The 144,179-nt window shown below is 32.9% G+C and overlaps 1 protein-coding gene and 1 non-coding gene across 2 annotated transcripts; one reads left to right on the top strand and one right to left on the bottom strand.

Annotated features, from left to right (window-relative positions):
* Nucleotides 1–22,541: 22,541 nt before the first annotated feature.
* Nucleotides 22,542–22,612, bottom strand: LOC118183223 (small nucleolar RNA SNORD36). The gene has a single exon (XR_004757202.1). It is a non-coding gene; the product is annotated as a small nucleolar RNA SNORD36 (small nucleolar RNA).
* Nucleotides 22,613–31,006: 8,394 nt separating this feature from the next.
* LOC118183222 (vacuolar protein sorting-associated protein 4-like) lies at nt 31,007–86,259 on the top strand. Its single transcript, XM_035352692.2, has 13 exons — nt 31,007–31,233; nt 35,592–35,703; nt 46,694–46,838; nt 55,553–55,632; nt 64,581–64,738; nt 64,904–65,022; nt 68,522–68,670; nt 71,469–71,550; nt 76,119–76,250; nt 79,878–79,965; nt 80,825–80,965; nt 84,509–84,619; nt 85,730–86,259. Exons 1-12 carry the CDS (start codon nt 31,219–31,221, stop codon nt 84,608–84,610), a joined length of 1,323 nt encoding a protein of 440 aa, XP_035208583.1. The 5' UTR covers nt 31,007–31,218; the 3' UTR covers nt 84,611–84,619; nt 85,730–86,259.
* Nucleotides 86,260–144,179: the final 57,920 nt, after the last annotated feature.

Raw genomic sequence — 144,179 nt, forward strand, 5'->3', positions numbered from 1 at the left:
TAAGGAGACAAATAGAGTGATCTTCCATTAATTTTTCGATCTGCCGGCCCCTTGAGTTAGTGTCCCTACTTCCCCATAATGTTCTATGGGCACTGAAGTCACCTAAAAGCAATAAAGGTTCTGGGAGCTGCTCTATTATTCTGTCCAACTCTTGCTGATCTATATGCTCATGTGGGGGTAAATAAATGGTGCATACAGAGATTGAAAAACTTAAATTAATCTGAAACGCTCCAGCTTGAAGAGACGTCGTCAAAGGGAGAGCAATGTATGGGTGATTGTGGGAGGTGATAAGACCCACACCACCACAGGCACGATCCCCAGATGGGTTGTCCTTTCTTACTTTTGTATATCTCCGTATCTTAGCATGCCTGCTTGGTTTTAACAAGGTCTCCTGAAGTGCAAGGCAGGCAGGTGGATACATGTTTATTAAATCCTTGATATTATCCAGGTTTTGAAGAAAACCCCGGCTATTCCACGATATAAATGTACCCATTATTGATGCTTGTTTTGGCGGTGTTGACTTTCAAGGCAAAAGGTGCTTCAGAAGGGATAACGCTTCTTCGACGTCCATTTCGTCTGAGTCGTCTAAGCGTCCTGAACTCATGCTTGCGATGGAACTTTGACTGGGATCCTGGGTTTTTGCTTATTTTTCTCTTTCATACCATCTCTATGCTTGTTCTGTTGGACATCCTGTTTTCCTTTGGGTGCTGTCACTGGCATACTACTTTCAACATCAGGTCTTTTCCCTGTGTTTGGTTTCTAGGATCTTCTGTGGTTGTTACTTTTTTCTGTGCAGTTACTGTGGTTTGCATTGATACTGATCAGAATGAATTTGTTGCGGATGCATAAGATTTATTAGGTCTTGGCTGATTAGAGAGAACAAGTCTTGGCTTCTGCAAATGATCTTTTATGTAACTTTAATGTTTTGAACTTTTTTGCCTGCCAATTTTGGACATGATCTTGAAAAAGCTGGATGCTCGCCTTTACAGTTTATACACAAAGGGGCAGCAGAGCAGCCTTCACTAGCATGGCCTACAACGGAACATCGTGCGCACGTGAGGCTATCACAGGAGATTTTTCCATGTCCAAAGCACTGACGTTGAAAGCAACACATTGGATTCGGTATATATGGCCTGACTGAACAGTTTAGGTATCCAGCTTGATGTTTTTAGGCAGGTTAGTGTTATGTGGCTTAACTACAATATCTGCTTGTTCTAATTTAGTTAGTTTCAAAAGATTATTAGATTGCTTTCCGGACACAGTTTCTATCCAAAGGTGTCCTGATCGAAGTCTCTAATATTTTTCAGTTCTCCTAACAGAAGACAAAAGATGTTTATTAGAAAGGGTGACTTTTTTTCTATGTCGCTTCTTAGTCTTTTAGTCACAGTCGGAGTATTGGGTACATTGTTGGAGCAGGAAGGTATCATAGTATTCATATTCAAATTGAGAAAGATTCGGGTCCGACCGCCCCACCCACCATGGAGATGCAGATTTCTACACCAGGGCTAGCCGGACCTATATGCAATCTGAAGTCTCACAGTCGGCTTTCCGAAAAGCAGGTACTCCCGAGAGCTTGTCCCCAAGCCACTGACACAAGGACTAGTGACCAGTCGATTGACACCCGTGAGAACGACAAGGTGCCTGCCATTTAACTGAAGCAGAGGCCAAAGCAGTATCTTGGGGACAGTACCTCACCTTCCAGTGACACGGGTCTTCACACGCACGGCAAACACGTGGGCGGTTTTATCGCCACTGCAACTAGGGACAAGGTTGTTCCGGTTTCTTATTACGAGCCCGAACTTCAGAAGAGAACCACATGGGAGAAGGAAAATGGGAAAGTTGCAGTGAAGAGGTGAGGAGGCAGAAAGGAGGAGAGATCACTGGGGCTCCAGGATTTTGACACCCAATCACCAAGACTGTAATCCCCTGAAAGATCTTCACCTGCTATGCTTTAGCTGGGCATGTTGGAACAGCCTTCACACCTAGGGTGGCCCTACCAAGAGCTATGCTCCCGACGTACTTCGCCCGTTCCGCCCAGTGACACCCACCAGCCACGTTGAGGCAGTATAGCAGGACTTGGGGCAGTAAATAGCAAGGATAAGAGGGAAAAGGCAAATATTCTGCAAATTAAAATCTTAAAATTCAAATTTGGGGGCACTAAAATGCCTGCAGTGGGACACTAGTAGCCAGGGGTTGAAGACCCCTAACTTATTAGAAACATTGGGTGCTCTATTACATTTCAACTTGTACATGAGAAAATATTTAATCATTGGTTTAATTTAATGATCAATTGTTATTCTGTGATTTACCAATGGATACTTTTTATTTTTGAAGTTCTAACTGAAACCACATCCTTTAGAAATTACTGCATTTTCTTGATTTTCATAAAACAAAACTGGCAAGGCAAAGATCTGAAACAAAACACTAGATGAAATTTAAAACTAAATATACTGCTAATTTGGTTTTTAACAGGGAAAATCTAATGACAACTTTTTTAAAAATTTTTACCAATGAAGCTATCAGATTTTAAATGAAACATTCTGTAACTGTCCTAAAAGCACTTATTCATGAATGCAATCGACCAGCACAAGCAATCATAAAAACAAGTGCCATTGGGCCTACAGAATAATTAAGATACAATACTTAAAATTCAAATTCATAAATAGAAAATTATGAAAAATTTCAAAATTAACTCCATGTCAATTATAATGAAGTACTTGCCTAAATCCTGCTAAAACTGATCCTCATCAATTTAGGGCCTTAAACAAATCAAAGAATCTCACTTCAAATACTTCATACGCAATTATCTTACTTTAAAATAAGAAAATTCATACGCAATTATCTTACTTTAGTACAACACTGATAGGAATAATGCAGCAATTATGAAACAATACTCTTTAAATAGTTAATGTTAGAATCATAAAACAAATAATATACACTGCAAAAAAGACAGTTCTATATTTTCTGTTCTACTGGGCCAATTGAAGAAATTTTGAAAGTCTGATTTTAGACATATATCAGATTTATATATACAGTACGAAAACCAAAATTTCGACTGACGCCAAGGCAAATCATTTATCAGTCAAAAGGGGCTTTGTCCCTGAAGGAATATTGTTTTCGTTTTGCATTGAATCACTATATATGTACGTTTCACTTTTCAAACTTACCTCCAATAAATGTACGTATATTTTCCTCAGTGATAAAACAGGATTTAGAGCCATCAAATTTTGAATGGCATAATCCTACTGCAAATATGGGCAACCAAAGTTGGGAATTTGTTTTATTATTTCATATTTTGTAAAACTTTTGTAAAGAAATTTTTTATTAACAAACTTAGCAATTTAAAAGCGGGCCATGCCAGCACTATCCATGGAAGTAAGAAAGGAAGGAGTGGCCAAATCGGCATTAGAAGTGAAGCACTGCTCTGAAGCTTCGGTCACCAGATTGGACTTTTGAGGACCAGATTGAGATACTGAAATTTATCTTCGAAAATAATCCAGATGATGTTCTTAGTGAAATTACGAAACTGATAAAAATTCTCTTGAGAGTTCCCATGACTATATCAGAGGCAGAAGACTGCTTTTCAACATTGAAAACTTTTCTAAGAAGCACTAGGTCTTACGAAAGACTAAATGCACTGGCAGCTTTCAATAAAGAAACATTTTCTCAGTTGTCATCCTGAGATCAAGGAGAAAATTGTTGATATTTTCGTGCAAATTAAAACAAGAATGGATTTCAATTTTAAATGAATAGACAACCATAACAATTTTGGTTAAAGTAATAAAGAAATGTTTAATTTTTTTCTTGTAAGATTTTATGAAGTTTCAAAAAAAAATTTTTTTTTTTTATACATGTCTGTTTCCTTTTACACAATTTTAAAACAAAGGTTAAATTTTTTTGGAACAGCACCCCACTAATTTTAGCCACGAGCCGCCACTGTGCCGAAAAATATAGTGAATCACAGAAATTAAAGATTTCTACATGCCAGAAATGAAAAATAGAAATATGCATGTGCTTCCAAAAAGCATGTACCTGCCTCAAAATACGTAAATATTTATTAATTTATAAATTTATTTAAAATGAAGGATTTATTCATTCATAAATAACTGAAAGTTACTGTGAAAAAATCTATTAAATGTATCTAAATTTATAATGATTATAAATATCATTTAAATATATATTAACCTTAACACTGAATTATAAACATAAATTTACATCCAGTTGACAAATACGCTATAAAACTAAGCACGAATTATTCATACTCGAAAGCAATCTGTTAAAAGGTATTGTAAAGCAATTTAATGTGGTCCGGTACGAACTGCGCGAAGTTTCCTGTCCCTTTTCTGTACCAAGAATACTGGGTGCTACAAAAAGTCATTTATCGCCATTATTGGGACACTTTATATTGAGACAGAAAGCCTCTATTTTCATTTATTAATATTGTAAAAATTGCACGTACAATACAAATATTAATTTAAGTCTGGCATGTGCTAAACTAAAAATGAATTTCTTTTACACTCATTTTTTACTACTCAAGTTTTATGATGCTTAAAAGAATGATGACATTTTATTCTCTGTAATAATTAAAAACTTCCAAGTTGTAGATTTTAGTCGCCGATATATATATCTATATAAATATTAAATTTTAGATAGCAAAATGGTTTTAACTTTCAAATTTATCATTTTAGGTAAACAGTTCTAATTTAATTTAAACAATTCTCTTCATTAAATCTAAAAATTGGATTTCTTAAGTGGTTCTAAATTCACACTGGTATTATTGCTGTAGTAAGCTATTCATTTTTAGTCACTGAAGTTATTTTAAGGTTATTTAACATACTCAAATTCCATATTTTAATATTAGAAATGTTTCAATATTTATTCAGTTTTTCAGTTATTCTACCCAGGAGGGACCCAAGAGCGATGCGCAGTGCAGGGAGAAAGTTATGCCACATACGCATGACGTCATGTAGGTGACAGTGTTAGTTCTTGGCGTTTGTTTACTTTCGTTGCATCAACAGTTTGATTTGATTTGTGTTGTTAATTTGCTATTATACCTAGGCGGAAGTGGCAAATTGTGTTATAGCGTTGTGTCAGAATTATACACGTTAATACGTTTTTTGGCGGAAAACAATTTACAACCAGATAAAATAACTATTTTTTAATGAATTTATGTAGTTTTCATACATAACTGATGTAATTTTACATTTATTTTTCATTTTACTGCTATTTTACATTTAAATTGAAAAATTTCTCATTTTATATCCTTTTTTATCATAATCTTCATTTTGTGTATGAGACTTACATCGTAGTGAGATAAACTCAGTTTACCAATACTGAGTACCTGAATGATTAGTTAATAAATTTGCATATCCAACTTCATTCACGTCTTTTGGTTACTTTCTTTACATCCCAAACGTAATTCTATGTATTGAAGCAGCCTCAGGGTTAAGCTTTGCGAACTAAGTAAACTGATACATGCCTCACCGTGAGGAAAGAACAATTTCTCGACCACACTATGATGCAAACATCGAATGAGTGAGTGACATATTTCCTTCAGTGTTATTTAACTGATGCATTACAGGTATGTGTGATGTAATTTAATTGGTATAACTTACACATGCTTGAACCTGAAGGAAAACAAATCTGTGTATAATGCTAGAATACAAATAGCGAAAGAGTAAGTAAGATATTGTTCAGTGTTATTTAACTGCTGCATATGTTTTAATTTTGATTCTAGATAACTTGTTTTTAATTATAAGAGAAAGAAAAATAATTCAATATTGAACACATATTTCGAGTATAACAAAAATATTTTAAGAAACAACCTGATAAAAATACAGTACATTAGTAATTAAAAATATTTAATTTATGTACAGGCTGAATTGAAATTAAGATGTGGTGGTGTGTTTAATTATGGCAAAGCACACTAGGGCTATCTGCATAATAGGTGTGATGCCTTCGTGGAGGACCTTCTCAGGGAAACTGGCTCGTATACACGTTACACATGAGGAAAACCACGAAAACACCCATGCAGCGAGAGCGTTTGTGGGATTTGGACCGAACTACCAGTGTTCAGCTACTTTACCACTCGGCCGCTGGTGGGCCCATTGTGGAATAAAAATCAAACCATTAGATAGCGAGATCTTAATTGCCTCACATAATTTCTACACCAAATATGATAATCACGAAAATGAAGCTATACGTAGCATAGGAGATTATGACTATGCTGTACGTAGCATAGGAGATTATAACTACACAGTACATAGCATAGGAGATTATGACTACACAGTATAAAGTATGACAGATTAAATTTGTAGAATTTTATGGTATTTAAATATGAATTTGTTAAGTCAAATCTTTTTATATACATTTTTGCTTGAGATATGTAATTTAAACTGAAAATCACGATCATATATTTCTCATGGAATGTCAAAGTTCATTTGTATTAAAAAAGTGCATGAGCAATGAAAATAAATAGAATAATACTTTTTGATTATGTTTTTACCATGGTCTTAGCAGTTATGCCATAATGTGTTCTGTTCAACAAGATTTATTTAGTGCAAACAATACTACGAAAAAATATTGAAAAATACCTTGTTTCACAATATTTATTTCCCTTAATTAACTTAAATATTGTTTTTCGTTTTCTAATGCTTTCTTTTACAAAAAGAATTTAATGTTTACAATTATTTTCAGTATTCGTACGAATTCTGTGCATAAAATAAACATTTTCTTTAACAAAATACTTAATCGGAAAGTATATACCCGGTATTTCCCGTGTATCTACCACATATAAAATGATCATTTTGCTTTAGTTTACATTTTTTCCATTACCAAAATCATGTAGCAGACGCGTCGGCCGATGCATCTTGTCTCCCAGGTGACGTCACTACCAGCAACCAATGGCACGCTTTTTCCGTTCCTGGCCTAACCTTAGTATATTGAAGAACCTTGATTCTACCTGATGTACTTTGGCATGCATTTAATTTCTAGTGCTCAATTAATAAATTCATAATTACAAGTGTCTGCAGAATTTTCATAAAAAGCCATCCACACCTCCAACTCCCTTATATTTAAATCTCGGGACTTTCAATTCCCTTTTAATCCATTCCTTTTTTACATATTATTACACTGCATTCAAGTTTATATGTATGTAGAATTTATATATTTTATATTGTATTTATGGCAATTTATATTTAAATGATAACTTTAATTATTAACTCACTTTAGCATGCATTAACTGCCATCATTTTTAATCAACCTAAAAATACCAGATGACAAATTTTAACTCTTGCTACCGAAAATTTTAAAGCAAGATACACTTGAGCTTATACCTATTAAGTAAACAGTAGACTTAAAAATAATATAGCTAAAAATCAACCAAAACATTGAATTTTATTTTTTACTCTCGTATGCAAAAAACCAAATTCAAATATTTTAATTTTTAAAGTTGCAAGCATTTAAAATATGTAAACTTGATCCTTTAAATTTTGGAGAAAACTTTAAAAATGCATTTGAACAGAATTTATATATTTGCCCAAAAGAAGTGTTTATTTCTAAAAGAAAGGCTAAAATCATCAAGTATTAACAACTATTAATGAATTCAACTTTGGTTATGCAATATATGCTTTACACATTGTAAGGATTATATTAATTTTATTAACAGTTAAATTTTAAGTTCCTTTCTTGCCAAATTCGTAACTTCAACTTGCTACTTCCGGCCATAACGTAGTTTTGAAATCTTGCTGAATATTTAATGAGGAGGAACGGTAATTACGAAGTTACAGGGGGCAGAGAGAATCAGTTTGATTTACGAGAGTGCCTTTTTGGCCACACTCTCAAAACTTATTATGCTCAGCCATATTCAGGCCCTTGCCAAGTTTCGTAGTCAAATAAGTTAAGGGACCAACTCGAATTGAATCTTATTAGCTTCAGCTTTAGTTAATCTTAGTCTCTTAAGTTCAAGCCCAAGTGAGAGCTTTGTACACTCTCAGGCAGTCTTGTTAAATGTTATTGGAATAATAAAGGGTTAGTTAATCTATCTCGTTTCTTGTCACACGAACTTCAGTGATTATTCACTTCAGTTCTTAAGAAGTTTGCTGAAATATCAGCAATATCTTAGAACGCGGTTAGGTTAGTTACATTTAGAGAGCCTCGTAGGTAATAACTTGTATTATTCATTTTTAGTTTCTTATTTTTATTTTACCGCCAGGTCGGCATAGTTTGTGAGCGTCAAGTGCACGCATCTGTAATTTCTAAAGTTGAATAAAAAGGGATTTAAACCTTCCTCAAGACTGTGTACTTTCCAGTTAATAACAGTCACCAGTATTGTTACGTGCAGGTTGGGGCCGCGCAACATTACACTGGCACCCGAACACTTGTTGAACTGAAATGACTGAAAACTGGATAGAAGCTGCTGGACAACAAGAAATGACAAGCCAATTGGAAGGATTTGAATACCTGGTCCAGACGATGGGAGCGTCAATCAAGCCAAACGTCAATTTCAACGGAAACATTTGGTGGCTATATTTCTAGGCCTCTAAAATCATTTCCAGCTCTACCCTGTGCCTGAAAGACAAAAAGTTGCCATTGCCACATCTGCAGTAAGAGGACAAGCCGCACTATGGTGGAAGAATATAAGTAAATTTTGATTAGGGAAATTCGGAGGCCAAACATATACATTTGAAAATTTCAAAAAATCACTATTAAAGGCCTTCCCCCTAGTGAAAGACCGAGCAAGGCTAGAAGCCGAACTACAGTTTTTTTATCAACAGAATATAGAAGAGTTGACAGACTTTATTCTGAGAAAAATTAAGCTGACGGATATGCTGTATGGGAAGAAACCCGACGCAGAGATTATTGAAATAATCTTACCAAGATTGCTACCTGCTGTTCAAAATTACTTCAAAATTAGAAACCCAAGCACATTGCAGGAGCTCTTCGAATTGGCGGTCAAGTTCCAAAATCGCAGAATAGCGGAAAAAGCTAGAGGGGCATCGTATTCTCAAGGTCTTCGTAGGCAATCTTCAAATGAGCAGACCACGAACGCAAATTGCTCTTATGGGGGATAGAGATAACAAGCTAACTCGTCGAAGCTCTAAGGTCAAGGCCCAAAAAGGAAATTTGAAAACAACCGTCCGCATGCCCAGAAGGCAGAAGTTGATAGGAAAGCTTTAAACGAGTAGAGGGGCCTGTAAAAGCCAGGGTCCAGACGCGGGAAGTTTCGAAAAAATCCTAAAAAAGATACTTAAATATGGCCGTCGTAAAAAACTCACTATTGCCGATTATACAAGTCCTGGTTGGCGATATATCAGTAGAAGCCCTCAACGATACAGGAGCAGAAGGTAATTTTACAAGTGATATTTTTTTAAGTTACGATTATTTAAAAATAAAAACAGAAATCATAGCAGCGCAAAGACAAACTTGACAATGTATTGGAAAATTATCTTTAAAAATACAGGTTTAAAACAAAAGCCTTAAAGTATTAATTTTTGTAGTAAAAAAAGTCCACTTATTTTAGGTATGGAATTTTTAAAAGCCATGAAGGCCAAACTCAATTTTCAGGAAAGTTCTATTGTGCTGGAGATGGATCGGAGGGCGGTGGAGCCAGTGAAACAACTGCAAGTCGACCTTAGCCATTCGAATGACCATAAAGCCAAGCCATCCAGCAAGTGGTGAGTACTTTTTCAAACTTGTTTTCAGAACAGCCTGGTAGTTGTCAAATTGTTACGAATGATAGACAGTTAACTGCCGACAAATCCTGTACGACTACTAATCCTTACCGCTATGATAAACAGAAAGAACATATCATCGAAGAACACATTCAGGAAATCTTAAAGAACCAGATAATAATGCCCATAAATAGTGAGTACGCGAGTCCAGTCGTACTATGTAGGAAAAAGAACGAGATTCCTCCTTTGGATAAAAGGGCTTGGAGGTTTGCTATCGATCACAGAAAACTTAATAGTTCTAAAGCCTGTCCTAGGAAAATCGACTTCAATCTCTCTAGATGATATAATTATAATGAGTAGTACGCTGGAACATTAAAGACCTAGAAGTTTTTAAATTATTAAAAGAGGCCAGTCTTACAATTAATGCCTCAAAATGCAAGTTCGCAACTAAAGAACTCAAATATCTGGTTTATAAAATTTCACTAAAGGGTATAGAAACTCAAGATTCAAAAATAAGCCATCAAGAATTTCCCACCTCCCAACACCGCCAAGAAACTCTTCTTTCCTTGGGTTATGTTCTTATTATCGGCCATTCATAAAAGATTTTGCCAATATTGTTGAACCATTATTAGTAATTAAAAGAAAGAAAAGTAAGTTTACGTGGACAGCAGAAGCAAATACTGCATTTGAAAGGTTAAAAGAAGCACTCATCAATGCCCGTTTTGAAATTCCCGGAAGGGGACGAAAACCTGGAAATTGCAGAAGATGCGTCGGCCTATACCGTATTTGCGATTCTCATGCAGAATAGCCATCCTTTGGCACTTTTTAGTAAAATTTTACGCGAAGGAATTATACAGCTACAGAGAGGGAAACATTAGCCGTATTAATGGCTGTACACAAATTTCGAGTTTATTTCGGCAAAGCGCCAGTAACAGTCTTTTCGGATCATGCGGCTGTTGGTAGACTTTACTCGGGGAAAAACCTAACGCCCAGGTTAATAAGATGGGCTTTAAAACTTCAAGAGTATAACCTAATAATTAAATATAAACCGGGTAAGGAAAACAATGTTGCTGACGCACTATCTCGTATAAAACTGGACGATGAAGGCAATGAACTCAACTGCGCTGTGTTGACTTCAAAAATTTTAGATTCTAGAGAATTGAAAGCTGAACTGAAAGCTGATCCTGAATTTGGAAGTACACTGAAGTGCAAAAATTAAGGACGAAGTCGAAAAATTAGCATATCAGCCGAACGAAGAGGCAGAGCGGACAGAAAGACCAATCAGGAGATTAAGTAAGGTGATGTACGGTAGCACATGCGCAGATATGCAGGTAAACGTAATGGGGGAGTGTCTGAGTAGTATAAAGCATGTTGTCGGTGTAAGATCATTTCTGGCAAAGAGATTGCACGCCGTATAGCAGTTAAAATCACACCGAGTTGCTGCCTCAGCGAGAAATGGCGAATAATCAATCTGTTAGACGACATCTGGATGCTTTTAACCAAGGTCAAATCATTGGGAAGTTGGAGGAAGGCCCGCAGTGTGACAGGTGTGGCTGCAGAGTTCGGAATTGCTCACAGCATCGTTTCACGACTTTGGAGACAATTTCAAACTACAGGAACAGCTATCCGGGGGTTTAGTAGCAGTCGTCCACGAGGAACCACACCCGCAGATGATTGGTATATTGCCTTAAAGGCCAGAAGAAACAGGCGGCAGACAGCGGGAGAAATCCCTAGACACACGACACAGGCGACCGATATCGCGTTTTACCGTGGCCAGAAGACTGCACGGTGGTGGACTGTTTGCACGACGCCCTGTACGGTGTGTACCTCTAACGCCTGCCCATCGGAGAAGGCGTTCTCTGTGGTGCCGGGAACACCGGAATTGGAGAGACAATGAATGGGGACGAGTACTCTTTACAGATGAGAGCAGATTCAGTCTGAGTAGCGATTCTCATCGCATACTCATCTGGAGAGACCCTTGTTAGTAATTAAATCTGGACCCTTGTTAGTAATTAAAAGAAAGAAAAGTAAATTCACAGGAACAGCAGAAGCAAATATTGCTTTTGAAAGGTTAAAAAAAGCACTCAATGCCCCTGTTTTGAAATTCCCGGGAGACGAAAACCTGGAAATTGCAGCAGATGCATTGGACTATGCTGTAGGTGCTGTTCTCATGCAAAATGGCTACCCCTTGGCATTTTTTAATAAAATGTTAAACTCTACACAAAGGAATTATACAGCTACATAAAGAGAAACATTAGCTGTATTAATGGTTGTACACAAATTTTGAGTTTATTTCTGCAAAGCGTCAGTAACAGTCTTTTCGGATCATGCGGCTGTTGGTAGACTTTAATCGGGGAAAAACTAACACCCAGGTTAATAAGATGGGCTTTAAAACTTTAAGAATATAATCTCCTAATTAAATATAAACCGGGTAAGGAAAACAATGTAGCTGACGCACTTTCTCGTATAAAACTGGACGATGAAGGAAATGAACTTAAATGCGCTGTGTTGACTTCAAAAATTTTAGATTCTAGAGAATTGAAAGCTGAACTGAAAGCTGATCCTGAATTTGGAAGTACACTGAAGTGCAAAAATTAAGGACGAAGTCGAAAAATTAGCATATCAGCCGAACGAAGAGGCAGAGCGGACAGAAAGACCAATCAGGAGATTAAGTAAGGTGATGTACGGTAGCACATGCGCAGATATGCAGGTAAACGTAATGGGGGAGTGTCTGAGTAGTATAAAGCATGTTGTCGGTGTAAGATCATTTCTGGCAAAGAGATTGCACGCCGTATAGCAGTTAAAATCACACCGAGTTGCTGCCTCAGCGAGAAATGGCGAATAATCAATCTGTTAGACGACATCTGGATGCTTTTAACCAAGGTCAAATCATTGGGAAGTTGGAGGAAGGCCCGCAGTGTGACAGGTGTGGCTGCAGAGTTCGGAATTGCTCACAGCATCGTTTCACGACTTTGGAGACAATTTCAAACTACAGGAACAGCTATCCGGGGGTTTAGTAGCAGTCGTCCACGAGGAACCACACCCGCAGATGATTGGTATATTGCCTTAAAGGCCAGAAGAAACAGGCGGCAGACAGCGGGAGAAATCCCTAGACACACGACACAGGCGACCGATATCGCGTTTTACCGTGGCCAGAAGACTGCACGGTGGTGGACTGTTTGCACGACGCCCTGTACGGTGTGTACCTCTAACGCCTGCCCATCGGAGAAGGCGTTCTCTGTGGTGCCGGGAACACCGGAATTGGAGAGACAATGAATGGGGACGAGTACTCTTTACAGATGAGAGCAGATTCAGTCTGAGTAGCGATTCTCATCGCATACTCATCTGGAGAGACCCTTGTTAGTAATTAAATCTGGACCCTTGTTAGTAATTAAAAGAAAGAAAAGTAAATTCACAGGAACAGCAGAAGCAAATATTGCTTTTGAAAGGTTAAAAAAAGCACTCAATGCCCCTGTTTTGAAATTCCCGGGAGACGAAAACCTGGAAATTGCAGCAGATGCATTGGACTTTGCTGTAGGTGCTGTTCTCATGCAAAATGGCTACCCCTTGGCATTTTTTAATAAAATGTTAAACTCTACACAAAGGAATTATACAGCTACATAAAGAGAAACATTAGCTGTATTAATGGTTGTACACAAATTTTGAGTTTATTTCTGCAAAGCGTCAGTAACAGTCTTTTCGGATCATGCGGCTGTTGGTAGACTTTAATCGGGGAAAAACTAACACCCAGGTTAATAAGATGGGCTTTAAAACTTTAAGAATATAATCTCCTAATTAAATATAAACCGGGTAAGGAAAACAATGTAGCTGACGCACTTTCTCGTATAAAACTGGACGATGAAGGAAATGAACTTAAATGCGCTGTGTTGACTTCAAAAATTTTAGATTCTAGAGATACGATTATCACTGAACTGAAAGCTGATCCTGAATTTGGAAGTATCTATGCATATTTGAAAGACCCCGAAAGCTTTGAGCACACAGATATCGATGCGATAAGAAATAGAGCAGAAAACTATGAAATAATAGATAATTTATTATTTTATACGAAAACAACAAACGAAAATCTCGAGTACAAACCAGTCATCCCAGCCTCGCTTCGATTAAGCATTTTGAAGGAGTTGAACGAATCAAAAACAGCGGGCCACCTAGGGGTCAGAAAGACTTTAAAAAGGGTACGCGAGGCGGTATATTTCCCGCAATTATACAAAATAGTAACTGCATATGTCAGGTCCTGCAATCAATGTCAGTTAATAAATGATATTACAGCCCGGCCGGGTACTTAAATAGCATTTCTGCTACATTTCCGAATGAAATTTTAGGCATAGATCTTCTTGGTCCTTTTCCCCAGAGTAAGTTAAATATAAATTGTTTTCTTTTAGTAATTGTAGATCATTTTTCAAAATGGATAAATTGTTCCTCTTAAACGCACGTCAGCCAAAACAGTCGCAGATGCATTCTTACACAGATACATTTTAAATTATGGTGCACCGATAAAAGTCATTAGCGATAACGGAAAACAATTCATTAGTCAAGTATTTGAAAACATATGCAATGGACTTGGCATACGCCATATCAAAATGGTTCCGTATAGACCACAGGCTAACATAGCAGAAAGAGTTAATAAAAACATTGTAAAAATAATTCACAGTTACGTGAGCACACATCACAAGCGCTGGGATGGCTACATAAATGAATTAGCTTATGCTTTAAGAACGGCACATCATGATACTACAGGAAAAACTCCAGCAGAATTATTTTTAGGCAGAAAGTTAATTACGCCTTTAGATAAATTATTCTTTGTGCAACAAAGAGAGCAGGAGTTTAAACAAAAAGATGTGCAAAAGCTGATTGATCAGGCGCTTAAAAGCTCGGATACGGCAAGAAATAGGCAGAAAATATATTATGATAGAAAACGCCGTGAAGCAGATTTTAAAGTTGGGGATAAAGTATTGAAGCAGAAATTTTCTTTATCAAGTGCCCCAGACAATTTTATGGCAAAGCTAGCTCCAAAGTTTGAAGGCCCCTATGTAATTCAGGAAATCAAAGGGGTAGTATTATATCTTAAGAACGACAGAGGGGAAATCTGTAACACAAGTCCCGACCAGGTGAAAAAATACTATAATCCAAATGATTTTGAAATCCTTAAAAGTTTCTTGCAGGACTCAAGTCTAAATGAAATAGAATGGCCAGAGACTACAACTATTCCACCACCCAAGAAACAGAGAACTGAAGAGAGACCTAGCACTTCTACAACCCGGACGTCGGTATCAAAAAGAAAAAATGACTTTCAAACTCTGGCATTTAAGAAAAACAAAAATACAGATGAACCAGGTAAAGAAACCGTGGTAAAGAGAAAAACACCTACAAAGGATGGCAGGAGAAATTACACATCAAGAACGCGCACACGGCCACAGAGTCAGGTGCCAGCAAGGCCGCCGTTCCGGAAACTGAAACGGCAACAGGAGGCACAAAAATACGGGGAACAGAAGAAATTCAAGGACTCCAGACCGGAGGACGTCAAGACCAGCCGTCCCAGGCAGAAACGCAAAGGCCAACAACCAGATGATTACTCCGTCAAGAGGCCAGCATGTAGAGGACGCAAAAGAAAGAGCAACGTGGACGACACTTGGAGATCAATAAGAAGATTGACATCCATGAAACCTCTAACTTGGGATCAATTTTGCCAAAAACGGATGACAGAGTTTCAAGCATCGAAAACTCAAAGATAAGTTAAAACCTTCTATAATTTTTTTTCTCTTTTGTTCCGAAATGTTATGCATAAGTACGAAGTTCTATGTTTTGACGAAAGTCAATATGTCTCGGTTGAGACTTAGTTTTGTTTTACTTTATTTAGCTAAGGCAAAAGTATTATTTTCTTTAAGTGTAAAAGCTAAAAACAAGCATTTTCTGTTGGTCGAAAGACTAATTCTGTTATGTTAAAGCCAAAATTTGGCCGAAGATAAAAATAACTTCGTATTCTTGTATTAAGAATTTTAGTTTCAGTGCCGCCAGCTTGGCAAAGAATGAGTAAAGTAAAAATTTATTTTCTCTTATTCATTTTATGGTAAATTGTAAAAAGCATATGTATTAAACTTTTGTAAATGTATGTAAATACTTGAAGGTTATGTAAAAGTAGAATTTAGTCTAGAAGCATAAAATTGTAAATGCTAAAAGTGAATGCTTAAAAGCAATGAAGTCAAAATTTAAGTATTAAATTGTAGATAAAGTCATGCTTTAGAGCGAAAGCCTGCATGTTTAAAGGTGAATGAGGGGAAGTTAGAATGAATGTGTTTTGTAGGGTTCTCCACCTACATTTGAATTTTTAAGAATGTTTAAGTAGCTCATCGAGTTGTAGAATGTCGAGTAAGGTGTGTATTTGGTCGCTGAATTCTAACAAATCATTGTGGTTAGGGGAAGTGTTGCAATATTAAACACAAATATTCCCGTTTGACACCACACATGGTGGAGAGCCAGGGTTAAAGTTAAATTCATGTTTGAATACTTGAATGAATGTGAATTAAGAAGTAATTAAGGAAAATAAATTGATCAAGAACAAACTTTATTTAGTGTCAAGAAAGTAAATTATAATGTATTTAGAAAGATACTGATACTTATTCCTTCCAGATGCTGGAAGGAAGAGAACAGATTGATTGCTGAAGTCCAGGAAAGGTTGCTGTGAGAAAGGATAAAATAACTGTCTACAGAAATTTATTCTAACTTATGTGAGAAAACAGTTTTTTTATGTAAATGAAGTTTTTAAACTTTAGTTCAGAATACGGAAACTCTTCAACAGGTCGTTCCTAGGACCTGCTTCCAAGTTTACCAAATTCTGGCAGCAGCAAATATAAGGTTTATTTATTTCAAGTTACATTTATTTTAAGTTTAAACTAATCTTTCCTGTCAAGCCTTACTTTCCCTGGAATTGCCAATGCCAGAGTATGTAAATTTTATTAGAACGCGCAAAGTATTCAAATTGTCAGCGGAAGTAATCAGAGTTAAATAGAAGGGAAACGAGTTCAAAACTGCTTTCTTGCTTCACGAGCGTGGAGGCAGCTAGGTAGAAATTGAAAAAGCTATTTACTATTTCTGCTATAATAAATGTGATTATGATATTATTGATATGGTACTATTCAAGGCAAAGCACATGAGGGTTATCTGCCTGAAGGGAGAAATGCCTTCATGGAGGACTTTCTAATGGAAACTGGCTCGTATACATGTTACACATGGGGAAAACCACGAAAACGACCATGCAGCCAGCCTGTTCGCGGGATTCGAATTTCAGACCGAATTACCAGTGTTCAGCGTCTTTACCGCTGGTGGGTAATATGCGATTATGAAAGCTGTGTAAATGAAGAAAAACTCTTGCACATTCGTCAGGCAGCATACGATGGGCACCTGCTTGAGGAAAAGGATACGTTTGTAGATGACATTCAGGGAAACTGGTTTGATATATTCAACCTAAAGTTCACCAAAATACCGAACACATTCGCCAGAATTCAAACTTAGGCAAAACTACCAGTGTTTAGTTGCAAAAGAGTTAACATAAATAGGCAACATGTTTGAAATTAGTATTTATTGCATCCATCGGTGATATGATTTTCTGATATAATTTAATAGAATATCACTGTAAAAAATGGGAATCTTTTTTTTCTCTTTCCTTTTGTAAGGAGATTTTTTTCCACTTTGTTTTCAACATTTGGTTGAAATGCAAATTAAATAAATATTTACAAATGCAGAATATTGGATAGTTATTGATGATTTCAAGATTCAGTTTCTGAAATCCATTTCATGTGTCATTTCCTTAAAAAGGTGATACTGAAACCAACTTTCAAGAAGTAAAATGATTATTAGAAAAGAGTTTCCGATTTCATTCATTCTTTTATTCCCATTATTAATTTGTCCCGTAGTTCTTAGAACATTCTTCTATCCGTAAGTGATGATTTGCTTTCCGAGAAAATTTTCTGAAAGGAATAAAGTACTTAGTCTTCAAACCATGGGAAAATCTTGCCATCGCCAGTACTTAATTCCCTTCATTTACTGAGATAACCTGCTTTGTTATAAGTATGGTACTTGTTTTCTGATTTTTACTGAATTTGCATGCTCAAAGCTATCTAAATAAAGAAACGCTATTGTGAATATCAGGGTATGAGTACATATATGAAAGGGTTATATATTTTTCAGTATTCCCCTATGAGCTGTTTATTCTTAGGGCAGAAAGAGGAAAAAGCTTGCATACATCGCCATTCCCGGAAACTAGACAGTACCGAAAACTACTAGACAGTCCGATTTACCAGACAATAGAATTTATCCGATTCCTAGTTGTAAAAGCTGACAGTTATAAATTGTTATGTTCATGGCGACCTTCAGAAGGCATGAAATTACTTCAAAAGCTCCGCTGCTATAAAATTTTCAGATTGCAATTTTGTTCCTTTAAAGTTTCGAAAATACCTATTTTTTAAGTATTTTTCTGTACTTATATTAATATTGATACAAATAATATAGAAAGCACCAAACGTAGCTATGATTTATTTCAATTTGTCCTTTTTGTATTTTCTCACATATAGTATTAACACTTTGTCTACACGTTTCTAATGTTTCACCATAGTAAGCCTTCTCTTTCCGAATGTATTCAGATCTTTTCGCTTTCTGCTTCTTTTTTTAATTTAATTTATTTATTTAGTGTTACCATATCCCAAGTTTCACTCTAGCTATTAACTAGAGTAGCTACTAGGTAGCATTCATTATAGTACAAAAACTAATATATCTTGTCAATATCAACACATTTTTATCTTCAATAAAATCCACTAATTCGATTGATGCTGTAAAAATTACAATTTAATACTTTAGCCAATTATTCTGATTATAGTGATTTAAATTCAATTTTAGGCAACATATGCATTCTTTCAGAAAACGCGATATATTGAGCACCGATGTTACAAGTAAATACTGTACATTCAACCGTTTCATAATATGTAAGTGTAGCATAACTTCTTTTCGAGTGCTTGCACTGAGTCTCAAGTAAACTTTAATGGAACTTTATTTCATGAAAATTTAGAAGTATTATAAAAGCCTCAGAATTATTTCCATTGCAAACATTTATGAATTATGCAGAAAAATATATAAGAAAAACATCAATGAGAAACTATTATCGAATATACATTTCATGACAGTAGTAAAACATTTTTTCAGTACCGACGGTATTAAAAAGCTCAATATTGTGATAAGCTAAATAAAATAAAACGGCATTAAAAGTTTAATATTGTGATAAGTAAAAGTATACTAATCTATAACACTCATTTGATATTTTTGCCATTAGAACTATAATGTAATTCTAACCGTTAAAGTAACATTGTATTTGTATTAACTAAAATTATAATTGTAATTTCAATTAAATTTATCAGTACTTGTTGTTTCCTGCACCTTGAGGAAGACGCATTATTATTTTTTTTTCTATTATATAAAATACTGTCCTCAGAAAAAAATGTCTCTAGACATGATTCTGCTCCAAAATTAATGAATGAGGTGAACAGAAATAATCTTGGAACAGCCTTGGGGCAAGTGCTGCGAGTATGCGAAATGCAAGACTGTAATTAAACTTCGAAAATCCTGGAGACTACACTTTCTTAGAATATTGCCATTCGACAAATTATAAGACCTATTTATCTTTAAGCTATCTGTTATTGACTGAGAAAAGCTGGTAATTCATTGTAGTTAAAACTAGAACTAATGCAGTTATAATTGTAATTGTACCGCCCAGATGGTATAGTGGTTAGGGAAGCCTGACTGCGATACCTAAGGGCCTGGGTTCAAATCCCCGGAGAAGGCATGGCTTTTACCTGTTCGTCCTTTCATAGGAGGCGATGGTGGCCCACATATTAGATGCCTCCATAATAAAGTGACTGCAACTTCTGGCCTTGTATAGACTAATGGACTGTGTTGCACTGTAACTGTTCACAATCTGCCATTGGGGAAATAATAATAATTGTAATACAATGATTGTTCGAATTACAATATAACTTCAAAAGCAATTAGATTTTTTGCTCAGCAGAGTAATAAGTCGTCTTTTGAATACTACTAGTTCAAATTGGATGCCCATTTTGGCAAACAATCTTAAATGTTTAGATAGCTCCGTGGATTTCCTTATGTGTAACATGAATACAAATCATTTTATTTTAGAAAGTTCTCTATGAGTACATCATTCTTCTTAAACATTTCGTTGCATTCAATTAAATAAAGATCTTTTCCTGCTTTTATTAACGGGTGATGTGAACATGAGCCAGTTTCCCTTAGAAAGTCCTCCACAGAAGCATCTTTGCAGTCTTTACCGTAATCGAAATATGACAATCACAGGTGCATAAGAAAATTGTTCTTACGTGAAACAATAATGGAAAATAGTTCATGCAAGTACTTTCACTTGTAACTGAATAATGCATTTTAACTATTTATGAAAAATGTGTGTTATGTTTAATAAAAGACCAATTCGTATTTTTTTTTTCCCCAATGGCAGGTAGTAGCCGTTTATAGACATTGATCACTACTAAGGCCGGTCATGTTATTAAGAAGAAAACTAATACCTGGACCACCGTTGCCACCTATGAAGAGGACGAAGAAATTACATTCATGCCCTATCCGGGATTCAAACCCAGGCTCTTCGGTACGGCAACCAGAGTCACGAACCACTTTATTGTTCGAGTGGTAATTCATAATAAATAGATTTAATAAAATGTCTAGTACACACAGCAATTAAGCATACTGATTGCTGATCAGAATCCTTTTTTACCAGCTAAAGCAATAGGTTAGATAAAATTATGAGGCTTAGTTTAGTCCTTGATCTTCCTGAAAAGAGGCCCACCAGCGGCCGAGCAGTGAAGTCACTGAACACTGGTAGTTCGGTCCGAATCTCGCAAACGGGCTGGCTGCATTGGTGTTTTCGTGGTTTTCCCCATGTGTAAAGTGTATATGAGCCAGTTCCCTTAGAAAGTCCTCCACGAAGACATCCCTCATCATAGGCAGATAGCCCTAATGTGCTTTGCCATAATTAAATAAACCAAATCAAACCTTTCTGAAAAGAAACGGATAAATGTAATTTTTATGATTTATTTCTTGTGTAATGTAAACAAGACAAGCTTCCCGTAACAAATCCTTTGCATAAACTCTTTTCTTGCTTTCCCTTAATCTTGTAATTTAAATTCACATGTATATCAAAGATCATTAACATATTTGCTTACTAACGTTATGTGCATTTCGGTCTATATAAAATATTTCCTTTAAATAAACTCCTATTTATGCTGGTACCACAAACTACAATATATGTAAGATGATTCAGAAGACATGACAGAAAATATTAATATTTTTCTTATGTGATTATTCCGTTGTATTATTTAAAAACTCATTATCCAAAATGCAGAAACATTTCGAATATAATATTATTGACTGTAATTTTCAAAAATTATCACGATTTCCTTAGCCTATGTCACTGAAATTATAAGGGGCAGTTGTTTTTCTGATTAAATAGTTACAATCATCTGCTGCGCAATTTTAATTAAGAGGTCATTACAATTGCATTGTAATTTTTATTAGATTATATAATTACAGTTATGCTGTTTATTCAATTAGATTTCACAATTAAAATGCATATGAGTAAATTGTATATGTAACTAAAAATTGTTACATTGTAATTTCAAGATAATTGCATAATATTATTCCAATTACTATTTGTTTTCAATTGCATTCTGCAATTACATTTGCAATTAAGATCATGATTTTCCTGGGCTACGTAACTGCTTTTATCAGAAACAATTGCTATCCTAATTACATTATTATAATTACTTACTGGAGTTACAATGACAGATTACCAACTGCAATTGCAGTTAAAATTACATCGTAATTAGCTGTGATTAGATGCAATAAAATTTTTAATTGTAATTAGATTATATAATTATGTTTGTGATTATCATTGCATTGTAATTGTAACACTTAAGAATTAAAATGCAATTACATACATTATTGTTGCATTTAAAAAGGTACTTTCTAATTGTAATTGCGAAGCTAATTACAATTGCAATATAATTGAAATCACATATTTCAAAATATTGTTGCAGTTTCTCACAATTTTAATTTTAATTCCAATTACATTTTGCCAAACTGCATCTAAAGTTTGGAGAATAATTAGGCTGGAAAATGAAAATTCAATTTACATTTATATATAAACATTTAAGTTTACTATAGCTGGTATAAGCACAGAACAGCTGGATGTTTTGAACCAGCTATTTATTCGAGCTGTTATTCAAAACCTAACAATAAAACCCATTTGCCCCTAGCAAATAGTTTCCTTTCCTCAATTACCTCCCGCAGAGAAAAATTATCACCTGTCAGTTTACATTAAGAGCAGTGAGGGGAAGGCATTCTGAGACAGGCCATATATATGCTGCTTTGCCGTTTCATGCCAAAATTTAGGTTTACGTATATATGCTGCCTTGCCGCCATGAGGACCAAAATATTTGGACACATATATGCTGCCTTGCCGTTATGAGAGCCATTATTTTCGAATGCATACATATGGCCTTGCCGCCTGGAGGGTTAACAAGGACAAACTGTTTTAAAGCTCATCATTTGCAAATAACTGTACATAAATTAAATTTAGAAAATGTATTTGAAAATCACTTTTACCCTAATCTGCCCATGGTAGCATATTTGCTACCTTAAATTTCTTTTTTTTTTTTTTGCCATGTTTGTTTTATTTAACCTAAAATAAATCTTAACTAACAAATATTTTTTGTTCAGAAATTTCTTGTAGTAGGCATTAGAGGGTTCTTTTTTGGCATGAGAAATTTATGTAAAAATAAACAAAATGATCAGAGTTAAAAAGCTCAAAAGATATTCAACATGAAATTTCTGTAGCATTGAACTCATCATATCAAAAAAAAAAAAAATTGCATATACCAGACACATTTATAAAGCCTCAGATATCTAAATGGCAGTAGGAATTTTCATCATAATTAATCAAGAGTAGCAAATTAGACATCATAGGCTTTAAATGTGCAAAAACAGTAAAGTATTATATAAACTAGAAATTAAATATAATTTACAAACATTTTTCTGTATAATGTTTAAATGAAAACACTTGATAATTATTTAATCAGAAGTGACATTTTACACTAAATTGTAACATACAAATGATCACAATAAATTGAATTCATTAGAAGCAGTACACTCAAACCAGTTTTTAGGCGGTATATGAAAATTTCACACAACTGAGAAAGTTACCAATTAAAAAAATCAGTGCTACTTTGGTGGATGGTTTGCATGGATTTCAGCGAGCAATGCGACCTATGCTAAACCCATTGCTAGACAAATTATTTATAACCGATACTTTGTCATTTTATTTAAAAATTGAGTTTTATTATGCATAAATTCAGTGTTTTAAATATTTATTGGCTTTCTAATATTCTGTTGAATATTAAAATTTTGCATTTTCAAAAATGATTTTATTATGTACAATTATTAAAACAATTGTAATTTTATTTGTGATGTAATCATATCCCCGATTGGGTATAGAATATTCGTGCATTAACAAGCTGTAATCGGCTCCCGGATTGGTTACTGACTATTTGCGAGTTAACTATGCCATTTTAAAATTTTATTTTATCTATCGAATTCCTTACATTACACTTTACAAATTTTTTCATTGATTTGTGGTACTTATCAATATACAACAGGTTATATTCAAAAAAAAACTTAAGCATATTTTTCTTTTGCTTTATAATTGTACACAGTATAGTCTTCATTAATTTCGACCTCAAAGCTACAAACTTTCTGCGCATGCATATTTAATGTATAGCAGACAGTTATAAGCTAGACTAATATTATCTACATCAGTGTTGCAGATTACATTATTCCTTAATCTTCTAATTGGATTGAGCTTATTTTTTAGACTATTAGAGCAATTTTATAAAAAGTAAGCTCGCACTTTCGATTATGTCAGTTTCCAAAAGATCTACAAAGCGAAAGCATATTTCGATGGCCAAACAAAAATGGAATTGCTGCAAAGAATGGATAAAGGCATAAAGAAAATGACAGAAAGGTTGGTGAAAACTAAAAAATTTCGATTGACAAGTTAGTAGGTATTCTTGGCACAGCAATTACACAACTTGAACAGCAGAACTTTGTTAACTGAATAAGAAATAATGTCTCTTTATAGAATTAAAGAGGAAGTATTAGCACATAAAACAAAGCAACTTAAACAAATTACATTGAAAGAAGTGTTTAATTAGGTAAACAAATAAATATTAAGCTTTTTTGTAAATTTTAATACCCTTCAGATCATAATTGCTATTTATTTCATAAATTAGTTTCATATTTGAAATTTTATAATTTCTGCATGCCATCTTACCGGATTTAAATTGATCTATAATCCGAAATCACCAAAGTCCGGATTAAAGACTTTGTACTGTACTTCAATTTTTATTAAAAAAATTAATATACTGTTTTAAAAAACTGCCAAAATATTTATTGTCACATGTTTTAATGTTAACCCTAATAAATTATTTATTAGAATATTTTTAGTGATATCTGTAAGAATGTATATACATGCATATTAAAATATGTCAAAAGAAATTAAGCCAATATTATTAAACGTACACAAATACAGGCAGGTAATAAATACCAGGAGAAATTTTACATCAAAACCATGATTTCTCTCGGTAATTTTGTGCCCTTGCCGCTCAGAGGGTTAAATAATTATATCCTAAACTTATTTTAAAGGATTTGAATCTAAGTAATATTTTTATTCTTTTAAACATTGGTATGATGTTTAATTCAATATTCAATTTAATTCTTTTAAAAGTTGATATGATTACTCTTACTCTATATTCAAGTAATATTTAAATGCATTTAAAATGTTGGCATAACGTTATTTTATCTCTATGCATATGTAAGTAATAATTTAACCTTACTTTAATATTTTATACTCACAATAAATGTATTTACATTTGTCTGCCATCTTAAAAAACGACATTTTCAAAAAATAAACCTATTATTCTTAATGATTTTTTTTAAAGCTTCAAATACTTTACTATGCCTAAAATACATAAAAACAGCATTTTTCAATATGGTTGACGACTAAAATCCACACCAACAATTGCCCTAAAGTAAATTGCTAAAAATCTGTACAACCATCTACCAAAGTAGTGGCAACAACAACAAAACAAAAAAAAATTGAAATGAGAGTTACAATCTTATACCTACCTACCAAGAGAAATACAAATGTCTACAGCCGGGTTAAACATTTTACAATCACGACCTCTTAATCACATTTTTCATGACCCCATAATATTTACGAAAATTTTACGATGTCCCAGAAGCATTGCAAAATTCCTCACATGCATGAGTGAAACCGGTTTTTCACTTGTACTGTAATATACTATTGGAGTTTTACATCATTAACTTCCATTTTTAATATTAAGACTTAGAACAACGAAAATTTTAAATAAGTAACAGATGAAATAACAACGTCAAGTACAAAGCATGCAAAATGAACATTCCTATTATAAAAAGAATGGTCAAACTTCGGCTTTTTAAAAATATTTAAAAGCTTTGTTTTTATATTGTTCATTCTTAAGACAAAAGTAACTTTAATTAAAAAACTTGCAATTTATCTCTCCCACCATCAAAGCTCAGAAATTTATCAAATAAATTCATTAATACGTAGAAAGAAATGACAGCATACGTTATCAAAAACTGGGTCAATTTTCAATTACTGCTTCCAAAAGTGGCCAAAAAAGATCATTACCTAAAGCTATGCCTATTTTGATTAAAGAAAAGCTTAATGGGAAGCACTTCCGCAGAAAACATCGCCAACTTTGGCTATAATAGTTCAAACCTGGTAACACACCAGATTTATTCTATTCGCTTGTTCGAAGTTTGCAACTATTCCTCTTGCGTTCATTTTGTTGAATTATCACCGTCGTTCGCATTTGCAGATTTATATTATTCTTCTCTTATTTATTATTTTTCTGAATTTTTTAACAAACAGATCGAAATATATTCGTAGATAGATGCCGGTTCTCGGTTCAGGATGAAAGGAAGAAAATACGGCGGGAGGAGTGAATGCTAATTTATAACACGGCTGTTCATGTTGTGTTCTTAATTATTAACAGCTCTAAGAACCAGCAATTTAAATAACTAAGTAATGCTTTTATTCTTCTTATTGGTTATTGTCATCTAAAATTATAAGAATATTCATTTGCGGTTTTGCAGATGAAGATGATGGTTCGGTAAAACCATCGAAACTAGTCCTGTGAAAATTTTGTAAATTAACGCTGATTTTTGTTGTTTGACTTCTGAATTAGTAAGATAATATATTGTTAATGCTTTTCTAACATTAACCTTTCTTCACTTTTTAGACATATGCTTGAAAAACATCACTGACCAGATTTAAAAATAAGCAATGGTAAACATACCTAAATAAGTATTTTCTTTTTCCAAAGACAAGAATTTAAGCCACCAGCTGCAACTTTAAAAATAAAATTTACATTTTACAGATATGAAAGAAAAACTCATGTAATAGTAATAATACAGAGGCTGGGGGAAATACCTTACAACTACCTACTGCATCAGTACTTCAAAAAAAAAAAAAAAATTTACAACTGCATTAGTACTTAAGTATCAGACAGATTTTAGTGTGAATAACCCAAAAGAATTACTCATGTGGAGCTGTCACTTTACTTTAGCATTTCATCTATGAGAAAGCTATGAAAGCCATCTTTCTTGATGAAATGCAAGGAAATCCAATTTTCCAGATCTAAAAGCCATTTTTACACAGCCTTTAGTAACACAAACTAATACCCCATCTCCACAAAAATCTTCAATTGACCTTACATAAATATCAGATAACAAATTTTGACAAGGAAATTAACTTGAGATAAAAATTAGATTTCCCGAACACAAGATTATAAGATACCAGCTAAAACTGCAAAAGTTTACACTACTGGCAGATCAATTTCTGCACAAGACAAAAGTTTACATTTTACAGACATTAACAGAAACTTTCATGTAATGGTAATCACACACAGGACAGAAGAAAAAAATACAACTGCATGTTTTTTTAAAAAAAGAAAAGGTATGACAAATTTTAATGTGGGTAACCCAGAAGAATTAATCATGTGAAGTTGTCACTTTTCTTTAGCATTTCATGTGTGAGAAAGCTATGAAAGCCATCTGTTTCTTGATGAAATGCAAGTAAATTAATCTTACAGATCTAAAAGTCATTTTTAGACAGGCTTACTAACACAAACATCTTCAATCAACCTTACATAAATCAGATAACAAATTTTGACAAGGAAATTAACTTGAGATAGAGATTAGATTTCTCGAAGACAAAACTACACCTTTCATAAGAATTAAGGCTATGAAAATTTAGGTTTAATCCTAGTATGTGGTACACACGGGATTTGGCAACTTATACGATGAGTAATAAACAGGTCTTTCACAGAATATGTACACACAGATGTTCTTTGAGTCATTTTCGGTGTTGGCAATAATTTTCTAAATTGCACCAAGGTTGCACTGTATACCAGGATTTTACCAAATGGCCACTACACAAAACCAAAATAAGTCGTAGAATTGCACAAACTGTGTCTATGTACACATCAACCTGTTTTCACTTAAAAAATCCTAGAATTGCACACTGCCTTAAATTTGTCCATTACACACATTTTCATTTAAATAAAATAAGGAAGTTTAAACTATCATGGTAACCATAAGACATTTTATAGCCAAAATTTAAAAAAAAATTGTCACTAATCAAAGGGGCATCCAATTCTATACTAGAAAAATGTTATAGCAAGCATTATGCAAACATAAATAACTGGAAATTAAGTTTTTAATATTAGACAACTCGAAAACACATCGTTTTTATTAATTACAAAGACCATGCAAATAATCAACACTAAAGGGAAAATTACACTGAACCTCAAATAGGTCAGGCAACAATGCGTGAAGAATATTAAAAATATCGGGTTTGAAAAATTTAAGCCAAGTCGCTCCAAATATCATTTATGCACAGTTTGTGCTGGCATGCTTAAACATTCTGTCAAATGATTTTGGGCATTTGAAAGACAGCTTTACTTTAAAGCACAAAAATGATAAGTTTGTAAAAAATATATACATAAAGTACAGTATGGAAATTAAACGGAACTATTAAGCTATAAGATTAGAACCATTTTTTTCCAGCTCTGTAGCAAAATGTCACCAAATCATGTACACAGGTTTAGGTACTAAAGTTGCATCATAAGACACTTAAGGTTTGATACCAGAAGTTCAAAACCAAGAAATACAACAATGCTCTGGTGATATTTCATGCTTTAAAATAAGAGCAATTTGCCAGCAATGGAAAAACTGCAGTAAAATTTCTGTAGAAATTCATAATTTTGCTCAAAAGGGAACAATGAGAAAATGCCACTGCTGCTGAAGATTACACAGAGATTCTACAATTTTGATGCCATTCTGGTGAAAAACAATAATTGCAGGAGGACTTTTTTAAAATGCATGCATTTTACTTTAATTATCACATAATCCTTAATTCAAATTTATTTTAAGACTGCTAATTTTTTTATGTTGACAAAGTTTACAAGCTGTTATTTTTTCTTAAAGCACAAAAACCACCAAATTGCACCAGATAAGTAACTTTTCTCTTTTCATCTGTAAAATATCACCTTATACCTAGTTCAGTGCATTACTATGCAACAATTTACCTATCGTCAAATACATGACACCTCAGTATCATAATTGGCATAAAATCAAGAAAGCAAAATGCATTTATACCTTTGAATAAAAATCCAGATTGCTATAAGCATCATCTAACTGGCTGACAGTGTCTTGGTTAGAAGTAAAAAAGCTTCACATAAATGGCATTTGAGATTACAATAAAATTTTTTTACATTGCAGGCTATTTGATTTCTCGTGTTTTAGAAAATTAGTCTAAAAAGGTCTTTTCAGAAGAAACATTGTCAGCTCATTACGAGTCAGAAGACCGTCGTTTCATTTCATCATAAAATGGCTTGAGAAAAATTCCAATCACATGCCGCACAGTAAAATTAATGGTTCTGAAGGTTGGTTCCTTGCTAGCTAAGACATTTATGAAAGGAAACTAGTAAAGCTTTCAGAGTGTCATACCGTTATCCGACATTTGCTAATTAATCATCACAAAGATCAGAAATATGTAACTTTTAATAATTACAAAAATAACCAAGGCACAAAAGAAAATTAAATGAAATATCAATAAAAACAGCCTCATTACTTAATGCACACTTTTATATGAAAAGGTTTTGGAGATGAATATTGTTATCAGCTATTTGCTACGCATCACCAAAATCAGAAACACGGACCAAGCAAATATTCATCATTTAGGTAACAGCAGGGAAAGAAATAAAGACACAAATGCAATACCAATAAAAAGACGAGTGATTCAATATCACACTTTTGACCAAAAAGCTTTTGGAGAGGAATTCTTTTTATCAGACATTTGCTAAGCATCACAAAAATCAGAAACACGGACCAAGCAAATAGTCATCATTTAATAACAAGACTGAAATAATTAAGGGGAGAATGCAATCAATATCAATAAGAACAGCCTCATAAATTAATGCACACTTTTAAATCAAAAGCTTTTGAAGATTAATACTGTTGTCAGACATTTGCTAAGCATCACAAAAATCAGAAACACGGACCAAGCAAATAGTCATCATTTAATAACAAGACTGAAATAATTAAGGGGAGAATGCAATCAATATCAATAAGAACAGCCTCATAAATTAATGCACACTTTTAAATCAAAAGCTTTTGAAGATTAATACTGTTGTCAGACATTTGCTAAGCATCACAAAAATCAGAAACACGGACCAAGCAAATATTCATCATTTAGTTACAGCAGGCACAAATAAATAAGACACAAATGCAAAATTATATATACTTCTGCTCATCATTATGTTGCCAAATCCTGCGTGTACCGTATACAAGGATTAAACTGAAACTTCTACGGCAGCTAAATAAACTCGTTTCAATGCAGATCAAATAAACCATTACATGATACATAACATTTTGAGACTATAATTAAGCCATTGCTGAAATATATTCAGATTGAGAATGAAATCATTTAGATCATGGGATTGGCTCAATAATCATCATTATATTCTTATTTACGTTAACAAGTTTTTGTTTAAGCATAACTCCTAAATACAGGATATAGCTCAGACGTTATCGTAATCATTTTCACATCATACGAACGAGACAAAATCGCATCATTGCTATAGTAAGGATTTGGATTCTAATCTCTATCAAAATGCTTCTCATGGCAATCGCCAAATTTCTTATTAACTTAAAAAAAACTAAAAGAAGTGGCCCACTACTAAAATTAAAAACCATTCTTTGTCTGCGCATTCCTACAAAAGAAATAGGTAGTTTCAACTCCTTAAAAAAGCGGCGAGATTATGAATAATATGATAGCACAGTTTACAATATAGGACACACAATTTTCTACCGAGGCTCTCTACAACGCAGGGCACGTGCTTCCTAAAAAATTTAACATGGTTATGTGACCTAAAATTTACATGAAAGAGTAGAGCATTTTCTTAAATTGAGCAGTCCAAATACTATTCCCAATACTTATTAACAGATACTCTATAGTATAGTGACGATTAAGGAGGATTTAACTTCACAAGATTAGGGTGGCCATATTAAAACAAATTAATCGAAATGGTCATTGTTAATATCCCGGCGCATATTTCGTTAAAATAAAGTAGCGGAGGAATATTTAAAATACATAATACATCCGGACTCAACTGCTATACTTAAATTTAACTTATAGACTACCCAAAGAATTCTTTGCCCTATCAAGGATTGTCATACTAACATACCTCCGATACTTACCAGTCACAGTTGCACGAAAAATTTAATAAATCTGACTTTCCGCCGGCGTATATTTATAACTGTTGCATGACTGCATTGAGATGTTTCGTTGCTGCTTATTAGCATACATTTCTTTTAATGCAGAAAACTTTGTGTATTTTCACTCCCTGAAGAAAATTCTTAAAATAAAAACATTTTTTAAATAAATTATAACTTTTCATGTAGCTCATTTTTAAAAAATAATGCTTACTTATAATAAAAAAAATTACTTCTTCTTGCAGTATTTGTACACATATTACATAAAAAATATATTTACTACGTTTTTTAACTTAAAAAAAACTACATATACTACATTTTTTGTATCTTTTGTCGAAGGTTTTAGTTTAAAGAGTCATATGAATTTTTTCGTGCAATCGCATGTGGTGAACAAGCGAGTGTAATAATAACTATTTTTCACGGCAGATCCTGTACAATGTGTTGCATCTAAATCATATCATAATTGACATATTTATCAGCAACGTTCAAGTTACAGAAATTTGTTCATACAAAAATGTTTACATACTTTGATTAATTATTAAATGCTGTAACTCTTGTCAATTTGAAAGATTTGATTTGTTCCAATATGTCAACACTTCAGGTAGGGAGCTTATATTGTTATATGTAAAATTTGTTACCATTTCAATTGCATTTCGAGTACATTAAGAACAGAAAGAATATATTTGAAAGTATTGATCTGTCTATAATATGTTAAATTTTGAAAAATTCAATCCATGTTAGTTCTGTTTGAATTATTTTGGATCTTTTTTGTAATGCTAAATAACGATTAAATTTAATTCATCGGAACTACAACCATGCAGGAAGGGACAATTTCACGTAAATATACAGATATTTAAATACATTAGTCATATAATAACGGACAACCACGATGCCTGTCATGTATATATGTTACGTTCATGTAATTTAAAGATACTGTACTAATTATAGAGTTTCTCTTTCTTATTCATGTTTGATACTGTGCTTTTAAATAATATGTTATAATTTTGCTTCCTTTTTTCTTCTTTTTTTTTTTTTTTTTTTTTTTTTTTTTTTTTTTTTTTTTTTTTTAATATTTAGCATTCGAAAAGCAAAATATAAGCTAATATTTGAGATAACCATCTTCAGTATGCTCTTTCCAGTTCCTTTTGTATATTTTACAGTAGATGTAGATAGCTGATGTCTAAGAAACAGGGTTGCTGTTCACAAAAAAAATTTTACGTTCATACTTTGTTCAGATAAATATTCTTTTTCCATGATTCGTCATTTTCTCAGATGCAACTATAATTAATATATATATATTTTACATTTATCATTATTCATTATTGTTATTTAAGATTTAAAAAAGATATGTAGGTATTATCCCGTCAAGTATGAAAATTGGTGGAGATTCCACCAAAGTTGCAATCATTTCACCAGAATTCTGAAGGAAATGACACTTCCTTATTTAATAAATAGCAAGTATAAGACCCACTTTTTAAAAAGGCTTTTATTGATTTTTATTATTTTATTAGCCCTTTCGATTTTATTAGAAACTCTTTAGAATGCTATAATGTAGACTTACTGTATGTAATTGTTCCAGTCTGTTGCTGTTTTGTTGGCCGTATCCAGCTTTCAGCTAATCCTAGTATACAGAACACATGGGATTTGGCGACATTAGGTTGAGCAGTAAATGCGTCATTTTGGTGTTGGTGACAGTTTTCAAAATCATGCCAAGTCCATACCATATACTAGGATTTTACCCAACTTTCTTTTCTTCATTCAAGAGATATTTTTTTCTGGCAACTGTAAATAAGCCAGAGTTCTGTCAGTTGAAGCATCTGCTTTTCAAGTGGATATTGTCATTGTAATATGTCATGTTGCGCTGCCATTGCATATATGGCTTTGGAACTACTCTGATATGTGCCCTCAAGTCGCCAAATTTTTTGCCAAACATTATTAGTGAGAAACTTCACGCTGCCATATTGCTATCTAAATTTTTTGTCTACATTTTGAACTTTAAGCCAAAAATGTCTCCAAAAACACGATTTTCACGAATGCAAAAACCACGTTTTGAACACACAATTTAAGCTAAAAATCCAAAACAAAAACAAAAAATTTAGATAGCAAAATCTTAAAGTTTCTAACCAAAATTATTTGACATGAGTCCATGTGCACAGCGATGTGTTTTAACGGCTAATCTTTGGAATATGGTAACAGGTAGTTTGGTGACATTTTGGTAAGGCGATAGAGGTTACTAGTTGGTTGCCAGATTTTCGCCAAAAATTCACGAAGTTACCATAATCCAAAGATTAACCGGTTTAATTAGTAGCCATTATAAGTGTCCTGTTTGTAGAAGGAAATGCGGTTAATCTTTGGATTATGGTAACTTGGCAATTTTTGGTGAAAATTTGGTGACCATCTACTACAGTAACCTGCTAGTTTTTGTTTGGATGCCATTTTGTTTTCACAAAGTAAAGGCTTTTTTTTTTTAACTCAACATTTTTTTCCAACAATTTGCTAGCCAAATTACACTTATGCTAGAACTTTTATGGAACAGACGTGCTTAATCATGACAAAGATTAGGTGTGAAATTGGGAGAAAATGCAGAATCGCAAACTGCTTGTCGCGTTTTTAAGAATTGCACATACACGGTAACCATGTATGTATTGACCTATTTTCACAAAATAGAACATCCCAGAATTGCACAAAAATGGCATTGCACACACTCTTGACTTTATCCATGTACACTGCTAAAGTCCTAGCTAGTAACCTTTATCACCTTACCAAAATGTCGCCAAACTACCTGTTACCATATTCCAAAGATTAGCCGGAAATGCATATGTTTGAACATTGGACAATACCGACACTACTCTCATTTTTGTGAATTTATGTGATGATGCCAGTGTGCACATTCTAGTTCAGATAATTTTAGGAAGTTTTTGGATACTGTTAAGGAATTTTGATTAGAGTAAATTGAAGGGTTCCCTAGGTTGAAGGTTACATATTAATGCAACAACCTTGGTGCAGCTTGGTGATTTTTTACAGATGGAAAGATAAAAGTTACTTATCAGGTGCAAGTTGGTGGTTTTTGTACCTTTTTCCAGAAAGATTTCCAAACTATCAATATTTATCGTACATCAGTAAACATTATCAACATATGAAAAGGAAACATACTTTAGCAATTTAAAATACAAATCTGGATTATTAAATAAGGATTGCATGATGCATTAAGAAAAATAAAACACATTCAAATCTTGATGCATTTTTTTATGCTATTCTTCTTGTTAAGTATACAGTGATCTGTTTCCACTTAAAAAAATATCAAAGAATCCGGAGACTCGGTTTTGTGAAGCCCTTGGCAGGAGCAGCTATCAAGGAAACGTATTTCTTCGTTGTTCCCTTTAGAAGATGTTCTGTATTCTTGCAGAAATTTTACCGCAATTTCTTCCACTGTTGGTAAATTCCACAAGCTCATATTTTAAAACTATGTTTAAGACAAAAAATATCACAATTTGTTTATAAAAACAGTTGGAAGGTTATTTTATATTTCAGGGTGCTCCTTGGATTTCCCAAGTTTGTTTCATTTATTGCCAAATTGTTGTTTCATTTATGGTAACCTGAGTAGTTGAAAATTATGAAAACCCTATTATGACGTGATTGTGGTGAATTTGACTGATAGGAAAATATTTTTAAGGGCATATTTCTGCATTGGATGTCAGGTAGGAAGTACGTAGCTTATTTTGTGCATCACATCGTAAAATGGATAATTGACTGAAAATGAAGGTTTACTTAGTAGTCATTTGTATAAAGGAAATGCGTATGGTCAATCGTAAAGATTGTTCAGATGGTTTAATCACAAGAAAGGTTCATGCAAGAAATGTCACCGACAGTCCGTCACTACAGAGGATATTTTTTATTCTTATTTTTGTGATTTTATACGGCGAGGCCAATATACAGATTCTAGTTCAGGTAATTTTAGAAAGTTTTTGGATGCTGTTAAGGAATTTTCTGTGCCAAAGACTGTAGACAGAGAAATTTCTAATTAAGGTAAGTGGGTATTTCATTTGTGTAGTGCATAGATACGATATGATGTATTTCCTTTTTTATGTTATTTTATTTTTTGGTTTAAAATGCAGTTTATTGAGATTATATATTTTTTGTTTGGCTCTAGTGTAGAATTGGATGCTCCTTCAATTTTTAAGTGAAAATGATCAATATGTACACGGACAAAACCAAGGGCATACGCAGTGACGAATTTGGGCAATTCTCGGATTTTTTTTTTTTTTGAAGTGAAAATGAATCGATGTGTACATGGACATTGAGTTTGTGTAATTCTTTGATTTGTTATTTTGGTTTTGTATAGCAGCCATCTTGAAATTGGGCCTTGCTGGCCAGTCGCCAGTTTTTCCCAAGGCACAGTCTAAAATATATTTTAACCATTTGGAATTTCAAATGCAACAAAAAAGAATGTGAATTTGCGATACAACAAAAAAAGAACGTGTAAGAAAATTCGCACCGTTGCTTTACCAAAGGGTTGTTATGAGAACAGATACTAGAGTTTGGCACATTCAATAAAATTTGGCCACTTCTACTAGTGTGGTTGCATTAATACGTAAGTACCCCAAATCATGCTACTTGATGGAAATATATTTTTGTTCTGTATTATAGTCCTATATGCACTTTATGTGGCTTTACAAGCCTAGTTCTTGTTGCTTATTAAAAAAAAAGTGAGAGAAGAAAAATATTCTAAATTGTAAAATATTCCAGTTGGTTGAATACCAGATAGTTGGGCTTTTACTGTATTTAAATTCTTTGTTTTACAGATAATGATTTTTATTAATGAGGTTTTACAGTTAATTCAGATCGTTGAAATTCATGTCATTAATAGTAATTAAAATTTTATAAACATTTTGTTTCTGTAAAATTTTAGATTTTTTTTAGTTGACTATTATTATCATACTTATTTTATATGCCTTTTAGAAAGCAATTGATTTAGTGACCAGAGCTACTGAAGAAGATAAAAAAAAAAATTATGATGAAGCTTTAAGGCTATATGAACACGGTGTAGAATATTTTCTTCATGCTATCAAATGTAAGTATATAAGCAAATTCAGTTATATGAAACTGAGATTTTGCTTTGTATTTAAAGTATAATGATCTAATTTAATGAAAATAAGAATTTTACTCTTGCATGGCAGTAACATTTTTTTAATGGTTTTAAATTTGTCTTATTTATTCCTATCTAAGATATCACTAACTATAAAATGCAGACCTTAATTTCTTTATCATCACATTGGAAATTATTTCAAGTTTAAGAAATAAAATAAATATAAAATTAAAATTTTTTTTTTAAATCTGAAATCTTCAGATTTTATATTATGCCTAAAGGGACATTTTTTAATGTTTTTCTGTGTTACCTTTATTTATTAAATATCATGTTCTTTTCACTTAAAACATAAAATTCAGTTCAACAGCAGTATTGCAAAAAAATTTTAAAACGAGCATATATTTAGAATTTTCGATACATAGTCTTACGGGCTGGAAATAATTTTTTTTTTCCCCCTCCGTACAGTGATGCCATTCCTCACTTTGAAATCATTAAGTTTGTTAATCAAAAATTCATTAAAGTTTTATAAAATATGAAATACATAGTAAAACAAATTCCAAATTTAGGCTTCCTGATGCCTATATTTGGGTGAAAATGTATGTTATTCAAAATTTGATGGCTCTAGGTACCATTGTTTTATCACAATGTGAGAAACATATATGCATTTATGCAGATTCTTCATCACTTAATTTCCTTAAATATAATACAGGGCTGTAATATTTGGTGGCAACAGTTTGAAAAGTGAAATGACAGTTATAGTGAACCAATGCAAAATGCTAAAACAAAGTTAACAGTCCTTCTGGGCAAATTGCCCCTTTGGACTAAAAATATTAAAATATGCATTATTTTTTTTAAAAAAATATTACAAAATTCTTACAGTATGTATGCAGAAAATAAGCATGCTAATATCTAATAAAAGATAAGCCAAAAATCAAATCTTGTTGATTGTATAGAATTTTAATAATTTCAGAGAAAATGGCTACATAATTCATGTTTTCTAAAAAGCAAAAGTAGCAGTAAAAGTATATTTACGGGTATCTCTTGATGATTTTTGGTTGCACATAGATACCGAATTAGTGCAATTCTTTGATTTGTTATTTTGGCTTGTGTAGAGTCAATTTTTGTGCCAAAAATTGCCGCTACACAAAGCCAAAATAACAAAACAAAGAATTGCATAAATTCGGTATCCATGTACACATCAATCTATTTTCACTTTAAAAAAAATCTCAGAATTGCACAAAAGTGGCATTGTGCACTCCCTTTATCCATGTTAAAAACATCAGAGAATTGAACAAACTAGGCATTACGAACTTCCTTGACTTTGTCCATGTACACATAAAACTATATTCACTTAAAAAGTCGAAGGAGCAGCCAACAAAAAAATATATAATCTCAATAAACTACATTTTAAATCAAACAATGAACTAACATAACATAAAAGAAATTCATCTTTGCACTATACAAAGGAAATATCCACTTTCCTTATTAACGAATTAACACAACTTCAGTCAAACAAAATTCTTATAGCATCCAAAAACTTCCTATAATTGTCTGAACTAGTATCTGTATACTGGCATCGTCACATTAATTCACAAAATAAGAGTAAAAAATATCCTCTGTAACGATGTTTGACCGTACGCATCTCCTTCTTACAAACAGGACACCTAATAATGACTACTCAGTAAACCTTCATTTACACATCAGTGAAGTAATGCTCTTTTCCCCTTTCTTTTCAAATGGTACAGAAACTTCAAATTAATCGTACCACATTTAGCCATTTTACCGTCTAAACCACAAAACAAGCCATATACTTCCTAACCAACACACACACTACAAGCCCTTACGAATTTACTGGAATCATGCAACTGATTACGTCATAATAGGGTTTCCATACCATTCAACTACTCGGGCTACCATAAATGGAACAACAACTTCGCGATGTTACAAGGGGTACCCTTCTCTCTACTCTAACCAAAATAGCCTCTAGAGGTAGCTAAGAATTTGTATTAATATAGTCAATGTCAAATAAATAAATAATTAAAAAAGTGAGAAATATTAAATTTGAATATGTAAGAAAAAAGAAATGAAGAAAATGTAATAGGCTTTCAAAAGGTTTTGTGAAAAAGTAGATTGGAATTATAATCCACATACATCGAAATCTATCAAATTAAGATGCTGATAGTAATTATAATTAAATGTTTCTCATTGCTTTAAAAAACCTTATTTTGTAAGTTTTGTATTCCCTTGATTTTTATAATACTTGATAGATAATGCTATAATTTTTACTTGCTTTTTCTATTATTATCTAATCTTGCATATTTAAATGATGGGTTTCCAACTTGCAGCGTAGAATATTTTATAGAGTAATATATTAAATATTTATTTGTCTCCTTTGAAATTAGAAGAAGTTAAAAAAAAAAAAAAAAAAAAACATTGTCAGTAATTTAAAAGTAATTTTGGTTAGAGTAGACTGAAGGGTACCCCTTGTTTTATCGCAAAGTTGTTGTTCCGTTTATCGCCAATTTTCGCCAAGGGGTACCCGTAAATATATTTTTACCAGATTTTGTTTGCCTCTACTGTAGAATTGGGTGCTCCTTTGACTTTTTAAGTGAAAATATATCGATGTGTACATGGACAAAGTCAAGGGAGTGCACAATGCCAAGTTTGTACAATTCTCTGATATTTTTTTTTTAAGTGAAAAAGAGTAGATGTGTACATGGATAAAGTCAAGGGAGTATGTAATTCTGTGATGTTTTTTAAGTAAAAATAGGTCATGGATACCAAGTTTGTGCAATTCTTGTTATTTTGTCTTTGTGTAGCATCGATTTTTGGAGATAAATCGCCACTGCACAAAGCCAAAATAACAAGTCAAAGAATTGCACAAACTCGGTATCCATGTACCGCCAGTTTTTGCCAAGGGGCACCTGTAAATATAATTTTACCATAATTCCCCCCCCCCTCAAATGGAAATAGTGCCTGTTTGTCAATAATTATGCTTTTTAACATTTTTCTGAATCAGAATCCAGTATTTTACCGAATTTATGAGTTTTTTCTATCAGAATATATTTCAGAAGCAAAGAATAAATTTCTGAATATTTATGCTTTAAAGATATAGTCTAGCCACTTAAATACACAGCGTTAATTTTAGGTAAGCATGATTTGTTTCAAATATTAACCAAAAAAGAAGGCCTATGTGAACTTCTATCTAATCTGAACAACATTATTTCCAAATGTGATAAGAATGAAAAGATTTTTGACAAGCACACATACATTGAAAGAGCCACCAAACTATTAAGGGCTAATTAAGATAAAATAACATGCCGAACAAGTATTATTTAGAAATCAAACAACAAAAATCAGCATTATATTTGCAAATTTTCTCAGGACTAGTTTCGATGGCTTTACCAAACTATCATCCTCAGCTGTCAAAAAGCAAATGAACCAGAAGCTGGCCAGAAAAAGCTGGCCAGGAGTTAAGCTACTATAGCCGTCTATTGATGAAACGAGAACTAATATAAAATTTCCTTAAAGGCTGAAGGCAAAGATGGATTGGAATTAGGGTTTGTTAACTAGAACAGAAAAACTTTTTCTTCTTATCTAGTTCATTTGCGAGCCCACCAGTGGCCGAATGGTAACGTCGCTGAACACTGGTAGTTCGGTCTGAGGTTCGAATCCCGCGAACGGGCTGGCTGCTTGTGTGTTTTCGTGGTTTTCCCCATGTGTAACGTGTATACAAGCCAGTTTCCCTTAAAAAGTCCTCCACGAAGGCATCCCTTCCTTAAGGCAGAAAACCCTCGAGGGCTTTGCCATAATCTAATAAACCAAACCAAACTAGTTCATTTGCACTTTGGCAGCTAAGGATGATGGTTCAGTAAAACGATTGAAGCTAGTCCTGTGAAAATTTGCAAATATAACACTGATTTTGTTGTTTGACTTCTAAATTAATATTTAGGGCTAGTTGATCCCTGAAGATTATATGGCTTCTGACCTCTCAAAAGTTAAAACAGTTATTAGGTCTTCTCATTTAGTCCTGAGAATTTAAAAGGTCACTCATTCCACCTTATTGCTAATTGTGCTAGGTTTTATATGCTTGCCAAATTTGAAATTCCTTTAGTAGGTACAGTATCATGTTATTTTGTCAATTTCCCTCATTAATCGCTAACAGTATTTATACTATAAAAAATTCTTTTGAAGTTGTTATTAAACTTTCTTCCCAGTGTTTATGGTTTCTTTTGACATGAAATCACTCTTTACTATTGTTCCAAGTGAGTAAGCATTTAGTCTTGAAACCAGACTTTGAAATTCCATTTTTCACATATTGGAAGTGAAGAGTTAATTTCTCTGCCTAAAGTTTCTTTGAATCAAACCTGCTTTTGAAAAGTAATGACTGCTGTTAAATTGAAGGATTAGGTATATGAATTGCACTAGTCCACTACATGGCTGACTTTTGTATAGGCGAAGCTTTTTGGAAAACTGTCTTTTCAGTTCTGTATTAGCTATTTTGATGATATTTTTCTCCATTTTGGTGGTACAGTCAAAAGTCGTTAATTCGGACACCTATAATCCGGACCTCAAAGCTAAAAACTTTCTGCGCATGCGCCGCTTTGACACATGCGCATAGGCGTTTATGCGTGCGCGTAAGACCTGTACGACTGCACATATGCGTGTGCGCAAGCGCAGAATACGTTTTCACGTGCACGTTTAATGTATAACGGACGGTATAAGCTAAAATTATCTAATTATCTATTTCAGTTAATGTTGATGATTGCGTTGTTCCTTAATCTTCGAATTGGATGCGGCTTATTATTTTTTGTAGACTGTAAGAGCAATTTTATAAAAGTAAACTTGAACTTTCGATTATGTCAAATAGAATTTCCGATGCTGGAGCTCCCAAAGGATCTACAAAAGAAAGTATGTTTTGATGTCCATCAAACAAAAAGTGGAATTACTGCAAAAAATGGATAAAGACATGAAGAAGGTGACAGAGAGGTTAATGAAAACGAAAAAATTTCGATTGACAAGTTGGTATTCTCGGCACAGCAATTACGAGACTTGAGCAACGGAACTTTGTAACTGAACAAGAAATTTTGTCTGTTTATAGAATTAAAGAGAAAGTATTATCACATAAAACAAAGCAACTTAAACAACTTACATTGAAATGTTTAATAAAGTAAACAAATAAATATTAAGCTTTTTTTTTTTTATAAATTTTGATACCCTTTAGATCAGTGTTTCTCAAACTTATTTCTTCTACCGCCCCCTTTGAAAATCAATTATTTTTCATCGCCTCCCATTTTTTATACACTCTTAAAACTTAAAGACCACAATTTCATTACTTTAATTAATTTAGTTATAGTGTGCTATATAAGTCGGTTCTGGTGCTTAACTCTTTGAAATCCAGACCCTTCGCTAAGCTGTATCCTCAAAATACCAAAACCGCCCGAAACACTTTTCCAATTTCACAGCAATTTCCTCCCCTCCCCATCCATTAACGCAGAAAATAGGTGTGAAGATTTCCAATGACATTCATTGTACTTTCTAACAAAGATTCCATTAGCCTTTGACCCCGTTCTTTATGAAACTATTCTGAAGGTCAGATCAACAAGCCTTTCCGGCTTTGTTATGATCACGATGGAGATTTTGTTTATTTTTGTTATTTTTATAGGAAGGAATAAATTGTTTAAAAATAAATATAATCCTTAAATTTTTAAACTGCTCTTTTATTGCTGTTTAAAGCTTAAAAGCACACTGTACCACAAAAGAATCAACAACGAAATGTCACGATCAAACAAAAGATAAAAAAAACCTCTTAGGACAAGCTGTCTGCAGTAAACTGATACAATGCATTTGGGAAAAGTGCACCTGCTAGTGCATACCTTAGGGGGAGGGAAGAAAAGAAGATTACAATCTCGGCCGTTTTCGGACGGTTCTAGTTGTTTCAATGTAGGGCCGTGTTGGGCGGATTGGATGTGAAGGAGTTAAACTTACATTCTAAACTAGAAATTTTTACCAGTGAGAGCAATTAAAACGCAACTTTATAATGTTAATAATATATTTTAATCAAATTAAAAGAAACAACATAGATAGGTAATCAATGTTAGTTTTTAAACTAATCTAATGGGATGGATGGATTTGATGATTTTTAACAAGTTTGTTGATATCAGGTTTGATTTTACTTAAAAACAGTCGTAAGTCGCCGCGTTTGGTAACTTGCAAATGATTTCTCTTTTTAGTAAGCAGCGTTGTCACAGCACTAAATCCACGTTCACACAAATATGACGATGGGAATGATATCAAAAATTGTTGAAGGATCGACCACTGTCCAGGGTACAACTGCGGAATTGACTTTTGTAGCTAAAATTGTTGGTAGCCATTTTTAAATTTCCTTTTTATTTCCTCGTTCGTTGTCAGTTCTATAAGTTCTTCTTCCAGCTGGGGTGATATTACTATGTTGACTTTTGAAAAAGGATCTAACACCCAGTCTGGTATTTCCAATTTCAAAATGTCCTGGAATCTTTCAATGAAATCACTGAAGATTTTCCAAATGTTGGCAGTAGACGAGCAAGTCGTCGTCGTTGCAGGATACAGATAAATTGGGAAAATTATGGAACTTACGTCTGCCGATATTCTTCTTGTGTAAGAGCAGCTTGGCTACGAAAGCAGCGACGATATTTTTTGTTTTTATTAAGTTCAAGTAATCGCCTTGAAGTTGGAGATTCATATTATTAAACAATGTATAAAGGTCTGTCAGGTATGCGATATCATTCTTTGATGTGATCAGGTTTTCGCACAATGCTGTGTATTTGTTTTCCAAGAACTCTATGACAGAGTCAAACAGATTGTAAAAACGAGTCAGACAATTTTCTTTTGATAGCCAACGCACTTCTGTGTGAAAGATCAATTTGTTGCTTCATCATTAGCAACACAAAGCTGATTAAATAATCTGTCATTTAAAGAGTTGTTTCGGATTTTATTGACTGCTCTGATGACATGTTGCAATGATTGAAACAGTCGTTCACTTAAATTTCTAGCAACTAAATGCTGTCGATGTATAACGCAATGTACAGCAATCACATCAGGAATTTTGTTTTTTAAGTACGACATGAAGCCTTTTTGAGACCCTGGAGCACCATCTGTAGCAGCTGATGTAATATTCTTCAAGGGAATTCCTTTTTCATCACAAAACTTTTTCAGTGTTTTAAATATAGTTTCTCCTTTTGTGTCTATCTCTAAATTTCTAGCAAATAAAAGTTCTTGACATATTTTTTCATCTTTAATGAACCTCATGTAAGACAACAACAATGCTTCATTAGTTGGTAAAGTGGACTCATCCAACTGAATTGAAAATTGACTAGTCTTCAGGTGATTTCACAATGACTCTTCAATGTTTTCAGCCATTTCATCAATTCATCTTTGCACAGAATTATTGCTCAAAGGAATTTTTCGAATTATATCTGCCGCCGGTTTGTGGAGCACAGTAGTTATAACTTCTTTTATCACCGGCAAAATTAACGTTTCTCCGATGGTGTGTGGTTTACCTGTTTGAGCAATTAACAGAGAGATATTGTATGAAGCTCGAAGTCCGTCATCGTCTTGCTTAGCAGCCATCGAAAAAAGTTTCGATACACTTGGCTGAGCATTATGCTTCTTTTCCAGATCTTGAAAATAGGCTACATTTTTGTCCTTCTTATCTGGATGCATTTTATTTAAATGATCTTGAACTCTTGAAGGCTTCATCGCTTCGTTTGAAAATTTGAACAAAGAAGGCACAAAGGCAAAGATGGGTTTGTCGAATTTTCTATTAAACCATATTTAATATATTCTGCACTGTATTGCCATTTCTTCTTTTTTGCTTGCAATATTTTTTTTTTTTTTTTTTTTTTTTTCAAAAATATGTAAATAAAGTGTTGAACTTAAATACTCGTTTAAAGATAGTGCGCGAAACCACTAATGAAAATATAAGAAAAATTACAAGCTTTTATATAGGATTTAAATACAGCTAAATCCGACAGGAATAAGACAAACACGCACAAACTCGTTTATCTCTTTCGACGCTCGATCGTACTGAGCAAGTTAGGACAAGTATCAATGAACCAGCCGATTGCTACCACGTACAGTCCGTTTTCCTATTGCAAAACCGCCACCTGTCGACAATTCTATTCTGAAAAGGGGCGATACTCTGAGATGGACTTTTTCCTCAGACCGGTTTTTCAGAAGCACGGAAGCACACATGTTAAGTAAACATTTCTCTTTTGTCTCAACCCTATTTTGATGAACTCGAAGCAGACCTGACGCATGCGTAAAAGCGCGGAAGGTTTTTCCAAATGAAAATGTCTACGGAGCACAACATCATAAGTGCACCGGCTTCCGCAGTTAGTCTTTTCCCCCGGAATGTTTGCCACATTTGGCGATTCATGCATTTACACAGCCGTATGCTTTTCGTCATTTTACAACGTACGCGCATACGGCGTGCGGGCTATTCTACAAAATCTATGTTAAGTATTTTAAGTTTTTATACCATCATACAGGGTAGAAATATAATCTAAGTATTCGTTATTGTGTAGCAGGTAGGTTTTAATTCTAGTGAAATTTAAAATATAAAGTAAATCAAATTACAAATCTACCATCGCCCCCATTTTTTTTCTGGGCCCCTTAACGCCCCCCTCCAGGTCTCAAACACCCACAAGGGGGCGTTATCACCCACTTTGGGAAAGACTGCTTTAGATCATAATTGTTCTTTATTTCATAAATTACGGTTTCATATTTTTAATTTTAGAATTTCTGCATGCCATCTTACGAGATTTAAACTGATGATCTATAATCCGGAAAAATCCATAATCCGGAATCGCCGAAGTCCCAATGAGTCCGGATTAATGACTTTTGACTGTATTATGGTTGACTTAACCAATATTTCATCTGTTATGAATTTGATTGTTCCAACTATCTTGTTTACTTTTGAAACAATCTAATTTCCTTCCTTTCATTGATAGTCTTAATTATCTGCAATGAATTTGTTTTCAGCAGAATTGCTTACTCTTTTTTTTTTCTCTTTATTCATAACCAATGCTCAGTCATATCACATTATGCTAAAAAAAGAAGGGTCTCTTTTTTTTATTTTGATTTCAAAGCTTGTTCTGAGAATTTAATTACAGTCAAAAGTCGTTAATCCGGACTCGTCGGGACTTCGGCGATTCCGGATTATCGATTTTTCCGGATTATAGATTATCAGTTTAAATCTCGTAAGATGGCATGCAGAAATTCTAAAATTAAAAATATGAAACCTTAATTTATGAAATAAAGAACAATTATAATCTAAAGGGTATCAAAATTTACAAAAAGAAAAAGCTTAATATTTATTTGTTTACTTTATTAAACATTTCTTTCAATGTAAGTTGTTTTAAGTTGCTTTGTTTTATGTGATAATACTTTTTCTTTAATTCTATAAACAGACACGATTTCTTGTTCAGTTACAAAGTTCCGCTGTTCAAGTCCCGTTAATTGTTGTGCCGAGAATACCGACTAACTTGTCAATCGAAATTTTTTCGTTTTCACTAACCTCTCTGTCACATTCTTCATGTCTTTATCCATTTTTTGCAGCAATTCCACTTTTTGTTTGATGGACATCGAAACATACTTTCGTTTTGTACGATCCTTTGGGAGCTCCAGAAACGGAAATTCTATTTGACATAATCGAAAGTTCAAGTTTACTTTTATAAAATTACTCTTACAGTCTGCAAAAAATAATAAACCAGATCCAATTCGAAGATTAAGAAACAACGCAATCATCAACATTAACTGAAATAAATAATTAGATAATTTTAGATCATACCGTCCGTTATACATAAAACGCGCACACGAAAACGTATTCTGCGCTTGCGCAAACGCATATGCGCAGTGGTAAAAGGTCTTACGTGCACGCGTAAACGCCTATGCGCATGTGTCAACGCGGCGCACGCGCAGAAAGTTTTTAGCTTTGAGGTCCAGATTATAGATCATTCCGGATTATGGGTGTCCGAATTAACGACTTTTGACTGTATTTGAAATCATTGCAACTGGTAGAAAATTTTTTCCCAGTCATTGAAAAATTTTTGTCTTGACATCAGAAAAGACATTCCGCTATGAGAAGTAATTTATAATAACCATGTCATCATCTTACTTCTTCTTTCTGGCTGTAACAAAATTGCTCAAATTTTCCAGAAGTTCGATATTAAAATCATTTTCTCACTTGTCAGTAAAATTTATTGTTTGATTCTTAAATATCCCATCTCTAATTTTCATTCTTGAGAAAGTTATAACATATATTGTTATTATGGTTAGATAGATGTTAGACAAAATAAAAGAGCAGTGAAATTTCATGTCAAGAAATGCTAATCTGACGTTAGAAAAATAAAAATGCTTAAGTCTTTGATAATTAACTGTGGTTAGATATTTAGTTCCAATTGATTTTAGTCTAATCTCATTAGACTTTAATTCTTCAAAAATTATTCATAAAGCTTCCTCAGTTCATGAATTAGATTTTCTTGAAGCTTTTCATGTTCACAAAAATTTATCATCTTTGGTTAATGATTTTAATTTCTATCCATTTCTTCCTAATGCTTTCAGGATTCTAATATTCAAATTTTGCCATTGCTGTTTTCCTTAACAGATGATGTTACATTTTGTTTTTGTTTTGCTTTACCCATTGCCATTTTTATAAAATGATTCTCACTCCTCTCGTCTTTGCCCCCCCCCTCCCCAAAAAGAAATTCCTCTAGTCCTGAAGAAGAAGGACCTGTGTCTAATTGCCTTCAAAATCGACAGAATTTTATATAAAGTCTGTGCTAACTAGTGATTCCCCCCCCCAGTTTTGAATTTTACATTGCTGGGTTTCTCTTCAAATTAATTTTTTTATTATTAAAAAAGCAACTATTTTATTGTCTGTGTATGAAATTATATGTGTACTGCATAACATTATAAATGCTAATTCTTTTAATAGATGAAGCACAGAGTGATAAGGCAAAAGAAAGCATTCGAGCGAAATGTGCCCAGTACTTAGAAAGAGCAGAAAAGCTCAAAAAATATCTCAAAGAAAAACAGAAATCAAAGAAACCTGTTAAAGATTCTGAGGGGGGTACAAAAACGTAAGTCAAATATAAAAATTTTTTTGCATATTTAAAACTTAAGGTTAATTTTGCTTTTGGTAGTATTTATTGAATTAATAATAAATCTTCTCATTGATGACCACCTCCTGCAAGTTATTAGCACTATTAGTGACCGGTATTTTGGGGAACATTAAAAAAAAAAGTGGTGCTATTGATAATAATATTATTCTTCTCTAACCAAAACCAAGCCCATTCAATTGATTTTTTTATAACTGACAAAATGTCTCAATTTTGTTACCCTAAGATGTTAAATATTGTGTATTTAACTAATATATTTTGAATAGAAAAGCTATTTTTTATGTAAAGGGATATTTGGTACTATTCCGTTAAAAGGGCCGTAAAAAATCGCCAAACTCCTGATACCAATGCTGTCAAAAATAATTATGGTAACTCTAATGCAAGGAAGGAAACATAATAGTAAATAACTATCTAAGATTATTGTTTTAGTTTAGATGAAAGGTTAATTTCAAGTAGATGCATTTTTTTGTTATTATAATTTGTAAGCAAAAGGCTAAGCATAAATGAAATTAAACGGGAGAAATAAGTTTTTTTGTGTTCCAACATATCAGAGAATATTTCAGTTTTAGGTAAAGTGCAGAATCGTCCCATTATTTGTTTGGTGCTTTTTACAAGGGTAAGAAGAATTTTGTCAATTTTCTTTTGCTTGTTAAGTGAAAATAGGTTGATATGTACATAGATAAAGTCAAGGAAGTGCGCAGTGCCGTTTTAGTGCAATTCTGGGATTTTTTTCAAGTGAAAATAGGTCGATGTGTACATGGATACCGAGTATGTGCAATTTTTAAAATCGCACCAAGCAGTGTGTGATTCTGCACTGTATCCTCTGTTTTTTGTGTAACCGTCTGAACACAAACTTGGAAAATAATAATCGAAATGCTGTCGAGTAGTGCGACTTTTATTACACCATTTAACACAGCCGCTCTATTGTTTGTCTATGACGCTCACTTTCGGGGTCCACAAAATTGTAGTTGTGATTGACAGTAAAATGTTCAAAACCAACATTTTGCAGTTCATCCGACTTGTATGATTTCCAGCAGTCAGTATAAATAATGCTTTCTTCTGCAATATTTTCTTTTAAGACGTTCAATAAAGTTTTTGCTGATCGTTCTGGAACAGCAATGAAGAAACATTCATTCGATTCTCTGCATAATCCACCAAAAACACATAGTGGTGGAAGAACATGTCCAATGTTATTTTTTCTTCTACTGAAAAGGCTTTTGTCTACTTCACTAATTTTACCTTCATTGTCTACCGATTTTCAAGTTAGGCCAAGTAAATAAGGTTGTGGCACACACCTCACGCATGTTCCAGTCTACAGTTGTATTGTGGTTCGTCTTCAGCTGGAGTTCACAAAATTCAGTAGATGTCATCTCCTGACACCAAAAATAAATGAACCTAACGGTTGTAAGGAAGGTTGTAAGAATATTAATTTAGGGGTGTTTGTGGTCCGGGGAAACCCCGGAATTCCGGGGATTTTGAACTTCGATACCCGGAAATTCCGGGGATCATCGTTCAAAAGGAAGTAGGAATAATAATGAATTATTTATTTTGATCTGGGTAATTTGTTTGCTTTGAAAGCAGAAAACCCAAGGTCAGTGTGTGTGGTGAAAACTTTTCCTTTCTTTCTCCAAAGGCAGTGATAATGCGTGAAAAGGGGGAAAAAACTTCTTTTTTGTTCTTTCCTTATTGCGAGTTATGACTCATTCCCCCGGTTCTCGGACATTCTTTTCGGAAAGTAGGCGCTGCAGAAAAAAAAAAGAGAGACTTTGTTCGACCAGATGTGCGATCACATGACTCTGGGTTCAAAGGTCTTATCTCTCCTGGCGTGGTGCCAATAAGTAGAGAAGGGGGATTTTTCGCCGTATTAGCTATTTGTCATTGATCGCTTCTCAACTTTTTTTTCTCTGCTGTGTAAAATTTTCGTTTCATTTATTGATGCACGTGTAAATTTTTCGTTTCGTTTATTGAAATATTTTTTTATTTATGTACGCAAGAGAATTTCACTATGAAATTTCTCGATATAAATAGTGATATTATACAATTAGAAGAAGGTGTCCGGAATGCATTTAGGTGGAATTGGATTGAACGGAGAGATGGTAATAGGGATACCATCGGCACATGGTGCAAAAAAATAAATGTTGCTGGACAAGCAAATTGTGTTTTTTGTAACTCACTGCTGAAGTATGGTGGGTAAGGATTCAAGGCTTTCACAAATCATTCTAAAACTGTGACGCACATAAAATATTCAAAGGGCATTAGACATTCAATGACTTTAAGTAATTATGCTAATTAAAAAAATACTGATGACTTACTGGAGACTGATGCTCGGCCATTGGATGTAGTGACAAGAAAAGCATGCCAAGAGGTATTAATAACTGCGTTTATCGCCAAGAATTCTCTTTCTTTCAATGTAGCTCCCAATTTAATTGAACTCTGCAAACAGTTGAGCCACGATCAGACGGCACTAAACTCGTTGGAAATGTCCAGGACTACTGCATGTTATAAGATGAAATATGGGCTCGCAAAAACTATTAAGGAAAATATCATTAAAACTTTAAAGGAGACTCCATTTTCTCTAAATTTGGATGAAAGTACTACCAATGCTCAAGAAAGTATACTGGCAATATTGGTGCAGTTTTATGACAACAATCAAAATGAAGTTGTAGTTCATCATTTTGCATCTCTAAAGATGGAATCTTGCAATTCAGAAGCTGTTTTTAAAGCAGTTGTTAATACTATTGAAGATAATAATATTCCATGGGCAAACTTAATTAGTGTATTAATGGACTCATGTAACACCATGCGTGGAAAAAAAAGGGTGTTGAAACTAGACTACAATCAAAGCACCCCACTTATTAGATATTGATGGTGACACATGTCACACAGCTAATAACTGTGCAAAAAAATTTGCTTCATGTTTTGATAGATACTTAGAAGATTTGTTTAATGACATCTATTTTGATATGAAAAGCTGCAGTAAAAGAGAAAATTTTTTCAAAATCTGTGAATCCCTTGCCATTAAAAAACTTAAGCCCTTGAAGAGACCAGACCATAGGTGGGTGTACATTTTATGTGTTTTAGAAAGAATCAAAGATCTGTGGGATGCTCTTATTGCATTTTATTTTCACTACTTGGATAAAACTGATAAAGAGGATTATTTTTCTTATGTTGAAACTGTATACAATAAAAGAAATATTTCTGCAGCTCAGATAAAAATTTTTGAAGGGGTGTATTCTTGCTTGCATTCCCAACAACTCACAAAGGATGCTTTAGCTCGGAAAAAAAGAATACTAAATGGATTATTTGTTATGCAAAACAAAACTTTATTGCATATGGCATTATATTCAGCAGTATTACCAGAGTTCAACACATATATTAAATTATTTGAAACAAAAAATCCAATGCTTCATTTAATACATTCCAGTATTTATAAATTGATGGCAAAATTTTTCCCTTTTTTTATGAAGCCAGAAAATATAGAGTGCACATCTTATAATGATTTATTAAAGGTTGATGTCACAAATCCAGAATTCCATCTACCTAGCAAAGTAATATTTACTGGTGCAGAAGCTTCCATATCCTGAAGAAATTATCAAAAAATCATCCAATAGCAAAAGAATTCCAAATTTCTCTGATGAAAGCTTATACTAATACAGCACAGCATATGAAACAGAAATTACCCCTTAAAAATTCATATCTAATTAGTTTTACAGCCTTAGATCCAGAGCTAAGAGGTAAAACCAGTACAATATTAGCTTTTGAAAAATTATCATCTTTTATGTCCCATATTTTTAGTGATAATGAAAAGTCAAAAGTAGAAGCTGAAATAAGGTTATACCAGAGTGATATTGATATCACCAAAGAAATGCTCTACACATCTGATGAAAGTGGAAATCAAGTCAAGTGTACAATTGATAAATATTGGTCTAAAGTTTTTAATTTAAAAAATAATTTCACAAAAGATTATAAGTATCCTACATTGGCTAAATTGGTCAAATCCTGCCTTAGCTGCTTCCATGGCCCATTAGTGGAAAGTGCATTCAACTTAACGGATACACTTGTCACTGACTATAGAACCTCTCTTAAGATTGATTCCCTAGATGCAGTGCAGCCTATTAAATATGATTTAATGGCTTCTAAAGAAACCTCATGTGAAAAATATGGCTAAAAAAATCCAATGACTGATCCAGTTCACAAAGATCTCTTACTGAATATGAACAGAAGTTGGAAAACATATCAAGAGGACTTAAAAACATGTATTTCAGATGAATCACCTATAAAAGTCTCTGAAAAACCTTCTACATTAGCAGAAAAGCAAACTGCTTCTACCTCTGCATGTGCAGTTCACGAGGAAATTTCTTCAACTGTAAATGAGGAAAATAAAAGTCAACCTTCCTGCAATTATGAAGTTCACCACAAAAGAAAGACAAGCCCACAAACATCAGAAAATAAAAAAAAGCAGCAGAAATTAGATAATTTTTTTTTAAAGAATTAATTCAGATAATTTAAAATACTTACATAAAATGCAGTAGTTTATATGTTTGAAAATTTATGGTTATTAATTTTGCAAAAAAAGTAATTCATTGAACTTTTATAATTAGGTCATTCAATACCTCATAATTGTAATTTTTCATTTCTTCCCCCCCCCCTTCTCGAAACTCCAAAATGTCGGTAGTAAGTCCGTAAAAGTTTCAGGGGATTTTTTGGGGTCCCACAAACACCCCTGTTAATTACTCATGCACTTTAAAAAAAAATAGTAGAATAAAGTATTATAATGATTTTGGTTGTGAATTTCTGTCCTGTTAAATAATAACGCAAAATCAAAAAGATACACGTAGTGGATGTAAGAGAAAAATCCTGATACCAACAATTTCAGAAGTGGGATTGCCGATGTCGATGTCGATCTATTGTGACTGAATGCTATTGAAGGTCAATGAAAAAAAAAAAAAAAGGTAAACGTTTTGTTTTTTACTCTGTTATAAAGTTATCAAACGTATTAATGAAATTATTAAACATATTTTTGAAAGCTATTGAATGTATCAATAATAAGTATTAAAGGATTAAACATATATAAAAAGGTGTCTTTTCTTGGAAAGGGACGCAAATGCGATCTAATTGAATTTGTGATGGAAATTGGTGAAATGGTTCCACCAGACGCCATTGTAATTACAATTAAAAACATCATCACTAATTGTAAAATTTATGACGAACTATTTGTAAAACAAGACTTTGAAAGATTTATCGAGGAAAGACTTAAGAAAGAAGAGGATGAAAGATTAGAAAAACAAGCACAATTAGAAATTCAAAAATGGGAAATGTGACAAACTACGAAGTTGATTATGCTAATCAAAATTATTTTCAAAGCAAATGTAACAAAAACAAGCACCTCTGCAATGGTGATAAGACGTAGGATTGGAATGCGAAATACGATGATCATTTTCATGTTAGAAGCAAACCAACAAAAACCCTTGTATAGAAAAATTCCAACTATAAAGCGAAAGCGATTTCCAAACCGAAATGACCAAGTTGAAAGTGATGTGTCTTATATTCTTGAGAGAAATTTTGTAACAAGGAGAGGCTACCGTTTGTATGGGATGTGCAAAAATGATTCAAATACGAAAAAAGGTCTTCTGATAAAGCAGGTTTAAACTCTATGGATGAAAGAAAATTACCAGAAAGGAAATCTGAGGAATTTGCAAGTGAAAGAAGAATTAGGCAGCCAGAAGAATTTGTGTATTCAGCCCAAACGATAAGTGAAGGTAAGACCCTGCAAATGTCATCTTATTCGGAAACTACGCACCGAGAAATAGAACATCAAATGCCAAGGAGAAGTCATATTACTCAAGCTGAGATTAGTGAGAGTAAAGAAAGAGTACTGAAAATTTTTACCTCATTAATGCTGAAAGAAGTGAAAGAGCGGATGGCAAATAAGATGAAGAAGTACTACTATAAGAAGGGGAAAAAAAAAAAAAAAAAAGAACATGTTAGACTGTGAACCCACATGTGAGTCAGCTGAAGTCTTGGCATGCTAATAACCTAGATGAGTTGAATGAAGAGGAACCAGTTAACTCGTATATTAACTCGTGAAGCTACAGGTAATGCAGACTTTTATTTTTTTTCCCCTTGTCCCAAACCTACAAAGAACTTTACTGGAAAAATTTCATTAAGAACTTTTTTTAGAACTTTTGTTATAGAACTTTTTACTCCTCTAGAACTTTAAATTATGATTATACTGTGCACAAAATGTGGATTCTTGTGGTATTGTCGTCAATGTTTGTTAAAAGAAAAAAAGCGACAATTGAGGGCAATTGTTTAATCAGGATGCCCTAATGTTAGCAATTTCCAAAGTCTACTGCCAGATGGCATCTTATTAAAAGATATTCAAAGCATTTGTAATTAAAAAAAATGAGAGATAATAAATGTAAACACGGCGGCATAAGGTATTAATTACCCATGCACTTTTTAAAAAGAATAGTTGAATAAATTATTATAATGATGATGGTTGTGAATATCTGTCCTGTTAAATAATAATGCAAAATCAAAAAGATATGCATAGTGGATGTAAGAGAAAAATCCTGACACCAACACTATGTATACATTTTTTTTTTTTTTTTTTTTTTTTGCCATTGGATAAAGCAAATTTATCAATTACTTCGTCATAGTCGATCATTTCAAATTTTTCTCTTTCCATATTTAAAAATGCTAGATGACTTAGGGGGTCTTTTCCCATTGTTGATTATAAACATGTCAAAATTTATTTTAATTTTCTGAACATATTTTCATAGATAGAATTTGATAAGGAAATAGTAAGGAATATTTGAAATGCGTCTCTTAGGTTTGGAAAAACATTTTCTCCATAGATCTGTAATAGAGTTACAGATTCAATTTCTTTTCTACTGCGGAGTAACATTTTGCTGTCACATTCACTGCTCAAAACAATTAGGGGATATTGTGAGTTCGGTATGAAATAACCATATAATCGACAACCTTTTTAACAAAAGGAAATAGAAGAGATTTAAACAGATTATAAAGGAAAATTATAACTTTTACGAAGTTGGGAATATGCAAATTTCGTCTGTGTCGATGAAAACGGCGTTTTAGATAAGGAGTAAGGACCAACCTGCAGTATTCCTTTTGTAGAAGAAGATTAAAAACAATTGACACACTTTGATTGCTTTGGAGCAGTGAGTATACGATGTCTCAACAAGATGACTTAGTTGAATCGGTAGCCAGGAAGGCCATCAGTCATTTACAGGAGAGTCAAACACAATCCATTCTAGCAGAAGCATTAGTTTACCAAAATGTCATTTTCAGACTATGGAATTGGTTTTTGGAAACTGGATATGTTTGAGACATTCTGAACATGGTCGTGTTATGGTATTAAAACAAAAAGCAGAAGCTATACGTGCGTTACATTAATATATATATATATATATATATATATATATATATATTTTTAGAGAAATAAAGTGGTCAGAAAGAACATTTTGTATATGGAGATATTTGGTTGATGTACTGCAAACATTTTATTACACATTTTATCAGACAAATCCAGAAAATAAATAATTAATTAGATTACAATAATTATTAATTTTAAATATATTTTCCAGAAATCAATAAAAATAAAAACTGAAATTTTCCGGAAAATATTGTTTGAAGACCATTTGGCGCCCCTCTGAGAGCGGCGTCCGAGGCATTGCTATGCCACTGGGAAGGATTGAAAATATCAGAAAGTATAAAAATTTTAATGAAGGCCATTTTTATTGGTTTGTTATGTGTTTTGTGTAAATGGTGTATACCAGAGGCTCTCAACCACTGGAAGGGAACCTCATTTAGAAGAGAATTTCCTAGCTTCAGGGGGGATGCAGTCAGCCTTTTATTTGTTTAGTTTTAGTTTATAAAATAATACTTTTATTCAGATTTTGAGATTTATCAACATTTCCTGTACCTTTTATTGTTTAATTTATAAAACAAATTAAAAAATAATATAAATTTAAATTAATTTTTATGTGTTTTTCAAGTTTGGAAAAGAAGGTAGAAAATCTTCTAGCAGGGGTGAAAGGAGTGCATGAGCATTTTGAGAACTTCTGGTGTATATTATCACAACTAAGTGATGAATCAGTATCATTTTAAGATTTGTTGTTAGAATATGTTCCATTTAACTGGAAATAAAGCAGAATTAATACTATTATTCACTTTACTTTCTTTTCTGTATTAATTTTTCATACATTTTTATTTGCATTATCTCCAGTTAATGTATTTTAAGGATAAAAATTTTAATTGATTTATTTCCAATTTTGTCGATTATGCATGCCAATTGTTATTAGATTTTTTTAAAAGCCTAGTGTCTTTATTTCATAAAAGTGTTTATTTATTTCCATATTTTTAGTTTACATGTTTATTTACCATCTGCCAAATGAAAAGTTAATGCTTTATTAACATTATTAAGCAGTATCATATGTATTTACAAAATTGCTTTTTAATGTTAGCTTGCATTTATATCATTAACTGTCGTATGAAAAAAGACAGTACATGCAGATAAAATCTGTTGGATTGATTAAAAAGGTTACCCGAGTATTGATTTTAGTGATAATTAAAACAAATGATTTTTTGGGTTATTTATTATGTAAATATATGTAGGGAAATTTTTTTAATACATCGTGTTTTTCTTATAGCAAAAAAGAAAATGATGACAACAATAATAGTGATAGTGATGAAGATCCAGATAAGAAAAAGCTTTTGAATCAACTAGAGGGTATGTAAATTTTAATTAGTTAGGTACAAAGTGAATTAAAATGCTTCAGAATTAAAATTTTTTTTATATGAATTATACACAGTTTTCAACTTTTGTGACTTTATGTCTTCTTTGACCAACTAGATTCTTCTCACAGCTTCTTTGTGGCATACGTGAGAACATGCATTTTATTTAGAGGCTTGTAACAGTTATGAATTATTTCATTGCATTGTTTCCTTAAATTAGAAGCAAAATAAAAAATAAGTAATATAAATGCAATTGATAAATCAGGAAAAATTATACTGATGTACAAGAGAATATACAAAGTGCACTTTAAAACGTCCTATTCCATACAAAAATCAGCTCAGGAGAATAGCTTGCCTTTTAATTAAACTGCATTTTTACATGGATATATTTTAATGGTTACATAATCTTCAAAAATATATTCAATAAAAAATAAAATAAATTCTTGCATTTTTATTGCATGCGTATGGCTTTGTAATACATTGCTTTCTATTATGGTAGTAATTTCTTATTTCATTTTCTCTTGACCTCCTTCAATCTTTTCTTGACTTACCTTCATATGTTCTTTCATCTTTTCTTTAACGACCTCTTCTATCTTTTTTTTGGATGCTGCAAAGGCAGTCACCAGCTGTCTTCTCCTTCACTGCTCTTGTCACAGGCATTCAACCCCACTCCTGACACAAAAAGTGCTATGTGCCTACAAGTTCATAATAGATAGAATGTACACAGGTCCAGTGATAGGTTGTTGAAATTTATTTTATCAAAAGGAACACCTTAGAGTTCTAGAATTTTTTACAAAAATACTCATATAAATCTTTACAGTATGGCAGTACAGTTAGCAGTGATATTTCAAACTACTAAAAACGTTAAACACAATGCAAGGTGCAGCTAAAAAGATGAAGCTAAATCGGAGATATGCTCAGGACTTATGTGAAGCTAACAGCTAACAACAACAACTGAGAGCAGATGCTGTCTCTGGCCTTATATAATTTTCAGTCGGCTGCCGAGATATTTCTTGCACTTTCTGCCTCTCATAATTACTAGAAGGCAATATGAGGGTCGAATTACGATTACAGCTGTATAGTGATCAATTACAATACCTGTTAAGGTGATACAGGACTGGACCAAAATGTCACTAAGTTTGGCCACTAATGGTGATTTTACGCCGAATTAGGTGACAGAAATTAGTCGTCTAAACCGTTGCCAGCTTAGCAGTATATCTCCAAATTTCCAAGATACCCATTTACTCAGTGTTAAATGGACCTGCCCGTGTATTCTTATTTTTCTGGCATAGCTCATCTCTTTAGATTTTTCATGTTATACACAGAAAAATACAACAATTTTGCTTATATTTGCACTAAAATCATCTAGCTGTGTACAAAATTCGTAATGTTATTATTGTGAAACATAGGTTTCCATATTGTAGCTTGCCAAGTCTTTGCACCAGTTTTATACTTGCTTCTGTTATTTCTTTGTCCATATCAAAGTTTGATCTATTGTTTGTGTAGGGTAACTAAGCCAAATTATCTCACATAGATAGGGAGCTGCAAGGAATTAATAGGCTTGGTTCTAGCTCTTGGAAATTCCTGTTTTAATTAATCCCAGAATTTTGACATTGTCATCATTTTTAGTTAAGAGCTTGGTTAAAATATTGTCAGTTCCTCTCTTCTTCAGTACCAACATACAAAGAATGAATGAAAGTATTCTGAATTAGCACTATTGAATTTTGTATCGATACTAAAGAAACTATTCTCAATTATCTCTTCTTTCATTGTTTTTCTTTTCTTTCTGAGGGCCAAAATTTTACCTTTTTCTTTAGGGAAGTCATTGAATGCTGCTTAAAAATACAAGAATCGTGTGTATTTGTTACATCTTGATGTATTTTACTAAAAAATCTAATATTCTTGGCATCACTTTTCAAGTATTTAAAAAAATTACCGCACTTTTCAGGATTTCATTTATTTCAATGCTCTGGTGTGCTGTTGCTTCGTAGTGTTTGAATGTCCTGATACTGAGGTTAAAATCACATAAGTAATTTTCACAGGGATGAATTCTTATAGGTCAGTGTAGCAGCCTGAAACCAAATGTGCACCATCAATATGTTCAATGTACCCATTCTACTTGATTTTATCTCAGTCTGTTTTATTTACTCTCATGAAAGTGCCCACAATGCTATTATATGAGAATGCTTAATGAACAAAAAATAATAATTGTTCCTGTCGATGATTGAAAACTTCTGTTATTAATATAAGAAAATGTTTTATAATGATATTTCTGCTAATATTATATTATTATGTGAATTATTTTTCATTTAAAAAAATTTCCTGGCTCTCTTGATTATATCTGTCAGTTTAGTATATTTCTCCTTACACTTAATAAAATTTTAGTTTTTAACAGATAGATTGCATGTAATTGTTGCATGTTATATAACTACTCAATACATTTTAGTAGAAGGTGTTTTCTTCATTTTGATGATATCCCTATGAGAACTAATTACTATTCTTCTATTCAGTAATCTTTTTCTGTGCACAAAATACATTTCTAAACTAAATTATCCAACACTGAATTATTTCAGCATGTGTATAGATATATTACTGATGACATTTTACCTATTCTTTGTTTTAATCACAGAAACAGAATTCTTGTCCTCATTGCCTTAAATAAGATTAACAACTGAAGTAAAAATAGTGAATATTATGCATTTAAAAACTGAAAATACTGTAACAAGCCAAAACATTATGACCGTTCCCACATTTTTCAATGAATTTGTCTGGATGACGTGGAGTGCATGTGATAAAGTGGGAATGGTATTTAACTGCTGGCTGGAGAAAGTAACGAGTCATTTTTGCACTTACTTTTGCAAGTGATGGAAAAGGCTGCTGATCTAAGCAAATTCAGCTGAGGACAGATTGTAATGGCCTAAATGTTAGGAACAAGTACACTCTTTTGCAGAAAAATCAAAGCACCATGAAGGATGTGGTTGTTTTTTATGAAATTAAACATGTGTATAGCTCATACACAGATAATAAAATGATTAAAAAAATCAAGGTCATAGTATCTGTCCACGGCTCACTATCACCCATTGAGTATTCAAATTAGTAGTTGGTCGAACCGCCCATGGCAGCAATGCATGCTTGAATTCATCAAGGCAAGAAGTGGTAAAGGTTCCTAATGCCATCCTGCGATGCATTCTGCCAGGCATTTATCAGTTGTTGCTCCAGATCTGTGATATTTTGCGGTGCCTGAATCTGGCGGCCACTGTGTCCCAGACATGCTCGATGGTGAAAGGTCTGGTGACCTTGCTGGCCAAGGAAGAGTATCAACCGCACGAAGATAGACCAGAGTGGTATGTGGCCTGGTATTATCTTGATGAAAAATGGCCCCAGGATCACGTACCATGAAGGGTAATGCAACCGGCCGCAGGACGGTATCAACATATCATTGAGCTGTTAAAGATGTACGGAGGATGACTAAAGATGACCTGCTGCCATAAGAAATAGTGCCCCACACGAACACACCAGGGGTTATGGCTGTATGCCTTTGTAAAACAAATCTGCTGGCACCGTCCACTCCAGACACGAACACAGTGGTCATCTGCTTCAAGTGAAGCTGGGATTCATCACCGAACACTATACAATATCAGTCTTATGGCAGCTATGATGATCAGATGCGACACTACTCCAGATGACTCCGCCGATGTTGTGGGGTCAAAGGCAAACGTCTTAAAGGCCTCTGTGAATGTAACCCCACCTCAGACAAGCACCATGAAATAATGAACAGTACCACGGGAGGTATAGACGTGGCTGTAGTGTGTTGAATAGTCGACAGGGATACCATTGGGCTGGTTCGAGCCTGGCGAACAATCATCTTATCTTGCCTTGCATTTGTACTCCTTGGCCTTCCAGAGCCTTCATTTCGTCGCCAATTTTCCTTGTAGTAACTATTGTTGCCAACATCTTTGCATAACAGTGTCTGTACACTGCAGGTGGCGGCTTATTGCTCGGTATATAACCACCCAGATTCATGCAACCCTACAGTGCGACCATGTTCCAAGTTGTTTAATTGTCTGTAATGTCTTTGATATTGTTGTAATGGCATCTTTAGTTGCTTCTTTACAGAATTATAATGGCAGCAACAAAAAAAGATAAATTTTCCCGCCTCTGTTACTGGTTTTATACTTTGCGAATTGCGCACTAGAAGTGAGCTTGGTTCGGTTTGGTTTTATTATATTGCGGCAAAGCACTCGAAAGCTATCTGCCTTAAGGGAGGGAATGCTTTCGTGGAGGACTTTCTAAGACACTAGAAATTAGCACTGTAATCGCAATTCAAAGTTTGAGCATTTGCATGTTCGATCAAGATGTTTTTGCATACCAAATTTCTTCACAATCGCAAAAGTCCTTCTTGGTGTTTCGATTTTTTTTTTTCAAAAGAGTGTATATCCAAAATTACACAACCGGTAGGTTGTTCACGGTCTGTTGTGTTAGTTTATGCAAAGTGGATAAATGACAGTGAAACTAGCAGTTTGCGCCAAGGTGTTGGGCGTCCGTATGCCGTCAAAGAGAAAGGAAGTCAGTCCCGCTTAGAACAGCAAATTCAACCCAGACAGTAGCTGAGCTGACAGTCCAATCAATACAATGCAAGTGTTTTGGAAAACACAGTTTGGTGGACACCATTGGATATGGGACTGTGTAGCAGACATCCCACCAATGTGCTTCTTTTGACCAAGTGTCATTGTCAACTACACCTGCAATGGGCTCAGCACAGAATTAACGTATAAGCTACACAAGTTATAGCTTAGGGCCCCAAACAATTAAAAGGTATATAAAATAAATTATATTAATATATTTAAAGGTATATAAAGATAAATATAGTATTAAAATATAGTTTAAAAGACTTATAAAGGGCCCCACATCTCAAATAGCTTAGGGCCTCATCAAATCTGAATCCGGCCCTGAGTGGTTCCAGTAAAATTGAGACTGGACCATGGATAAGTGGAAGGCAATTGCTTGGCCAGATGAATCATGATTTCTCGTTCTTCACATCAGTAGTCGTGTCAGGATACACCATCTTCTAAATTCAGTTGCTCCTACCCTGTACAGCAGGTCATACACAGTTTGGTTGAGGCAGTATTATACTTTGGGGGTTATTCTCGTGGGTGCCATGGGACTGTTATTTGTCGTAGAACAGACCATGACAGCTGCAGACTCTCTGAATATAACTGCAGATCACTCATAGCATCTGTTTTCCCAACTATAAATGGAGTCTTGCAACAAGACAATGCCCTATGTCACAGGACTCGAATTGCGTTGGAGTGGTTTGAGGAGCATAATGATGAATTCCAATTAATGTCCTGGCCATCTAACTTGCCAGATCTTAACCCAGTAGAGCACATTTGGAATGTCATGGAGTGGTAGCTGAGCTCAAACACCACCATGTCAGAATATCTTGACTTTGCATTGACTGCTGTTTAGACATTTGGTACAATCTGTCTTCAGTCATCTCCAAGAACTTGTGACATCCATGCCAAGGCGAGTTGCAGCTGTTTTGCTGGCAAAAGATTGCACAACAGAATATTGTGTAGGTAGTCATAATGTTTTGTCTCTTCAGTGTTAATTCAAACATTTGATTGAAGTTTTTCTTATTTGAAACCATTAAATAAGGATAAAATGATAAAAAATTGAAGCATGTTTACCAAATGCAAATAGATTGCTGAACAATTTGCTTTTATGCAAACATATATAAGTACCGTAGTTTCCGGAAGAAACGCCGCGGTGTTTACCTGTTTAAAACTTAAATTTTCAGCAGGTGCGGTGTTTAGGTGCACTAAAAATAAAATATTTTCTATGATAGTCATTGTACAGAGTTTGGATGGCCTTGTCATTGTGCATAGACTGGTGCTGTTTTCATACAAAAGACCACTCAGTTGCTTTTTGCGAACATTATTTTGTTTACATTCTTTCCCTTGAACAGACCTACATGCCTTATTCACCCTAAACGAGATCTCAGAACAATAACATTCTCCCCCCTTTCAAATCAACATTCTCATCAGTTTGAATAGTCTCTCTCATCTGCCATTCGATGAATCTTCCAGGGCCCATCATCTCCCCACCCATGCCTTTTCTGCAATTTTTTTAAAGGCGTCCGCCTTTGAAAACTCCACCTGCCTCGCAACTCTGTCGACAATAACGATTCTGCCTCGCAACCTCGCAATAACGAACTCTGACGTATTTCCCTTTCAGCATGAAGGGATTTTTCTTGGCATTCTGCCAGATACAGATCCCATCAGTTTGGGTACAAGTACTTGTTGGATAGTTTTTAAGTAAGAAGGGAGCGGAAATTTTTTGAAAATGTCCCTTAACAGCACAGAAGCTATACTGCTAGTTTTAAGCTTAATGTAATTTCACGTGCTGAACAAATTGGAAATCGAGCAGCAGATCGAGAGTTTGAAGTGGACGACAGATGTATTCGACATTGGAGAACTGAAAAAGAACTTCTTAAAAATATGCCACAACAGAAACGAGCCAAAAGAAGTGGTACTGTAAGGTGGCCAAATTTAGAGGATGACCTTGCTAACTGGATTAAGGAGCTAGTAGGAAAGGGAATGGCAATTTCGACTGTAAAAATTCGCTTACAAGCAAAATTTATAGCGAAACGAATGAACATAAATGATTTCAAAGGAGGTGTAGCAGATTTATGAAAAGAAAAATATTTCTGTGCGTGCTAAAACAACAGTCGGGCAACAATTACCAATGGACTGGCAGGATAAAAAGTCATCTTTTCTAAAATATGTGACAGCTATTATAGACAAAAAAAACTTCTTTGGTCACAGATAATAAATATGGATGAAACGCCGTTAGCTTTCGACTCTCCTGCAAACAGAACTGTTGATGAAACTGGTGCAAAAACTGTATCTGTGTTTATGACGGAGCATGAAAGAACGTTATTTACATGTGTGTTAGCTTGTGCTGCAAACGGTGACAAGCTAAAGCCGATGATCATTTTTAAACGAAAGACTATTCCGAAGGGAGATTTTCCTAATGACGTAATTATTTGTCCAAACGAGAACGGCTAGATGTGCGAAACAATCATGCATGAGTGGCTACAAAAAGTTTGGCAGTGTCGTATGGGATCTTTTTTCCAACCAAAGGGGTTATTTGATAATGGATTCCATGCGTGCTCATTTCTTTGAGTCAGTGAAAACCAGATGTCAAAAATTGTCTACGACCGAAGCAATAATTCCTGGTGGTTTGACAAAAATCTTACAACCATTAGATTTGTCAGGTAATAAATCCTTCAAAGCTGAAGTCCGAAATCGGTGGGAGTGTTGGATGAGTGAAGGATTGCATACATAAACCAAAAGCAGTAAAATGCATAGAGCATCTTATGAAGAAATTGCAAAGTGGGCAGGAAGTGAATGGAAATCAGTAGAAACATCGTCAATAATAGCAGGGTTCAAAGAAGCTGAAATTATATCCGTAGATAAAGAGACTGTAAACCAAGAGGATGAATGCGACGATCTGGAAGACTTAGATCAGGATTTACTAAATCTTTTTAATTCAGATAGTGAAGAATCAGATTTTGAAGGCTTCATATGATGTATAGTTTGCTGTAATTTGTAAGTAAAATTTAAAATTTCCTTTTGTCATCCAAATTTAATATTTCGTTGTTGCAACATTTTTTTTTAATATAGTCTGAGTATTACAAATATGGACTTCTTTAGTGGGTAAATATAAGTATATACGTGAAGGTAAATATATTTTCCACATTTCTTACCTTTAATTTATTTTTGAGTTATGGTTTCATTTCATGCATTTTTCTTAACTGGTATGTCATATATCAGGACTTAGGTTGACTTTTTGCATCTATATGGCCCACGACAATGTCACGCGCAATTTAATCTATTGCGGCGTTTCTGTGTAATTTAAAATTTTTTCCCGCCATTTTTCTCGAGTGCGCCGTTTACGCTGATGCAGCCTTTCTTCCGGAAATTACGATAACTAATAAATAGCTGGATTATTTCATTTCAAATTATAGATTGCAGATTTGTTGGAAATTTAAGGAAGAAGTTTTGCTAAAGAAAGGAAGTTATTTGCATTAGTTAGAATATTATAAATTGGATCAGTATTTAAGTAAAATTATTGCAAAAGATTTTACTCATTTAGAAATGCATGCGTTTTAAAAAATTAGCTAAAAAATGGATGGTTGAAAAAATATATATGTGTATTTAGTGATATAGTTCTGTTTTAGCAGCTTTGCAAAATTTAAAAATATTGCCAAATTTTATCAAATAGTCATAAAAAAATTTAACTATAAAAAATTTCATTAATATTTTTTCTGGATTGTATATAGATAGATATTAATAGCTACTTTTAACTGATTTTGTTCTTTGTTAATGTATAAACCAGTTGCATTTACCCAAAGTAATCTGTTCAAAAATTTTTTAAGAATCCCCCCCCCTTTTTTTTTTAAGAAATCTCTACTGAAATCATTTTTTTCTTTTTTTAATGCTATTATCTATTTATACAGTAATTTGCCTTTCTTTTATTTATTACCATGCGGATTTTTTTTCTAACTTATAGAAATATTTTTGTTGTTGCTGCAGTAACTGCTGTAAGTGCCCTTTGTTTTTATGGCTTTTTATTTATTTAATTTTGATTTTTTCATTGCTTTGAACGTCTTAACATATTTTAACATTTTCATAATAGTAATTTTTTTAACTTAAGTACATAGCTGTATATATATCATTATTTACATATATATTGCTTTATTTGTATTTAATTTTTTTACTTAGATATATTTTTTAAAGTATTTTAATATTTGAAATTTACTATGTGTTTAGCACAGTATAATCTGGGGTGGTTTTTTTTTTTTTTTTTTTTTACCATAGAGAAGCAAGCAACTAATCAGAATTATATATAATGAACCATTTTTATTTATTTTTGTAGGAGCCATTGTGATAGAGAAGCCCAATGTAAAATGGTCTGATGTGGCTGGTTTAGAAGGAGCTAAAGAAGCTCTGAAAGAAGCTGTTATATTACCAATTAAATTTCCACACTTGTTTACTGGCAAAAGAAAACCTTGGAAGGGAATTTTGTTGTTTGGTGTAAGTCACATAATTTGCTCAGATCATTACATTGTATCCTGCATTCTGCAAGCCTATGTCTTGCTTTGTCATTGCGTGTTGCAGTTTAAATTAGATTTCTGGATTTTTAAGTGAATATTTATTTTAACTATTTCTTTCTTTAACATCATTAGTTTTCTTTATTAGCCTCCTGGAACAGGAAAATCTTTCCTTGCTAAGGCTGTTGCTACTGAAGCCAACAATTCAACATTTTTCTCAGTTTCTTCTTCCCATCTAGTTTCAAAATGGCTCGGCGAAAGTGAAAAGTAATTTTTTTCTCTTCAGCTTTGAAACTTGTGTAAAATATATCATGTTTCTTAAACTTTTTTGACATGCAAAGATGCTTTATTGAAATTTTTACTTTAATGTTGTCTTTTGTGCTTTGTGCTGGTAAACTTTGCTATTCCATTTCTCAAAGTTTGTGTTTTTCGGTATTGGTAAACTGCTGCTTTTAAAAAGTACTTTGAAATGTGTAAATATGTTTATCATGCAGATTGATTACAAAACTTTTGAGGAAAATATTTGAGCCAAGCTTTGTATTTGAGGATTTGATTGAGAACGATTTCCCACAAAATGATTCTTTATTGGGTTTTTTAAAATCAAAGCAACATTTTAACAATGAAAATGAGAGTATTTTTCATTATAATTATCATGTTATAAATTCAGATACCTTTTGAAAAGTCTTTAAAATAAAATATAAATAATTCTGAATCATAAAATTTGTAATTCATATACATCTTATCAATAAAAATATAATACAAAATGAATCACTAAATTGTCTTCTTTAACTGGATCATTTTCATTCAATTGAAATATGTAAAAATAAAGTGAATTGTAATTTAGGCATTTAGGCAAATTTGGTATCTTTAAAGATTAGAAGGCAGGTTTTTATTCATTTTGTTATTGAAAATTTATCTGTTGTAAATGACTTTCTTTCTAATTGTCTGACATTAATTTATTGTATTGCTTCTGTGTGTGTTGACTGGTATGAAACTTGAAAGGCATGTTGATTTGATATGAAATTATAAATGAAATTAAAATTTTGCAAAATGTTTTCCAGACATTGGGTATTTATTGTTAATAAATTGATTATTTTACCAATCATTTCAGTTTTGAACAAGTAATTTTTAAATGTGTTCTGAATTATCTTATTTATTAAAAACAATATGGAATTTATATCTTTTTCGAAACACTTTTTCTCCATCCCCATTACTCCAAAGAAGTTTTTAGGTGAAAATAATTGTTTGTGTTTTTTTATTTTGTCATGCTTTATAAATGAGAGAAAAACATAGATTTTATTAATTTGTTTCCATATAATTTTGGTGAGAACATTATTCCATGGGCTGTAAATTCTTTAAAGAATTATATATATAGCTTACTGAAGTCTAAAAATTATTTTATTTCTTGACTAAAAATTTTCATTTTGTCTAAAATACAATATTATTGCATTGTTTTATTATAATACCTATTCCATAGAATTGACTTGTTTAGACATTATGTAGCAAGCGAGTCAGAATATAGGAACATAAGCAAGTGAACCAGAATATAATGTTATTATTTGGTATAGAATGTTTGATTTGGAAGTAACTGTTACGAATTTTTTATGATGTAGCATGAAAAGTCTGAAGAAAGTAAAGCTGTGCCAGGAAAATAAGGTTACAGGGGTAGGTCTATTTACCATTGAGGTAAACACCTATCTTACTAAATTGGTGAGATATCGCTAAGATGGCAATGGTTTGGGCGACTAATTTTTGTTGCCAAATTTGGCAAGAAATTGCCAAAAGTTGCCAGTCTTGGTGACCATTTGGCAACATTTTGTTCCAATGTAATTGATTCCTATATACAACTGTAACTATATCTGGCCCTATGGTAACTTTAACCCTATATCCCTTCCAGTAATTTCAAGAAATGGAATGTTTTGTAAAATTCTTGATGACCAGAGAGAAACTATATAAGACTAGGGAGAGCATCATTTCCCACTTGTTTAGTTCAGAGTTGACTTTGGAGTGTTGAGAGATATCTGTGTGGGCTTCACTGTTTAATTGCATTTTGCATTGTGTTGCATTTAACTTTCCTAATAGTTTGAAATGGTATCTACTGATTGTGCTCTATCATACTTAGAATAGCTGTACTTTTGGAGAAAGTTCAAGAACTGTAAAGTATTTCTTTGGGAAAATAAATTTTATCATTGACACTATAAGCTATCATTGTTCTGTGCACATTCAGTCCATTACAAACCCGTACGCACATAATACTGTTATGTCTTTAAAAAAAAGCAATGTGGTTAGTCAGTGTGCACTGCTGCTGTTGATTCAATATTGCCATTGTAAACATAACTTGGTGACAGCAATGAAGAAACCTGGAGAGCAATGGTATCACGAAACATGTTTTCCATTTAATGAAAGTTGAAAATTTTTCATTGCGAGAAATGATAGTTTATTGGTGGGAAGTCTGGTTAATATGGTGGTTGACAAAAACTCTTAAAATCCAGGTTCTGTAGTTTGAATGTTTTTGGCAAACAATATGTAGATAAATGAATGTTATTCTGCCAAAAGATCAGCTTAGCCTGATGGACCAGTCTCAGAAGCTTTCTCGCAAGCATTTTGATTATTTCATCCATTTGATAGATGTAGACATTCCCTGTAGTCATTTGATCACTGGGTTTCGTGAAGCTGTAGTGGTTAATACTGGCATTTATGCTACAAGCACCATAAGTTACTTAGGTGCAGTCTTTGTTTTAAACTGTGTTTTGGCACTTTGTCTTTATTTAGCCATTATACCAAATGCTTATGGTGTTTGAAAAGAATTCATTTTTCAACATATATAATGGCATGATGTAGGAATGGTTTCACCTTTATGTCATGACAACAAAGAAAGGCAGGTTTTGAAATTAATCTCCTTTTGCTGCTTATTTAATTATAATTTAGAATGCATCTATTCATCATTTTTTTTAAACCTTGATGGTAGTTTGTGCTTAGTTTGAGATGAATCCAGTTTCTAAATGAGATAAAATCCACTTTCGTTTTTTTCTTTTTTCAAATCTACAACAGCTTTTAGCTCCCGATTATCCAACTTGGACTCAGTTTGTGATTTTCAAGAACAATGTCATATGGTGAGAACTTAACAGATGCACTGTTGGTTCATTAACTACATTATTGCCAACCATTCTGTCAATATTACAATTGACTGCACTGCATTGGTATAGTTATAGAACTCATTTTTGGAACTAACATAAAATTTTGACATATCTATGATTTCACACAATGTGCTGTCAGGCAGGTCACTTTGAAAAGCATGCAAATGTAGTTGCATTGTAGTTGCAAAAGTTGCAAATGTAGTTGCAAAAGGTTGAATGCAAATGTAGCATCATAGTATAGAACTGCCAAAATATAGCACTAATGTGAGCTAGGCATTCAAGCTTATCAAGCCAAGATAGATATAGAGACTTGGCATGATATCATGTCCTTTAAAACTCATGCTTCCGAAGACTGGACATTTCACTCTTAATGACTGTGTAGTAAATTATTAGAGCAATTTGAAAATTTAGTTTTCTCCATTAAAAAGGTAAGCCATTTTTTTTAAAATTTCATGATTTATTATTTTGATCAAATTTTCCCTTTATTTTAATGAATTTTTTTAATGTAGCTTTTGAGGTAGGTTATAATCATGAATATTAAACTAAATTTAGCCTGTTTAATTATGTAAAATTAACTCTGATTTGTACTTTTTTAGAATAACTCTGAAAATTTCTTGTTTACTTTTTAGATTAGTTAAAAATCTGTTTGAAATGGGACGACAACAGAAACCAAGTATTATCTTTATTGATGAAATAGATTCATTATGTAGTTCTCGTTCTGACAATGAATCTGAGTCTGCAAGACGAATAAAAACTGAATTCCTAGTACAGATGCAAGGTTAATGCTTTTTTTATTTTTCAATTGGCCCTTAATTACAAGAAGTTAAAATAAAAGATGCATATTTTATTATTTTTACTTAGACACTGATAGGTTGGCTCATCCTATATGCTTAAATTATTTAATTGTTGAAATAACTTTTTACAGCTTTGATAAGATGCTGTGATTTTAGAATTTAAACACTGAGTTATACCAGACAAGCACTAAAAATCTTAATTAGTTTTAGACTTGAAGTCATTTCATTAATAGAACTATTTTCTGTGAGTTTTCTGTTAATATTCTAGTTTTAACTAAACTGTTTGAGAGAAAGGTTTTAATTTTAACAGCAAATGCAAATAATTTTTTGTATATGAAGAAAAATGGGCTCAGACATATTATAGCATTAATTAACATTTTAATTAGATATATTTACATTGACAGCATAGGCACAGGAAATGAAACGAAACATAGCATACCATATACATATACGCATATAGAGCAGGAGAAAGATTGCATCATCTCAGCACACCTCAATAAGGGTGAGCTACGCATACATCAGGAGAAGCCAAGCTATAAGCTAAACACCAGATATTATAATCCAACAGTCTCCCTTTTAATGTTTGGCGGCTAAAAAAAAAAAAAAAAAAAAAAAACTTTAAGAAAAACATAAAAAATAAACATTATGATGAAGAATTAAAACATTATGATTATTTACAACAATTCCAATTAATTTATAGCACTTGGAATATTTCGGAGCAGTCAGTGTTTTTGTCATTATATTAGCGGGAATTTTTTCCATTGGCTTATATTTAATATCTGTTTCATTTGTCTCATAAATCTCGTGTATGAGGTGATGTCTAATGCCTATATGCTCAGTATGTGGTAAACTGAGTTTTTATAAGTTCCTGTGCACTTTGATTATCATAAAATACACTGGTTATCATAAATTAAGGAAAAATCACGATTACTGAAAAAGTTACATGTAGAATTTTATGAAACTTACCCACAATATACAACATATAGTAAGGTATCAAATAACATAAAAATAAATTACCAGACAATTATAGTAGTATAGAAATTAGCACATGTATAAAATGAACAAATCGAAGGTGTCAGTTTGCTATAGGAAAAGTGCCTTCAATATGGAATATGGTCACCTCTCGAAGCAATACAGCACATATGTCGATGCGTGATGCTTTCAATTATGCGGTCTATCAGTTTCATAGGAAGCGAGAGCCATTGCTCTTGCAAAGCAGTTGCATATGCGGCAAGGGTCTAAGGGTGCAGATTGAGAGCAGCTAGACGTCTCTTTAAAGCATCCCAGATGTGCTCGATAGGATTAAAGTCCGGGGATCGAGCTGCCCACTCCATGCACATAATTGTTTCCTGTTGAAGATAATCATCTATGATGCGAGCCCTGTGTGGTCTCGTGTTATCGTCCTGTAACAGGAAAGCATCACTATTGCTCCGGTACATGGGCGCACATAAGCATCAAGGATGTCATCTCTATAAACCGGAGCATTCACGGTTTCCGTTGGAAAGACATGGAGGTCTGTGCGTCCATCCAAAGAAATGCCACCCCAAAACTGCCTCTTCCATATGCACCATCTGTCTCATGTTTGACAGATGGTAACGGGTTCCAGGTTCTCTCCATGTCAAATAACGCCTACTATCGCTTTCTAGACTAAACCTGGACTCATCCGTAAAGAGAACAGCCCTCCACTGATCAGGCATCCAGTGAACATGTTGTCGTGCCCACTGCAAACAGTCCCTCCTATGGCGTGACGTGAGCGGCACGCAAATGGCCAGTCGTCTTGCATACAGACCCCCTTAGTGAAGTCTTCTACGCACAGTTGACATTGATGCCAAACTTCCGGTGCTGCAGCAAGGGAGAATCTAAGAAGAGTCGGAGTAGTGGGGACTCACATTTAGCCATCTGGCCACTTCTGTTTGACTTTATCCTGCCTCTAGTCTCCCAATGTTTTTCCATCGTAGTTCTGCAGCCAAATGATGCCTGGAGGTCATTGTTACGAATTGGCTATCTTGGATTTCTGATGTCACTGTCACAGTGAAATATGTGGGCTTGCTCTCAAACATGGACTTTTATGCTCCTCACAGATGGTGTATTCCGAAAGCAGCACCACTAATTTGCATATCACAGTTTTACTCAGCTACTCTTACTTGGCAACATATTCAAATTTTACACGGTTTGCCTTATTTTTGAGGGAGTTATCGCTATTTTTGTGATTTTTCTTAATTTATGATAACCAGTGTATAATAGTTGGTTATTCAGCATTAAAATTTAATCCTTTGAGGAAATGATGTAAGTAAACTGCTTCCTTAACACTCTCTGGAAGATTGATGTACTCTGCCTTAGTACTTGATAATGCAATGGTTTGTTGCTTTTGCGATTCCCATGTAATAGGATTTAATGAGTTACAATATTAATGATTTTATATTGAATTTGAAACTAAAATTTGTAATGTGGAGCTGTATATTTTAATATAAATAAACTGCGAGTCAAGTAATTTATAGTATTCTACAGAATTAAACAGTCTGAATTAGACAGTTTCTTAAGAAAAAATAACATAATTCTTAAAAAGTTCTCTGTCTTTCATTTAAGGAGTATTTATTTCTTTAAACTGATATTCAGTGTATGTTTAGATTTTTAAGTACTACAAGAGAGCAGAATGATTCATTTTCACCTCTATTTAGCCCACAATACAAAATTATTTCCTGTTGCCTTTAAATACTTTTTTTATTACTTAATAGATATAAGTTGTTGATTGATAAAAGTTTCCCCCCCCCCATTCTCTTAGGTGTGGGTACAGATAATGATGGAATACTTGTTTTAGGAGCTACGAATATACCATGGGTATTAGATGCTGCTATTCGTAGAAGGTAAACTATTGATATAATACTGTTTGAAATTATTATTATTATAAATTATGTTATTTGACTTCTTGATGGTTACAGACATTCTAATTACATGAAAGAAACACATGGTATCAAAATATAAAGTTTAAGGAGGAAGGAAGAAACCCCTTTTTTTATATCTGTATAAATATTATCTAAAAAACTGTTCATCTAAAAGTTACTGGCATGGGTCCCTCTTCGTCTAGAAGCAAAAGTTTTGCACTGTAAGTCCAATCAACAAATGTAATTCATTAAGTGAGAAAATTACATGAAAGTTGAACTTGCAAATAATCTGAGCAATTTTACCACCGAGTGAAAAAGAAAAGGGGTGATAGCAAGAATGTTATGATTCTTTTAATTGGAAAATGTCTCTTAATATGGCAAGAGGAGGATTTTTAAAGGCTTCATGATGAACAAATCTACATAGTGTAATAATGGTAAGAATAAAATGAAAACATTTTTTGTTTAGCAAAATGACAAGATTTGACATGCAGAAGAAAAAAAGAAAATGTTTATAATATAAGTAACATTGCTAAAATCAAATTTATCTTGCGTAATTAGAATGCCAAGGAAAAGAAGAGAACTGAGTGATTCAATTTCAAATATGATGGAAGCCGTTTTGCTACTTAAGTCTTTAAAAGAATGCAAAATAAACATTATATCTTATTGGCTTATTAACAATCTGGATGAAAGTGGAAGGAAACCTTTCTTATTAAATGCAAGAGCTGCTTGCATTGTAGTTGAATGCCTGATTCCCCCCCCATGGTAAGAAACAGATATTCATGGGCTCCAATTGGAAAAGAATCTGCTGCAAATTACCAGTTCCACTTAGTTACGTAAATTTGTTTATACAGGAGACAGAGTAAGTAAAGTATTCAAAATTATCCGTAGGGAAATTTCTGCTGGAATAACTGCAGGTTTTTTCTGTAAATACTGCATAAATAAAGATAAGCCAAAATTAAATTAATCGATTATGAAAGTTGTACATTCAGTTAAAGTGTATGTGAGACTATAAAATTGTACAAAAGCAGAGCATTTTTATTGTGCATTCAACATGATAACTTTTAAGTATTCATGTTATTCAATGATAACTTTTAAGGTAATAAAGAATAATCTCTTTCTGCCATTAGTTGTAAACATAAATATTAGCTAAAGTATAAAAATATGCAATTAAAAAAATTAAATGTAATTAGTTCTTTATGAACTAAAAAACAGCTTCAGATCAGTTTCATTCTTGATATATTGAAAAACTGTAAACTGCAAGGTAACTATCATATTTTTAAACTTCAGAAAAAATTATGATTCATATACAGAACATTGAAATTGATTCATAACTTTGCTACTAAGATATTGAAAAATTGCAAATCCAATGTTGGCTGCCAGATTTTTAAAGGTGTGAAAATATCATGATATAAGGCTTCATATGCCAGAAACTGTAAATCAAATCAATATTTTGTTTTTTTGGATAATCAAGAAAGAGTAAAGAACTAAATATTTCAATATAACAGATTCAAGATGGTTACCAGTTTAAAAAGGTATTAGGAAAGTATATTGTTGCACATTTTCTGTCTGCTGTGAAAATTTTAATTTCCTAATTGAAGTGAGTAATTTTGAGTCCTGAGATTTAACAGCAGAGATAGAACGGATGGTTGAATCCGTTCTATCTCTGCTGAAATTGGCTGTTTGCCATTGCTTGTAAAAGATACAATTAAAAATTTTATTTCTCAGGTTATATGGAAGACAAATAACATGGTAATGGTAGCATAATGTAACATTAAAACTTAAAAAGTTTGAAAAGGATCTGCTAATGACATGCATCAAAAGTGCGATCATAACACATATAATGATAATACAGTCAAAAGTCATTAATTCGGACACCCATAATCCGGACCTCAAAGCTACAAACTTTCTGCACATGCGTCGCGTTGAAGCATAGGCATTTACGTGCGCGCTTAAGACCTTTACGGCTGCGAATATGCTTGTGCGCATGCTCATAAAACGTTTACGCATGCGCGTTTAATGTATAATGGACAGTGTAAGCTAAGCTCAAATTATCTAATTCAGTTAATGTTGCAGATTGCGTTGTTCCTTAATCTTCGAATTGGATCCAGCTTACTATTTTTTGCAGACTGTTAGAGCAATTTTATAAAAGTAAGCTTAAATTTTCGATTATATCAAATAGAATTTCCAATATATATTTGTTAATATGTAAAGGATCTAAAGCAAAAGTATGTTTCAAAATCTGAAATCTGTTTATCAATTTCACGCTGCTCGGCGGGGGGAAACGCCGCGGCGCGCAATGAATTGGAAGTTGATCTGTCAGCACTATCCTTATCTTCAGGGCAGATGTTTTTATTTTATTTGGCTTTTAATTCCTTATCAAATGTAGTATTTCATCTCGATGTACTCCGTCTTTGATATGATTTAAAACAAGTTCCTTGTCATTATAACTCGCTTCGGATAGTGGAGAAAGTAACAGAGGTTATTGAAAACGAAAAAATTTCGATTGACAAATTAGTCGGTATTCTCGACACAGCAATTATAGGACTTGAACAGCGGAACTTTGTAACTAAACAAAAAATTATGTCTGTTTAATAGAATTAAAGAGAAAGTATTATCACATGAAATGAAGCAACTTAAACAACTTACATTGAAAGAAATGTTTAATAAAGTAAACAAATAAATATTAATCTTTTTCTTTTTGTAAATTTTGATACCCTTTAGATCATAATTGTTCTTTATTTCATAAATTACGGTTTCATATTTTTAATTTTGTAATTTCTGCATGCCATCTTACCAGATTTAAACTGATGATCGATAATCCGGAATCGCCGAAGTCCCGATGAGTCCGGATTGACGACTTTTAACTGTATAACAGAGATATAAAGATAATTGAGTAGGGGAATCAAAAGTAGAATTTTGCAGCTTTGGTAAGAAGAAAGAGTTGATGAATTGTTAAAACTAAATAATGAAAAATAATCCAAATGAATACCTTTGTCTCAAAGGAAGATATGTGAATATAAAATTTTTATCACAAATTGAGTACAAACCAAAATCTCTTCAGGTAAAGAAAGTGAGTTTGATTAAGAAACATTTAAAAAGAATATACTAATTTTCAAAAATTATGCATGATGAGTAATTATTGATAGAATTGCTGATTTTTTTTAAAGTAGTAGTATCCTTGTCTGTTATGAATTCCAGAAAAGTATTGTATAAAGTTTGCAATAGAAAAATGTTTTGTTCCAGTATTTTTTGGATAACCCTGCAATAGATCCTTAAAAGACATAGTATAGCTTTCAGTGTGGTTCATATACCTACCATGTTTATAATGTTTAGTCAAACACATATAGTAGTAAATGGGATGCACTTATGTTAACATGTTTTAGTCTCATAATTGCAGAATTTTATGGTGACAGAATTTCAGATATGGGCTTCTGAATGATATTATGTATGTGCATTATACCATTACAGTCTTTAATCCGGATGTCCATAATCCGGAATGATCTATAATCCGGACCATCAAAGCTACAAACTTTTTGCGCATGCGATGTGTTCACGCATGCGCATAAAACCTTTACGCTTTCGCTTTTAATGTATAACGGACAGTATAAGCTAAGCTACAATTATCTAATTATCTATTTCAGTTAATGTTGCAGATTGCATTGTTCCTTAATCTTCTAATTGGTTCCAGCTTATTATTTTTTGCAGACTGTTAGAGCAATTTTATAAAAGTAAGTTTGAACTTTCGATTATGTCAAAAAAAATTTCCGATTCTGGAGCTGCCAAAGGATCTACAAATCGAAAGCATGTTTCGATGCCCTTCAAACAAAAAGTGGAATTGCTGCAAAAAATAAATAAAGACATATCCTTTATTTCTCTAACCATTCCGAAATCTGTTTATCAATTTCGCGCTGCTCTGCGGGGAGGGGGGGGACATCACAGCGAGCAATGAACTGGAAGTTAATCTGTCAGCACTATCCTTATCTTCAGGGCAGATGTTTTTATTTTATTTGGCTTGTAATTCCTTACTAAATGTAGTATTTCATCTCGATGTACTCAGTCTTTGATATGATTTAAATCAAATTCCTTATTATTATAAATATCAGGAACACACATCAAATAGTTTTCTTTTTGCAACTTTCTAATTTCGACTATGCGTAATGTATGCTTTACGCATGCGCGCATTGAAAGAAATGTTTAATAAAGTAAGCAAATAAATATAATTTTTTTTTTTTTTAATTTTGGTATCTTTTAGATCATAATTGCTCTTTAATTCATAAATTATGGTTTCATATTTTTAATTTCATAATTTCTGCATGCCATCTTACCAGATTTAAATTGATGATCTATAATCCAGAATCATCGAAGTCCCGACGAGTCCGGATTAAAGACTTTTGACTGTATTTGATTTTTTTTCTTGCATTCTATTGTTACTCTTATCAGCTATGTGTCAACTTTAAATTTGTTGCACTTCATTTTAGCAACAGAGTAGTTTATAATTTTCTCTGTTTCTTCATAATATATGTATAATTAAATTTTGATATTTCTAATAGATTTGAAAAGAGAATATACATTCCATTACCTGAAGAAATAGCAAGAGCGGCTATATTCAAATTAAGCATTGGAAATACTCCGAATTCTTTAAATGAAGAGAATATTAAAGAGCTTGCCAAAAAGACAGAAGGGTAAAATTTAAAATTTTTACTTCTATTTTTGTATAAATTCTGTGATTGTAATTTTGTTTGAAAGCAATGCAGTTAGATTTTGATTAAATAAATTATGATATAAAATACATATGACAAATACATATGATATAAAATACATATGACTTTTTATGTGCATGTTAACTACATAAGTATATTTTTATGAAGATGCAAACTGAGAAGTAATGCATGATGTTATATAAAGCACAATACTTATTTTCCTTTGCAGGGGCTGTTGAATGAATTATGTTATTTTGATCTATGAAAGCAGAGCATTTAAAGAAATTTTCAGTTCCAGTAACAATAAAATTCAGATATAAGACATGTTCATTCAGGGATTAAAGTTCATCATAAAACATTACAGATTGCTATGTTCTGTTCTCCTTGAAGTTTATGAAATTATGTTTCATAATACTTTCTGTCAGTCACTTTCAGCTAAAATACCTAGGGAGCATAAATTGGTGGTAAAGCTTGTGGTGGATCACCAAGAATTAATGTAAATAATCATTCTACGACATGTTATGAGTCGTAATTTCTTAAATTGGGAGTGCCATTATAATCGTCAGATTTTAAGCAGTTACATCAAAAGTACAGTTATGGTTTAAAGTAGAAACAAGAGTTATATTTTTGGCTGTAATACCTTTTTTCTGAGTGCACTAATACTATTTGTAAATGTGAGAATGGATCACGTGGTAATATTGCTATAGTGTTTGGACGTCTATGAGTGTGAGAATGTGCTATGACATAATTGCAATTTCATAAAGAGTTCCCTTCTCCTAATCACAGTGAACAATTAAGCAATTTCAATAAATTCTGTGGGATGGAGAAAAGATTTTGTACTGCTTTATTAACAACTGTTACCAGTGTGAGCACAGCACTCAGTTCCAGTCTTTTTATCAATATCTTATAGCTTTACAAGAATATTAGTTTTGTCTTGTTTTCCCATCTTCCCTTCCAAAATTTGTATTCATGTTATAGCAGAATACAATGTAGTTTTACTATCTAATACCATAAGTTTTGAGTTTAAGTCTTGGTCTTAGGTAATGTGTCTTGTTAAATCGTCACTTTTTATCACCTTTACTTTTGAATAAATATGATATTTTGAATGGGTACAGGTTTCATATCTAGACTTTTGTAGGCTTCTATGGATGTAGTTGCAAAATCGGCATTATTTAACTTAATTTATGCTTTATGTATTTTTTATTATTTTGTAACATTGTCATAAAATTGGACATGAACAGGGCATTTACTTACATACATGCAATCTGTGTTAAATGGATGTATGGTGCCATATTATTCAGTGTGGTCTGCTGTATGAAGGTTCCTGTATAAATATCATTTTGAAAAATAAAGATTACATCAAATTTTTGTTCTTCAACCAGATGATACAGTTTGTTGAGCAATGCAGTAGCTTAATATTTGAAATAAAGTAACAGAAAAATTCTTATTTAGAAGAGCAAAAATATTAATAATCTTATCTCTAAGCAAAAAAAAAAGGGGGGTACTTCATATTATCCTGTTCATCCTGAAAGTTGGCTACCATCAAGCTATAAAAGTTGGCAGAAAATCTGCCAAAGTTGTGGCAGTCTTTTATTTGGAATTCTGAGCTGCACTTCTATCTGCAACTTTTAAATAAAACATCATCAGTCTCTGTGCACAGTTCTCCAAAAACTCACTGCTGTGGAAATATTCAACCTGCTTCATAAAAAAGGTTCCTTGATTTTCAGCTGTTTTCCCCCCACCTTTCAACAAATGTTCAGTGGCATAGGTAGGGTGGGGCAGGGGGGACATCTGTCCCTGGACACAGCATCCAGGGGCACCAAATTGATGATACACATTTCAGAATGAAATGTTTTTCATTCTTGGAACACTGAAAGGGGCGCTATATCTTTAGGTGTCCGTGGGCGCTGAAAACCTTAGCTATGCCTCTGCAGATGTTTGACCAGCTGTAAATGGACTAGAGTTCAATCACAAATGTATTTCTACCTTCAAACCTCTTCCCCCCATAAATGCAAGGAAAAAATACAGCAATAGCAGTTAATTTATATGCTTGTTCATAAAAATAAAAGATAGCTTATCAAAAATCATATGGGGTTGTGTCAGACGAAAGGGCAGGCATTGTGAGTATGTGTGATGGCATGCTTATCCATAACTGGCATTAAATTGCATTGCTTGACGACATTTTCATGGTCATGGGATAATACATAAGTGCCAAGTATATAGTACTTGAGGGGGTTCTTATTCCCTGTATATACTTATCTTCTTGAACTGTAAACCCTAAATTATGAACCTTGAATTATGTATTTTGCCTTATTTTATGTATTGTTTTCACTGTTTTGCCTTTTTTTACTTTATGTATTATTTTGCTTTTTAGTATCTTATTATTATTTTTAGTATTGCTATTTAGTATTTAGCCCTATTTTAGATATTACTTTTACTGTTTTATCAGTCACTTTGTTAATTGCTCATATATTGCACTGTACTCATTTATTGTTCACGTTGTGGATGTCTTTTGTAACTGCCTATCCATAACTCTGTAAATATGTAACTGAAATTGTTCTTCTCACCCACAATGCACCCTTCTTCCATCACTGCACTATCATCTCGTCCAGCATTTGTTTACACTGCCCCCAGCACTCGTCTTGAGCACAATATGTGTATATAAGTGTGTTATGTTGATCAAGTTATTTCCGTCAATGGGGTTTCCTGGCCGATATGCTAACTACCCAGTGGATCGGCTGCCTCGCTGTCTATGGAAAGAAAAAAGTACTTAAGGGGTCAGCAGAAGTCGTTTTGGGGGTAAATAGCTTCCAAAGGTCAGAGCTTCCAAAAAATGAAATACTGAAGTATTTGGTGGGTGAGGTTTTACAACTCTCTGTTTTAAAAACTCTGTTATTTAGTTTTTAGAGCTAAATGAATGCATGGTTTGTCAAGATAATGGGTATAAGTAAATTTTGTATAACATAATAAAATTTTATTATTTGTTCACCATATATAAATGCACCAGTAAAACCCATATTTTTTTAACTCTTTAAATGTTCCAAATATTGAAATTATCAATCCCAAAAATTCTTTACCATACTTTTATTTATTTATTATGTTAACACATTTTGAAACTTTATACAGATTGTTTGAGTGATATATTTATTATAGTCTTTATTTTAGTAAGTCAAGATATTATTAATATAATTATGTAGCAATGATAATAATTTGATTTTTAGTGTTAAAACTTTTGTGTATACACAGATATGGTCCAAGTAGTAAAAAATAGTTTCTACATGAGAAGTCTGTTAAGGTAGATTTCATTCTATTCATTTTCACTTTACAGTTAATGTTTGCTATTATAAAAGAGATAAATCTTTCAGTGTGTAAGACATTTTGGTATAAAATGGTCTTACTAATGCATATATTACAGTATTTAATTATGTATTGAAAAGTATCTAATTTTCGAATTCTAATGAGAAATTTGTATACTTAGCATTCAGAATTAAGTAGCATTTGTTGTGACATTTAATATAAATGTTATAATATGACACATTACTTAATTTAATATGATCCAATACATTTTTACCACTTATTCAATATATGTTTTCCTGACTGTTAATATAGCTATTCAGGAGCTGATATATCTGTTCTGGTCCGAGATTCTCTAATGCAGCCTGTGAGAAAGGTCCAGACTGCAACTCATTTTAAAAGGGTAAAAACACTTTTTATGTAACAACATCCTTTTTAGCATTTTTTAGTTTAACTTGACTATTGAAAGATGTTATAGGCTGATGACAAAGCAACTTAAGGTCTTGGCTTAAAGCTTTTATTTCAGGGTCTCTTTGTGATACAGGCACTTAAGTTTGGAAGTTGAAAACCTCAAAATTAGATTCGGTTATTGCACATTATGTTAAAAAGGCAGATATTTTAGATGATGCTTGTCTCCAAAAGCATTATAGGTACAATCATCCATTCCATATCCAGAGCTCCAAACAGTAAATAGTTTATCAAAAAATAGAGAGAACATGTCAAAATAATATAACTATGGTATTTTATGCTGTTTTTTTAATCTGAAAGTGACTAAAGTAATAAAGTAATAATAGATACAACTGAAAGTAAAAACAAATATTAAATTAGGGAATAGTGAGCAGTTTAAGGTATACAGCCGAGTAAAGTAGTAATAGATAGAACTGAAAGTAAAAACAAATATTAAGTTAGGGAAGGGTTGGCAGTTTAATAAATGTTCATAAGTAAGTTCACCATATGAAGTATACAGTTATATATTTATCATGAATCTAAAGCTTCTTTATAACCACTCTTAATGTTCTGAGCATTTTCTTCCAAGTGCTTTCTTTTCTTTTGATCTGTGTAGGCTTGTATCCTTGAAAAAAAATTAGATTTATTGCCTTCTCAGGATATGGAGTAGTCTTAATATAAATAAATACATATACTTCTTTAGTAATTTTTGTAACTTCATGCTCAAACTGAATTACTATTTTGTTTTTAAAATTTTTTGAAAATGAAAATGTATTTTACAAAGATGCCTTGTGTTTTTGATGATATTCTCATAGGTGACTGGACCTTCTCGTTCGGATCCAAATATCATAGTGGATGATCTTTGGACTCCTTGTTCCCCTGGTGATCCTAATGGAGTAGAAATGACATGGGTTCAAGTTCCTGGAGATAAATTACTTGAGCCTATTGTTACTATGGTAAGTATTCCATGGTCTTTTTTTAACTTAAAGAATGTTTTATATTGATTTGTTCAAATCAAGTATCTTCCAATTATTCTTCAACAATAAAAGAGAGCTTTAAAAAAAAAAATTAAGCTTTTTCCCCCCTCCCATAATCAAGCTGTGACTTCTTTAAATATTATGCAACTAAATATAAATGTTTCAAAAGAAATTGCACTAAAATATTTTGAAGTCAGGCTTAGTATTCCATTTGTAATATACTGGGTGACCCAAAAGTCCATTAACATTTGAAAATTCATTAATTGACTGAATAATGTAGGTAGAGAGTAAAAACTGACACACATGCTTGAAAAAAAAAATGCAGTTTTTTTTTTTTAAATAAAAAATAAATAAATAAACTTAAAATGTCATACAGATGGCACTTCATATTATGACAAAAGCAATAATTAGCTTGACAATTGATTTTTTAATAAAGACTATGTTTTTTATAATAAAAGTTCAACACGTCGGGCCATCATTCATCAACAACACATGTAGTCTAAGGACAATGTTGTGAACAGCACTGTACAGCATATCTGTAGGTATGGTGAGTTCTTAGCATCCATAATGAGATCAGACAATTACAGTAGACGTGCAATTTCAGGTTACCCCACAACCAATAATCACATGGATTAAGATCTGGGGACCTGAGAGGTCAAGCATGACAGAAGTGGCAGCTCTGCATGCATTCCTTACCAAATGATCTGCACAAGAGATCTTTCACATGTGTAGCAATATGGGATGGAGTGCCATCTTGCAAAAAGTCATACCTTCCATTGGGTGTTTGACACCCATACTAGGAATGATGTGATCCTGTAATATATTAATGCACCTTGCACAGGGCTCGTAGCGGTCCTCACAAGTGCTTATAAGTTTTTATATTTGAAAATAAAATATAAAGGCCCATATAGGTGCTTATCCAATTAAAACTGTAAATTCTTCTAAGAATTTTTAATTTTTTTTTTTTTTCTTTTTTTTTTTCCCCCTATTTGAATTGAATTTCGGTTCTTGAGATGGTATATGAAGATGTTTTCTTATAATAAATTATTGGTTTATTACTTTGCAGCTTTAGCGCAGGTTAGAGGCTTATTAATTTATTCATAATTACTTTTATTTAGAATTTATGTATATATGTGTGTGTGAATCTTGAAATATGTCTAAGAAATTAAGTCAATATGTTAAAAGTACGTAAATCCAAGTACAGTCAAAAGTCATTAATCCAGACTCGTCGGGACTGCGGCGATTCTGGATTATCAATTTTTCCAGATTATAGATCATCAGTTTAAATCTGGTAAGATGGCATGCAGAAATTATGAAATTAAAAATATGAAACCGTAACTTATGAAATAAAGAACAATTATGATCTAAAGGGTATCAAAATTTACAAAAAAAAAAAAAGCTTAATATTTATTTGTTTACTTTATTAAACATTTCTTTCAATGTAAGTTGTTTAAGTTGCTTTGTTTTATGTGATAACGTTCTCTTTAATTCTATAAACAAACATTTGTAACTTCAGTTACAAAGTTCCACTGTTGAAGTCCTATAATTGCTCTTGTCGAGAATACCGACTAATTTGTCAATCAAAATTTTTTCGTTTTCAATAACCTCTGTGTCACGTTCTTCACTATCGGAAGCGAATTATAATGACGAGGAATTTGATTTAAATCATATCAAAGACGGAGTACATCGAGATGAAATACCACATTTAGTAAGGAATTATAAGCCAAATAAAATAAAAAAACATCTGCCCTGAAGATAAGGATAGTGCTGACAGATCAACTTCCAATTCATTGCGCGCCGCGGCGTCCCCCCCCCATGCCGCTGCTGAGCAGCGTGAAATTGATAAACAGATTTCGGAAGAGTTAGATAAACAAAGGATTATGCCTTTATTCATTTTTTGCAGCAATTCCACATTTTGTTTAATGGACTTCGAAACATACTTTCGCTTTGTACATCCTTTATATATTAGTAAATATATATCGGAAATTCTATTTGACATAATCGAAAGTTCAAGCTTACTTTTATAAAATTGCTCTAACAGTCTGCAAAAAATAATAAGCCGGATCCAATTCGAAGATTAAGGAACAACGCAATCTGCAACATTAACTGAATTAGATAATTTTAGCTTAGCTTATACCGTCTGTTATACATTAAACGCACATGCATAAACATATTATGCGCATGTGCGCACGCATATTCGCAGCCGTAAAGATCATATGTCAACGCGGTGCATGTGCAGAAAGTTTGTAGCTTTGAGGTCCGGATTATGGGTGTCCGAATTAACGACTGTTGACTGTATATGGTTTCAGGGCTATTTTGACATTAAAATCAGAAAATACCTCTTTCTTGAGGGAGAGTGTGTGCATCTTGAAATATGTCTAAGAAATTAAGACAATATGTTAAAAGTACGTAAATCCAAGTATATGGTTTCAGGGCTATTTTGACATTAAAATCAAAAAATACCTCTTTCTTGAGGGAGATTTGGGAAATTTGGTCTTTTTTAGCGAAACCCCATGCCAGACAGAGGGGTAGTCATTTTAGTTTAGTTGTCATTTACAAAATCACAGTTATTTAGAAGTCTAGCTTTTAAGTTGTTTATATGTTTTTTTAATTATGCAAATTGATTCTTCCTTAACCCCTCGCCCTCACACACACACACACACACAAAAAAAAAAAAAAAAAAAAAAACTGGAATTCCTGGGAATTACTGTATTTGCTGGTGTATAAGAAGCACTTTTCTCCTTTGAAAATAGATCTGAAAAACAAGGTGCGTCTGATACTTATCGCGTATTATATATATGCCATGCTGATACTTATCGCATCGATACGTCATTTGTGAATGGGTCAAGGCTTCATAAGATGCTGTGAAAGCAGAGAGAGTGTTAAATCATTTAAGAAGTGGGGCATCATTAATGCACTGGATGGTACAGAGGACAAATTGTTGTATGAGGACTCAGATGCTGATTTAGAAGAGGTTTCAATTCATTTCTTCATTTAGCTCTTCATTTCAATATAACTCTTCATTTAGCTCTAGAGATGAGTGTCTGGGTTTTGACGAAGGAGATTAAAAGGTGTTCTTTCCCAGATATATTGGGTATTTGCAGTATTACTTTGTATTCATATTACTTTATATTTAATATACTGTAAATTCATTGTAATGATCAGTAATAAAACTTTCAAAAATGTACATAAAAAAGGAGGTGTGTCTTATAGACTGGTGCATCTTATACGCCTGCAAATATGGCAATTATTAGCATTCCTTCCAGATGAGTTTTATTATGTGTTGGTTAAACTCATTAAGCTCACAATTTTTTATAAGTTGAAAATTAATAAATATTTTATTACCTCTTATTGCTTTGTTTTTCTTCAATTTAAATTATTCAAACATTTCTTGTACTATTGAATTTATAGTTACTAAAATTTTCACCACAGTCTGTTCAGTTCACCACCATGTTCAGTTAAATGTAACCTTTTTTATTAACCTTAAAAAATTTCTAATTTTTCTTTTATCATGAACTACAGGCTGATATGCTATTATCATTGGCAAATTCTAAGCCCACAGTAAATGACACTGACTTAATAAAACTCAAAAAGTTTATGGATGATTTTGGGCAAGAAGGCTAGAAACATGTGGTAAGTATTAAATAATGTTTAATATTAAAAAAAATAATTTATTTTCATTATTCAGAAAATATCTATTGTGGACTACTCAAAGTTCTTATAGTTTTCAGTCAGTTTTGACCACTGCAAAACTCAATGATAAAAGATACTTTTTTATAAAAAGATTTATATTTTAAAAATTGTAATAGTTTTTTAAAACTTATGGTAATTATTTCTATAGTGTTCATAAATTTTCAGAACTACAGTAGATGGTTTAATGTATTTTTTTTTTTTTTTAATGTTTATGATATAAGATTTCTTGGCATGCCAATAATATATTTGCCATATTTAGTTACATGTAATTGTTGCATTGTTTTAGAAATTTTTTACTTTTGAGGAATGAAAATATATATTGCATTAGATAAAAGTAATTCATGTATGCATTTTAGTTATATTATTGTAAAAATTAATTTACTTTTAAAGAGTTGCAGCAGAATTTTATGTCTGTAATTCTTTGAACAGCAGTTCTTTTTTTTGGGGGGGGGGTCTTGATTCTGTGGTTTTTTTTGGTTAATAACTGGTTTATTTTTTTAGATGCTATATATATAATTTAGATCTTATTAGGTATTTGTAGGTTTTTAAGGTTAGACAAAATAATTTTGTGTGTAATTATGTTCCATTGAAGGTTTTTGCAAAGGAGTAAAAAAAATAGACTGTTGGAAGAAAGTAATATTTTTTTTACTGTATCAATTATTGTTTTATAAGAAATGAGACACCTTTATATGTTAAAATATAATATTTTTATCTGGAATTTTATGTATAATTGTATTTGGTAAACAGTATGCTGTTTAAAAAATTTTGTTTAAGTATTTTTTAACATCATTCTGTAGGTTTTTCAAAAAAAAAAGGGGGGGGCGAAAGCTTTAAAATAATTGTAATTAATGTTTTTTTTGGAGGGGGAGAGGCTAGGTAAGGAAATTTGTATGTGGATAACCTTGGCTTCGTAATTTTTATTTACAGTAAATTATGTAATATTTATTACTTTATAAAGTGGCTTTTCATTTTTTTGATGATTTTGATGATATTTATGCATTATTATTATTGTTTGTTATTGAAGGCTTTAATATATTTCTTCTTTTTTAGGCCTTTAACAAATTACTGTTCTACTACTGTAAATTTTGAAGCATGATGACGTCCATAAAATGCTAAGCACTTAGTGTAATTGGACATTATTACAAAAGTATTCTGCATTGGCAAAACCAACTGTTTCTAAAAGTGCTTTTTCATTTTTACTGCATGTAGATATTAACAGTTCTTATTTTTTAATCAGTCCATTTATTTTTGGTAGCTGTATAAAAATCTTGAAAGTAAATTGTCATCATCCTGACTGCAAGGGACAAAAAAAAAAAAAAAAGTTTTAAAATAAAATACCATAGAATATGATATATTAAATCACAGTTATATTTAAATTCTATGGAAGTATTTCATTTCTATGTATATTTTAACATTTATTGAAATTAGTTTCAATTTGCTTGTCCCATTGCCTGTGGGCCATTTTCCAATATATTGTTACAAGTTAAATGTAACGAAATGTGATCATGGTAAATTAAGTTTTGTGATTTTATTGTTAAATTTATGAAGCAAAAAATAAATACTAGCCATTTATCTTTTAATACTTTTTCTGTTGTGTATTAATAAGAATATGTTCATTTTGTGCTTTCTTTGTTTGTCAAATAAAACTAAGCTTAGTTTGCGGGGGAAAAAAAAAAAAAAAGAACTTCATTTTAACAAAACTCTGGTTACAATTTTTACCTTATAAATATTGAAGAAGCTTAGAAACCTCCCCCTTTTGTTTTTGATTGAACAAAAGTAATAAATAGCTTTTTTTCCCCCCCCCTTAAGTGATCATTTAGCAAAGTCTTAAGAAATAATTTGGTGTGAATGAGTAGTAGTTGGAATCATCATACAACATTTTGTAACCGTTATTTAAAATTTTGAAGTAATCTGAAAGTTGATTTGTGTTATATTATATTGTTGCGTGCGTACGGATTCGTTACTAAATGAATGCACAAGTCCGATGAAAAATGAACAAAAATTTATTATTATCACAACAAAAATGCTTAAATTTTCTCAAATTATCACGCAGTATTACAATATCTCACAGTAGTTTTCTTTTAACTACTCAAATGTCCAATAGAACGTAATTCAAAACAGCTAAAGAACGCTAATCCGCGAATTCGCTACAATCAACAACAGTAGTTTTCTAAACAACAACAAACTAAGCAACTACTACAAACTGAGATGTTTTCCTCCTTTTATAAGATTTTAAAATCACGCGCTAGAATTTTCCAGTACTTTCTCGAAATCAAAAAGAGATATTTATTTATTTAACGCACGCGCTCTTGTATTTTTAATTTTTCCGGCTTAGCTTTCTTTTAATATTCGTCACGCGCTGCACTGCGCGAGAAATAAAACCATTTAATTTATAATTGAACTAACATTAGCTTTTTAAATACCAAATTCGTAACACTGCCCCCTTCCCAAGGACTGCACGTCCCGGGCAGTACAATCCCTGGACAGGAAGCTAAACTTACAACTGTGACATAAATGCAACTGAGGCATAAACATTACATTACAATATCAAACAATATAAACAATAAATGCAATAACTAACTTAAACAAATCAAATGCTATCAAATACTAAATACAAAACAAATACTAAACGCAAATCAAATACTAAATACAAATCAAATACTAAATGCAAATCAAATACACATTTAAAAACAAAAAGGACCATGGTCTAATACTATTTACAATAATTTACATTACGTACTATGGCCATAGTAATAAGCTAACCTGTCGTAAGAGTTCGAAGACTCACGGATCCGAACCACGACGTCATTCGTGTTCAGCACTGTATATGGACCATCCGAAGGTGACTGTAATTTAGGACTCAGTCCTTTTCGTTGAATTGGGTTCCACAACCACACCTTGTCTCCTTTGTTGGATCTCTGTCTAGTAGCTCTTGTGTCGCATCTGATCTTCATTTTCTCCGTCGCCAAGTTGACTCGCTTTCGTGCAGAACGGTGCATCCCCTCAAACCGGGCCTGGGCATCTTGGATGTGTTCCTCAGGCGATGAAGGCGCATCCGTAGGGCGACTAAACAGGCGGTCACAAGGCAGACGAAGGTCTCGGCCGAAGAGCTTCTGGGATGGAGAATAGCTGGTAGTCTTGAGTTTCTTTTCGACCCTGGTATGATTTCGGCAGCTTCCCGAGCTCGATCTTTCGGACAAGGCGTCGACATTTCCAGGCGAGGATCCCTTTTGAGGATGGATAGTCATGCCATCAGATGCTGAATGCAGCTTATTGTTTTTGAAATCTAAGGAAAAATTGTATTTCCTTAAAAAGTCCAATCCGAGTATGCATGGATCTGTAATATCCGCCACATATGCCGTGTGATGGTAGGCGGCACTTCCAAACGTGATGTTTACGTTTAACTTCCCAGTTATGTCGATCTTGTCACCAGACGCAGTCTGAAGGGTAACACAGGATGGCGTCCAAATAAGTTTATCTTTAAACTGTTCAGCTAAATCTTTCCTAATGATGGTAACATTAGCTCCTGTGTCAATGATCATATTGCAAGGAACTCCATCGATATTCCCATTGATGGACAGTCCGTTATTGTTGCCACTCACTATAGAGATCTTAAGCGCTTTAAAACAGGGTTTTTCATTATCTGGCAACCTCCGTTCCTTGATATGGTCATTAATTTGTTTCCTGCGTCGTTGCTCAGAAATTGTCTCAATTTTCGTACCCTGGGGTGTTCTGCAATTCTTTCGTACGTGGCCTTCAGCTCCACAGTTCCAGCACTTTGGTTTCTTGTCAGTCCTTTTCCTTCCCGTGGCATTTAATTGTCTGTTTAAATCGTATGCCTTATTTTCCGTGCTCTGGGGAGTTCGGCAGTTCCTTCGTAGGTGGCCTTCAACACCGCAATTCCAGCACTTTAGGGTCGGTTTTGTTTCACCACTATTCCGTCTTAAAGCATTCACTGGTCTTGTCAACTCATCCGTTTTATTATCCGTGCCCTGGGGTGTTCTGCAATGCCGTCGTAGGTGACCTTCAGAACCACATCTCCAACATCTTACAGCCACTTTGTTCTCACTGCTACTCCGTATCAAAGCATCGACTTGTCTGGATAAATCATCTAAACGAGCCATCAATTGGTCCCCTGGGTCGTGGACTCGCACAGATCTGACTGGGTAGCTATCCCTAAGAGTTGCTTTCTGGGCTGCCTCAAATTTCATGGCATACACTAAAGCGCTTTTCAAATCTTTAACATCGGCCATTCGCAGTGCTTTCTGTATTTCAGGGTCCCGGATGCCATCGATGAAATATTGTAGCGACAGAATTTCCCTCGTTTCTCTCGGGCACTCCGTAAAGGCGAGGTGGGACAGCCTTTCAACATCCGTGGCGAGTTCCTGGAGTGATTCGGTGGGCTTCTGTTGACGGGATTTTAATTGAAGCCTGCTGTAGTCTTTTAAACACTTCTCCCCAAAGCGCAACTCCAAGGCGCCGGACAGAGCTTCGAAATCTAACCTTTTGTTTTCGGGAAGAGTCTGAAGGATATCCGCTGCGTCCGCTCTTAGAGAAGCGGCGAGATGACAGGCCTTAGCTTGGGAATCCCATCCATTCGCATCCGCCACGATAGAAAATTGTGTCTTATACACCTGCCAGGAGGTCTTCCCATCATATGTGGATAGCTTCAGAGGTGGACGAGCAGGCATTGGTAAGAATTTAAAATCATCACTCCTGCTCCCTGCCGACGCTACGAATTTCTTTAAAGTATCCATTTCTTTGGCAACTTCAGAAACTCTCTCATCAATTTGTTGTTCGATTTGGTGTTGGACGGCACAAACTCTTCCTTCAATTCGTTCCTCCACAGCAGAAACTCTCCCTTCTATATGTTCTTTTACAGAAGAAACTCTTTCTTCTATTTCTTCTTTCACCGAAGAAACTCTTTCTTCAATTAGTCCAACTTTATTTTCAACTGTGTCAATTCTGCCTTCCATAGCTTCAAATTTATTTTCTATTATGCAGGTAATCTCTCTTTTCATTTCTTCTTGACCTGCTTCAATCTTTTCTTGACCAGCTTGAACGGCTTTCATTTCGTCCTTAACAGAGTTGACGGCCCCTTCCATCTTTCCTTGGCTAGATTTCATTTCTTCTTTAAACGAGGCAAAGGCTGTTATCAATTGCCTTAACTGCTCTTCCATCGCTCTTGTTATTGGCATTCAAATCCCACTTCTGACACCAAAAATTGTTGCGTGTGTACGGATTCGTTACTAAATGAATGCACAAGTCCGATGAAAAATGAACAAAAATTTATTATTATCACAACAAAAATGCTTAAATTTTCTCAAATTATCACGCAGTATTACAATATCTCACAGTAGTTTTCTTTTAACTACTCAAATGTCCAATAGAACGTAATTCAAAACAGCTAAAGAACGCTAATCCGTGAATTCGCTACAATCAACAACAGTAGTTTTCTAAACAACAACAAACTAAGCAACTACTACAAACTGAGATGTTTTCCTCCTTTTATAAGATTTTAAAATCACGCGCTAGAATTTTCCAGTACTTTCTCGAAATCAAAAAGAGATATTTATTTATTTAACGCACGCGCTCTTGTATTTTTAATTTTTCCGGCTTAGCTTTCTTTTAATGTTCGTCACGCACTGCACTGCGCGAGAAATAAAACCATTTAATTTATAATTGAACTAACATTAGCTTTTTAAATACCAAATTCGTAACAATATTCTTATAATTTATGCAATTTTTTATTAATTTTTTTTTTTTTTTAACTTCATTTGTATGACAGCTTGAGTTGGCCTTTGGATGACAGTTCTAGGCTGATTTACTTATTGTCACTGCCCTTCATTTTTTATTTTTGAACACATGAAATTCTTTTTCAAAGTAATTTACTCATCTACATTTGCCTCTTATTGTGTGCCAATTGGTTTGGCCAAAAACAACTCAGCATTTTCAGCATTTTCCATTCATATTACATAGCCAATCTGTTTTATTTTTATAATTTTTATGAACACAGCTATATTTGGTTCACTATAGGCTTCATAAAATTCTGAATCTGATCATTTTCTTCATGCCATTTATTTATTTGTATTACATTCTTGTCAAAGATATAATATCTAAGATTTCTAGGATTTTTTTTCATCTCCTTGAATTAGTGTCTGTGTTTCAGATGAATATGAGTACATGAATACAGATCTGATTAAACTTTTGTTATTTTAATTTTTCTTTTAATTAAGCTTGACTAAATATTTTTGTTATTAAAGCAAGGAAACATTTCTTTGCTGCTATGATTCTTTTGTGTATTTCTAGTGCAATATTATTGTTAATGACGACTTCAGACTTCAAAAGGATGAAGCTTTTCTGTTGCATATTAATACAAACACAATTTTAAATGTGTTTATTTAATATAAGAATCTGTTTCCTAGTAGTTATCAGAAATTTGTTTATGAAAGATATTAAGTTTTATTCAGAGTAATTGATAAATTCATTTTGCTTGTCTTTCTGTCCAGTGCCAAAAAAGGGTTATTGTACATAACTGTATTTTCTGGGAATTATATCAGTGTCATCTGAAAAAGCAAAAATTTGTACAGATTTATTAAAGAAATTTCCTCTAATATTATTTTTTTGAATCTCTGTTTACTTTCTGAAAAGCTATAATGACGAGAAAGCATGCAAACAAATCTGCCTGCTTAGCACTATTTTATTTCTTGCAGTTCTGAAAGGTACTTTGAATTTGAGTTAATGTGTAAAGAAATTTTAATTAGGTATGAAATTTAAAACAAATATTTAATATAGATATAAATTATTCATTTATTTATGAAATAAATTTGCATAAAATTGAATCCATTTTAATGTGATTTAATATATACACATCAGCATTAAAACATCATTGCATAGCGGAATTTGCTACTGAAACTATGCAAATTATATATAAATAAATATAGCTTGTGTAAAAGGAGACAAGAAGCCTGTGATTTTGATGGTAAGAGTGAAATCTTTGATTTAAATTATGATTTTTAATAAACTTAAAAAATTACTGATTATAATAAATATTTTGTGTGATCAAGAAATGGCATATTATATATTGCTTATTTGCATAATAATAAGGTAAGGCTGCATAGTTTCACAACTTTTACAAAAAAAACATGCAAATAGTGATTTGTTATGCTAGTTAAAATTAAATCTTGATCATTTTGTCCTTTGTTTATTCAAAAATCTTTGTAAGCAGTGGTCACGATAGATTGATGAAACCTCATTACTGCATTTAAAGTGTGCATAAGATAAAAAAATATTTTTTTAATTAGGTATTATTAAAACATTAACCACAGTTATCTACTAGTAAGGAAATAATATATTGAAAATTTGATCTGAAGCAGAGAAAATTGAGGAAAAGGTTAGACCTTAGAAAAGCTTCGAAGCTCATGTTTTTTATTTCAGTCACTAAATCCAAATGCCTATTATTGCATGCATGATATGTGAATTGCAAATTTGAATAAAGTGCTATGACTATAAATGTAATTTGGCTCTTACTATTTTTAGGAGAAAGAGGAAATATATATATAAACTTTCTCTCCTAAAAATAGTAATTGCCAGTCTCTCGAAATCACTAGCATATGATTTTTATATAACACTATTTATATAAGACACAGGCACTTAAATAACACTTCTGTCAATAATAATTTCTAATTTCAGAACTCAAACTTAAAATTAACCAATGGGAATAAAACTTAGCTTGAAACTGAGCCAAATTTTTATCTTCATCATATTTTCTCCTTTTCTTTTATCCTGCCGGCCTTCTTGCTGTCTTCTCTCTTTCTTTACTCCTTCGAAATTAATTGTTATGAAGATGTAGAAAAGGCACAAATGTGATAAAAAATGGGCATGAAGTTTGTATCCATTCTGTGTAATTCGAGTTAAGAATGACTTCTTGAGAATGAAAAGAAATATTAGATTGGCCACTGTGATTGCAACTACTACTTTATGATCTCCATGTCAACAGCATCCAAATTATTTCATATATATGAGCTTAAATCATCAGCTGATATTTTTCTTTTCCATCTCTTTACAGGGCCCACCAGCGGCCGAGCAATAAAGTTGCTGAATACTGATAGTTCAGTCTGGAATACAAATCCTGGTGAACAGGCTAGCTGCATGGGCATTTTGGGGTTTTCCCCATGTGTAATATGTATATAAGCCAGTTTTTCTTTAGAAAGTCCTCTATAAAGGCATCCCTAACCTTAGTCAGACAGCCCTTAAGTGCTTTGCCGTAATCAAATAACCCAAACCAAACCATCTCGTTGCAGCTTTTTTTCTAATCATTTTTAATTTGACATCATAAAAGACTTGAGAATTTGCTTAATATAATATTACTTAGATTTGTAGTGTAAGAAATTTTAGTAAAGCATTAATAAAACTCTTGACCCTTTCGCTACGTAATTTTTTTTTTTATCAAAATAGGTTAAAAAATTATCTAACTTTTTAATTGCATATTTCAAATCTAGATATATTTTAGAGTTAAAATATGCAAAAAAAATTTAGTTGTCAGAAAATCGAAACTAAAGAATAATCATATAAAAGCAAACTTTTGAAAATTAATCTTGGTTAAATTATGATTTATTTTATGAAATGCAAAGGTAAAATGTATATAGTAATGAAAATATGCAAAATACCTACAAAGCATTTACAGTAAGACCCCATTTAATGCTGTTTCGGTTTAACGCTCTTTTATTTGAATTGTGGGATTCCCCAAATTTGCCTGCAGTGTTAGGCTTCTTGATAGCCGAAGCAGTTTATCTTGTGTTTTGTCTTTCCTACGGTATTATAAAAACGTATTTTTATCGTTTCAAAAATTTGTTGACATTATTGTAACTATAAATTTGTATAGTATAATGATTGATATAGTGACAAATATTATGATTTTTAGTTTTTATCATGGGTGATAATAAAAAACACAAAAATAAAGCAACAAGAAAAAGCATTTCACTAGAAACTAAAATGCAAGTGATTAGAAGATTGGATACTGGTGAACGTCAATCTCAAATTGGTGCCGCATTAAATTTGGCAACTTCAACAATAAGGACTATTCTTAAGAATAAAGGCCCACCAGCGGCCGAGCGGTAAAGTCGCTGAACACTGGTAGTTCGGTCCGAGGTTCGAATCCCGCGAACGGGCTGGCTACATGGGCGTTTTCGTGGTTTTCCCCATGTGTAACGTGTATACGAGCCAGTTTCCCTTAGAAAGTCCTCCACCAAGGCATCCATCCTCTTGGGCAGATAGCCCTCGAGGCTTTGCCATACTCACAAACACACAAACTTAAGAATAAAGAAAAGTACAGTCATCAGCAACTGCAACTACGACAAGCTTTGCAACTAGTATTACCCATTCTAAAAATAATACAATAGAGGAAATGGAAAAAAATATTTTCTATATGGATTGACGACGAAATTGAACGCAATATGCCATTAAGACAATCTATTATAATGAAAAAAGCAAGAAGAATTTTTAATTACATTCAGGTTGAAACAAGTGACACAGGTGAAACTTTCATTGCAAGTCGAGGATGGTTTAATAGATTTAAACATCGAAATAATCTTCATAACGTACAGATCACAGGAGAATTAGCAAATGGTGATAAGAAAGTGGCAGCTGAATTCACAGCGACATTAAAAACAAAAATTGAACAAGTTAACTATATTCCAGAATTGGTTTTAATGTTGATGAAACAGGCCTATTTTGGAGAAGAATGCCAAAACAAACATTTCTATCCTGTGAAAAAAAATGCACCAGGATTTAAAGCTGCAAAAGATCGCTTAACACTTCTATTGGGTGGTAATGTAAGTGGAGATTTCAAATTAAAACCACTACTTGTATACCATTCCAAAAACCCAAGAGCAATGAAAGGAATATCCAAATCAACTTTACTTGTAATTTGGGAGTCTAATAAAAAAATCATGACTGGCTAACTATGAAAATTTTCCAGAATTGGTGCACTGAATATTTTTGCCCATCTGTTAAACACTATTGCGAAATTAAAAAACTTGAATCAAGAGCACTACTTTTAATTGATAATGCTTCAAGCCATCCAACAAATTTATCTGACTTAATAACATGCATTCCAGTCGAAGTATTTTTCTTGCCGCCTAACACAACTGCCTTAATCCAACCAATGGATCAAGGTGTTAAATCAAATTTTAAGGCTTATTACCTGCAGCGAACAATTAGCAGACAGAGAAGAGAAACAATCAATAAGAGAGTTTTGGAAAAACTACAATATCATGAATGCTGTAGAAAACATAAACCTTTCTTGGAATGAGCTAGCAGAAAAATGTTTGAAAGGGGTGTGGAAGAACATTTGGCCAGATCTAAGCAAGGGCAGTGACACTGGACACTCTGTCGATATGAATGAAATAGTGGAATTAGCGAAACAAACTGGTTTAGATGAGGTAAGTGTTTAAGATGTCGAAGAAATAGTGCAAGAAACAGCAGCAAGTCTTTCTAATGATGAGCTCAAGGAATTAGCGGACCAAGAACACAAAAATATTGAATGTAGTGATTCTGAAGAAGAGCAAAAAGAAGGCAAGACAGGGTGTTATGAATGCCTTATCCACTTACAAACAACTTTTTACAGAGCAAAAAAGGAAAACACAAATTACATTAGATACTTTCTTAATAAAAAGGCAGAAAATTGGAAATAGAGAAGAGACTGAGTGATCTGAAATGTAAACATACTGAATGAGATTTTTATTTATTTTTATATGTATATTCGTTTATTATGTTTCTATATTTGTAAGAAATGAATTTTTGTTTTATTGTTATAAAAAACATAATCTATAAATTTAATTTTAAAATATGTGACCAATTTTCTACCCATCTTCTCCTAACCCCATTATTTACATGATGAGATAATCTCGTTTAACACTGTTTCATATTACGCTCTACTTTGATGGAACATATACCCCGTATTAAGCAAGGTCTTACTGTATTAGAAATGAAGTTCAGTATGATAAACTTGGAAATGAGGCTCAAGGCAAAGGTCCTATCTCAAATCTTTAACAAATTTTCGTTTCTTTGTAATTTTTTTTTCCCCCAGTTTTAGTTTTTTTTTAGTAGTAAACACACTGTATATGAGGCTCTTTCGTTATAGAATTGGGGAATGTACGGCCAGTAAGATGTCAAGCAGTTGGTTGCATGGGATTGAGAGTTGAACTAGACATCTTTTAGCTTTGAAAAGTATCTGCAAAATGGTCAAAACATGCTGATATATTTTGCAGAAATATGGACAACTAACAACTAACGCAGATCTGAATAAACAATTCAACATCACAGAAAAGCCAAAATGAAACCGCAAACGGGAAAAGAGCAGTTTGCGTAGTTAAATGAACAAAAAAAAAAATGCATCCAGAAATCGCGGGTTGCGCAAATTTTGCTACTTTTACGTTGCCTGTGGGATATGCAGCCAAAGGGTTAAGTTGCTAAACTATTCATTACTGACTTGAGCTGTAAACGTTTATGAAAAAATTTGATGTAGAAACAAAAAGCTAATTTTAATTTTAAATTTAATTTTAAAATCTAATGATATCCAAACTTTAAAATGCCTTATATATTGTCTGATGTGGGGTAAGATATCAATTATAAGAATTAATTTATCAAGTGTAAACTTTGTTTTATAGCACGATAGAAATATTTTAAAAATACTTATTTTATGGATAATTCTATATAAAACACATAGTGTCCTAAAAACTTAATTTTTAATATCTCAAATGTTAGGCATTATTATTTCATTGATAAAAAATGAGATTTCTACTAGAGAAGGGATTTATATTAAGTTTCATAACTTTAAAGCTTAATAATTTTTATAATAGAATAAAACATATAAAAAAAACTTGGAAGTTCCAGTCTAATAAGAGTGTGAAAAAGCATGTTTAATTTCTAATTTTAACTCAAAGGTATATTTTTTACAATACTGTAAAACAAATTAAAGTAACTTGGCTTTTAGGATAGTTACAAAGAAAAGCCAAGCAAAATTTATCAGTCTCAGAAGAGCAAGTGAAAAGAATAAACAAACAATCATTGGGTTCTAAACTAAAACAAAAGCTAAATACCTTTCTAAAATGTTTTTATTTTTATTTTTTTATTTATTTTTAGTATAGAAAAACGTACTTTTTTCGAATTTTTGTTTTGTTTACTATAGTTACACTTAATATTTAAAATATAAACAATACTTTGATTATAAAATTTCAAAGCACACGAACTTCTCTAATTTAGGCATAATAACTTCTTTTGTTTTATGTCTGTATAGTGAACATGTAACCATAGTTTCATAATCAACAGATCTTTTTCACTATGACTGTTTTTCAGTTGATTCATGATTTTAAAATTTGCATTCAAAAGCATAATAACTTTTTGCAAAATTTAGTAAATACCATTATTAACACTTTTTTTTTTCATAAATACATATTTTTCTAAGTTGTAAGATTTAATTTACACAAATATAAATAAATACATCAAAAAAATAAATGTATGCATTTCCACGAAACTAAATGGCAATTTAATGATTAAAAATATTGTGTTGTTTAAAATTGTTACATCATGTCAAAATTTATTGACATTTATTTGGTTGAAAAATTTGTGGAATTCAATAGGAAGTATAAGTGATATTAGATGTGGAACAGTTAGTCAAAGAGCGAAGAAAAATGAAATCTATGGAATTTTAAATGTTAATTGGCTAGTGAGGGAGGAAGCTTTGATATTATTAAAAGCTATGAAGATGGTATAATGTAGCGGTCTTCAACCTTTTTTGCTCAAGGGCCACATCAATAAATTCACAAAGATCCATGGGCCATGTGGCTGTCAAAAAATAGTTTAGCCAGAAAATTTAGATAAAAAAGGGAGTTTTGTTTTGCAAGACTGCAATTGATTCTAAGCGAAGAGACAATGTTACAGATTTGTATATGTACACATTGGCTCCAAAAAATCAAATGGAAATTGAATTAAAAATATTTTGCAACTTTTTTTAACTATGAAGAAAAATGTAAAGCTGATTGTACAGAATGATGTTACAAAATGCATTTACAGTAAAAAAGAAAGGAAATAAAACTTACGTTACTGGCAGGAGATGGAAGGTGCTTTTGTTTTAATGTGAAATTTGACATTGTTTTTGCTTGATTAAAGCTTCAATATCTAGTTTAATCTGTGTTGTTGCAATTCGTAAAGTTTCCTCCAAACGTCTGTCTGTCAGCCGTGTTCTTTTTTTGATTTTAGTATTTTTATTTTACTAAAAAGCTGTTCACATATGTAGGTACTGCAAAAGATAGAAGACATGAAGAGTGCATGTTTACGAATTTCTGGATACTTGTCTTCGGTCACGTACTTAAAAAAATCATTTAATCAATAAAAATAATAAAATCAATTAATGTAGGAGTTTCAAGAAACTTGCATTTTACTGCAGAGTCACACTGTAAGTCTACAAATTCTAATTGAAGTTCAGGTGGAACACTTCCAGCGTCTACTGAAAATGCTGAGAACCTTCTGATAAAAATTTCATTTTCTCAAAAATCAGAAAATTTGCTTTTGAATTCCTCATTCAAATTTGAAATGTACATAATTATTTGAATTCCATGTTGTAGAGTTCTTCACACACTCCATCAATTTTCGAAAGTGAGTGGAATTCATATTTTGCAACTGACTTTCTCCTAGGCTTAATTTTGTCTGAAAAGTGTTCACAAAGTAATACGGTAAGCAGTAGTTCAAATCATTGAGATGACCTATAATATTGACAAAAAAATGCAGTCTCTCAACCATTTCTCGTCACTGAACTCGTGAGTAGATTTCTTTTTAGATTCCATGAATTGTTGAACTTCGCTGTTTAAAGAAAACAGTCTGTGAAGCATCTTTCCTCGGTCAACCAATGTACTTCCGCGTTATACACAACATCACCCTATTCAGCTTCCAAATCACTCAAGAACTGTTGAAATTGCCTGTAATTAAGTCCTTTAGACCGAATGAAATTAACCACTTTTACGACAACATTCATCTCAAAGTTTGAGAAGGACTTCTTGCACAAATTTTCTTGGTGGATGATGCAGTGGAAAGTCATCACAGTATTATTTCCACTTGCCTTCACATCAGATTTGAGTAATGTTGTTACTCCTATTTTCTCTCCAGTCATAGATTTAGTACCATCCGTGGTTACAGCAGATATATTGCTGAAGTCTAACTCACATTTATCCAAAGTTTATGTCAGACTCGAATACAAATCCGTTCCTGATATTGTACCTCTAAATGCAACGACACTGGCTAATTCCTCTACAATTGTGAGGTCTCTATCAACGCCATGAATATAAATGGCTACTTGTGCAGTATCTGTTGATTCATCCATCACTACAGAATAAAACTCAATTTTTTTTTTTTTCATTTGGATTTTATTGAATATATCTGTTGCGAGATCTTCTATGTGTCTTGCTAGTGTCACACCAGACAAGCTAATATTAGATATGACTTGAGCCCGTGATGGATAGAGCACATCGACTGCACCCTGAAGGCATTCTTTTACAAATTCTCCATCAGAAAAGAGTTTTCTGCTCTTAGAAATTTTTTCTACTATCGTAAGTAACACAAACATTATTTTCAGATTCTTTATTCGCTGTGGTGACTGCTGAAAATTTAGTTTTGATTTTAATTCATTCACCATGTCACTTCAAAAATGGCCTTCCAATACAGAATATTTCTCACTGTGGTTATTATCATAATGTCTCTTAATGTTGTATTCTTTCACCACAGCTATGCTGTCGTTGCAAATAAAGCAAACTGCCTTATCCTTATGTACAACAAAAAATAAGGAACTGTCCACCTTTCTTTGAAAAAAAAATCACACTTTTCCTTCAAATTTTTTTTCTTTCTTTCTTTCTTCTTCTTCTTCTTTTTTTTTTTTTTTTTTTTTTTTTTGTTATCATGGCTTTTTTATTATGTACTCATTCAAAGACCATAAACGCTTCTGAATTTTAGAATGTGGAATGAATGTGAGTAACCCAGCTTAAAATCAGCTATAGAAAATTTGCTTATCACCAAATCAAACAGGATGTTTATGATCACTGTTCCCTTTGACAACTGATTGCAGCCTTAGGAGAAATAGAATTATGTTAATTTATTTCCCCTCCCCTCTATAGTAGTGGCACGCTCAAGGTAACCTTTGGCGAAGTGGTGACGAAAGACTTGACATCTGTTGCAAACCTGTTAGAGATGAGAATCTACCCTTTTTATGGTATTGAATTTTATGCGTAGACAAATTTTTTATTTTTAAAATTACATAAGATATAGTGAAATTTTCGAAAAATTCGTCATTTTTAGGAAATTTTATCTCAAATAATATCAGGCATGTCAATAAAATGTTTCAAATATCAAGAATAAGAGAAAACATTTTTTTTTTTTTTTTTTTTACGACAAAAAGCTGACAAGGCAGTTTTTCTTGAAATCAAAAATTCTTTAAAATCATCATCATTTTTTTTTTTTTTCCCCCAAATTTAAATGTGGGGACAATGGAATGCCTTCAGCGAGCCACGGATTGAAGACCCCCTAGTATAATGTATGCTGAGGGAACACATAACGCTGATAGAAATAAAAGCTTAATGAAAATAGTGCAGAAAGTTCTTTCAGCACCTAAGCGACAGCTAAGTAAAAGTATTGTTCTGACCTCCCACCAAGAGCAGATAAAATTGCTATTTGGAAATTTTAGGTTACAGTCTAACATCTCAGAGAAGAATTAATACAGGATCCGGCAAATCGACCATCTGTATGAGTTCCGGTGGGGAAGGGGGTGTGACATATGCACCCTCGGACTTCCAGGTGCTTAATGAGAACTTCCTGTTTTGTTCAGAGATAAAATGGACAGCAGAACTTCGAAGAAAGGTATAGCGGAAACCCCCTAGTGTGGTTACCGGCCATAAGGGATTAATTATTCTCTTTCCAGGTATTTAACAAAACGAGGGGAGAGCTTTGTGTAAAAAAGCTTTTTTGATGCTGTAAACGAGTGAAGGCAGACGCATTTTAGCGTCGTCCCGCATCAGCGGCCTTTGTATGAATTATGGCTGAAATGATTCACTTAATTTAATATTTATTCAAGAATTTCTTATTAAGTTTACAAAATAAATATTTTAAAAGACAACCTGTCTTTTCTTGCACCCAACACGGGTGTTCTGACGTTACAGCTTTATTAAAATGGTGGGATGAGAAAATCCATGCAGAGATTACAGACCATCAGGTTCTGAATTTCCTCGAAATTACGAACATCAGTTCGAAAAAGAGAATACAGCTCATCGTTAAGCTGTGTGGATCGGAAATCCACGGAAAAGTTTACGGATGCCAGTCCAGACAAAGAGGAACGACAGTCTCCTGAATACATCTTCAGCAGTATAAATTGTGCGATCATCTTGTGTTCGAGAAAAATTAGTGTAGAAGTGTGCGGACAAGCCTTGTCCGAAGATCATTGTGAATGTGTAGTGTAGTGAAAAAGTGATACGAGTGTTACGGTTTCTGACGTTACAGGGGTACGGATCAATAGTGTCATTTGCAGTAGTCACAACGACATGGTGCCGTGAGCATCATGCGTTTGTTGTGGAGGAGTATATTGGTGATGGTGGCTCTGTGATTACTACTCAGCAGGCATTTCACATTCAGTTCGAACTTGGCCGACGTGTTCCTGTTCCAGATAGGAAAGCTGTTCACGTTTGGATATCAAACCTTACAGCAACAGGCTCTGCACTGTAAAAGAAATTGCCTGGCCCACCTTGGCCAGCAATCTCCAAAGCATTCAGCACTTAATCATGATAAGATGACTGGAGTGTAAAAAGAATCCTGCACAGAGATCTTCATATGCACCCATACAAAATGATGGTTACCCAAGAATTGAGAGAGATTTTGAAACACAGCTGTGCGTCAGGGCATTCTGCAGAAAATTCCCCCTGGTCTTATTTTGATTTCGTCTGATGAGACTCACCTCCACTTGTCAGGTACTGTAAAAAAACAAAATATGTGACCACCTTTCTTGAAAAAAATCGCTACTGGATAGCAGAAAGTCCCAGGAACTTTACCAACGACCACTTCATAGCCCTTATATGACAGTTTGGTGTGTGGTCCTTATTTTTTCAAAGAAGATGGGCTAACGGTAACAATTACTACGAATCGCTACTGTCACATAATCAAGACCTTCCTCCGACCTAAGTTAAACCAGTTTGTTTGGGGCCATGAAGAGAGAGAAGTCTGGTTCGGACAAGATGGAGCCACAGCTCACACTTCATGACGTTCTCTAACAATTCTGAGATAGTTGTTTCCTGGACATCTCGCTGTAAGGAGACATCAGCTGGTCTCTAAGGTCATCTGATTAATCACGTGATTTTTTTCTTTGGGGACACTTAACGGCTCAAATGTACAAACACTGCCTCACAATCCTGCAAGCATTTAAGGAGGCAAAGAACTATAGATAACTTTCAGGAAAGTCTTCATCAATGTGCCAATAATGGAAGATACCATTTACCTGACAAAATTTTGAAAACCAAGTAATGTAAAGTAGCATCCTATTTGTTTTTCACAAATAAAAGTATTTTTTCTGTATCTTTGCTTGTTTGTAACTGCCTTTTGAAATACGGGAGGTCGATTTCCCGGAACCTGTATATAGAGATATAGGTACAGCAAAACTCAGCTTAACGCTGATTTGTTTAGTGCTGTTTCGGTTTGGCGCTCTTTTATTTGAATTGTGGGATTCCTCGAAATTGCACGCAACGTTAGGTCAAAAAAGTCTATGTAAAGAAGGAAAGGTAATGAGGTAATAGAAAAATGTTTGAAAAGGGTGTGGAAGAACATTTGGCCAGATCTAAGCAAGGGCAGTGACACTGGACACTGTCGATATGAATGAAATAGTGGAATTAGTGAAACAAACCGGTTTAGATGAGGAAAATGTCGAAGAAATAGTGCAATAAACAGCAGCAAGTCTTTCTAATGATGAGCTCAAGGAATTAGCGGACCAAGAAGAACACAAAAATATTGAAAGTAATGATTCTGAAGAAGAGCAAAAAGAACTTTCAACAGCGTTTCTAAAAACTAGTTTGACCACTATAACAGAAATTATGGACCACTTTATTGAAAATGACCCAAATTTTGGCAGGAGTTCAAAGGCAAGACGGGCCTTATCCTCTTACCAACATCTTCTTACAGAGCGCAAAAGGTAAACGTAAATTACATTAGATACCTTCTTGATAAAAAGGTAGAAAATTGGAATACCCATCTTCCCCTAACCCAGTATTTACATGATGAGATAACCTCGTTTAACGCTGTTTCATATTACGCTCTACTTTGATCGAACGTAAGCGGGGTCTTACTGTATATTGAATTGCAGTCTTTTCTTTGTGTTCGTATGCTACTTAACAGTTTCAAGTTGAAAAGTTACAGTATGTCTACAAATTTAAGAATTGAATCCCAGATAGTAAAGATATGAAACATAAATAATATAGTTTGATATTAAGAGAATTTACAGTTTCAGGAAAGACATGAGTTAGTATGAAGATATGTATTTGAGAGAATATTTTTGACATCAGATAAGAATGATTAAACTTTCCTAATTGTAAGTCAATTGTATGGTGCTCAGACAATGCAAGCTTCCAGATGGCATTCTCCAAGTAAAGACCCACCATGATTGAGAAATTGAATTTAGATTCATTGATTTGATCCCATTCACAATTCTAATATCTTCATTTTTATAGCACTGCAATCTATAATGTCGATATGAGGAAATCATTGAAAGTCGCAAAATTAGTCATTAATTACTAGCCCTGAATGTAGCGAATCAACAAATAGTGCTGGCAGATATTTTCCAGTACTTCAGTGCCCTGTTTTGATGTGCTAATATTCTAGAGTTGTTTTAAGATGCATCACTATAATGTATACCAGATATCTTTTCTAGTTTGATGTGCTTGTAGATGTTCTGGTGCCTAAAGTCGATGTGTCAGCCTTTCTTCCATCCATTGTCTTCAAGCATGAACATTTTATCCAACAGATGTTGCAGTTTTACAATACGTGAAACCATCCTGTGATCCTTTTTCTTTTGAAACCTATCAGTTGTTCATAATGCTACCCCCCCCCTCTGCGTAAGACATGCTTATGTAATACAGCTGCAACGATTGATTTTACTAAAGCTGTGACTGAAATTTGTTATGGCTTTTTTATTATGTAAGTCAAATTTCAATCTTGACTGTACATGCATTCTATTTACCTATGCGGCTGTAAATTTGATCACTTCTGGTGTTAACTAATCCGTGCACCAAGTTTCAATTCTGTTTGATATATATATATATATATATATACTTGTGTGCGTTGCAGTTTCTCTGAACATCAGTGTATTCAAAACAGCAGGGCAAAAAGAACTTGCTTTAATGTTATTCCATCATTAGTTAAAGTTATATGGAGGCTTTTACCCTTGTGTAATAAAGAAAAGACTTTTAAGAGGACTTCTCTATTTCCCCCTATTGTATCACATGCAAAGCTTGCAACAAATGCATCCATTGCCATAAAAGTTGCCACCAAGAAAAAGTTGTGAGAATCAAACAAGAATTTATAAACGTGAGTACACCGTTGATATATAACTCTGTCTAGAAAGTTCGGTGAATAACGTCATAGTGTTTACGGTCGTAAGGTTTGGTTTGGTTTGATTTATGCGATTATGGCAAAGCTTCAAGAGCTACCTGCCTAAGAGAAGTGATGCCTTCGTAGAGGACTTTCAGAGGAATATTGGCTCGTATACACGTTACACACTCGTGATCGTAAGAATGTGCAACCAGTGCATCCCGCGTAGGGCAAGTCAAGACTGGCCTAACTCACTTCTGGGAAGTGGGTTAGGCCAGTCTTTCCAAAGGCGACGCTGTGAGTGTATTTATCGTGTGGAAACAGCTCATTGCAGATTGAAGGTATTCTATGTGCAGGCGAAACTCAAAATGGATCAGCGAACGAAGCCTGCTCAGTGGTGCTATATATGCTGTTCTGTTTCAAACGTGTAAAATCAGCGAAGAGACTCGTGAAATGCAGATAATAGTTTATGAAGAACGTACTATCAACTTGACGTTCTTCCCGGTGGTTGACTCAGGAGAATTCCTGATAAGTACTGGCTAGGATCTGTACTTAGGCAGTCTCAACCACGTGTGTATATAATCACTCTTCACATGACTAGAACATCCGTTTACTCGAAGGATGGTTCAGGTTTGGCAGGGACCGTAGTGGTATTGTTTTGTCTGCCCCTTGGCTGCGGGGTTGTTACATCGTATGATATGCAGCTGTCTTTTGTGGGTTTGGTCTCATTCTGTCCCTGGTGGAGGACTTGTACTGGTATGGACCACCCGTTTGAATATTCGACGCTCTCGGAGTGGTGCACGGGGCAAAGAGTCTTCATCCATAAACTCTTCATAGCGTTCTCCGGTCCCATGCTTCAAAGATGCCCATGGGGATCGCGGGGGCTGCGCTCCATGGATGGTCTCCAGTGATTGGACACAACTCTCGGAAGGCATAGTACCATGGCGAGGTTCGTCTCTGGTGTTCTGTCACCTTGAAGTGCGTGTATGAATGGTTTAAAAGCTTCCGAGTAGGACGGAACACCACTGCAGACTCCCCACGAAGTGGTAGGCCTGCATCGGACAATATACAGAAAGTGAAGGAATTTTTGGCTCAGGATAGTCGTGTGACAGTCAGTGTCGTAAATAAGGGTGTTCTTGCCGAAGATAGCTCGAACTTATTTAATGAAACTTAAGTTCAGTAAGTGGACTGTAATATTAACAATAACAAATTTATTTTAACAAAAACAACATTATTGAACACTAGCACACGCATGTGCTTATAGTTACCTATGTAACTTAGTCAAGAGCGAGCAACCATATGCTCTTACATGAAGTCAGAAAAACATACATACTAATAAAGCAAAAACGAAATAACTTTAGGGTTACACTAAAGCCAAACTCTGCTTGGCGTAAAAGAATGCTGCCAAGCAATACTCTTTCAGACACCGAACATCACGCCCGGCGTTGAAATATTAATTTCAATACAATAAGTAAAATTCAAAAAAAAAGTAATAAATGTTCCTACAATACAAAATGATACAATGTAAATTAATGAGCAAATTATAATACATGTATTTACAATGTGAAAAGAACAAATATGATAGATTACAATTCAAACCTTCAAATAAACATAAAAAATTCATACATTATTAAATAAACATAAAAAACTCGTACATTATTTCTCAATTGGCAGTACAGCAATTTTAGTAACTGCTCGTTTATTGGTTTTGACAGAGACAACTCGCACAAGGTTGTCCTTTCCATAAAACACATCTACAATTCTCCCCAACAACCATTTGCAGGTAGGAAGATTTTCTTCCTTGATCACTACCATATCCCCTATTTTGGTATTTTGTTTAGCAATCATCCATTTATTTCTTTGAATCAAAGTGCTCAAGTAATTATTAGTCCAGTTCTTCCATATATTTTGTACCATTTTTGTAGTTTTTTTTCCATAAACTAAGTCTGTTATTATCTACTTCTGTTAAACTGGGTTCAATTATTGAAATTGATCGGTCGACCTATAAGGAAATGACCAGGGGTCAAAACATTTAAATCATCAATATTAGAAGTTAACGGTGTAAGAGGGCGAGAGTAGTAAGCGGAGGTAACCGGTAGGCGGAAGTGACGTCACAGAAAGGGGCGTGGTCGCCGCCATCTTGAATCACGTGACAACCGGAAATGACGTAAATGGAAGGAATGACGTAGACGGAATGACATCCTCAAAGTTTCGTTTTGATTCTGTGGCAACGATTTTATGTCTCAAAGTTTTTATTTTTTGTGGCATTGAATATATATTTTTAGGTTTTGTGGCAACGAACTCTTGAACCACGTGCTTGGAATGACATCTCTTTTAATTTATTATTTTAAATTATTTGACACGTGATTAATATTAGTTTGATATTTGATTAATATTAATACTATTTTGTATGTCATTAATTTTACTTATTTACTCTTTTTAATAAGTATCTTAATTATTTAGTACGTCATTATTTAATTAATTACTTTTAATGAATTTTTGTGGAAATTAATATTATTTTCCCTGAATTTTAAAAGTAACTCCACGGCTGAGATTCGAACTCGCTATCTCTGGGATGGGAGTCAAGCGCTTTACCGCTCGGCTACCCAGTCCTCTTATCAGACTTGTTATTTGAAACCCTCTTTGACCCCTTGACTTTTTGCACCATTGATGACATAAGGCTGAAAGTCTCAGCATGCGCTTCATTTGTTTTTACACGACGGCTAGGATTTCTTTTGGCTTCTTAATCATTACTTTATTCGTTGCTGTTTTAAATGTAAGATTTTCCCACAGTTTAATTTTTTTTTATTATTAAGATATTTTTAATTGTTTTCATTTTTCATCTTATTCTTACTATTTTTTTAGTTAATTTATTAATTTTTGATTTCATTTTTTTCCCCTTTCCCAAACATAAATTTTATTTTTAACTTTCGCAAATTGACGTTTACTTCCAGAAAAGTGAACTTAAATTTTCTTTTTACTTTTTATCTTGTTTATTTAAGTTTATTTTTTTATATTTAATTTTCTTTTTGGTTTTACAAAAGTAATATTTATTTTTACGAATTGAATTTTTCCTTTTCACTTTTTTATTTTGCAAAAGTTTTTTCTTTTCCAAAATATTTTCCTTTTCGGATTTTTACTTTACTTTATTTAAATTTTTTGTTTAACTTTCTTTTTGGTTTTACAAAAGTAATATTTTTATTTACGAATTGAATTTTTCCTTTTCACTTTTTTATTTTGCAAAAGTTTTTCCAAAATTTATTCCTTTTCGTATTTTTACTTTACTTTATTTTAATTTTTTGTTTAAACTTTTTTTTTTTTGGTTTTACAAAATTAATATTTATTTTTACAAATTTAATTTTCCTTTCCGCTTTTTATTTAGAAAAAAGGTGTTACTACATTTTTAACTTAATTTTTTACAAAAGTAATATTTAGTTTCATAATTTTAATTTTTTGAGTTTTTTGTTTACACAAATGCAGTTTTGTTTTTTTCCTTATGCATTTTACTTCCAAAAGTAAATTTTTTTTTCCCTTTCCCTTAATTTTTTTGTTACATTTTTAGTTTACCCTTAATTATTTTTCCCCCTTGTTTTAAATACAACATCATGTTACACTTCCATTTCTCCAAAAGTAAACTTACCTACATTTCTCCGTCTTTGAAATTTTAAGCTGGAATTTACATGCATATAACTTCACTAGATAATATTTTCTGTAACATTAAGCCAATATACACAATGCTCTTTCTATATAGTTTAACTGGAATACTACATTTCTTACTTTTTACTACTAAGTTGGAGATACTCAGAACTTTTCCTTCTAATGTATTTTACTAACTATACAAAACTTTGTTGATTCCCTTTTACACGTCTTACTTTTATTCAAAGGATTCACCAAACTATGTCTGACAAATGTAATTTTTACACTTTCCATTTACACATTTACCCTTATATTTAACTTATAAAACATATTCATGTTGTATTTCTGATTCCTTTTCCCCATAATAAATACAGACTTACACATGTTTCTTTATTGTAAGACCTACTGACTTTAAATAAATCTTATAAGGAGCAATAAATTTTCATGGTATAAAGCCACTCAAACCAATGCATGGAACATTTCTACCCAGTTAAGTTTAGATACATACCAATAGTACTTCATTTCTTCCTATTTTACTCTACAGACATTTATACATATATATTCAGAACACTCCCTTTTATTCAGTAAGATTCATTTATACTACTGTGGCGTTCCGACAGATACTTCAACTTCTATTCATGAGATGGCGCCACGTGTAAAATCCAGTTCTTAATCGGAGCAGCAAAGCGACATCTTTACTCACTCAGACTTCTGGTCGGACAAGTGTACGCGACGCTTGCACGAACTGTGTTCCGAGCTCTGTGTTGATCTCTTCAATGTAATTTAAATTGTAATTTAGTATTTAATATATTCTTTTGTTATAGGAGATTGTCTAGTCTTATTTTCTTTAATTATATCATGCATTAAGCACACACGACCACCAAAAGTGTTGACCTTTTGACTGAGCACGCTACTGACAATGGATTTTCAACGACCCTAAGCCACGTGCATCCAAGGCATTCTGAAGAACTGACTAAAAATAACAACTAATATGGACATTAAACGTATGCTACAACGTACCCCTTCACTTATTTCTAGATGTATTGATATATACTGCTTGTGTTTTTTCAAAGTCGTGCATATCATCGCAAGGAGCTTCAGCAAACCATCAATGTGATCTGTTCCGTTCCGCCGACTTCGCCAGTCGTGCAATAATTCTTCGATCATTCAACGACAAATGTGCTACAACAGTGATTTTCGCTAAATGTGCCACATCAGTAATTTTCCTGCAACGTGCTACGGCAAAATTCTTCCCTCAGTGTTCGAAAGTAGTGAATTTTTTTCCCATGTGCTACAGCAATTATTTCCTTTTTCCTTCGAAAGTGCCTTAGCAGTGTGAAGTGGTGATTTTGTGTGTGCGCAATACAAAATGAACGCATCATTTTTTTTTTCTCAAATAAGGGTTTCTTTTCAAATGCATTTCGGTAAAATATTATTTGTGTGTGTAATTGCTGACCCTGTCTTATTTGTGTGTGTATCGTTACGTAAATTTTTTCTGCATGGTTAAAATATTTATTGTTATCATGGTAAAATATCAATAGTGTATCTTCATGCTACAATATTTGTGCTGTTAAGTGTTTATTAATTAAAGTGAAAATTATCTATCAGTATGCCCGACGATATTCCACCAGAGCCACAAATCACACGCGTTGCGGTGAAGCCACCGCCTTTCTGGAAAAATAATCCTTCATTGTGGTTCGCTCAGATCGAAGCACAATTTTCTATCGCTCGCATTAGTGAGGATTCTACAAAATTCAACCATGTAGTTGCAGCAATTGAGTCTGATATTCTGAATTCAGTGCATGACTTAATTCTCAAACCACCTGATTGTGATAAATACTCCAAACTGAAACAGCGGCTCATTGAAATCTATTCAGAAAGTGAATCTTCAAAAATACGTACTTTACTACAAGGACTTGAACTTGGAGATCAGCGACCTTCATACTTGCTGTCACGAATGCGTGATCTGGCAGGAAGCCATTTTAGTGACGACTTGTTGAAGTCACTATGGCTTTCGCGTCTCCCTAATAACATACAAATAATTCTTGCTGCTTCCAATGAAGATCTAACCCGTTTAGGAGCAATGGCTGACAAAATTAATGAACTTGTTACTCCAGCTTATGTCAGTGCTGCTAATGCTGCACCTTCCAGTTCATCCCTCGAACAACAAGTGGCTGAATTGACCAAAAAAGTATCTGAACTCTCTACAAGTCTTCATGCTTCACGGAGATACAATCGATCAAATTAGGGCCCACGTAATAAATTTCGTGCCCGAAGCAGGAGTCAATCACGTCACAATACTCGAACGCAGTACAAAGAACCCACAAGTGGCATATGTTTTTATCATATGAATTTCGGCTCGCAAGTGTGCCCCTCCATGCACTTTTGTACAAGCGGGAAACTAGATGGGCGGTCTTCTGCTGGCCAACAGAATGTCCGCCACATCGACAGAATAGTACTGGCTGATCGTTCAACTCAGTTATGTTTTCTAGTAGATACTGGAGCTGACATATCAGTGCTCCCGAGAACTAAAACAAATGCTCACCAACTTAATAAACTTGTACTGTATGCAGCCAATGGTACCCAAATTGCAACCTACGGCACCAAACTATTGACACTTGATTTAAACTTGCGCCGGACTTTCAACTGGCCTTTTCTTATTGCGGATGTAACTCAAGCAATTATTGGTGTCGACTTCTTGACACATTTCCACCTTCTGGTGGATGTCAAGAATAATTGCTTAATTGATGCTACAACTCAGCTGACATCACAGGGCCAAGCTTCTCACATATCGAATGTACCTACCAACATAAGTGTTTTATCGGGCAGCACACGGTTTCATCGGTTATTAGCAGAATTCCCTGACATTTTAAACACATCCAAATCAGGGCAGCATACTAATCAGCCAGAAGTGTATCATCACATTGAAACACATGGCCCACCTGTATTTTCCAAGCCTCGTCGTCTTTCTCCAGAGATGCTAAAAGCTGCTCGCAAAGAATTTGAATTCATGCTAGCACAGGGAACCATTCGCCCATCTAAAAGTCCATGGGCCAGTCCACTTCACATGGTTAAAAAGTCTAATGGTGACTGGCGGCCTTGTGGAGATTATCGTCGACTTAATGCCATCACAGTCCCTGACAGATATCCAGTCCCACATATCCATGACTGTACCCATCTTTTTCATGGAACAAACATATTTTCTACCCTCGATCTTGCCAGAGCATCATATCAGATCCCAGTGCATGCTGAAGATGTGCCCAAGACCGCAGTGACTACACCATTTGGTCTCTTTGAGTACTTATATATGCCATTTGGCCTTCGCAATGCTGGCCAAACATTTCAGCGTTTCATACACCAAGTACTGTCTGGTCTCGATTTCTGCATCCCATATTTTGATGATATCCTGGTTGCATCTACAGATGCGGAAGAACATTTTCAACATCTGCGTCAGATTTTCACTCGCCTTAAAGATCATGGATTAAAACTAAATCCATCCAAATGTGTTCTTGGTCAACCCTCAGTTTCCTTTCTTGGATGTCTTATTACCCAGAATGGAGTTAAACCTTTACCGGAAAGAGTCAAAGCAATTAACGACCTACTCCAGCCCAAAACCATCTCTGAACTGAAGCGTTTTCTAGCAATGTTAAATTTCTACCGACGCTTTCTGCCAAATGCCGCAAAAACACAAGCCTGCCTACATGAGTTTCTGAAGAATAGCAAAAAAAAAACGATCAACGAGCTGTCCATTGGACTGAATCTGCATCTGCAGCATTCGTGCAATGCAAACACGATCTGGCAAATGCAGCCACACTTTCTTATCACTCACCTAGTGATCAGCTCTCTATAATGGTAGATGCATCTGACACGGCCATAGGAGCAGTGCTTCAAGCCCATACCACTAAAGGACTTTCCCCAATGGCATTCTTCTCCAGAAAACTTACTACTGCAGAAAGGAAATACAGCACATATGACAGGGAGCTACTTGCTGTGTACTGTGCTGTTAAATACTTCCGGCACAACTTGGAAGGACACGACTTCATCATTTTCACCGATCATCGACCATTAACCTTCGCTTTTAGAAAAAACTCTGACTCATGTTCTCCTCGTCAGCTTCGACATCTGGATTTCATCGCCCAGTTTAGTACAGATATCAGATATGTCTCTGGTACTGATAATTGTGTCGCTGATGCCTTGTCTCGGGTAAACAATATCAACCTCACTACCCCAGATTTCTCTGAAATTGCAAAAGCTCAATTGCATGATGAGGAACTCAAGAACCTAATCTCAAATCCACAAACCTCCCTTCAGTTACAACCGCTGCACATTGATCCAACGCTTAAAATTTACTGTGACATAGAGAACAATAGAATACGTCCCTATATTCCTGTCAATTTTAGACGTGAAGTGTTTAATGCCTTGCACAATTTGGCACATCCTGGAATCCGTGCCACCAAAAAGCTGATCGCAGACAGATTTGTCTGGCCAGCGATGAATCAAGACATCACAGAATGGACTCGTTCATGTATTAGATGTCAACGGTGTAAAGTATCCCGTCACACTCACAGCCCCATTCAACAATATAACCTTCCAGCAAGACGCTTTGATCATGTACACTTAGACTTGGTTGGCCCATTGCCTCCTTCAAATGGTTACACTTACCTCCTCACTTGTATTGATCGGTACACAAGATGGCCTGAAGCCATTCCTATTGAAAATATATCCGCTGAAACTGTAGCTCGAGCATTCATCTCCCAGTGGCTTTCAAGATTTGGCATGCCTACCACCATCACTACTGACCAAGGCCGACAATTTCAATGTCACTTGTTCGCATCCCTCACCTCTCTTCTTGGCATTCGCCATATTCGCAGAACACCATACCATCCATCTGGAAATGGCATGGTGGAACGCTTTCACCGATCTCTCAAACAAGGTCTGAAGTGCCACAGTAACACACACTGGACAGAAGCCTTACCCCTAGTCTTGCTTGGTCTTCGCACAGCATTCAAAGAAGACATTGGTAGCACTTGTGCTGAAATGTTATATGGTGCAACCCTCCGTCTGCCAGGTGAATTCTTTCACCCAGAATCTACTCCAGTTATCGACCCTCCAACATTCCTTCAACGTTTACGTGAGACCATGAGCAATATCTCGCCAACCCCAGCATCTTCGCATAACCAGCCAAGCTATTTTGTACATCCTGCGCTTGAGACATCTTCGCACGTATTCGTGCGCAACGATGCAATTAAGCCAACTTTAACACCTTCATATGATGGTCCATTCAAAGTTGTCAAACGAACACCGAAACATTTCACCATCATCTGCAATGGCAAACAATCAGTGATTGGAATCGATCGTCTCAAACCAGCATTTCTAATGCAAGATCCAACAACTTCCTCATCAACATCACTCCCGGAAGAAAGCTTACATCCCGTTAAAGAGCAACCTAAAACTACCAGATCTGGAAGAAAGGTTAAATTTAACCCAAAGTACTTATAACGTACCGATGGTACTTGGGGGGGAGTACTGTGGCGTTCCGACAGATACTTCAACTTCTATTCATGAGATGGCGCCACGTGTAAAATCCAGTTCTTAATCGGAGCAGCAAAGCGACATTTTTACTCACTCAGACTTCTGGTCGGACAAGTGTACGCGACGCTTGCACGAACTGTGTTCAAAGCTCTGTGTTGATCTCTTCAATGTAATTTAAATTGTAATTTAGTATATAATATATTCTTTTGTTATAGGAGATTGTCTACTCTTATTTTCTTTAATTATATCATGCATTAAGCACACACGACCACCAAACTACTAACACAAATTTTGCTAACTCTTTGAAATATTTTACAAAAATATCTTATATTTTCTTGCACATATCCTACTTAAATCACCAAACATACACTGAAACCTTGATTTTTTCCTTCATGTGAAAACGTCACTCAGATTCTTAATATGATTCCACCATTTACCGCAGAACTTTATAAACACTACTCTATTTCAACTTATCACAGCCTAACTCTCTTAACAAGGTACAGAAGATTGAATTATATTTTAACTACAGAGAAGAATATCCACATTGTAACGTATTATTTTAAATTTGAATTATAGTCACATTTTGTGAAGGAGAACTTAATGTCTATAATACACATGGAATTAATATTCAGCCATGGAAATGAAACTTTATCGCCTTTTTCCAATTTGGAATATAAAAATTTGTTAACTTGGAATATTTTTAACGTATTTATTGTAACTTAACTGAAAAAGACCCATATTTCACATTGTCAATAATTTATTTAGCACTGAACTCTTACAGCCTTTTGAGAACGAAATTTAATTTATCATACCTGACAAATGACTCCTACATAGTTATGATACATTACACGAAATATCGAGTAGAGTTCAAAATAATGATCTAACATAGTAATTAACATGACCTAACACAAATAATTTTAAGATAGAAATTTCAAACTGACATTGCTTAATAATGAACTTTTACAGATTTTTTGACATTTAACTTCTCATAGATAATAAATAAAATTACACACAAATAATTATACAAAATAGGTAATAATGACAGAAAGTCCATATAATGATCTACTATAGTCACCAACTTTAAAAATTTTAACGCATTTTTAATATGTCATAAGAAAGACCACACTTTTTTGAAAAGCATTACTTTAATTTTCATTGGAACCACGCAGTCCTGCGCACATGTATAACATTTTTTATTTATCATAAGCATGACACATAATAAGTAAATAAAATTTTCACAAAGTACGAAACACATTTCTCTTTTAACTGAACTGTACTCTTAAGAAAAATGCAGTATGGAATGCTTAGAACATTCAGGGCCACAGTTCCTCATTTCCCCACGCATTGACCAAAATATACATGTACTTTAAAATCAGTTAAACAAATTCAAATGTTAGTATTCAAAGAGGAATACTTCACAAATTAGATGAAAGAAAGGTACACAATGAACTTGAGTGATAAATACAGAAAAGCATGTAAGGACCGAGAAAAAGATGTATTCGTGGGGAACTTTTTTAAGATAAACTTGCTCTATTTTTTGCACATGGGTTACATTTTGCATTTCAGATTAAGGAAACATTCAAGATAATTCCTGTATAACTAGGGATTTTCACATGTTAGTAATGTAGTTTATTAGAACAGTCACAGATATATAGGACAAGTATGCCATTTCCAAGGAAAACAATTTTCCCAAGCCAGACTTTAACAGTGAAATATAAAATGGAATAAGAAAATCCCATATTTCAAACAAAATTAGTATCTGAGTATGCAAAAACATGAACAAGAAATGACTATTTTTTCTGAAAATGTTCCAAATGGTTTAAGTCAGGACTAGTTTCATGAACAGAGCATGAAAAATAATGATGAATTTTTAATTTTATTTTGTCTGTAGTACATTTACTTATGCTAAAATCTTCCATTTGGTTGACTGTACTTTACATTTAAACCTAAGTTGATAAATCAGAGTGATTTTGTGTTTTAAAGCTTCAAATTCAGAAATAGTACAATTTCAGAAATAATACAACTCAAAAGCAAAAAGATTAAAACGACAAGAGAATATACTGCAAGCAAGCGAACGTGATAAATGACTTTTTGGGCTGAATTTCATGAATTCATAGATGGGGTGCAAAATTTTAATGCACTGTATATGAACTATTTTTCAAATGTATTACGATCACCAACTTTACATAGACTTTAAGTAAATATTTCATGTTAATTTACCATTTTTTCCTGAGATTTATCTACGTATTTACTAAATTTTTGCATTTTGTTTATAAATATAATACCAAAAGGACATAAGAGAACATTTGTTTCTTGAAAATGTCCATAATTTTACCCAACTGTTATTTCTTTCATAGCTTTGAAGTAACCTATTAAACATATAGTTATCTTGTATTGACCAGACAACCGTTGGTCTTGCCAATGTCTGAGTTAAGTCACAAAGCTAGGGAATTTAAGTAATATTTTACCAGTACGAAGAACTTCTTACGGCGTTTTTGAGGAAAATTGACCGAATTTAGTAGTTCATTTCTAACCTATGAGCCTTTAACTATTTTTTTTTATTCGAAAAAAACACACCAGAAATTATCCTCAAGATTTTCCATACAGATTTTCCATGTACTACTTTTCATGAAATTACATTTCCAATGAAATTTGATTCATTGTCCAAATAGTTAAATGTTTGTTATTTTTTCGCATACGAATGCATTTCGTGTCTCACATACGCTCATTACATATGATTTAACAAAATTACAAATGAGTTAGAAGTTAAGTGAATATTTCCTGATATACTATACATTTCATTTCGGAAAGTTTACACGAGTATCTTCATTTTGAATCCTTTAATGTTTCTTTTCCTGCATCCAAAGTAAATTTAGAGTAAAAAATTTTCAGTTTGGACGAAAGTTATTTACCGATGGTTGTGACGTGTTCGTGTTTTCATATATTGTTTTTTGTGAAGTACCTTATCGATAACCTTTTGAACACTTTGAATATTACGGCCACAGCAAATCATTGAATTTTCATAAATTTTCTTATTTATCTTTTACAAGTCCTTGTAAAGATTTGGGAACAAATTTTTATTAAATAGTTGTATTGTATGATTTAATAACTTTTTACAAGCTTGGAAGATTTAACTTCAAGAACACTACCACACTGAATCAGAAATTAAGAAAAGAAATGGAATTTTTTTTATCTTAGTATACTACAGGAATAGATAATTTTTCTCTAATATATTCGAATGTAGTAGATAATGGAGACTTTTAACACAGATCGTACAGAATTTGAATATTTTCTCTAAGTCGCCAAAAATTGCATTGTCATAGATTTTTCTCATAAAGTCTATTTCTTTCTTAAAAGAAGTTTATATACTAATTTCATTAGAAACATATCTAAGAAAATATCTCACATTCATAAGAAAATCAGCGCTTGTTTCTCTACCAAATTTGTACTTTCTGACTTCATTCTACTGAAACGAAAACATTCATAACTTATTGCGAAGAAAAATGTTATACTTTTTGATTAATTTTCATACCACAGTATTATCTTTGAAAATTTTTTTTCCTAGTCCACTGCTAATATATTGCTAATTTTCGTACGTGACAAAAAACTCAGTTTAGAAACTTTTCTACTTAAAACCTTGTATTGCATTGCTGAACCGGGGCCATGCTTTCATTTTTATCACACATCATGCGAATATTTTAAAAAAAGCATATTTTTTCCTTCTGTTAGCACAATTTTAACCAACATTTTACTATTACAAAGACTTCTTTAGTAAAATCTGAAGTGTTAAATTGAACGATTCATTACTAATTTTGAAGATTCTGGATATATCCTACTTAAAAGTTCATAACCGATTAGCAAAATAATTTTTATATGCACTTCGTTGTGCTCTTGGTTAATTTTTAAATCGTTGTTCAACTATAACACTTGATTTCTAGTGAAGTATCGAAATGATTATTTACTTTCCCCTTTTTCCTAAGAATTTCGTAGACACATATATGTTCAGTACAGAAAATTTTCCTAACTTACCAGTATCATTACTAAAATAGAAAACATGCAAAATTTTCCTAAAAATTTATATATTTGTTTTTTACAAACATTTACACGAATACCCACATTTAATTATTTAACGTGTATTTTCCTATATCAGAACTAAAATTTCGAACGAAAATTTTTAACTAATGTTATGTTCCGTAAAATTTTTGTATTTGTGATGTCATCTTTTTTTCGCACACGTTTTCAGAGTGTGCTCTCGGTAGTCTTTTAGACATTTTGAAACTGTTTTCTCTTTGCTATTGGAAACTATTTTGTCTTTGCTGTTGGTATATGCCTATGAATTCTCGATACTTTCTTGGTTTATCTTCAACTTATGAAATATTTAAATACTTAAAAATATATTTGTAAATCGTCTATGCTGACACTTGTGATAGATTTCCTGGATTAATTTTTTTTTTGAAAAATGTATTTTATTTTATTCACGTGAATGAAGCTGATGTTTTCTTAAAATTTTATTATTCAGAGTATTAGTCAATTATGAAAGAATGTCTGATTTGTCCACTTTTTAGTCAACATTCATATGAACTTCAGTATTCCAAATCTCTCCCGTAACTGTAATTTTTCCTATTGGTAGTAGGAAGACGAATGGAATACATGCAGGTTATGCAGACATCTGAACGATAATTATGCAAAACTAGTTATATGGCGGTTTTCCATAAAAAGTGGTTCCAACGAAGGAAACACGCCAGCAATCTCCTAAAACTTTAAGAGGGCACCTGATCTTTGCTCTTACAAAAGGAAAGTAGAATTTACAATTCTACGTAAGAGCGAAGATCAAACGCCCACTTAGAGTTTCAGAAGATTGCTGGCATGTTTCCTTCGTTGAAACCACTTTTTATGGAAAACCGCCATATAACTAGTTTTGCATAATTATCGTTCAGATGTCTGCATAACCTGCATGTATTCCATTCGTCTTCCTACTACCAATAGGAAAAATTACAGTTACGGGAGAGATTTGGAATACTGAAGTTCATATGAATGTTGACTAAAAAGTGGACAAATCAGACATTCTTTCATAATTGACTAATACTCTGAATAATAAAATTTTAAGAAAACATCAGCTTCATTCACGTGAATAAAATAAAATACATTTTTCAAAAAAAAAAAAATTAATCCAGGAAATCTATCACAAGTGTCAGCATAGACGATCTACAAATATATTTTTAAGTATTTAAATATTTCATAAGTTGAAGATAAACCAAGAAAGTATCGAGAATTCATAGGCATATACCAACAGCAAAGACAAAATAGTTTCCAATAGCAAAGAGAAAACAGTTTCAAAATGTCTAAAAGACTACCGAGAGCACACTCTGAAAACGTGTGCGAAAAAAAGATGACATCATAAATACAAAAATTTTACGGAACATAACATTAGTTAAAAATTTTCGTTCGAAATTTTAGTTCTGATATAGGAAAATACACGTTAAATAATTAAATGTGGGTATTCGTGTAAATGTTTGTAAAAAACAAATATATAAATTTTTAGGAAAATTTTGCATGTTTTCTATTTTAGTAATGATACTGGTAAGTTAGGAAAATTTTCTGTACTGAACATATATGTGTCTACGAAATTCTTAGGAAAAAGGGGAAAGTAAATAATCATTTCGATACTTCACTAGAAATCAAGTGTTATAGTTGAACAACGATTTAAAAATTAACCAAGAGCACAACGAAGTGCATATATAAATTATTTTGCTAATCGGTTATGAACTTTTAAGTAGGATATATCCAGAATCTTCAAAATTAGTAATGAATCGTTCAATTTAACACTTCAGATTTTACTAAAGAAGTCTTTGTAATAGTAAAATGTTGGTTAAAATTATGCTAACAGAAGGAAAAAATATGCTTTTTTTAAAATATTCGCATGATATGTGATAAAAATGAAAGCATGGCCCCGGTTCAGCAATGCAATACAAGGTTTTAAGTAGAAAAGTTTCTAAACTGAGTTTTTTGTCACGTACGAAAATTAGCAATATATTAGCAGTGGACTAGGAAAAAAAATTTTCAAAGATAATACTGTGGTATGAAAATTAATCAAAAAGTATAACATTTTTCTTCGCAATAAATTATGAATGTTTTCGTTTCAGTAGAATGAAGTCAGAAAGTACAAATTTGGTAGAGAAACAAGCGCTGATTTTCTTATGAATGTGAGATATTTTCTTAGATATGTTTCTAATGAAATTAGTATATAAACTTCTTTTAAGAAAGAAATAGACTTTATGAGAAAAATCTATGACAATGCAATTTTTGGCGACTTAGAGAAAATATTCAAATTCTGTATGATCTGTGTTAAAAGTCTCCATTATCTACTACATTCGAATACATTAGAGAAAAATTATCTATTCCTGTAGTATACTAAGATAAAAAAAATTCCATTTCTTTTCTTAATTTCTGATTCAGTGTGGTAGTGTTCTTGAAGTTAAATCTTCCAAGCTTGTAAAAAGTTATTAAATCATACAATACAACTATTTAATAAAAATTTGTTCCCAAATCTTTACAAGGACTTGTAAAAGATAAATAAGAAAATTTATGAAAATTCAATGATTTGCTGTGGCCGTAATATTCAAAGTGTTCAAAAGGTTATCGATAAGGTACTTCACAAAAAACAATATATGAAAACACGAACACGTCACAACCATCGGTAAATAACTTTCGTCCAAACTGAAAATTTTTTACTCTAAATTTACTTTGGATGCAGGAAAAGAAACATTAAAGGATTCAAAATGAAGATACTCGTGTAAACTTTCCGAAATGAAATGTATAGTATATCAGGAAATATTCACTTAACTTCTAACTCATTTGTAATTTTGTTAAATCATATGTAATGAGCGTATGTGAGACACGAAATGCATTCGTATGCGAAAAAATAACAAACATTTAACTATTTGGACAATGAATCAAATTTCATTGGAAATGTAATTTCATGAAAAGTAGTACATGGAAAATCTGTATGGAAAATCTTGAGGATAATTTCTGGTGTGTTTTTTTCGAATAAAAAAAAATAGTTAAAGGCTCATAGGTTAGAAATGAACTACTAAATTCGGTCAATTTTCCTCAAAAACGCCGTAAGAAGTTCTTCGTACTGGTAAAATATTACTTAAATTCCCTAGCTTTGTGACTTAACTCAGACATTGGCAAGACCAACGGTTATCTGGTCAATACAAGATAACTATATGTTTAATAGGTTACTTCAAAGCTATGAAAGAAATAACAGTTGGGTAAAATTATGGACATTTTCAAGAAACAAATGTTCTCTTATGTCCTTTTGGTATTATATTTATAAACAAAATGCAAAAATTTAGTAAATACGTAGATAAATCTCAGGAAAAAATGGTAAATTAACATGAAATATTTACTTAAAGTCTATGTAAAGTTGGTGATCGTAATACATTTGAAAAATAGTTCATATACAGTGCATTAAAATTTTGCACCCCATCTATGAATTCATGAAATTCAGCCCAAAAAGTCATTTATCACGTTCGCTTGCTTGCAGTATATTCTCTTGTCGTTTTAATCTTTTTGCTTTTGAGTTGTATTATTTCTGAAATTGTACTATTTCTGAATTTGAAGCTTTAAAACACAAAATCACTCTGATTTATCAACTTAGGTTTAAATGTAAAGTACAGTCAACCAAATGGAAGATTTTAGCATAAGTAAATGTACTACAGACAAAATAAAATTAAAAATTCATCATTATTTTTCATGCTCTGTTCATGAAACTAGTCCTGACTTACACCATTCGGAACATTTTCAGAAAAAATATTCGTTTCTCGTTCATGTTTTTGCATACTCAGATACTAATTTTGTTTGAAATATGGGATTTTCTTATTCCATTTTATATTTCACTGTTAAAGTCTGGCTTGGGAAAATTATTTTCCTTGGAAATGGCATACTTGTCCTATATATCGGTGACTGTTCTAATAAATTACATTACTAACAAATGTGAATAAAATCCCTAGTTATACAGGAATTATCTTGAATGTTTCCTTAATCTGAAATTCAAAATGTAACCCATGTGAAAAAATAGAGCAAATTTATCTTAAAAAGTTCTCCACGAATACATCTTTTTCTCGGTCCTTACATGCTTTTCTGTATTTATCACTCAAGTTCATTGTGTACCTTTCTTTCATCTAATTTGTGAAGTATTCCTCTTTGAATACTAACATTTGAATTTGTTTAACTGATTTTAAAGAACATGTATATTTTGGTCAATGCGTGGGGAAATGAGGAACTGTGGCCCTGAGTGTTCTAAGCATTCCATACTGCATTTTTCTTAGGAGTACAGTTCAGTTAAAAGAGAAATGTGTTTCGTACTTTGTGAAAATTTTATTTACTTATTACGTGTCATGCTCATGATAAATAAAAATGTTATACATGTGCGCAGGACTGCGTGGTTCCAATGTTTAATTAAAATAATGCTTTTCAAAAAAGTGTGGTCTTTCTTATGACATATTAAAAATGCGTTAAAATGTTTAAAGTTGGTGACTATAGTAGATCATTATATGGACTTTCTGTCATTATTACCTATTTTGTATAATTATTTGTGTGTAATTTTATTCATTATCTATGAGAAATTAAATGTCAAAAAAGCTGTAAAAGTTCATTATTGAGCAATGTCAGTTTGAAATTTCTATCTTAAAATTATTTGTGTTAGGTCTTTTATGTTAATTACTATGTTAGATCATTATTTGGAACTCTACTCGATATTTCGTGTAATGTATCATAACTATGTAGGAGTCATTTGTCAGGTATGATAAATTAAATTTCGTTCTCAAAAGGCTGTAAGAGTTCAGTGCTAAATAAATTATTGGCAATGTGAAATATGGGTCTTTTTCAGTTAAGTTACAATAAATACGTTAAAAATATTCCAAGTTAACAAATTTTTATATTCCAAATTGGGAAAAGGCGATAAAGTTTCATTTCCATGGCTGAATATTAATTCCATGTGTATTATAGACATTAAGTTCTCCTTCACAAAATGTGACTATAATTCAAATTTAAAATAATACGTTACAATGTGGATATTCTTCTCTGTAGTTAAAATATAATTCAATCTTCTGTACCTTGTTAAGAGAGTTAGGCTGTGATAAGATCAAATAGAGTAGTGTTTATAAAGTTCTGCGGTAAATGGTGGAATCATATTAAGAATCCGAGTGACGTTTTCACATGAAGGAAAAAATCAAGGTTTCAGTGTATGTTTGGTGATTTAAGTAGGATATGTGCAAGAAAATACAAGATATTTTTGTAAAATATTTCAAAGAGTTAGCAAAATTTGTGTTAGTAGTATAAATGAATCGTACTGAATAAAAGGGGGTGTTCTGAATATATATGTATAAATGTCTGTAGAGTAAAATAGGAAGAAATGAAGTACTATTGGTATGTATCTAAACTTAACTGGGTAGAAATGTTCCATGCATTGGTTTGAGTGGCTTTATACCATGAAAATTTATTGCTCCTTATAAGATTTATTTAAAGTCAGTAGGTCTTACAATAAAGAAACATGTGTAAGTCTGTATTTATTATGGGGAAAAGGAATCAGAAATACAACATGAATATGTTTTATAAGTTAAATATAAGGGTAAATGTGTAAATGGAAAGTGTAAAAATTACATTTGTCAGACATAGTTTGGTGAATCCTTTGAATAAAAGTAAGACGTGTAAAAGGGAATCAACAAAGTTTTGTATAGTTAGTAAAATACATTAGAAGGAAAAGTTCTGAGTATCTCCAACTTAGTAGTAAAAAGTAAGAAATGTAGTATTCCAGTTAAACTATATAGAAAGAGCATTGTGTATATTGGCTTAATGTTACAGAAAATATTATCTAGTGAAGTTATATGCATGTAAATTCCAGCTTAAAATTTCAAAGACGGAGAAATGTAGGTAAGTTTACTTTTGGAGAAATGGAAGTGTAACATGATGTTGTATTTAAAACAAGGGGGAAAAATAATTAAGGGTAAACTAAAAATGTAACAAAAAAAATTAAGGGAAAGAGAAAAAAAAATTTACTTTTGGAAGTAAAATGCATAAGGAAAAAAACAAAACTGCATTTGTGTAAACAAAAAACTCAAAAAATTAAAATTATGAAACTAAATATTACTTTTGTAAAAAATTAAGTTAAAAATGTAGTAACACCTTTTTTCTAAATAAAAAGCGGAAAGGAAAATTAAATTTGTAAAAATAAATATTAATTTTGTAAAACCAAAAAAAAAAAAAGTTTAAACAAAAAATTAAAATAAAGTAAAGTAAAAATACGAAAAGGAATAAATTTTGGAAAAACTTTTGCAAAATAAAAAAGTGAAAAGGAAAAATTCAATTCGTAAATAAAAATATTACTTTTGTAAAACCAAAAAGAAAGTTAAACAAAAAATTTAAATAAAGTAAAGTAAAAATCCGAAAAGGAAAATATTTTGGAAAAGAAAAAACTTTTGCAAAATAAAAAAGTGAAAAGGAAAAATTCAATTCGTAAAAATAAATATTACTTTTGTAAAACCAAAAAGAAAATTAAATATAAAAAAATAAACTTAAATAAACAAGATAAAAAGTAAAAAGAAAATTTAAGTTCACTTTTCTGGAAGTAAACGTCAATTTGCGAAAGTTAAAAATAAAATTTATGTTTGGGAAAGGGGAAAAAAATGAAATCAAAAATTAATAAATTAACTAAAAAAATAGTAAGAATAAGATGAAAAATGAAAACAATTAAAAATATCTTAATAATAAAAAAAAATTAAACTGTGGGAAAATCTTACATTTAAAAGAGCAATGAATAAAGTAATGATTAAGAAGCCAAAAGAAATCCTAGCCGTCGTGTAAAAACAAATGAAGCGCATGCTGAGACTTTCAGCCTTATGTCATCAATGGTGCAAAAAGTCAAGGGGTCAAAGAGGGTTTCAAATAACAAGTCTGATAAGAGGACTGGGTAGCCGAGCGGTAAAGCGCTTGACTCCCATCCCAGAGATAGCGAGTTCGAATCTCAGCCGTGGAGTTACTTTTAAAATTCAGGGAAAATAATATTAATTTCCACAAAAATTCGTTAAAAGTAATTAATTAAATAATGACGTACTAAATAATTAAGATACTTATTAAAAAGAGTAAATAAGTAAAATTAATGACATACAAAATAGTATTAATATTAATCAAATATCAAACTAATATTAATCACGTGTCAAATAATTAAAAATAATAAATTAAAAGAGATGTCATTCCAAGCACGTGGTTCAAGAGTTCGTTGCCACAAAACCTAAAAATATATATTCAATGCCACAAAAAATAAAAACTTTGAGACATAAAATCGTTGCCACAGAATCAAAACGAAACTTTGAGGATGTCATTCCGTCTACGTCATTCCTTCCATCTACGTCATTTCCGGTTGTCACGTGATTCAAGATGGCGGCGACCACGCCCCTTTCTGTGACGTCACTTCCGCCTACCGGTTTCCTCCGCTTACTACTGGCGAGAATTTAAGATTCCCTCTACTTGAACTGTTACTGGCAAAAATTTTTCGTAGGTTAATACTGAATTTCCTACTGTTCGTTTAAAATGAAATTTAAAAGATTTTACTCCTGCTTCAGATAGACCATTAAAATTTGGAGCTCTTGGGGGTATAAACTTCCATTGTACACCTTCCTCGACTAGAAAATTAGCTAAAGTTCCATTCTGCTTTAGAAAAATACTCATTAATTTTTTAATTTCTGTATTTGCACTAACAAAGTTTTTTGCATTGTCACTAAATATTTTTTCTGGTTTACCTGGTCATGCAAAAGAACCTCTTCAGACAAGCAATGAATGCTTCTGCGGTTAAGTCATTGACAATCTCTAGATGGATTGCTTTTGTCACCATACAAACAAAAATACAAATATATATCTTATGATAGTTACCCTTGCGTTGCCCTTTGTACTTTATCAAAAATGGGCCGCAATAATCAATAACACAACAATTAAATGTAAAATTAATATTAATTCTCTCTTTAGGTAATTCTCGGACTATCTTTCTAGCTATATTCCTGCCATTACTGGGCCAATAAATTTGTCTAATAGAATTTAATAGTGGTTGTGGACCATTATGAAAATTCTTTTCATGAAAATAAATAAATATAAGTTCAGTTAACTTATTCTTGGCAGGCAAAATAATGGGATGTCTTTGACTATAACTTAAATTTGAATTCTTTATCCTACCACCTACCCTTAACAGACCTTTTTCATCTAAGAAGTGATCAAAATATTTTAACTTACTCTTTGATGTTATCTGTAGACCTTTCTGCAACAAAGAAATTTCTTCTGCAAAATACCTACCTTGGATATATTTAAGGAGTGTATTCCTTGACAGCTCCATTTCATCTATACTAATACTACCTGTTCGTTTCTCACTTGTGTTCCTACAGTTGTAGATAAATCTGAAAAGTAAACTAAGAATTCGTATTAGTTTCAAGAAATCATTAGTTATTTTTAGGAAGTTATCAAAGAATGAATCAGTTTTTAAAGTCAACAAGGAAGTCGTAACTGGTTTCAGTTCTGAAGAATAAAGCTCATCACTCCATTTTTATCTTGAAAATTGTCCTTATTTAAAAAATCAGGATCTTTCCACCACAGCTTGTTAGATCCAAGAGTTGTAGCATCTGATCCTCTGGAAATGATATCGGCTGGGTTCATTTCTGAAGACACATGTCCCCACTAATAGTTAGAAGTAAGTTGTTGAATTTGTGAGACTCTATTACTCACAAAGGTTTTCAAAAGATGTGGTGATGTATTGATCCAGGCTAAAGCAATGCTTGAATCTGACCAGAGCTTAACGTCATCAATTTTGAGTTTCAAAGCTTCTAAAACCTTTTGCATACGTTTGGACAGGAGTAGACATGCTGATAGTTCTAATCTAGGAATAGTCATGGTCTTGATTGGTGCTACACGAGATTTGCTACAAAGAAGTTTACTACAATATTCACCAGGGCTTGTAATGCTTTGAAGATATATCACTGCCCTAAATGCCTTCTAGGAGGCATCCGCAAATCCATCTAAAATGAGCATTGAAAAAGTCTCCTTTAAGATGCAACGAGGTACTTGTATATTTTCTATACTATGAAGAGTTTTAATAAACACATTCCATTCATTGGCAAGAGGTGGTGGTAACTGTTCCGCCCAGTCTAGCTTAAGCAACCAAAGTGCTTGCATGAATATCTTAGCCTTGCTAATAATAGGACCGAGTAGGCCTAAAGGATCATATAATCTCGCTATTTGAGATAAAACATCTCTTTTCGTAACATCAGGCTTTTAATTAACAGTAACTTTATATTGCAATGTATCCTTCTTATTATTCCACAACATATGTAACGTCTTCACAGTTGTATTACTATTACGATCAAATGAAAAATTCTGTAAATCAGAGTTCTGAGAATCAAAACTAGTACACCACTTGTGTAGCTTCATTCCTCCTCTTTGGAGCAATTCTGTCAAATCTTTCTGGAGCTGAATGCATTCCTTCAAATTCGAAGATCCAGTAAGACAGTCGTCTACATAGAAATCTTCCAAGACCACCTTCGATGCTACAGGAAAATCCTTTTCTTCATCCTTCGCTAACAGTTGAAGCCACTTTGTGCCAAGTATGGAGCACATGCTGTGCCATAAGTTACCGTTTTGAGTCTGTATATTTCTATAGGCTTATCTTCATCTTCCTTCCAAAGTATTTTTGATATTTGGTCTGCGATGGCAATATTTCAATTTGTCGAAACATCTTCTCAATATCGGCAGTAAATGCATAAATGTGTTTTCTAAACCGTATCATGATGGAAAAAAGTTCCTCTTGAATCACTCCACATTTACATAATATGTCGTTCAATGAACAACCGTTAGTAGTTTTGGCACTCGCGTCGAACACGACACGTAACTTTGTTGTTTTACTATCAGGTTTCAGCACGCCATGATGAGGAAGAAAATATCCTCCTTCAGTTTCAGAATAGTCTTCCATCTTTTCCATATGATTTAACGATTCATATTCCCTTAAAAATGAAACATAAAGTTCTTTCATTACAGAATCACTTGACAAACGTTTCCACAATTGATTCAGTCTTTTTTCAGCGATTTCCTTTGAATCCCCTAATTGTATGTTTTCACCAATATCTGGCTTGAACGGCATTTTAACCACATATCTTTCATCCGCATGTCGGTAAAATGAGTTTTCAAAAAGTTCGTTGCAATAATTTAATTCAGAATTAACTGGAGGTTTAGTTTCATTTACTTCTTCAACTTCCCAGAATGATTTTACTAAGTTATTTAACGAATTAATCTCTGTTGACAAAAAACAATAATTTAAGTCATAATTTTGTACATTTGGAATTCTAATGCTTCCAGAAACTAAAACGCCGAAGCAGCTGTTTTGAAGAAGTAACTCATTATCTTCTAATCGTATTTTAACTGTTTCTAAAAATTAAAAAAATAATTCCGCTCCTAATAATAAATCTGTATGGTATTTTATATGTGTTGAGTTCGTGCTCAGTGATGATTACAAGATGTACACAAATATCGTTTATTCTACATTACTCATCTACTATTCTATATTACAGTTATGATTAAAGATAATAATAGATACAGTTACAGTTACATATATAACATCTCCCTTTTTTATAAAAAATAATAATAGTAGTAAAATTAATCATATTCTTTTAAATAATGAGGTTTCTTAACAGTCCTACCAGATCGAGTGACGTAGTTATGTCCATTTGAAAAATTTGATGATACTATACCTCTTTCACTATTTGGTGACACAACACTTCTGTTAGATTTTGAAGGACTTACAGGCACATCTAAATTTGTAGTGCTCCTACTATTTTTATGTATCTCGGGTTCATCTATAACTTCATTCTCATAGTTGTTTTGTATTGCAAACTCTTCCTGATTAGTTCCTTTAAGAAGGTATCTTCTGTTCCTTTCTACAATTCTTCCATCTGTTCTTATAATCCTATATGAACGTGGTCTTTCTGCTTCTTCTATAATTTTCCCTTTTTCATTTAGTTTTTTCCTTTTCTCTTTTATGTAAACATGATCTCCTGTTTTCAGTGGTTTTAATGGTCTTGCATTCCTATCATAATAACTTTTTTATAAGGTTTGTCTCTTCAGTAAATGTTGTTTATGGTCTTCATATCATTTAGCTTGTACAAAATTCTTTTTTATAGGCATCAATCCATTTACTTTTCTTCCAAACATCAATTCCGAAGGTGACTTAATTTCATCTGAAATAGGAGAGTTACGATATTCCAGTAATACTAAATATGGATCCTTGTTGTCAACTACAGCTTTTTCTAACATTCGCTTGACAGTTTGAATATGTCTTTCAACCATTCCATTAGACTGTGGGTATTTTGGACTTGAAGTTCTGGTTTCAAAATTCCATCTTCTTGCAAAATCTTTATATTTCCTGCAATTATATTGTGGACCATTATCCGAATATACTATTTTCGGAATACCATGTCTTGCAAAAATTGATTTCAATTGCTTTATCACTGCTACACTTGACAAATCTTCCAAATGTCCAATTTCAACATATTTACTAAAATAATCTATTACTATTAGATAATCCCTTCCTTGAAAGTAAAAGGGATCTGTTCCCAATACTTCCCATGGACCATTAGGTATTTCTTTAGATATCATTGGTTCTTTAGTATTAGCGTTTTGTAAACTTAAACATGTTTGACAATTCAGTACCAAATCTTCAATTTCTTTCGACATTCCTGGCCAATATAATATTTCTCTTGGTTTGATCTTGCATTTTACTACTCCTAAATAACCATAATGAATTCTGCTTAACATTTCTTTTCGTAAACTTCTTGGTACAACAACACAGGAATTTTTAAATATTAATCCATTTGCTTCTGATAGTTCTTCTCTGAAGTTAAAATATGGTTTTGCCAATTCTGGAACCATACATTTTTCATCTGGCCATCCAGTTTTAATTAATTTTTTTAAAACTTGTAGTTCTTCATCTTTTTCTGTTTCCAGTTGAAAAACTTCCATTTTACCATTAGACATTGGTATACATTCTACAACCAGTCCCACATGAGCTTCTATATCTCCTTCAAAGAAATCAGATCCTTCATAAGTGAATGATCTTGATAATGCATCCGCTATAAAAAGTCCTTTTTCTGGTTTATATTTTATCTCAAATTGATATGGCTGTAATCTTATATTACTTACCTAAACTATACTACTTACCTAAAATAGCTGGAACAGTTTTATCACATGCTACAACTTGAAATTCTATTTCATCCTTGTCCCCTTTCGATATTTCACATAATAATTTACATTTTCCAACTACATCAATTGTAGTACCATTGTAATTATTTAAAGTTACTTTTGATTTAATCAAACATTTATCTCTTAAATTTAATTGTTTAAATTTAGGCAATGGTAGCACATTACACTGAGCTCCAGTATCCAACTTAACAAATAAATATTTAGATATGTTTACTTTTAGTTTTTCAAACCATTCTGTTTTATTTTTAGAAAATGGATTTGTATCTTCTACTGACCCTAAAATATATTCGTTACCATTATTATGTAACTCATGCTCTAAATTATTCTGTACAACATTAACATTTTTATAAGTGCACATTTTAGAAAAGTGATTTTTCTTTTTACAGTACAAGCAAATCTTATTATAAGCAGGACAGTTGTATAGCTTATGAAAAGTTCCACATTTTCTACATGGTTTTGGATTATTGTACTTATTTCCTTGATAGTTTACATTACTCATCTACTATTCTATATTAGACAGACAGACAGACAAAGTAGACAGATGTCTTGTTTTGCACCCGCTAAGTCTTTCTGCACCGATGGGCGAAAAATCAAGCATAGATGCGAAGGAAAGGTATATAGAAAGGGGGGCAATTTCGTATTTGAGGAGAGTAAAAAGGAACTTCGTACATTTTGTACGAGTTAAAAAGGCCAGAAAGAAAAGATTCAAAAAAATAAAATTTAAAATAAATGGCTCATAAATAATAGAGGGGAAAAAAGGGGGCCTATAGAAAGAAATGGAAAAGAAGTAGAAAATACCCTAAAATACGATTGTGTCCATGAGTGTAGTTAAGGAGTTCATCTGCAGAAATTCGTGTCTTTAAGAAGCAAACTTTAGCTAAGTTTAAAATAAATAAATAAATAAATAAATAAATGAATTCCTACATGGTAATGTGTATGTCCTTATCTTGAGACCTAACTAGAAAAGTCATATATCATCACAGAGATGCACATAATATTTAACTAAAGTAACATTAAATATTACCGTTCCCAAAAAAATCATGTATATTTCATAAAAAGTAATTGACAAAGTCATAAATCCATACACAGTGTGAGAGCATTTCAGCAAAAATAAATTATACAGTTTATTTTTCTTAAATATTAGTTAAATATAAAATTAATTTATTAATTTAACCATTGTAATTTATTATAGTACAAGTTTAACAAATTCCGTCACACTGTATTTTTATTTGCTCATAATTTCAAGTTTGAGACCTGAAAAAAAAAAAAAAAAAAAAAAAAAAAAAAAAAAAAAAAATCGGGGATTTTAGTTACAAAAATTACAATGGTCAAGAGATACCCATTTTTCCCTCTCAAGAAATTCCTAAGCACGAAAAGGGGGTGGCCTCCGAAGGGTGTGAGTTGCTGATAAGAACGACTACTGATAAGGAATGTGGCGTCTCTACGGAATAGTTACGAAGAACCACATAATCTGCTACTATTACAGACAGACAGACAAAGTAGACAGACTTTTGTTGCACCCACTAAGTCTTTCTGCACCGATGGGCGAAAAATCAAGCATAGGTGCGAAGGAAAGGTATATAGAAAGGGGGGCAATTTCGTATTTCAGAGGAGAGTAAAAAGGAACTTCGTATATTTTATACGAGTTCGAAAGGCCAGGAAGAAAAGATGGGACAAAATAAAGTAAAAAATAAATGGCCCAAAAGTAATGGAGAGGAAAAAAAAATTTATTTATAATTAAAAAAAAGGGGGGGCCTATAGAAAGAAAAGGAAAGGAAGTAAGAGAATTGTGTTAAAAAAAAACCATGATTGTGTTCATGAGTGTAGTCAAATTTGTTATCATTTACATTAAATAGAGTCTTCCAGGTGTGTGTAATGAGTGTGTTTTGTAAAGTTGAATAGATGTAAAGATGGGAGAAAATTAATAATAAAATAATAAATATTGGGGGTCCAGTCACATAACAGTATAAGTCAAGTTTAGAAGCTAACTTTTGCTATAACAGGGAAACTAAAATTTAAAAATTTTTAAATTTAAACTTTTATTTTTTAACATGGAAACCAATATTAGCCTCTACCTTGAGACACAGTAACTGAAGACACATAAGATCAAGATACATATAATATCATGCAAAGTTATACATTAAAACTAAGTAACATCATCTACTGCGGTTTCCAACATATTTATATACTCAGAAAACACCATCAGATAACATCATAAATCCAAAACAAGGCGAGAACATATCAGCAAAAATAAATAAGTAAATAAATTACGGAGTTTTTTTTATTTTAATATTAATTAATTTTTTTTAAAATAAGCATTTTATTTATTTATTAAATTAATGGTCATAATTTATTATATGTGTACTATTTTATCAATTTGGGGCACACTGTATTAATATATGCTTTTAATTTAAATAGATAGGAAATATAGATTAAAGGAGCAAAAACTACAACTCTATACATTCATTGAGGCCCGAGATCGTGTTTTTCCCTCTCGAGAAATTCCTCAAAGGGGCCCCAATGGGTAGTGCTAACACTACTGATAAGGGCTACTGATAAGGATAGCGTCCCTACGAGATGGTAACCAAAAAAGAACCACATGATTTAAAGCAATTACTAAGTATTTAATGCCAGAACATAATAAAATGAGCATAATAATAATAATGATCATAATAAATAAATGAATTTAAAGGTACTTTAGTGACAGATATTTGATTTAGCTTAGAGAAAAGAAGTTCTACTTATCTGAACGCTCCGTCTTAGTGCTGCAAAAGATTGCAAGGAAGACAAGACCCCCAGGTACAGGAGAACTCCCGGCCTTGAGAACGAGACAATGCAGAGGATATTCGCGAAAATTTTCTTAAATAAATGAAGATTTTCTGGAAAACACCTTTGAAAATTCAGGAGCTCTTCCAAGATCCTGCCTCCATCGTACGTGATCACAGCGCCCTCCTCTGCTACTATTAACAACTATACTATTCTTAGATACAGTTACAGTTACATATATAACAAAAATCTACCTTTTTTGCCTTGAAAAATTCATCATCAGCTAACTTTATTCCTTTCGGAATATTTAATTTCGAAATATCAATAGATTTCGATGGTGTCATGTCAGTTATTTTGGGAACAACTAATAACTCTATTTCCCATTCATTTTCCTTTTCTAAGTTCGATAAACGCGTCTTTATTTGCGATTTAACATTCAAAGTAGTGTTGCCTATTCCACTAACTGGAATAAATGCTCGTTCTTTTTTTATTCCTAATGACTTCATAACACCTACAGTACAAAAATTAGAAGTCGAAGCTGAATCAAGCACGGCTCTAAAAGGAATTCAGTCATCGTAAACATGGCGAAGATAAACAATCGCTGTATTTATTAACACAAATTTAGATTTATTTGCAGCTGCCATCAAAGTTGTGTGGGGGGGAGAGGGGCAGTCCTCTTTCTTATTCACTGACGAAAGGTTCGAGGTCAATTCTTTTTCTTTCGATGATTCATTTTGTTTTTCGTCATTTTTATGTAACAGCGAATGATGTGTGTCTTTCTTACAGACATAACAATTGAATATAGCCTTACACTGCGATAATACGTGTGATGGAGAAAGGCATTTAATGCATAATTTATATTCCTTAACAAAATCATACCGCTTATAAACAGAAATACTCTTAAATTTCGAACAACGATAAATTGGGTGTGGTTCTTTACACATAATACACTTTCGAAAAGGGTTTGTTTTAGTTACCAAAGATTTTGAATTTCTAGAGCGACTTAATTGATTTGATACTTTAGTACCATAGCTCTGCTTAGGAAAACTAAATTTGTTTATTTCTTCAAGAATGCGAATTCTTTCTTCGAGAAATTCTAAAAATTCATCAAGTTTCGGAATTTTGTTTGATTTTACGTTTAGTTCAAATGCTTTTCTAGATTCTCTATCTAATTTATGCAATAAAATATTTAATATCAAAACATCAGATAAATTATTTCTACCAAATTCTAATACACTTAAAGATCTCAAACATCTTTTAACATTATTTACCAGTGATCTCAACTGAGAAGGTGAGTCATTTATTTTTTCAAAGTTCAAAAAATTATTAATAAAGGCATCAACTACTGCTCTTTTGTTTTCATATCTGTTTTCAAGTGCAGAAAATAGCGACTCAAATGTATCCTGACATGATTCTAACATTTTTGCTTCACCTTTAAGTGATGCTTTCAAATAAAACAGTTTCTCAGTATCATTTAAATTATTATCATTACTAATCATAGACATAAATTGCACTTTAAAATTTTTAAAATCTTCATCTTAACCATAAAATTGAGGAAGAGGTAAATCAGGCAGTTTAAAATTTGATTTAGAAACAGTTTTGGTTTCAAATTTACCTTTATTATTTGTTTCACAATTAGAAAGAAAAATTCTAAATCTTACTTCGAAATCTTCGATTCTTTCTTCCAATTCTTGTGTAATGCTTAGATTATCTTTCAAGTCAATTTCCTCTGGCAAATTGGTGTATTCCACTATGAGTTGTTTAACCCGAGACTTCCAACAAGCGTTTACTTTCAACAAAAAATCCAATTTAGTCTTCATAATAACATCATGGTTGAGTTTATTCTCCTCCATTTTATACTCATCAAGGAATTTTACCAAATCTCCGAGTATCGTTTTCATTACGCCGCGTTGGCGATTCAATGAAACAATATTAGTAGCCATTTTCTTCTCCGGCTCGACGAACCAAACTGTTCTTGCCGAAGATAGCTCGAACTTATTTAATGAAACTTAAGTTCAGTAAGTGGACTGTAATATTAACAATAACAAATTTATTTTAAAAAAACAACATTATTGAATACTAGTACACGCATGTGCTTATAGTTACCTATGTAACTTAGCTAAGAGCGAGCAACCATATGCTCTTACATGAAGTCAGAAAAACATACATACTAATAAAGCAAAAACGAAATAACTTTAGGGTTACAATAAAGCCAAACTCTGCTTGGCGTAAAACAATGCTGCCAAGCAATACTCTTTCAGACACCGAACAAAGGGTATGCAAGGAATGCCGTCGCATAGGGGACCGAAGGCTTAGGCGTCACCATCGAGATAGATAAGGCCTGCGCGCTCTGAAACGAAACTGGCTTGTGACGTCACGGTTAAGGGACCCTCAGCAAACTTTTTGTTGGCTTTTATAAGTTGTAATTTTTTATTCATTATGTTTTAAGAATTGAATTTATGTTTACTTTTGACACCTGAAGCATCATCCCTTGTAATAATTACTAACACTAGTAATATAAAAATTGTCAGCAAAATTTATGATTATTTATTTTAATTGGAAACTAATTTTATATGAAATAACTGTCCTAAGGAGTTAAAAGCATAACACTTATTTCATTACATAATATGTAGAATATCAAATGCAGAGTAAATTTGATTCTTGACAGAGTACTGTGTTCTTAAATTTAAATATCAATGTTTTTTGCAAATCATTAAATATCATTTTATCATGATGAAACTTAAATGCATATGTTTAGCTAACATAGCTTCTGTTTACTTTTATATATGTTATTATCATGCAATCAGTTTGTTTAAAATTTATTATGCAATACAAACCTTTCTGAGAATGATAGAAAAGTTTCTAAAGTAATGTATGTAAGATTCATATTAAGGTAATTAAATTGCGAGACTGCAAAATGAAATTTTAAAAATGTACAGTTATTGACGAAGCAGTAGTAATTGAATTCATATGTAGACATACTTGTTTTCATTGTATTTCAATTCAATGCAATTTTAAAAACAATTTTTTTAATTATCTTTTAAATTACAATCTTTAATTTGAGTACGTGGCACCACCAAAAGCTATGTAAGTTAAGTTAAAAAAATTGCTTACATTATACAGAAAAGTTTTGAACATGATGTTAGGATTTATATTTTCTTTTCATGTGGATATTAATAGAAAAAATATTTTCAGAACAGAGGTAACGCTTATAGTTAAATAGGTATGATGTAAATATTTGCAAGAAATTACAGTTTCTAAAAGTTTTTTAAGTATTTCGTATATTTTTAAAATATTTTTAAAAAATTGTGTATAACTTTATTTAAAAAAACTTTTTTCCTGTCTTATTTGGAATTTTAATATTGATAGTCTTCAGAACTATGTAATAAACATTATCTCAATTTAACTACAGATTCTGTCGAATAATTATGTAGCATTAAGAGGAAAACATTAACTGTAATACAGATTAACATACAATATGTAAGTAAGAAATAATTTTAAAACTAGACTATTTAGTAATTTATTACATTCAGAAAAATTTGCTGACTGATATAACGCATTTAAATGTTAGTCTAAATATTAAGTAGTCTCTTGCATTCGTTTGATGTTTTATAATCCTGCTACATTAATATGATAGATATAAAAAATATGCAATAATTATAGAATGAAAGATAACATGTGTTCCCACTGGCAAACATTTTGTTAAAGTAGTGGGTGAAACAAAAAAATTTGATGCGGTGATGAGAATCAACGATAGACACAAGGACAGTGCAGAAAAATCAAAGTAAAAATTTTAGCTACTTGAATTTTAAAACCAATTTTTCTTCAAGGAAATGATTTGCTTTTAAAAGCACCACACCATTCTCAAATAATTTTGTTTTGAAAATAAATACCAACAAAAGGAAATGAAAATATTTCATATTCGTATAAGCTTTGTAAAACATTATATTGCCGCTTGTACTTTTGTTTTAGACTGATTTTATAGTATGAGATACCAATTTCATAGAATAGGTTTAGAAAAACGGGTGTTTAGCAAGGAAGCTAAACTGCGCGAAGACCGGTGCCCTAGCAGTGACGTAGTAACTCAGCGCGCAGGCCTTACCTATCTCGATGGTGACGGCTTAGGGGGCCTTTAAATGTCCTGCTGAACTACATTTACATGTTTAAACTTAAAAGACGTATTACATTACATATATATAGAAGCTTTAATTCATTTTCCCTTGATGAGTTTGGAATTAGAATTTCAATAAAAGAAGATTAATTATTATTTTTATATTTTTTTCCCTTTTGCTTTTAATTTTTGTGTTTAGCATTTGTACTACTATAAATTCTTATTTTAATTTTGATATGTTTTGATTTTGTGTTAAAACCCTTTTACACGATTGTTAATATTAATATAGTTGAGGAATAGCCTTGATTTGACAAACCTGAAAATTATCAAAGGCGACCTCCTAAAGGAAAGGTTTCTCCTTTTGCAATCCCAAATCAAAAAGCGGTGGAAGTGGAAATTAATTGTAACTATTTATTATAAAGTACTTATTTTATATATTAATTTTTTTCTGTATAATTCGCATTATGATCGAATAATCAGTAGACATATTTTAAAAGTATAAATCAAAGAAGTAACTAGGTAGGATTCTGGTGCTTTTAAATGAACCTTGCAAGTTAAGAGAAATCGTGGTATATTATTTGCAGTTTGTAATTTTCATAATATGTCATTCCTGTAGCGTTTAATTTTGTTCATATATTGAATCTCTTACTAGCTGTATAAGGTATTTCTCCCACTTCCCTAGCGTGCCTTCGTGGTGTAACGGTAGCACGATGGGCCGGTATTCCAGATGTCCGTGGTTCGATTCCCGGCGAAGGCAGTTGCATGTTTTTCATCTTTTCTGCTTCCAATTAGCCTAATGAATCTACAGCTGTTCCATAAACGCAAGTCCAAAAATCAGTCCTATATTCAATTTGAAATTGAATTTATTAATGTGAATGATTCTTAGAATTTAATATAACCTGTATTTCGTTGGTTCGCTATAAACGGCATATAACTTTTTAAATTGTTGCCACCAAATAACCTCACCATGTATTATTTTTAAAGAAATTAAATAAGGAAGGATCTGCATGTTTGAATGTATGTATTTCGTTGGTTCGCTATAAACGGCGTATAACTTTTCAAATTGTTGCGACCAAATAACCTCACCATGTATTATTTTTAAAGAAATTAAATAAGAAAGGATCTGCATGTTTGAATGTATAGTTCTCACTAAAGCCAAACTCTGATGAAAACTCTGATGAAAAACGATGGTACTTGTAACCTGTGTAGTCGCACCAAGGCGCAAGGTAAGGGACAGAAACATTTTGGATTTAGAAGCACGATTGACATTACAAAATGGCAAAGTTAAAGGCAGATCGATTTTTTTTCTCTCTTTTTTACACTAATAAACTGGAGGGGGGATTATTCGTAAGTATTAATTGCTAACTCCAGAATACATGCTTTTCTTTCTTAAGGATACAAAATCATTGACGTAAGTTGAGCAGTTGTGGTATGAAAGGACTTTGCTCCAACCCCATGTCGAAATGCTTGACTAATCAGGGCTTAATTTCTAAAATTAGAAGTGCCGGAGCCCTATGGAAGACCGTCAGCAAAGAGGAACAAGAGTAAATAAATAAATAAAATGACTACTAAACTTTAATTATAAAATTAAATAGTTAATTATTATCAAATTAATTAATAACTATTTAATTAATGTGTATTAATTGTTATTTAATCAATAATTATTATATAGTTGATTAATTATAGTTTGTTATTATTAGGTCATTAATTAATTATTATTTATTGAAATCATTAAATAATTAAAGATTAAAGAAATTAAATTAAATATAAAGAGATAAATTAAAGTTTAATAAGTGAATTTTAATATAATTTTATTGCTAAAAATAAAATATTCGAGATAAAATTCCTACTGAAATTGTTATTCAATTACATAAAAGAAGTGCCGCAGCCTTCTTATTTAGGGCTCCGGCTAGAATTATGATTTATTACAAAAACTAAGAAGTACCGGGCTCCGGCCTAATTTAAGTTCTGATCGTAAGGGAGAAAAAAGTTCTTTTTTATCATCCCAAAAATTAAATATACTTAAAGAATAGCTAATGAAAATTCAGATAATCTAAAAACAGGGGGGGGGAAGAGAATGAAGGCGTAACGGTATGAGTGGGTGGAAACAAAAAATGAGGGGAATTTTGGTGAGAAAGAACGTTCTCTTTGACCGCGGCTCTCTGCTGATATAATTATAGTCATCAAGCGGATGTATCAGGGGTAAAATGAGTAATGAATCTGGCTCCTAAGGATGAATCTAAAGTTGCTGGTTACGCTTTATTTGGCTATATTAGTAGATACTATGGGAAGTACATTAGTAGATACTATACAAATTTTCCTTCATGCGAGGATAACTAACTATAACCATTGATAACAATACGCTAGATACGATGGCATGGCGAGAAATTTACGCTTTCCTAAACAAACTCCCCCAAATTTATTGCCCTTCTTAAAGGGTAAGGTTTCCGCAATTGAGTGAGGGGACTTTACTTGAACGTCTCATGTTCTCATGAGTTCGTATTTCTAAGGAAATAGAGTATTGCAAAGTCTGCTTATTGTTAAACTAAAACGTTACGAATTTTATTTTTTTCCCTTGAAATTGTGGTTCAGTTTTATGAAAAGAAGTACCGGAGCTCATCTTATTTAGGGCTCCGGTGGGCTCCGGCGCAATTTAAGCACTGATTCTAGTCCAGGAAACGCAAAGAATTTATGGCATCACATTTGGAAAGGAGAGATTTCCCGTTCGGCTTAGGGATCTTTGAATGAATTCAAGGTCCGAAAAAAAGGGAGGGGGAGAGTTTTACGACAGGCTACGAACACACAGGTGCTCAAACATTAAGCAGCCAAATATTTCAGTTCATTTCCGGCGTAAATTCAATGAAATTTTTTTCATTAAATTTATCGAAATTCATTACTTTTTCACTCATGGGGGTAGGAAATGGAATGGATGAATATTTTTACTTGAAATAATGAGTAAAATATTTATCCAATTTTTTATATCAAAATTTTCAAAATATTCTCACATTGCAGATAAAATGCAGGTTAGGAATTCTTTAAAATCCCTAATGGAGAATAAAATCTGAAAGCACAGAACTCGTTTGAGGATTTAATGGATTTGCTTTAGAAAAGAGAAGAGCTGTAGTTTTCTCTTAACATGTAAATTACCCATCTACCAAAAATTAACACTTATCTGTAAAAGATAATTATGAAGACATTAAATTTGTTTTGAAAGTAATATATTAATCTCTCTTCGTTTGAAAAAAATATAATAAATTACAATTTTTTTAACAACGTGAAACATTTAAGCGTATAATTGAGTAATGCGCAATAATTTGTACGTTATTTAAACGGAATTGAATTGAATTATTATATAATAATAAAGCACTCGAGGACTATTTGCCTAAGGGGAAGAATGCCTTCATGGAGTGCTTTCTAATCATTATTTGAAATGAAATTTATTTTCCACAGCATTCAGTACATGAAATCATCAATAATAGTATAATAATGAAAATAAAAATGGCATCACACAACTAAAAGTATATATTACTTCGTAAATTTCGATAAATTAATTACTGAAAATATTAAACATATCAATGGCAGCGTTGCCCTAATAGTTTTAAGTTGCATTTCAACATCTGAAAAAACGCGAATTACATTGCTATTTTCACTGCACAAACCAATGAAATATTTCAGAAAAGAATGTTCCCCCGTTATTGCAATTTTTCAATAATTTTTGCAAATTAAAAAATTTAATTAACACGTTTTAATAGTAAATGATGCGATTTTCACTCATAAAATCCCTTTGCACATTATTCTCTCTCATTTCGGCATCATTGCATAACTTTTCTAAAACATAAATAGCTTCCGTTAATATATGTTCCCATACATTATATTTATTTTTAATATTTTTTTCATTAATAAATTAATGATTAAGATAAAAAAAATGATACTGTTTAAAGCAATGTAAAGACTGGAAATCTGAGGTCATTAATTTCTGAGACATAAATAGCTTTCTAAGTCGCAAATAAAACATAAAAATAATCATAAATATTAATGCTCCTAAAAAGCATTAATCGAAAAATTAATCTCCTGTGCGAAAAAAATGTCACCCGGAAAAAAGGAAAACGGAAAGAATGTCCCCGGAAAATAAGGAACGGAAAAAAAGGAACTCTAGAATCTCCCCAAATAATGTCGCCAATTGGAGTTGGGGAAACCTGCCAAATTCTAATTTAACCGGCAGGGTTATAGCTGGCTCTCTTGAGGGAGGTTTTAAGGGTAAGACGTTGAGCTGGCTGCAGCCGAGCAAGGTCATTTCGATAGCAGGTTCTTCCAACTTGCCTGTGGAAAAATCGTGTGTTTTCCGCCGCGTTTGCTTCACCCGTTACATTTAGGAAACCGACCCACGTCACCCGGAAGGAAAGAATATATGGGGAGCAAATGTTTCTCCTCTGTTATACCAATGATTGCCCGGCCTTGAAACTAAATTTCATCCATCCCTAACTGGAAGCCAACAGTTTGTTCACATTAAAGTGTTGATAAATGACGAATTATAAGTAAAGACGGCACGCGAAAGCTGCTTGTTCGCAGGACTAAACAGCTTAATAATTTGATAAGCTGTAAAAATTTAAACAGATTGGCGTAGTATAGTCTGTTATTGTTTTATTATGGTTTAACGAATCTAGCAATAATATTATATTATGCATTCCTTTATTATTTAATCTATCCGTAATATGAAATATAATTTTCTAAACCACTAACGATTTATCATCAGTTAATATATAAAACGACAGATATTTTACAGTGTCAATTTTTTTTTCACTTTAACAGTTTATCATTAGTTTTTTTTTTTTTTTTTCTTTTTTTTTTTTTTCTTTTGTAGGAACAAAGTCCGACTCTGTTCCTGGAGGACTATTCTTTTCGTGTTTCGATTTTGCGTTGAATCACTATAAGCGGCGAATCACTTTTCAAACTGTTGCCACCAAATTTTAAGAGTCCTCCATTATATTTGAAGAAATTAAATAATGAAAATCTGCATAAATGTATGTATATTTCTCGCATTGTGATAAAACAACGGTACATAAAGCCATCGAATTTTGAATGACGTAATCATCCTACGAATATAAGTATGTGGTAGATCAAACTTGAAATTTGGAATTTGTTTTATTATCAATTTCATATTTTGTAAAACTTTAACGAATTTTCGATTAACAAACTCAACGATTTAAAAGCGAGGAATGGCAACACTAAATGAAAAAAGAATTATCTCCAACACGGCGGAACTGTGTATCCGAAATTCTAAAGATATGCTCATTTTAAAATTATTTTGCGACATTGCTATTGATGGTTTAAGTGCGATATTTTATGGTTTAAGTGCAAAGAACATGACATTTAATAAATAAAGGTAAGACACTAAACGTTGAAAAACGCCCCTTTGGACGTAATTTAAAACCTTTCAGATTTTTTTGTTATTAAGTATTTTTTTTTTTAAATATGAATGTTTGGCCCTCAGCCGACTTCAACTTGGCCACTACTAAGGCCAGAAGTAGTTGTCACTTTATTATGCAGGCAGCTAATAGGTGGGCCACCTTTACCTCCTATGAAGGTAAGGACAACGAGAACTATGCATTCCCCTGGATTCGAACCCAGGCCGTTAGTTATCGCAGTTGGCTTCCCTATCCACTACACCGTCTGGGCGACATTAATCATTAGTTAGTTTATAGAATATTATATTCTATACTAATTAATATAGTTATTTTAAAATAATTATCTAAACCGGCATGGCTAGTTTTCCCCCGTCAAATACTTATTTATTCGAGGAAATAACTGAATTATACGCTTATTAATAAAGGTAACATATATTTGACACTATATTTATTTTATATTATAATTTTTCCTATACAAATATAGAAACGGGCATACACGCAATCGAATCGGCTTAATGTATTTTCATTTATAGAATAATGCACTTCAGAATGTGAACAGTGAACTTTCTTCTGGTGATTATCTTTCTAGGATGATCAGTATTTCTGAGAACTTGGAGTTCGGTGCTGAGAGCTATTTCTCTAATTCGCAAAAAGCCCAAAATCTTATGAACCTGTGTTAGTCATCTTAGAAAGGGTTTACTGTACTTTCTGTCCGTAACTGTAGCAATCTATTGGTATGAAAAAATTCCGTGTAGTAGAATATAATCCATTCATGCGAGCTCTGTCATAAGAATAATTTAATAAAGAAGCAAATTTATTGTATTCGAAATTGCATTTTTCGAGCGAGGTAGTAAGGAGTCCTGACTTTCTTATCGGTTAAATATGGGTTGATATTTCCGATTTTTAACTTGCTAATTTAAGATTTATTTATTTTTTTTAGCCCAAAGGGGCGTTAGACCCAAAGGGCTATTAGTCTCAAAACGACATTTTGCGTGGTTTCACTTTGTGCATTGATTCACTTTTCAAACTGTTGCTACAAAATATTATTACCATGTATTATATTTAAAGAAACTAAATAATGAAGATTCTATGAATGTTTATCACATTTTCAAAAAACAACGGCACCTAGAACCATCCAATTTTGAATAACGTAGTCCTCCAACCGAACATGAGCACTTGGAATCCCGAATTTGGAATTTGTTTTATTAGCTATTTCCATTTTTGTAAAACTTTAATGGAATTTTTTATTAACAAACTTATCGATTTAAAAGCGTGCAATGGGAACACTGTACGAAAAAAAATGTATCTCCAACGCCCGAAACTGTGTATCGGAAATTCATAAATTATGCTCTTCTTAAATATTTTGTGATATTGCTGTTGAATTGAATTTTATGGTTAAGTGCCAAGAACATTATATTTAATAAATAAAGGTACCATACAAAACGTTAAAAAAAACATCCTTTTGGGCGTAATATAAAATATGAAAGGTTTCAGATTTTCCTTTATTCTCTCTCTCTCTATTTAGGCCCACCAGCGGCCGAGCGGTAAAGTCGCTGAACACTGGTAGTTCGGTCCGAGGTTCGAATCCCGCGAATGGGCTGGCTGCATGGGTGTTTTCGTGGTTTTCCCCATGTGTAACGTGTATACGAGCCAGTTTCCCTTAGAAAGTCCTCCACGAAGGCATCCCTCCCCTTAGGCAGATAGCCCTCGAGGCTTTGCCATAATTACACACACACACACACACTCTCTCTCTATTTTCATCCAAATATAAACTATAATATTAACAAAACTGACGTGGGTTCCTACTTACGAAAGGAGTTGAAAATTCATTGATTAACGGGTAGAGGCTTTCTGCTTTGGAAAGAATGCTTTTAAGGAGTGCTTTATAAAGGAATTCTCGTAATTACTTTGCGGACTTGAAAAGCACGTAAACTCTATGCACTTATATTTATAACTTTGGATTACAGTGTCTAATCAACACCTTGAAAGAACGGTAGTGGTACTTACTGGATAAAATTGTATCTCCCATTAAGGCTTTTATTTATAGGATCGACATTCCACATCGATACTGCATATTATCGACAAGGCTATTATTATTATAAACTGATAACTATCGTTCGTATGTCAGTGTCGATTCTACGTCGACACA

This window comes from Stegodyphus dumicola, chromosome 1 (genome assembly GCF_044657685.1).
Source record: "Stegodyphus dumicola isolate Sdum_Otavi_A_Nest chromosome 1, ASM4465768v1".
Classification (NCBI taxonomy): domain Eukaryota; kingdom Metazoa; phylum Arthropoda; class Arachnida; order Araneae; family Eresidae; genus Stegodyphus; species Stegodyphus dumicola.

Coding starts and splice junctions, on each gene's coding strand:
- LOC118183222 (XM_035352692.2), top strand. Junction 65,023..68,521: donor TGGCTCGGCGAAAGTGAAAA/GTAATTTTTTTC, acceptor TTTACTTTTTAG/ATTAGTTAAAAATCTGTTTG. Junction 79,966..80,824: donor CTGCAACTCATTTTAAAAGG/GTAAAAACACTT, acceptor ATATTCTCATAG/GTGACTGGACCTTCTCGTTC.